The sequence below is a fragment of the Giraffa tippelskirchi genome, chromosome 11, assembly GCF_054371585.1.
Source record: "Giraffa tippelskirchi isolate mGirTip1 chromosome 11, T2T-mGirTip1v1.2.pri, whole genome shotgun sequence".
NCBI classification, from domain to species: Eukaryota; Metazoa; Chordata; class Mammalia; order Artiodactyla; family Giraffidae; genus Giraffa; species Giraffa tippelskirchi.
In genome coordinates, this window is record NC_137285.1 from 108,224,798 (window position 1) to 108,361,072 (window position 136,275).

Genomic DNA, 136,275 nt, shown 5'->3' on the forward strand with positions numbered 1-136,275 from the left:
TCAAGTAACACTGAGGTCCTGTTATACTCACTCCTTGCTGTCAAGAACATTTTGTTTTTAATCTAACTCTAATATAAAGCAGAATAAAAAGCAGCGAAATTGAGTACTCAAGATATTTTCCAGCACTCTGTGTTTGCTATCATTAATGATACCACTAGTATTGAAGAATTTTTGCATCTTTGAAGACAGTTAATCAAATCTATTTGTGGGTTTAACACTATTTTAATATGCATACAATCCCCAATCCTTCTTTACTCTTCTTTGAACATTTTTAATAGTGAAACATTCTACACACACACAAATGTACAGTTTAATAAATTGCTATAAAATGAATATCTATGTAGTCAGCATTAAGTAAGGAAATATAATCTCAAATTGGCAAAATGGTTGTCTGAGGAGACCTTATAAATAACTGAGAAAAGAAGAGAAGCAAAAGGTAAAGGAGAAAAGGAAAGATACACCCATCTGAATGCAGAGTTCCAAAGAACAGCAAAGAGAGGTAAGAAAGACTTTTTAAGTGAACAATGGAAAGAAACAGAGAAACTATACTTAATATTTTGTAATAACCTATAATGGAAAATAATCTAAAAGAGAATATAAGTATATAGGTATATGGAGATATATAGATGTATATAAATATATATATTTTATATGTGTGTATATATATATATATATATATAACTGAATCACTTTGCTGTACACTTGAAAGTAACACAACATTGTAAATCAACTAAACTTCAAAAGAATTCATTAAAAAAATGCTACTGTGGAGGGGTTCTCTGGTGGTCCAGTGGTTAAGAATCCACCTTGCAATGCAAGGGACACAGGTTTGATCCCTGGTCTGAGAAGATCCCACATGCTGCAGAACAACTAGGCCCATGTGCCACAATTACTGAGCCGGCACTCTAGAGCCTGAGAGCCGAGATTTCTGAAGCCTGTGCGCCTAGAGCCTGTGCTCCACCAAGAGAAGCCACCTCAATGAAAAACCTGCTCACCCGCAACAGAGTAGCCACCACTCACAGCAACTAGAGAATGCCTGTGTGCAGCAATGAAGACCCACCACAGCCAAAAAATAAACAAGCAAATCTTTTTTAAAATGTCACTGTTAAAAAATTATTTCCAAATCAGTCAGGGGCCTTTTTGTCAGCTCCAAGTATATTTATTTCAGTAAAATATAAGAAAGTGGGAGGAAGGAAATTAAGTTTTTGTAATGTAATTTGACCAGCAAGTAATAAATCATTGTTAAACTAAAAGTCAAAGGTAACAGAAAATAGATATTTTTTTAAATAATAATAGCATCAACCACAAGCATATGAAACAAAATTAGGATGTAGCTTTTATCTAGTCAACCATACATTCCTAAGTCATAATCAAATCAAACAAATCAAGCAGTGTTGTAGGGTTCAATTATTTTACCATAATAAAGGTTATATTTCCCTTGTCAAAAAAATCTAGCTCTAATAAAAAGCAGAATAAAAATAGCAAAATTGAGTACTAATGATGTTTTCCAATTCTCTGTGTTTTCTATCATTAATGAGGCTACTGGTATTGAAGAATTGAAGAATTCTTGTATCTTTGAAGACAGTTATCCAAATTTATTTGTGACTTTAATGCTGTGTTAATATGAATATAATTCCCAACCCTTCTTTACTCTTCTTTGAAGATTTTTTAAATAGTGAAATATTCTACACATACATAAGTGTATATAGCTTAATGAATTGTTCTAAAATGAATACCTACGTAACCAGCATTAAAAGTCAGAAAATACAATCTCAAAGGCACTCTATCCCCAAGTCCCCACCCTGCCCTGCCTACCAGAACTGACCACAATCCTAAGTTTATGAGAAAATCCACTTTTTTTTTTTTTATAGTTTTCCCCACTAAGTATCCCTGGAGAAGGAAATGGCAATCCACTCCAGTACTCTTGCCTGGAAAATTCCATGGACAGAGGAGCCTGGTGGGCTAAGTCCATGGGGTCGCAAAGAGTCGGACACGTGCTTTTTCTTCACCTTCTTTTTCTTTTCCACTAAGTATGCATCCATAAACATAATGCAGTTCAATTTTGCCTTTTAAAACTATTTATGTACAAAATCATACAATGTATTGAGGTGTTTTTTAACTCAATATTGTATTTTTATATGCCTCTGTTTTATTGTATGCAGTTGTATTTCATTAATTTTTGCTATTGTATAGTATGTCAGTACATGAAATCAGTTCAGTTCAGTCACTCAGTCGTGTCCACCTCTTTGTGACCCCATGGACCTCAGCACTCCAGGCTTCCCTGTCCATCAACAACTCCCGTAGTTTACTCAAATTCATGTCCATTGGGTCGGTGATGCCATCCAACCATCTCATCCTCTGTTGTTCCTTTCTCATCCCACCTTCAATCTTTCCCAGCATCAGGGTCTTTTCCAGTGAGTCAGTTCTTCACATCAGGTGGCCAAAGTATTGGAGTTTCAGCTTCAACATCAGTCCTTCCAATGAATATTCAAGACTGATTTCTTTTAGGATGGACTTGTTGGATCTCCTTGCTGTCCAAGGGACTCTCAAGAATCTTCACCAAAACCACAGTTCAGAAGCATCAGTTCTTCGGTGCTCAGCTTTCTTTATAGTCCAACTCTCACATCCATACATGACTACTGGAAAAACCACAGCTTTGACTAGACAGACCTTTGTTGGCAAAGTAATGTCTCTGCTTTTTAATATGCTGTCTAGGTTGGTCATAAGTTTTCTTCCAAGGAGCAAGTATCTTTTAATTTCATGGCTGCAGTCACCATCTGCAGTGATTTGGGAAATACTACAATTAAATTAACTATTCTATTGTTGATGGACATTTCAGTTATTTCCAGGATGGGTGCACATAAGCATACACAGGTAGGGGGTAAACACCTAAAAAGTGAAATTGTTGAATCACATGGTGTACACATCCGAGCTAATGTGAAGCCATTTTCCAAAGTATCTGCACGAACTCACACTCCCATCTGCAGTGTATGCGGGATCTTTGCCCTACCATCCTCCCCAACCCTGGGCGCTGTCAAGTATTTTAATGTTTGCCCACATGGTGAGTGTGGACGGTATCCACAGTGGCTTTACTTTATCCTCTTCTGATTATTAACCTTTTCCATCCACTGGATTTCTTCTGTAAAATTTCTGTTCAAGCCATCTGCCCATTTTTAAACTGGATTCTTTGCTTTCTTAATTTGTAGGAATTCTTTACATATTCCCTTCCCACTCGGTGGCCTGTCTTTCCTTGCTTTTCAACTTTGGAAAAGCCAGTATGGGCTGCGAGCGGCTTCACTGGGAGCTCCCGGGATCCTGGGAGCTGCGCCCTAGAAATGGTCATCACAACTCGTCCCACCCTCTCCACCTGCACGGACTAGACACTGCACTGTGTAATGGGGGTGCCGGGATGGACAGCACAGGCCCCGCCCTCTCGCTGAGGCCCCGCCCACAGCCGGGCGGCCTGAGTTCCGCGCGGCTGGCTCTGTTGGCCCCGGTCTCCAGGGCAGCGCTGGGAGACGCAGGGCGGGACCGGGAGGCGCCAGCACTGAAGATGCGGGGCCTCCAGGGTCGCGGCAGCCAGGAACGCCCGGCAGGTGACAGGCGGTTGCCTCCCAGAGTGTGCGGTGCGCCCGAGCAGGGATTGGGGGTGGACGGTGGGACCGTGGATGGGGACAGGAGAAAACCTCTCGAGGAAAGTGATCCAGGTGGGGAGGAAAAGGAGCGCACAAGCGGGAGCACTTGGGACCCAGGCGGGAAGGACAGACGGTGGCCGAGGCAGGGACGGAGCCCAGGGGCCGGTGGTCGGGATCTGGAAAGACTTTGGCGCCCAGACTCCCAGAACAGCCATAACCTGGGTTGATCAGGCCGGTCCGGGGCATCAAACCCACCGGATCACCCATCACTTCCTGGGCCTTAAAACTCCCCCCGCTGCCGAGTCTTGTCCATCAGAGAATAGGCGGAGGGAGGAAATAAACGCCACGCCCCTTTGGGCAGCTCAGGACTTGTTCCAAAACAGAGTAACTTTTCCTCTGCGCTCGTCTTGGTGGATGAACCCTTAAAGCAGGGCTACATTTCACCTACAGAAGGAAGTGTGCTCTTCCCAGCACTAATGTAATGGGCTGAGCCCAAGGATCTTGACGGGACCCCTTGGGAACCAGCCGTTTCTTGGTGCCACTGGTTTATCCCTGTCTGTCTTGTTTACTTAGGAGATGTGTCAGCCGGTCTTTGAAATTTCAGTGAAAAACTTTGTGCCAGTAGGGAGCCACATTCACTGCATTTAGAAGTCCCACTTTCTAATTTATTTCAGCCATCAGCTTTTCCTTTTTTAATGCCATGCTTTTATAAAATCACACCTCCACAGATGACCCAACTTGGATGGTATCTGGCTTTGCTCTCTTCATTATCTTCCACACATCAACAACAAAAATCGTATCTTTTTCTATGAACATTTTTAATTGATTAACTCCAAGAAACCCTAGTCTGTGTCATTTAAGAAACGAAGAGAAATTGAAAGGACTGAATTATTTCATGAAGGAGCAGTTCCAAATTGAAATATAATGATTATTTCAAACTTTTTTAAGATCCCAAGTACAGTGACTTGAACTCTTAAAGATGTATTATTACAAACTGTTTTAGTTAAAACGTGTTAGTACTTGAGGGATTTGCTGCTTTCTAAAAATATCCTAAAAACGAAGGTTGATCCATTTATCAAAATTAAAATAATATAGTATAATGAAATATATATTTGTAAAATAAGGCAATTAATACAAACAGTTTGACAAATAATATGTTAGTCTACCAAGAGGGGGGAACTTTAAGTTAAAAAGAAAACCATAGATATTTAAATATCATATGTATTTCACTATGAATGTTACCTCTGGTCTCTTTTGTTTGTTAAGGTGCTTTCCTCCAAGGAGTTGAGGATGTTCTATAGAAACGTTAGCAACAAGATCAACTAGGACTAAAAAGAAGGTCGTGTTATTTAATTAAAGAAAGGATTTGCCAAAAGAATAGGAGTACACCATTAAAACAAATTTTACAGTAATCTCTGATCAGAAAGGTGGTTTCTGTTATCTGACCTACAGGGAAAACAATGGTATAAAGGCAGTGAGATAGAAGACAGAGCAGACAGAAATGCCAGCTAGAGATGAAAGGAAGCACAACCCAAAAACATCATTTCCTTTCAATCGTTATCTGAACTCAAAGCACCCTTTCCGTAAACCATCTCATGGATCTTTATGACAGCCCTTTGAGACAGGGAGGGCTCACTTGGAATCATACTCTTAAGCGAGTTAGAAGGGACCCCAGCTGTTATTCAGGCCAGTCTTCCACCCAGCCAACATTCCCCAGGACAGCATCCCTTTCAGGTCCACGTGGATACCCAGCCTCTGGTATGAATCACTGAACGGCAGAATTCACAAGGCCATCAAATCTTCTGTTGAACAGTTTTGATCATTATCATGGGGTTTTTATTAATACTGAGCTGAAGTTGATCTCCATGTTACATCCACCTAAATTACATATTCCTACCTGGTAGCAACCTGGATGTCAAAAAGTTTTTCAAATGAAAAGTCAGCCAGTATAGGTCTAGGAACAAACTAGCTTCCATCATCTTTTCAGTTCCAACTGTGGAAACCATACTGTCTCCCCCTCCTTTATTTTCCAAAATGCAGACCCTTCACCTGTTCTACTCTGTCTGTAAATACTACTGAACACCGCATATATATATCAGTGCCCTGGGTATTGGAAATAAGGCATTGAAGTACTATCCGTAATTACCCATTTGGCTTTGTCCAATCTTATCTGTAACAGGCCCCTGGAAGCTAGAAAAAGGATTCCAGTCATTTGATTTCCTCAATAAAGCTGCATTTGATTATTCAGACTGTTTATGAGCTCTGCAGGAGAAGTGTTCCTGTAGATGGAAAAACACAATAGTTTTTCCAATAGACCTTTCTCATACTTACAAAAGGGTGCATACAAAAGCATGCAGATAATATAATGAGGTTCTCTTATTTAATTTTTTGATTAATATTGGAATTAGAGATTTTAATTGTCACAGAATAACATAAATATAATTTTTTTAGGCAAATGCTTTTGTGAACCACAACTTTAAATATCCAGCCAGCTGCTGCCATCCACAAGAGAGAATCCCTGTTCATTTTTGTATTTTTCTCAAGATGAGTCATAGTAAATTCATTCCCAAGCTGTCTATTCAATCTCCTGTTTACCACACCAACTTAAAGGTCCAGTCCACAGAGCCATCTTTTAAGAAAGAAGACTTACATTTGATTTCAAAAGACTCTTTGGAATCTGACTCAGAAAGCCCCACTCAAAAGATCAAGTCCTGGCCTGAACTTGAAGACCAAATTCAGGACAACGACATGGAGCCTGACAGCCTAGAGGAGGAGAACTTGAGTGAGACAGAAGAGGAAGCAAGCAGAAAAGCAGCTCAGAGGGCCAGCAAGGAAAACCTCCACACCCAAGATGCTGGTGCAATTAACAGGTAAGGAATTGGCGTGTGTAAGAAAACAGTGGGTTCTGAGATGCACTGTTACATAATCATTAGTACTGTCCAAAGTGAAAGTAAGGACAGGCTCTTGGGATTTTTTTTTTAGTGGGTATAACTGATTTACAGTGTTGTATTACTTTCAGGTATGCAAAGTGATTCAGTTATAGATACACTTATATCTAATTCTTTTTTCATCCTTTTCCCATTCTTTTCTTTTTTCAATATTACCGAATAGTGAGTAGAACTCCCTGTACTATACAGTAGGACCTTGTCGATTATCTGTTTTATTTTTAGTAGTGTGTACACAGTAATCGCAGACTCTTCGTTTCTCCCTCCCCCTCAACAACCTTTCCCCTTTGGCAACCAGAAGTTCATTTTCTAAGTCTGTGAGTCTGTTTCTGAACAGGCTCTTGTAACGAGCTCCTCTGAAATGTGTGTGAGACAGATCTCCGAGCAGTTAAGGACAGTTTGGAGCCAAGATTTTTGATGAGAATAGTTACTAACGATAAGGACATTTGTATTTCTTATGCTCCTCACTTCCTGTCCTATTCCAAGTGTGTCTACTGCTGTGACCTCACCTTGGAGAAATCCCAGAAAGCCTGCTCTAGAAAAGTGCCATGGTGGTGCACTCAGGTGTTCTTGAGTTGGTTGAGGCAATGGTGTTTAGTGTATAATTTGAAATAAGTCCCTTTTAGTCTTTTGCAGCTCATTTTTTCTCTCCTGTGAAATGAGCCAGCCTGCTTCTCTCACCGGAGAAGGCAATGGCACCCCACTCCAGTACTCTTGCCTGGAAAATCCCATGGATGGAGGAGCCTGGTAGGCTACAGTCCATGCGGTCGCTAAGAGTCAGACATGACTGAGCGACTTCACTTTCACTTTTCCCTTTCATGCACTGGAGAAGGAAATGGCAACCCACTCCATTATTCTTGCCTGGAGAATCTTAGGGACGGCGGAGCCTGGTGGGCTGCCGTCCATGGGATCGCACAGAGTCGGACACGACTGAAGTGACTTAGCAGCAGCAGCAGCTTCTCTCACAAGACTGCCATCACTGTCAGTGAAGTGCATTGCTGGGGGGACTTGAGACCTCTACCTGGGCCAGGAGAGGTCTACCTTCCTGGGCTTATGTAACCACAGAGATTTAATTTCTATAATCATCAGTATTTATGGTGTATTCACTTTATGCTAGAAGCTACCAAAACATCTAAGAAGATATAAATGAGTGCAATATTATTCAGTTTTAATGGAAATATAAATGACACACTAGAGTACTGAAGTTCACCGCTATTGATTAGAAAGGGATCTTGGGATGGTGGTAAGTTACAAAGCATCTGAAGCTGACCAAGTGGTTTCAGGTTCTGCCACTGACTAGTTGTGTGACCTTGGCCGAGCCCATTTAAAATCTCTGTGCCTCAGCTCATCAGTAAACATGGGATAATAATAGTAGTTATCTCACAGTTTATTGTGAGGCTAAATCAGTTTGTGTGTGTGTGTGTGTGTATATATATATATATATATGTATGTATATAAAGTGCTTCATATATATATATATAAAGTGCTTCAAACAGTGACTCTTAATAAGTTATGTATGTGTTAGATTTAAAAAAAAAACACTCTTCTACCATGTTTTTTTTCAATAAAACCAAAGCTGAAGGGTTGAGGAGGAGCAATGATATAAAGTCAGAAGTAGGGCTTAATTTTATTAGCCAAGTAATAAGGGTGCATGGGATTGTAGAAAATAATGCCTTACCGTATTCTCTTAAGTTTAAGGAAACAACTTTTACCAATGTGCAGTATAAACTGCTTTTAATTATTTTTTTTGAATTGGAATATAGCTGCTTTACAATGTTGCATTAGTTTCTGCTGTACAACAAAGTGAATCAGGTGTTGATATAGATATCCCCTCCCTCCTGGACCTTATTTGTGTTAGATGCTTTTTAAATTAGGGTTAAAATAAATTGAGGAAAGTTTATTGGAGGGCTTAGAACTTGGGCAGGCAGGGTTTTGGAAACTAGGCAAGATTTGGGGAAAAAAGAACAGAATTAACATGAGTGTGTGTGGCCCATTGAGCCCCATTTGATGACAGAGGATGTTTTTTGAATGTAGGGAAATTAGAGGAAGGGCCTGCTTACAAGGGCCTTTGTGGATACCACCAGCTCATGCCACGGATATGACACTGAACACAGAACTCAAACGATGCTTCCCAAGAATACACTCCCGGCACAGGCTTTCATGGGAGCCAGAATGAGAGCCTAGCCCTAAGTCTTTCCCCTCTTTCTGCTTTTCTTCTTTTTCTTTCACTGAAGATACCAAGTTGAATCAAGCTAGTCTGCTTCTTAGGGGCTGTCAGAGTAGAGTAAGTCCCCTACATATGAACCTTCAAGTCATGAACTTTCAAAGATATGAACATATTAAAAACCCTAACAGTACAGTACTATAAAGGCAGTTTTGTTAGTTGGGTACCTAGGGTAACTTTGTTAGACTTACAAATAAATTGGGCTTAACTAACTGGCTCTTGAAATGCAACTCATTCGTATGTACAAGACATACTAACAGGTGATAAATGCTATAACTGAGGTGCAGCCAGAGTTAGTGGGTGAAAGAGGGACTCAGGAAGGCTTTAACCAGCTCACCGCCCCTGACTGAATGGGGTTGGGTATATCCAGAGATGAAGCAGTATTCAAGGAAGATTATTCTGCAAGCTGGTGCATTATGAATTAGACGGTAAAAATGCAGCAAAGAGACCACCAGATGGTAATAATTACAATGACAATAGTAATAGTAATGCCATCCCTTTTGAAAAGCCATAACTTCACTTCATCTGACAGAGATGAAGTCACCTAACATCAGAGTGCTTTGTTACTGATGTTGAGGGTTTCTTTTTTTAAAAAAAAATACTTTATTTATTTATTTACTTTGGCCATGCATTGCGGCCTGCAGGATCTTAGTTCCCCAACCAGGGATTGAACCTGGGCCGCAGCAGTGAAAGCGCCAAGTCCTAACCACTGGACCACCAGGGAATTCCCTGAGGTTTTTAATTAAGAAAAAATTCTAACCCACAGAGAGTCTTGCCCCTGGTCAGCAAACTGAGATCCCACAGGCTGCGTGGCCAGGCTAGAAAAAAAGTATGTGTTGGTTATCTCTGAGGAGGAAGACGGGTGTGGGTTAGAATTTGTACAGAGAAAAATACCATCTCACCCTTACTTCCATATTTGTTTCAGATATATTTTTTAAAACATAAAATGTTGCAGATAGTTTTCTTGTTCCCCTTCTCACACCTGTCTTCCTCCTCAGAGATAACCAACACATACTTGTACAAGACTCTCATGGTGGAAGCACAGAGTCTTAACCACTGGACCACCAGGGAAGTTCCCACCAATATATACTCTTATATGAGTGTATTTCCCTCATAGCAATTTTTTATTCATATCCTTCACAGCTAATGAGTGGAGACATATGTATAAATAGAATTGCTAGGACATGGTGACAATTTAGAACTGGGGTTGGAAAGAACAAGAGAAGGCAAAGATTACTTTAAGGTTCTGACAACAAAAGCATTGACAGAATACTTGTCCTGAGCCTGTCCCTGTGCCAGACACTTGACATGTATCATCCTATTTAATCCTTTTGGCAGCCCCAACAGGTGGACACTATCATGATCCCATCTTAGAGACTGCAAATGAAGCTTACGGAAGCTGGTGATTTATTTCACCAGGGGCGTGGTGGAGCAGGAAACTCCTACAGTCTGACTCTATGCTTTAAACCATGTTTTTAGTGTAGCACTAATCTAAGAGAGTCATAGTCTCCTAGGTAATAAATGGTAGTTTTATTTATAGAAACAGGGCATCAGAAAGGATAGGTATTCTTGTCTGTACTTTTATGAGGAAGAAACCAAGGCAAGGATCCATTATGTGACCTCATTTCCCTGACGTTGAGTTTCTCCTCTTTGAACAGTGCTCAGAGACCTGACTTTAACCTTGCTTTTTACCCAAGGACAAAGTAAATACTACTCAATGTATCTTTTTAATTTATTTCTTTATTGAAGGATAATTGCTTTACAGACTTCTGTTGTTTTCTGTCAAACCTCAACATGAATCAGCCACAGATATACACATATCCCCTCCCTTTTGAACCTCCCTCTCACTTCCCTCCCCATCCCACCCCTCTAGGTTGATACACAGCACCTGTTTGAGTTTCCTGAGCCATACAGCAAATTCCCATTGGCTATCTATTTTACATATGGTAATGTTACTCTTTCCATACATCTCACCCTTTCCTCCCCTCTCCCCATGTCCATAAGTCTATTCTCTATGTCTGTTTCTCCATTGCTGCCCTATAAATAAATTCTTCAGTACCGTTTTTCTAGATTCTGTATATATGCATTAGAATACAATATTTATCTTTCTTTTTCTGACTCACTTCACTCAGTATAATAGGTTCTAGGTTCATCCACTTTATCAGAACTGACTCAAATGCATTCCTTTTTATGGCTGAGTAATATTCCATTGTGTATATGTACCACAACTTCTTTATCCATTCATCTGTCGATGGGCATCTAGGTTGCTTCCATGTTCTAGCTATTGTAAATAGTGCTGCAATGAACAATGGGATACACGTGTCTTTTTCAATTTTGGTTTCCTCAGGGTATATGCCTAGGAGTGGGATTGCTGGGTCATATGGTGGTTTTATTCCCAGTTTTTTAAGGAATCTCCATACTGTCTTCCATAGTGGCAGTATCAATTTACATTCCCACCAACAGTGCAAGAACATCACCTTTTCTCCATCCTCTCCAGCATTCATTGTTTGTAGACTTTTTGATGATGGCCATTCTGACCAGCGTGAGGTGATATCTCATGGTAGTTTTGATTTGCATTTCTCTAATAATGAGTGATGTTGAGCATCTTTTCATGTGTTTGTTAGCCATCTGTATGTCTTCTTCGGAGAAATGTCTGTTTAGGTCTTTTTCCCACTTTTTGATTGGGTTGTTTGTTCTTATGGTATTGAGTTGTATGAACTGCTTGTATATTTCGGAAATGAATCCTTTGTCAGTTGTTTCATTTGCTATTATTTTCTCCCATTCTGAGGGTTGTCTTTTTACCTTGCTTATAGTTTCCTTTGCTGTGCAAAAGCTTTTAAGTTTAATCAGGTCTCACTTGTTTATTTTTGTTTTTATTTCCGTTACTCTAGGAAGTGGGTCTTAGATGATCTTGCTTTGATTTATGTCATTGAGTGTTCTGCCTATGTTTTCCTCTAAGAGCTTTATAATTTCTTGTCTTACATTTAGGTCTTTAATCCATTTTGAGTTTATCTTTGTGTATGGTGTTAGGAAATGTTCTAATTTCTTTTACATGTAGCTGTCTGGTTTTTCCAGCACCATTTATTGAAGAGGCTGTCTTTGCCCCATTGTATATTCTTGCCTCATTTGTAAAAAATAAGATACCCATAAGTGCACGGGCTTATTTCTGGGCTTTCTATCTTGTGCCATTGGTCTATATTTATGTTTTTGTGCCAGAACCATACTGTCTTGATGATTGTAGCTTTGTAGTATAGTCTGAAGTCAGGAAGGTTGATTCCTCCAGCTCCATGCTTCTTTCTCAAGACTGCTTTGGCTATTCGGGGTCTTTTGTGTTTCCATATAAATTGTGAAATTTTTTGTTCTCGTTCTGTGAAAAATGTCATTGGTAATTTGATAGGGATTGCGTTGAATCTGTGGAGAAGGCAATGGCACCCCACTCCAGTACTCTTGCCTGGAAAATCCCATGGATGGAGGAGCCTGGTAGGCTACAGTCCATGGGGTCGCTAAGAGTCGGACACGACTGAAGTGACTTAGCGGCAGCAGCAGCATTGAATCTGTAGATTGGATTTGGTAGTATACTCATTTTCACAATATTGATTCTTCCTACCCAGGAACATGGAATATCTCTCCATCTGTTTATGTCATCTTTGATTTCTTTCATTAGTGTCTTATAATTTTCTGTATACAGTCCTTTTGTCTCCTTAGGTAAGTTTATTCCTAGACATTTAATTCTTTTTGTTGCAGTGGTGAATAGGATTGATTCCTTAATTTCTCTTTCTGATTTTTCATTGTTAGTAAATAGAAATGCAAGTGATTTCTGTGTATTGATTTTGTATCCTGCAACTTTGCTAAATTCACTGATTAGTTCTAGTAGTTTTCTGATAACTCTCTTTAGGGTTTTCTATGTACATGTCATGTCATCTGCGAACGGTGAGAGCTTTACTTCTTTTCTGATCTGGATTCCTTTTATTTCTTTTCCTTCTCTGACTGCTGTAGCAAGGACTTCCAGAACTATGTTGAATAACAGTGGTGAAAGTGGACACCTTTGTCTTGTTCCTGATCTTAGGGGGAATGCTTTCAGTTTTTCACCATTGAGAATAATGTTTGTTGTAGGCTTATCATATACGGCCTTTACTATGTTGGGGTAGGTTCCTTCTATGCCAATTTTTTGAAGAGTTTTAATCATAAATGGGTGGTGAATTTTGTCAAAGGCTTTTTCTGAATCTATTGAGATGATCATATGGTTTTTCTTTCAATTTGTTAATATGGTATATCACATTGATTTGCATATATTGAAGAATCCTTGCATTCCTGGAATAAACCTAAGTTGATCATGGTGTATATGAGCTTTTTGATGTGTTGCTGAATTCTGTTTGCTAAAATTTTGTTGAGGATTTTTGCATCTATATTCATCAGTGATATTGGCCTATAGTTTTGTTTTTTTATGTTGTCTTTGTCTGGTTTTGGTATCAGGGTGATTGTGGCCTTGTAGAATGAGTTTGGAAGTGTTCCTTCCTCTGCAATTTTTTGAAAGAGTTTTAGAAGGATTGGCATTAGCTCTTCTCTAAATGTTTGATAGAATTCTCCTGTGAAGTCATCTGGTCTGGGGCTTTTGTATTTGGGGAGATTTTTGATCACAGCTTGAATTTCAGTGCTTGTAACTGGGTTGTTCATAATTTCTATTTCTTCCTAGTTCAGTCTTGGAAGATTGAACTTTTCTAAGAATCTGTCCATTTCTTCCAGGTTATCCATTTTATTGCCATAGAGTTGTTCATAATAGTCTCTTATAATCCTTTGTATTTCTGCATTGTCTATTGCAACCTCTCCTTTTTCATTTCTAATCTGGTTGATTTGATTCTTCTTTTCTTCTTGATGAGTCTGGCTAAAGGCTTGTCAATTTTGTTTATCTTCTCAAAGAACCAGCTTTTAGTTTTATTAATCTTTACTATTGTTTCTTTCATTTCTTTTTCTTCTATTTCTGCTCAGATCTTTATGATTTCTTTCCTTCTACTAATTTTGGGGTTTTTTGTTCTTCTTTTTCCAGTTGTTTTGGGTGTAAAGTTAGGTTATCTATTCAATGTTTTTCTTGTTTCTTGAGGTAGGATTGTATTGCTATAAACTTCCCTCTTAGAACTGCTTTTGCTGCATCCCGTTGGTTTTGAGTTGTCGTGTTTTCATTGTCATTTGTTTCTAGAAATTTTTTGATTTCCCTTTTGATTTCTTCAGTAACCTGTTGGTTATTTAGAAACATGTTGTTTAATCTCGATGTCTTTGTGTTTCTTACAGTTTTTTTCTTGTAATAGATATCTAGTCTCATACCATTGTGGTTGAAGAAGATGCTTGATATGATTTCAATTTTCTTAAATTTACTGAGGTTTGATTTGTGACCCAAGATGTGGTCTATCCTGGAGAATGTTCCATGTACACTTGAGAAGAAGGTGTATTCTTCTGCATTTGGATGTAATGTCCTGAAGATATCAATGAAATCCTTCTCATCTAATGTATTATTTAAGACTTGTGTTCCTTACTAATTTTCTGTTTTGATGATCTATCCATTGGTGTGAGTGGGGTGTTAAAGTCTCCTACTATTATTGTGTTACTGTCAATTTCTCCTTTTATGTCTGTTAGTGTTTGTCTTATGTATTGAGGTGCTCCTATGTTGGGTGCATAGATATTTACAATTGTTATGGCTTCCTCTTGGATTGATCCCTTGATCATTATATAGTGTCCTTCCTTATCTCTTGTAATATTCTTTATTTTAAGGTCTATTTTGTCTGATATGAGGATTGCTACTCCAGCTTTCTTTTGCTCACCATTTGCATGGAATATATTTTTCCATCCTCTCACTTTCAGTCTATATGTGTCTTTAGGTCTGAAGTGGGTTTCTTGTAGATAGCATATATATGGGTCTTGTTATTGTATCCATTCAGCCAGTCTATGTCTTTTGGTTGGAGCATTTAATCCATTTACATTTAAAGTAATTATTGATATATATGTTCCTATTGCCATTTTCTTAATTGTTTGGGGTTGATTTTGTAGATCTTTTTTATTCTCTTGTATTTTTTAACTATATAAGTCCTTTTAACATTTGTTGTAAAGCTGGTTTGGTGGTACTAAATTCTCTTAACTTTTGCTTGTCTGAAAAGCTTTTTATTTCTCCATCAATTTTGAATGAGATCCTTGCTGGGTACAGTAATCTTGATTGTAGATTTTTCCCTTTCAATACTTTTAAGTATATCCTGTCATTCCTTTCTGGCCTGCAGAGTTTCTGCCGAAAGATCAGCTGTTAAGTGTATGGAGTTTCCCTTGTATGTTACTTGTTGCTTCTCCGTTGCTGCTTTTAACATTCTTTCTTTGTGTTTAGTCTTTGTTAGTTTGATTAGTATGTGTCTTGGTGTGTTTCTCCTTGGGTTTATCCTGTATGGGACTCTGTGCCTCTTAGACTTGATTGGCTATTTCCTTTTCCACACTGGGGAAATTTTCAACTATAATCTCTTCAAAAATTTTCTTATACTTTCTTTTCTCTTCTTCTTCTGGGACTCCTATAATTCGAATGTTGGTGCATTTGATATTGTTCCAGAGGTTTCTGAGACTGTCCTCAGTTCTTTTCATTCTTTTTACTTTATTCTGCTCTTCAGAAGTTATTTCCACCATTTTATCTTCCAGCTCACTGATTCATTCTTCTGCTTCAGATATTCTGCTATTGATTCCTTCTAGAGTATTTTTAATTTCAGTAATTGTGTTGTTTGCCTCTGCATGTTTATTCTTTAATTCTTCTAGGTCTTTGTTAATTGATTCTTGCATTTTCTCCATTTTGTTCTCAAGGTTTTTGACCATCTTTACTGTCATTATTCTGAATTCTTTTTCAGGTAGTTTGCCTATTCCCTCTTCATTTATTTGGACTTCTGTGTTTCTAGTTTGTTTCTTCATTTGTGTAGTATTTCTCTGCCTTTTCATTACTTTTTTTTTAACTTATTGTGTTTGAGGTCTCCTTTTCCCAGGCTTCAAGATTGAATTCTTTCTTCCTTTTGGTTTCTGCCCTCCTAAGGTTGCTCCAGTGGTTTGTGTAAGCTTCATATAGGGTGAGATTTATGCTGAGTTTGTTTGTTTGTTTATTTGTTTTTCCTCTGATGGGCAAGGCTGAATGAGGTGGTAATCCTGTCTGCTGATGCCTGGGTTTGTATTTTTGTTTGTTTGTTGTTTAGATGAGGCATCCTGCATAGGGTGCTACTGGTGGTTGGGTGATGTGGGGTCTTGTATTCAAGTGGCTTCCTTTGTGTGAGTTCTCACTATTTGATACTCCCTAGGGTTAGTTCTCTGGTAGTCTAGGGTCTTGGAGTCAGTGTTCCCACTCTAAAGGCTCAGGGCTTGATCTCCTGTGTCACAAAGTAATTTACTGGAAGAGATGAAATGAGCACCCAGCTCTCAATTTTCCAGTGATCCAGTGATTGTTTTCACTACACAGGATCCCCTTAGAAGAGCCAATGATTATCTTTTTCAGAGCACTGGAGGAAGAGACAGTCACCACTCAACAGTAAGTAGAAAAGTAACAATTTCACAAATCCATAGTAGCCGGAAGAATGTGACACTTTAGACTCCAAGGGAGCCCCAAAAGCATCAATGTATTTTTAAATAAAGAATAATACAAAGTCAAAAGCATGGTTAGGGCCTTGGTCTTCTGATTCACAGATCCTAAAATAATGGCATTTTCCTTAGACTAATTTGCCTTGGAAACATTAATGAAAGACTATAATCCCCAGGATCAGAGTGGGTTATGGCCCTAGTAATTGTTTGGCTGTGCAGTGCTCCATACATTGATTGTTTAGAGAACCAGTTCTCCACTACAAAGGAAAACACAACCAAAGTATTTAGTCAAGTAGTGCCTCAAAAATATCATCCAGGGACTTCCCTGATGGTCCAGTGGCTAAGATTTTGCACTCCAATGCAGGGGGCCGAGGTTCAATCCTTGATCAGGGAACTAGATCCAACATGCCACAACCGAAAAATCCTGCAACTAAGGCCCCAGCGTAGCCAAATAAATTTTTTTTTTTTTAAGCACTAAAAAAATATCATCCAGTTGAGCATTTCCTTACCGGCCCCTTTCTCTATTCATCTTGGAAACTTTTCCTAGGTGTATCATTGCTTGGATCTGAGCAGTTTATGAGTCGAGAAATAGACAAATTGATCACAGGCTCTCAATATGAAATTCAAGAGGGCTTTCATTTCTGTCAGGTAGATGGCATTCTGGGAACTGTAGTTCAAAATAATTAGTCAAAGCCTTGCCTTAAAACCACGCAAAACCTCTTTCTTCTTGCTTTTGTGGGCAACCATTTTAAAAGCTGCCTGACAAGTCACTTGAGCTCTACTTTTGTGTTTTGATGTTACTAGAACCTCCTCAAAGCAATTACTCCCTTGTACCTCAGCAAAGTCAAGCCTCAGCTCAATGTATATGGATTAGAAAAACCTTTTACTTAATAGAAATTGGAGCAGCATTGACTGCAGTGAATGAATCAAGAGTGGAAAGAGGATCTTCATGTGATAATCCTTAAACCCCACTCCAGAACTAGCCTTATGACACTCGGCACTCAGGGAAAAAGAGATCAATGTAATTCCTAGAGCATTAGAAATAACCTCTTCAGCCCTGCGGCCCTCTGAAACCTCATATGTTAAAAAAAAAATCAGAAAGCAGCAATACAGTAACTGGCATATGAGTTTGATAAGGTTTTATTTACAAAAATACCTCAATATAATTAGCTACTATTTGGAGGACCATTTGCTTGATATATATTATCTCATTTATCCCAACAAGAGGCTCTTAGACAATATTATCCCCATTTTGCAGATGGGGAACCAAGGCTCTGAAAGTTTTGTTAGGTGTACATAGCTACTAAGCGGCCTAGCCAGAAATTGAACTGAATGAACTGTCTTCTAACTCCAAAGTGTGTGTCTCCAATTGTATGTATCTAGATAGGTGATCAAGGTCTGACCTGGTCAAGAACTCAGTTTTGCTCTCTATCAGAAATTAAAGCTGTAACAGCTTCAATATGGACCGAACTGAGGCCAGATTAAATATGTAAAATAATAAATTTTAGTTAAGTAATATAAATCTGTAACAGATCCTGTGTCCTCATAACACAATAAACATTAATGGTATTTTACTTTTGGGCAGGAGGATCATTTGTTGTTGTTCAGTCATTCAGTCACGTCCAACTCTTTGAGACCCCATGGACTGCAGCACACCAGGCTTCCCTGTCCTTTACCACCTCTCAGAGCTTGCTCAGATTCACATCCATTGAGGGTCCTTATGAACAGCATCACAATAGCCTATATTCCCCAGCAACTCTCCTGGAAAACAATGTTTTCCTTCAGTGACTGCTCTCTCATCACCTGGGAAGCAGAGCCCTCACCCAATATCCCCCATTCTGTCTAACAGACCACCTTGTGCCAGAAACTACTGGGTGGAAGACAGGCGTGGGAAGGTATTCTTAGTTAACTTGAATATTCAGAATTGACTGAAAGTAAGAAAAGGACTCAGGAATAATCATCTGCATTTTTGGGGTAGTATATAATTTTTCCTCTCAAAAGCTTTCACACATATATGAAATATGTAGTATGTATATATAAATATGTAGTACACACACACACACACACACACACAGCTGACCCTTGAACAAAACGAATTTGAACTGAATGGGCTCACTCACATGAGGGTGTCTTGTTAATAAACAGTACTGCAGTAGTACAAAGCCCACAGCTGGCTGGATTAGTGGACGTAGTGCCGTGGATACAGAGGGTGGGTCCTGCCACTCGGGCACCCACAGGATTTGGTGTTCTCGGCATGTGCTGGAACCAATCCCTCACACATAGCAGGGACGACTATATGTTGTTTCTAATTAACAATGCAAGAAACAAGTGAAGTACTGAATGGTGATTGCTAGGACTTAAATATTAGAATGGGATAAGCAAAACCAAGAGTAGGTAGAGAGACTTAGTAAAATCCCAGACTCAGAATTTTAACTTCCCCCTCCAATTTCTCACATAAGATGTATTTGAGCTGATGAGAGATTACTTCCTCTCATAAGTGTCATAGAGATTTTTCCCCCCTCTGGTTGGGAGAGTAAAGACACTTGAGGCTAGGTGTAATATTCTAGTTTTATCAAGAATGTTCTGAGAGCTTCCAGGCATCAACTTTCACTCCTGTTGGTTTCTAGCAACATTCATCCATGTTAATTTATGTTGTCTTGATGAGAGAGATTTTCCATTTAAGGTCATTGGCTGGCCAACCTCTTCAAATGCATTCTACTCTATACCCAAGGGCTTCTCAGGTGGCTCAATGGTAAAGAATCTGCCTGCCAGTGCAGGAGATGCAAGAGACACAGGTTTGATCCCTGAGTCGGGAAGATCCCCCTGGAGAAGGAATTGGCAACCCACTCCAGTATTCTTGCCCAGGAAATCCCATGCACGAAGGAGCCTGGCGGGCTACAGTCCATGGTGTCACAGAGTCAGACATGACCAAGCATGCACACACATACACCCAATCCTATGGGGTTCACACAGTATTTGGCAATAGCTACTAGCATGTTGGTTATTTATGTCTGATCACATGGGTATCATCATATCAAAGAAGTGACCTGCTGTCAGAGGTACTGGTCACTGCTGTCTTAAGTTCACTTGCTCACAAACTATGCAGCAGTCAAACCCTGATGCGCTCCTCAGAGCAGGCATTGTGCCATCATGACAGACGAGCAATCAGAGGAGGAAGTGAAGTGTGTGCGTGGGCATGAATTGTGTCTATTAGAGGCACAGTCCCCGCCAGAAATGCTAATACTACCATGGCTCCTGGGGTTTTATTGCCCTCGAAAACGACCATGAGTTCCTTTCCAGCTTAATTCCAAATGGGGATGCATTACTGCGTTAAAATAAGTAAATAAACAGTGAGTTCGAAACCTCACAATGTGTTATTGAAATTTACATCACCTACAGTCCTGCCAGTTTATCAAGAGGAAGATTGTAACCAAGTAACTGAAGAGACAAATTTAATTCACAACCTTCACTGTATTCATCTGTTTCTACTCCCTGACAAATTTGGAAATGTGACAGTCTTTGGTTACTATAATTTTTTAATGGATTGAATTTAAAATTTTTCCCCAACCCCTATATACATCGGTGAGTTTCCCATGATAGGCCCAATTCCATTTTTAAAATGGTGGATTCTTAGAGTTGTTTGGTCTTTTAAAGGTCAGCCTATCCCTTAATGTATTAGTAAAAGGTGGAACCTGAGGCCTAGAGTGGATAAGAAACTTACCCAGCTTCACATAACTGCTCAGTGGCAAAATCTGGACTAGGGCTCAGGTGTCAAGACCTCTCCAGTGCTCTTCCCATGACATCACAGCTACATGGCAATTCCAATGCCATTAGTATCTGGCAGTTAAAATACAAGAGAGGATTTCCCTGGTGGTCCAGTGGTTAATATCTTACCTTCCAATGCAAGGGATGTGGGTTCCATCTCTGGTCAGGGAGCTAAGATCCTACATGCCTCTTGGCAAAAAAGGTATATATATATATATATAAAACAGAAACAATATTGTAACAAATTCAATCTAGACTTTAAAGATGGTAAGTGTGTGTGTGTGCTCAGTTGTATGCCTCTCTGCAATCCCATGGACTGTAGCCCACCAGGCTCCTCTGTCCATGGAATTTTCCAGGCAAGAATATTGGAGTGGGTTTTCTTAAAAATTGTCCACATCAAAAAAAAAAAAATCTTAAAAAAAAGTACAAGAAACTATTTAAAGAAAGTGTAAGCACCTGGAAGTGCTGTCAGTCTGGGTCTCTGCCTTTTAGCCACTGTTTCTGGAGAATGAAAAGAACTCCCTTGCTTTCCCCAGAAAATGTCTGGCAGGAGCATTGTAAACTCGCACTGAAGGAGGGGAATTCTGTTTCTAAAGATGTTCTGTGTCATACAGCATTTCCCTTGTGAGGATGCAGCCTTTGTTTCACATAAGATAACCTTAATAGAAACGAGGTACTGGAATTTCACATTGCAATTACTAGCATGCCCTCTTAAGATAATTTAACTCACAGATTGTCCATGAATCTAGACTAATAAGCACCTGGTGCAAATATTTGGTTATTTTGCAGCCAAAAGTTGTTGTCAAAAAAGGGAGACTTTGGTTGAAATTATCCAAACCGTGTAACTGCAGTCAACAAAATTCACCAGATAACAATCCAACCCCTTCACTTGTGGATAGTCTTTGGGCTTTGGTTCATTAAACTACTTTTCTTCTATTAAAATGTTTTTTTTTTTTTAGCAGAATAAATGCCTGCATTAGATGAAATTTTCTGGGTTGTAAATAGCCTTCCCAAAGGATTTCAATATACTGTGGAACCTTTTTGTTTCGTACTTGCAAAAGTGATTTTTTTGATCCTTTGGATTTATTTCATTTTATTTACTTAAAAGCTGTTGATAAAAAGATTAAGATGAGCACAGAATTCAGAAATCCTTGGAAACAATTGTCAGTTTTATTGCTCCTTAAAGAAGCATTAAAAACTGTACACTTAAACAGAAATTGAATTTGCTGTTCATATCCATAAAAGATTTAATGGCATATAAATTGGGAATAATTGTTCTGTTTAAAAGGATTAAATTAAACCTAAATCAATAATAACATGTGCAGTTTCAATTTAACTGCCTACTTAAAATAAAGTGGCAAAGAAATAACTGCTAAATGATTAATAGCAATGCTTTTATTCACCTCCTTGACAGGCAAAATGGCCAGTTATTGAATATTTTATGATGAGTGCAAAGGATGTTAATTGTACTAGAAACATGCTCTAATTTTAGTAATTTTTTGATTGAATACTAAACTGAACATGAAGCTGTTCGTCAAATGGAGATTTGATTTTATTTGGACTGAAGTTGTCACAGTCAGTGCTCAAATGTGGTCCATTAGAGACAGCAGATAGGATGGCATATGCCTAGGAGACCACCCTCCCCTTCCTCTCTGCATCCATCTCTAACCTGGGCATCTGAAGGGCAGACCTGGCATCTGTTGTCTGAATGGCAACAAAAGCATCGTGTACTCATTGTCTAACCTCCCTATCCAATGGGGAGAAAAGAAGGTGTGTGTTTTGTGTGCACATGATTACTGATGAAGGAGCACTTCACACTCATTTTGTTCCAGTGTGTTGACCTGGACCACACAACACAATGGAGCTTCTCAGCACACAAGCCCAGAACAATGGGGTTCTTTAGTATCATGTTCTATTTCAACCATTAGATTTGTTTCCATGAAGTATTACAGCTTTTCACGCTCCTGAGTTTGCAAAACATAACCTCCCATTTGTCCCTACATATGGTTCCCATCAAAAGGAATAGAAAGGGGGATGTTATAAGATAGTCATTGTAGGTGTACGTGCTACAGTGTAATTAAAGCTCTTAGAAGAGCCACATTTTCTGATTCTAATCTTATAAATACACATTATTAGAGTGTCTCTTCAAACGATTGGTTCAAAAATATCTTTCACAGACAGAGCAACTCAGTATGTCTGATTTGTTTCAAAACCTTCTCAATTTTCCAGGTTTCACTCAAAACACCCTTCTTTTCCAGGGTGTGTGATACTGCTTCTGTGGGCAGTGTCTGATGGCAATTTGTTGATGTCAATCTCCTTCTGAAAGTCTAAAATAATTTAATTCTCCCAGTTTTATCTTCCTCATCATCTCTCAGCAGTGCCTAAAATTTCTCATCGTGTGGAAACAGAGACATTTCTTAATACCATTTTCCTAAATCACAGTTCAAACAGATTCTCCATGATGCCTAGTTCTTGGGAAAAAATTTAATTTTTTTTTTTAAGATAGAGTATTCTTTCTTTCAGGCCACTAAGGTGCCACTTAGTGCATCACGAGACAACACTGTGTCCTGGAAATAACTTAGGCCTTAGGGAGAAAAGAATCCCTTGAGATCCATCAGCAGGAAGCACAAGACACACCAGTGTTGTGTCACGTGACAGAACACAACACACAGCAACAGACACCAGTGACGGAGCTCGCTGGCACGCGCTTTATAGCAGACCCTTCCTGGGACCTTCCTTACTCTGTGCCAAGAAGGTAGTTCTAGGCACTCCACCGGTGGGCCAGTGAATAAGAATCCACCTTGCAATTCAGCGACGCAGGTTCAATTTCTGCTGCTGCTGCTGCTAAGTCACTGCAGTCGTGTCCGACTCTGTGCGACCCCATAGACGGCAGCCCACCAGGCTCCCCCGTCCCTGGGATTCTCCAGGCAAGAACACTGGAGTGGGTTGCCATTTCCTTCTCCAATGCATGAAAGGGAAAAGTGAAAGTGAAGTCAGCCAGTCGTGTCCGACTCTTTGCGACCCCATGGACTGTAGCCCACCAGGCTCCTCCATCCATGGGATTTTCCAGGCAAGAACACTGGAGTGGGTTGCCATTGCCTTTTCTGGGTTCGATCCCTAGTCAGGGAACTAAGATCCCACATGCTGCGGGGCAACTAAACCCCCAAGCCACAACTAGAGAGAAGCCGACGTGCCACAAGGAAGATTCTGTGTACTGCAACTATGACCCAACATGACCAAATAAATATTTTTTTAAAAATCAAACACAGAAAATAAGAAAATTATATTTTAAAAAAGAACACAGTTCTCAGCATACATATGTATACAAATGTGCTTAATACTCTCAACAGCTATTAAGTAGGTACTATTATCTTTTTTTTAGGTAGGTACTATTAGCATCCTCATTTTATTGATAAGGAAACTGAAGCACAGAGAAATACAATAACTTGCCCACACTCCCATGGTAACTGGCGGCATGAGGAATTCAGTGCAGGCAGTCTGCTCCTCACTCTCCAAGCCTCAGTTTCTTCATCTATTAAATGGGCATAATAGTGACACCTCCCCATAGGGTTGCTCTGAGGTTAAAAATGGAGATTCATTATAAGCATTCCCTAGATCAGCACGCCATAATATGTGCTATCTTCCCAAAGCCAGCACTCTAAAACCCACCCTAGGAAAGCAGTGGGCCAGTGGGCCCCAATAAGATGTGTCACTTTAAAAGAATCTTTTAATTTATTTTTGAGTCTTCATTGCTGCACGGGCTTTTCTCTAGTTGTGTGGATCGCAGGGACGACGCTCTAGTGGCGGTGCTTATGCTTCTATTTGCGGTGGCTTCTCTTGTTGTGGAGCACAGGCTCTAGGCTCACGTGCCTCAGTGGTTGCAGCCCATGGGCTCAGTAGTTGCTGCTCCCAGGGCTCTAGAGCACAGGCTCGGTAGTTGTGGTGCATGGGCTTAGTTGCTCCACAGCATGTGGGATCTTCCTGGGCTAGAGACTGAACCCATATCTCCTGCACTGGCAGGCTGATTCTTTACCACTGAGCCACCAGGGAGGCCCAGATGTATCACTTTCAAGGTTGCCAACCCCTGCTTTAAATAGTGCGAAGAAGAAGGCTACCTGTTCTAAAACTGTCCCCCCAAAACCGTATATAAGCCGTAGATAACCGTAGATAAGCCCTTTGAACACCTCATCACTGTGCCTATCCAAATATATCAATGTCTTACTTTGTTCTCTAATTGAATGATTTTGCTAATTAAATCCAAACTTTCAAGTTAATGGAGTTAAGCCATACCCTTCACGGAATTTACAAAGCCCTGCAAAATCTCACTTTGGCTTAACCCTGAGCTTTACTCCTCAACCATCCCTATGCCTACCCTCCACTTTATCCATGCAAAATTTGTCCTTTGAAAGCCCCATGTTCTCTCGCCCCTCTGTTCCTTTTTACAAGTTGTTTCCTCAGCCTGGCTTAGACTCTCTGCCCTTCTTAGCCTTTGGTATCAGCTAAGCCATCAATGCCTTCAGAAAGCCTCCCTTTCTCCCAAGATGGGACTGGATGTCCCTCCTGATCCCTGATGGCCCTGTGCACTCATGACTCCGGTTGTAAATCGCTCATTTCCTGGTCTGTAACCCCAACTGAGCTCACCACCATCTCCCCCTAACTTCTGTGGTGATGTGCAGTCGTGTCCGACTCTTTGTAAATGTATGGACTGTAGACCACTAGGCTCTTCTGTCCATGGAGTTTTCCAGGCAAGAATACTAGAGTGACTTGCCGTTTCCTATTCCAAGGGATCTTCCTGACCCAGGGATTGAACATTTCCTGCATTAACAGGCGGGTGCTTGACCACTAGCACCACCTCCCCCTAACTTAGCATGTGCTCAATAAACATCTGTAGACTCACTGAACAAGCAAATGCATGAGGAAAGTTGAATTCTGTCGAATCAAGTGAATGAATGAATGAGGAGAGTTAAACTCACATTTTCCTTTGAATATATCCTAGATATGGGAAAATGGCCCATTTCATTAAAAAAAAATAATTTCTAGCTTTATTTACTTGAAGATGTACTTTCATCTTTTCTTCCCCATCTAAACAACCACTGCTGAACCTTATACTTGATGCAGCACAGAACAAGCCCTAAAGTCATTCACTGGTTTGGTCCAAAGAAAGCAGCTTTTCTGCATGTTTAAATCCTAATTTACTACTGTTGGTTTTTTAAAAAAAATAAAAACTGTAAATATCTAATGCTCAGTTATTGATTCAAGCATCACTTTTTACCTCTTCTGTCCATAGCCCAGGGCAGAGGTTAGGGAAAGGAAGGCCAGCCCTCAGTCCCTGCTGCCCAGGACCTGACCTAGGTGAGGAGATACAGTTGCCATGGTGAACGGTGAACTAAGCACAAATACAGCACATGAATTAAGCTGCATTGTCTCATCTGGATTTTATGCAATCTTGAGATATAAACAGAATAAATATAACTGATCCCTAACTTACGGATGAGAGAAACCGGCTCAGAGATGACATGGTCTACCAACTGAGGCACAGATAAGTAGTGACGGACCCAGGACTTGAGCCCAGGTCTGTCTAGTCCCAAGTCCAGATTATGCGCTGCTGGACCAACCCCTGCCCCTGGGACAGAACGTGCCCGGTGACCCTTGGAATCTAGGGAAAAGCAGGGCCAAAAAACTTCTGTAAGTTCATAGGAGGGGACATCACACAGAGGGACCTCCTCAAAGCCCCAGAGGCAGGTAGCCCTGTGGCATTTCGGGAGTGACGAGTCACACGGTTTGATGTCAGTTTCCTGACAATCATGGACCATCCATCCAGGCGCTTTGCTGGAGGAGAATATAATTTTTCTTCCCTCAGTGGAAAAGGAAGAGCAGTCTGTTCCAATAAGTTTTCCATCTTAACACGTGAACTACAAATTCAGAGTGACAAGGGGAACTCCCCGGCAGTCCAGTGGGTTAGGACTCGGGACTTACACCATTGTGGCCCAGGTTCAGTCCTGGATTGGGGAACTGACATCCCATCCAGAAAGCCTCGCGTCATGGTTAAAAAAATTTTTTAAAAAAGGACACTAAAAATTCAAAGTGACAATTTAGCAAGATATGGAAGTTGGGGCTTTCTGTTCTAGTTTTTGCTTTACATCAAATCAAAGAAATCTAGGTTCACATTAAGAAGACTAAATTAGCATTAGGGGCACCATTAGTTTGTTTACCCAGCATAAAATTATGTCCTCTGTAAACGGGAATATCAAATAGCATAAAAAGCCCAGATGATTTACATTTTCTTTTTGATTAGAGGATTGCATCTACTGTACTCGAGGAAGGAAAATCTCTCCCATTTAGCTTTTGAAGATCAAAGGGGCCATTAAATATGCCCATATTACCAGCATCTTTTTTTTTCCTTTTTTGATTAAGACTAGGAGGTACTTTACAAATTGAGATAGTCATGGGGAAAAAGGGAGGACTTGATTTGGGGTCATATGTACTGATTGTGGACCCATTCATATGGACCAGGCAGGACCCTATGTTTAACTTTTTATTCATATAGGGCTTTTCTACAGCTTAAAACACACGCTGACCTGTCTACTGAATTTTGTGTACACAGACCTGACCCAGAGAATATGAGCTGAGAGCTTTCAGAGGCAACATCTGATCCCAAATGTGAGGGATCTTCCCGTAGCATATTTGAAAAATCTCCAAAGACAAAATGAACTGATGAATAAAAATCACTGATACAGGAGGATGAACCTGTGTAGGTGTTCAGTTGGCATAAATCCTGCTTTTCTCCCACAAAAGATGCAGACTGAGTCGTTGTCCAGGCAACAGTCGAATTTCCCTTCCTTGATAAACAGCTAAATGTGTATATCACCACCTAAGTGTGAAATCCATTTTATCCTCAGCAGCTTATTACTTATTCAACTTATGGTGTGTCTAAGTAATAGCATTCCTTGCACCAAGGTGATTTCACTGGTTTAATGTTACAGACATTGGTTTTCCAGCATTTAGAAACGAATCACCCCCTTTTTTATTCCATATTTCAATGAACTTAGATAATGATGACTTTTTGCCCTATGTGTAGTGTGTAGGCCTAGTCTGAGCCTGGGATGTGTCTTTCACATGTTAGATAGTAAAAAGGAAAATTGTAAGAGAAAGATGGAGATTGAGGTCGAGTAAGATGGTCAGCTGAAGAGAATGAGTAATCTGTTTGGATGAAGGACTTGACATTTCTTTTCTGCTCTGGGCAGCCAACAACCCACAGAAGACAAATACTCACACCTCCGATACGATCCAAACTGGAAGAGTAAGAAAGAGGAGGGCAAGTTGCTGCCTGTGGAAGCGTTGCCGGAGTCTGTGGACAGCTCTACAGAAAATCTGACTCTGAACCCACTCTACCCTTCCAAGGAGCCTTCGATGGACCTCTCAGGGGGGAAAGGTGAACAGAAGAGCCCACGGAGCACAGCTTCCTTAGTTGGAAGTGAATTCGTCAGCCCAAACTACGAGCTCAGCACCCACCGCACTGAGCCGTTTTCCGTGCTGAGTGACAGTGACCCTGAGGAGAAGTCCAGCAACCTCTCTCAGTACTTGAAGAGTTCAAGTTCACGCAGTGAGGCGTTCCTGCCAGGATCACACGGCCCTCGGCGAAGGAAGTCCAAACGATATTTTGTGGAAAAGAACAAGCTGACTTTGGGATTACCCACTCCAAGAATGGACTCTTATCTTCAACTGCACAATAAAAAAAGGGGGGAAGGTCACCTGGAACAGGTATGTAGCGACTTCTTAATAATCTCTTCTGGACACTGACTGGAATTTGCCTCTGTTTGAAATAGCTGGGTATCACTTCCTTTGGGGTGGGGACGTCATTGTAAGCACCTGGCTGAGTAAAACAAACACCCTGTACCTCTCCCCTCTTTGAAGAATCTGGGGGATTATTCCACAAATTCTTAAGAGCAAAACAGAAGTCATTAATGGCTTACAGTGCTGTAATTCAATTATTAGATCCAAAATGTTTCCATCCAAGAAACCATAGGTGTTTTTTTAACTATAAACTCCATTAGATAAAATACAGAGCTGAGGGTTTGATTCTTTGTGTGGCTGCCTTTGTTCCCATGAAAGCACTGGTCTTCAATCCTATGTAAATCCCTCTACTACATTGGAGGTAACATGACACAATCAGTAAGAGCAACTGACAGAAGTGATTCTCAGCTCAGATTCTGTATGTGTGTGTGTATATATATGTGTGGAGAAAAAAATGGCAACCCATTCCAGTATTCTTGCCTAGAGAATCCTGTGGACAGAGGAGCCTGGTGGGCTGCTGTCCATAGGGTCGCATAGAATTGGACACAACTGAAGCGACTTCGCATGCATGCATGCACTGAAGAAGGAAATGGCAACCCACTCCAGTATTCTTGCCTGGAGAATCCCAGGGACGGAGGAGCCTGGTGGGTTGCCATTTATGGGGTCGCACAGAGTCAGCCACGACTGAAGCAACTTAGCAGCAGCAACAGCAGCATATATATGTGTGTGTGTGTGTATAAATATATATATATTCGGTGGTAGCGCAAAGACAGCAGGGTACAACATGGGTATTTTTTTTTATTATTATTATACAGGTGATTCTATTATCTTTCCAACTCCCACTGATAGTCACTGTACTCTTTTAACCTGTGCAAATGATGTGATATGATTATAAACTTTAGTCTCTCTGTCTGTAAAATTGGAATAATGGTATGTCCCCTCCATTTCTCATCTGATCATTTTGAGGGTTTATTCTACCCCAGATGATGGATTCAAGACCTGTTGGAGTCAGTAAACTTAGCTCTATTTCACGGATGCACATAAAGCTCACATCAACCCACCTCCTAGGGGATATGTTTGTGGACATGGAGAATAGAATGGCTGGATCAGTGCATCCTTAAGGGGAATTTTGCATTCCCTTTACCGGGGAAACAGCTTGAAATTCATCACCCAACAATGCGGGATCATTTTCAAACTGAAGGAGAGGTTGTTATATCAAATAGCGATGCCCTTGGGACTTTCCAGGTGGTGCTAGTGGTAAAGAATCTGCCTGCCAATGCAGGAGATGCAGGTTCGATCCCTGGGTGAGGAAAATCCCCTGGAGTAGTAAATGGCAACCTACTCCAGTATTCTTGCCTGGAACATTCCATAGACAGAGGAGCCTGGAGGGTTATATAGTCCATGGGGCCTAGGGGAGTCGAATATGACTCAGCCACCAAGCGTGTGCACACACACATACACACACACACACAGGGATGCTTTTAGACCTATTCAAATTCAAACTAGTATTATTTAGGGTACTCTGACCTGTTCTATGGAGAAGGAAATGGCAACCCACTCCAGTGTTCTTGCCTGGAGAATCCCAGGGACGGGAGAGCCTGGTGGCTGCCGTCTATGGGGTCGCACAGAGTCGGACAGGACTGAGGCGACTTAGCAGCAGCAGCAGCAGACCTGTTCTAACTTGTGAGTATTTTCTGATGGAACAAGAGAAAGAGAACATTTGTGATTTTTTCTTAACGGAGGAAACTCCGTCTATGGTCTTAAAAGATTATGTCATATCCTTGCCTTCATAACTGAAAATAAAACAAAGGAGTGGGCATGTATTTTTAGTTGATTATCAAAACAAATACTTAGCTGACTTCAAACAGAATTTTCAACACTTTTTACTCAGTTCTAGTTGTGAATGTACTTTTCCATGAAACTTATGTGACATTTTAAATTTTGCTTGGTCACTCATTTTAAAATACAAATAAATTCTGTGAAAGCTGTTTATAGTCAATAATTTCTCCTAGATTAAGGCAATATTTTTCCTTTATTTTTAAATGTGTTCTCAAAAGAGAAGAGGCAAATAGTGAGGCGAAAAAGAATTAGTTATATCTCCAATAACAAAAGTGAAAAAAAGTTTATTATAAACTCCTTAATTGATTTCTTAATTGCTAATTTTTCTTAATAGTTATAGCTTAATTTACAAACAATATCAGGGTGGGTTGATTGTCACTGATTCCATAGCATAATTTTCTTTCATTATGCCCAGGAAGAAATTTTAAAGCAGTTCAGGTTTGCCCAATCTTTAAGCTCTCGAATTATTCTGTGAAGTGGCCATGGATATTTTCCTCCACTTTCTCCAGGTTCAAATGTCTAAGGGCTGATTGCTAATGATATTCAAAATTGTTTCTTCACCATTTCCCAACATACATTTCCTTCATTTTACTCCAATTCCTTAAAAAAAAAAAAAAGATACAAACTAGTTTGACCTCATAGTGATATACAATAATAGGTGTAACTTGTTTTTTGAATTACAGTCAGTAGCATAGAATGATGTGTTCCTTTCAAGTCATTATTTATGTATGAAGTATGTGCAGGTGTTTCTGCCAGTACAGATTATATGTTTCCTGATTGGCAGGAACTATGCTTTGTACTTTTTTATTTTTTTAAGATTTTTTTCTTTTTCTTTTTTGTTGACGTAGATCATTTTTAAAGTCTTCACTAAATTTGTTACAGTACTGTTTTTGTTTTTAAAGTGAAGTGAAGCAAAGTGGCTCAGTCGTGTCCGACTCTTTGTGACCCCATGGACTGTAGCCTACCGGGCTCCTCCGTCCATGGGATTTTCCAGGCAAGAGTACATGCTTTGGTTTTTTGGCCACAAGGCATGTGGGATCTTAGCTCATCAACCAGGAATCGAACCTGCACCCGCAGCATTGGAAGGTAAAGTCTTAACCACTGGACCAACAGGGAAGTCCCTGTACTTATCTTTAAATCTTCTAGCCTAACATACTATCAGGGCTCAGTACATATATGGGAAATGAAAAATGTCCATCTTCTGTCACCTCCAAACTTTATTCTCTTTACTGTGATTTGAAGTTTATGTGGGAGAAATGGTATTTCTAGAATACTGGTTTGAAATCCTGGCTGGATTCAATCTGAGGGGGGAGAAAGATGTGATTCTCACTACTCAGACCAGTTTACATCTCTGGATGAGATCCTGAGCATCAGTATTTTTAAAAAAGACCCTCAGTGGTTCTAACATGAAGCCAGGTTTGAGGAGCATTGTTCCACACTAGAGCAGTGGTTCTCATCCTTGGCTTCTCATTGGAATCACCTGGAAAATGACAAGAGTCTTTGTTCCTGAGCTCACAGCACTGAAATTCTAATTTCGCTTTTCTAATTTCACAATTCTAATTGTAAATTCTAATGCTTCACTTTGGAGGCACCGTGGAGCTTCCAAAGCTCGCCAGGAGATCCTAGTGTCTCAGCCAGACTGACAGTCAATGATCTAGAGAAGTGACTCACAAATATTAGGTACATCACAATCATCCAGTTGTCATTGTTTAGTCGCTCAGTCATGTCCAGCTCTTTGTGACCCCACGGTCTGCAGCACTCCAGGTTTCCCTGTCCTTCACTATTTCCCAGAGTTTGCTCAGACTCATGTCCATTGAGTTGGTGATGCCATCCAAACATCTCGTTCTCTGTCATCCCCTTGTCCTTTCCTCCTCTAGAATCATCTAGAGAGCTTGTTAAAGCAGATTGCTGGACCTAACCCAAGGATTTCTGATTCATTAGGGGTAGGGTAGGGGCCAAGGATTTTAATTTTTCTACATAGTTCCAGAGTACACCATTTCTGCTACCAAGCCCATACTTTAAGAACCACTGATCTTTTTTCCTTCTAACTTCAAGGTATTTATGAACCCCCTTAGGACCATGTTAAAATATAGATTTTGATCCAGTAGGTCTGGAGTGAGACTCAAGAGTCTGCATTCCCATCAAACTCCCAGGTGATGCCAAGGGTGCTGGTTCCTGGATGACACAGAAAGAACATAAAGGGTTTTTCAGAAACCTACAGTAACAATTGTGTAAGTTCCTACTTATTTGCCCTTGATGTTTGCAATGGCTGAGGATGTGAGGTAAGTTGGGGTGGCAGGTTTGGAGGCTGTTTTAGATTAAGCAGTATCTGTTTGGAAGGTTTTCATATTTGGAAACCTGTTTTTCCCTACTCATTTCTTTGAAAGAGATGATAAACATCTTACAACTAGAAATATTGAAAGGATAAATGATCTCTGTTGTTTAGTGAATGAATAAATGTGAATTACCACTACACAACCAAGAAAACCCATCATTTTGTTGCAAGTCTCTATGCCCAGTGAACGAGACAGGGTCTTAAGTGGTGTATTGTTATTTGGGAAGATTTGAAAGTAAGTCTAAGAAGTTCACAACACAACATCCCAGTAAAAATGCCAACACATGAAAAAAAAAAGAAGGTTGAAAAGGTAATTAATAAGTTCACATAAAAAACAGGCAAGAATAATAACACAAGCTCTGGAAATTAAGAGTCATGAAAGATACGGCAAAAGCCATCACAATATTGTAAAATACAATTAAATAAACAAATTTTTTTAAAAAAGAGTCATGAAAGAATGTAGCCCCACTAGATAACAGAGTATATTTAAGCCCTCAATAATTAAATAATAAAGTTATGTTTAATGCATTTACAGACACATAGAACAGAAAGTCTAGAATTAGGACCAAATTAGTGTGAGAATACATGATCTGACATCATTATTTGATAAAGGCAAGACCTCAAATCTGTGACAAAATGATGAGTTCTCCAAGAAGACAATTGGATAGACATTTGGAAAAAAATTAAGTTGGATACATACCCCATATCATATAACAAGATAAATCCCAAGTGGGTCAAATATTTAATTTTTAGAAATTAAACCATTGTATACATATGGCTGATTCATACTGTAGTACAGCAGAAACTAACACACCATTGTAAAGAAATTATATTCCAAAAAAAAAAATTAAACCATAAAATACTAGGGGGAAAACAAGAAAATTCTCATGTAACTTTGAAATTATTCAAAATACAGAATCTACAAAACATAGATAAATTTGACTGCACTTCACCCTTGAGCCACATGGGTTTGATCGCACAGGTCCACTTACTTGTGTATTTTTAAAAATAAATAAATATTACAGTACGACACAATGTTTAGTTGGTTGAATTCATAGCTACAGAACTGAAGATATGGAGGGCTGACTGTAAAGTTATACATGGATTTTCAACTGTATGGAGGGTCAGTGCCCCTAACCCTCACTTTGTACAAGGGTAAACTGTATATAAATATCAGAAGCTTCTGCAAGGAAAAAAAAGCATAAGAAAATCAAGATATAAAGAACTAGAAAAATATGTCTAATTCATATCACAAAGTAATAGCTCTAATATGTAAAGAGCTCCTAGAAGTCAGTAAGAAAGAGACCAACAGACAATATCTTTTGTGAATATAAAAATTCACAAAATATAGGAATATATAGTTCACAGAAAAATTAATACACATGGCTATTAAACGTATGAAAACATATCCAACTTCGGTAATTTAGGAGAAATGCAAATTAATACTATATTGGGATTCTATTTTTCATTTTTCATAATTAAACCAATAAAATTCCCAATTTTTTATTAACCTCTGGGCAAAAAAAAGTATAGTCAAGCTGGTGAGAGAATAAATTGGACTAACTAGTATGGAGGACAAGTTGCTAATATCCACTTAAAATACAAATACTACACACACTCCTGAGAAAGCAAAACATAATGGCCAAGAATATAGGCTTTCAAGCCAGGTTGGTTAACACTGCCACCTGCTAGCTGTCTGACCTTGAGCAGGCTGTGCAACCTCTCTATGCCTTAGTTTTCCTCATCTTTAAAATGGAGACGATAATAGTACCTTCCTTCCTCAAAGGATTATTACAAAGATTAAGTGAATTAATATATGGAGAGTGCTTAACTTGATGCCTGGCTTACAGTGAATGCTATATGTGTTAGTAATTATTATTTTTAAAATTTGACCCAACATCTTCCTCTCCCAGGACTGTATTCTTGTTATATGTGTGCAGTTTTGAAATAACCCTGTACAAAATCATTCATTTCATCCTTATTTCTAATAGCGAAAGATTAGAAGGTACCCAGATGTCTATTATTTGGGAAATCTGTAATAAATTATGGTACGTCCATATACCAGAGCACCCTATAGCTTTAAAAAAAAGAAAAAAAAGATATTCCCTATGAACCGTTATGGACAACCTATCAGGATTTATTATTACTAAGACAGAAGTAAAAGTTGTAGAAAAATGTATATAGTACAAAAAAAGTGGGGAGGAATAAAAATATACATATTTTCTTGGCATGCTTTTAAAAAGTAGTGAGAAAGAATACATAGGTGGTTAGTTATAGAGGATGGGGCAGAAGCAGAGTGGGAGCACAATTCTTTACTTCACACCTTTTCATATATCTTACTTTTGAACCATGCTTATGTGTTTGCAATATCTAGTATTTTGTAGGAACCCTGGTAACTTTATACTCCCTGATTGCTCAGAGTCACCTAAATTGCACTTCTGCTTGAAAATAATGGCTCAGAGGAGAACCACTGATTTTTTAAATTTGATTTCTCCATGATCTTTTCACCATTTTCCATAGATCTATTTATCTTACATTAAAATGCACTGGAAAACTCACCTTTAGAATGCATTATAAGATCTCAGTCACATGATGTGCAAGGCAAGGAATTGATATAAAAACCAACACACGCTAGAGGGCACCTAAGTATCACAGTCAGCCAATACTTAGCTAGTGAATATTCAGTGCTTGCTTTAATTTATGACTTGTTTAGTAGCCAGAGGTATTTGTCTGAAACTCACTAGAATTAAGTCAATTTATGATCTACCATTAAACGAAACTGTCTCTTGAAAAGTGAGCTACCTTTCTATCTTGATTCTAAAATGTGACTTTGAAGACTGATGAAGGTGAAATTTACTATGGGCTCAGAAAACAGCAGGAAGTGCTTTATACATGTTATTCTGTCTTTCCCTTGTAATTTCTTCAAGAAATTACATATAACTTTGCAGCATGCATATAGAAAGGTAATTTCATTACCTATGGCCTTCAAAACAATATAAAGTTCTTACATAGAATCCACTACCCATTCTGAGCATCAGCACATCTTTGAGGCTGTTGCTGAGGCAGCAGGTCACTCAACCAAACGTATCTTTATTGAGCACCAGCTGTATGCTAAGTACTCTTCTCAGTGCTAGTGATATCACAGGTAATAAGAGATGTAAAGCCCAGTCTTCAGGAAACTTACATCCAATCACCTGATGAGAAACATCTAACAAAATAATTTTGGGTAGGGATCAACACCTCAAAGGATATTGAATCAACTTTCTTTAATAAAGGTATAACTGGCATGTTTAACAAGATGCTTAGGGAAGCTTTCACTTTCTGAGAAGATATGATTTGAGACGTGAATGGGTAAGAAAGAGAAGACTATGTAAGCCCTGGGCAAAGAGCTTTGGTTGGTCCCAGCCTTGGAAGGGGCTACACAATATAGTGGGACAAGAGATGAAACCAAAACAGAACACGGGTTTGGGAGTCAGACTATCACAGGTTAGATGCTGGCTCTTCAATGTACTAGGTCGTACCGTTAACTAGATAATTGAGCAAGTGACTCTTTAAACCTTAGCTTTTTAATCTGTTATAGGGGATTCATTTCTGCCTTGGAGGGCTTTTGGAAGAATTTATACAAAGCTCCTGACATGTGGCAGACACTCAGTGAAGGGAAGCAGTTATTAAACGGGTTGTTCCTTAAGTCACGAGAAAGGAAAGGAATCCACCCTGAAAACAGGTCCCCCTAAACAGCTTTTTTTTTTTTCCAGGCTACAGTGTCTAAAAATGAAAAGCATATGACTTCAGGTAGAGTAAGAACAAAATGTTGCCACAAGGACAACATTTGTAGACCCTAGCTTCCCAAGTGGTGCTAGTGGTAAAAGAACCTGCCTGCCGATGCAGGAGACGCAGTGAGGGTTCGATCCCTGGGTCAGGAAGATCTCCTGGAGAAGGAAATGGCAACCCACTCCAGTACTCTTGTCTGGAGAATCCCATGGTCAGAGGAGCCTGGCAAGCAGCAGTCCATAGAATCACACAGAGTCGGACACGACTGAATGGACATAGCACACACACAGACTCTAGCAGCCCATTCTATGATGTGACTTCCAAAAGGCTGTCCACTAACCAGGCTGTCTCCTGATTGTCCCCATCAATCAAACACTGCCCCAGGGATTACAGGACCCTATAGTTTGTACTCATTGGCAATATTTCTTTAAGAAGTTGCAGTTGGCCTCAGTTAATGTTTCAAACATTTATACTTGGTGACAAGGAACTTAATGAATATTTGACGCTTTGGTCTCGAAGTGCAATTTCATATCACAGCTCTTGCAAATCTAACTTCTCCACTGCTGTCACAAGTGTTCTTCTTGGATACAAACCTGATCATATCAACCAGCTGCTTAATGAGGGTCCCTGTTAATTTCAAGATAATATTCAAACCCTCAGACTGGTACTTGAGGCCCTTGTGACCTGGCCCCTTCCTGCCAGTTTAGCCTCGTCCTTTGTCACTCCTCCCTTGCATCCTATGCTCCAGCCGTACTTCACGGCTCCCTGAACCCAACATTTCCCCTGGCCCACTGTCCAGGCTGATGAACTACCCTTCCCTGTCCTGTTTCCTTGGGAAAATCTCACCCTCCATTTTGAGATTCAGCCCAAAGCCCTCTGCCTTTAAGACACTCTGAGTTCCTCACTCATCCTTGAACACCCACCATAAAACCCATGACACCACGCTGCACTATTTAATGTTTGTGTCTGTTTGTCTTTACATGACTCTGAGCTCCTGAAGGCAAGGGCTGGCTCATCTCTGAATTCTTAGAGCATGGCATACAGTAAGCACTTTCTACATCTTTTATGAAGGAATGTAATTTTTAAATACTTGAAGGGAGGTGATTCAGGATTTTATCACTCTCAAGTGAAAAAAACTTTCAAAACTGAGGAGTTTGTGCTCCTGACTTAAATAATGGAATTTGGCATCGAAAGATCAGATTTGAGCCCCAGTATTATTAGAGCCAGTTATTACCTTTGGTAAATTAAGCCTTGAATGTTTACCTTCTTCTACAGATCCAGAATTATTTAGATGGCCAAATAAGATGTTATATGTGAATGCTCTGCATAATCATATAGCCTTGTATAAATGTTACATTTATTACTGAATGTTTGATCTGAATTTAGTTTCCTATTGGATAAGATTAATATCTAAGTGATATAATGCTCTCCTTTTCCGTGGTTTTGAATATCATGGTTTGAGAAACGTTTGGTTATCTATAAAATTAAACTTTACTTTTATTTAAATTATGATCATCTTTTTCTAACTATATTTGGTCAGAAACACAGAATACTTTTTTATAGAATTCTTCCAGTTTGGTGGTGTTTTTGAGTCCCACATCTCATACTGACAAAAAATATTCTTCTACAGAGTGCGTACTCTGTGTATGTTCACTGATAGATTTTTTTAAAATTTTGCCCTCTGCAACCACAACAAGAGCACTTACTTATAACAGCATAATTTAAATTGAACTTTATGGTTTTTCAATACAAGACGTTTCTTAAGGCATCTTTCTTATATGCGCTAGTCAGCACTTATTTGTCTGATCTATAGAGTGACACTTCATTAATTCAGCATTACTGAGCAGGGACCCATGAAGAGACAACTCTCCTCATAAGTGAAGCATGCCCTTTCAAAAACCAGAACTTTAACAGAATTAATCATGTCTAAGGATAACTGTCAAAAAACGTGTCTGGACTATTTGCAGGAATAGAGATGCAGACATGGAAAACAGACATGTGGACACAGAAGGGGCAAGAGGAGGGTGGGATGAACTCAGAAAGCAGCACTGACATATATACACTACCGTATGTAAAACAGATAGCTAGTGGGAAGCTGGTATATAGCACAGGGGGCTCATCAAAGTACTCTGTGATGACTTAGAGGAGAGGAATGGGGTGGGAGGTTCAAGAGGGAGGAGATATATGTACACATACAGCTGATTCACTTTGCTGTACAACAGAAATTGAAACAACAGTGTGAAGCAATTATCCTCCAATTAAAAAAAAAAAAAGTGCCTGGAGAATGCAATAATTCTGTGCTCTCTTACCCAGGCCACAGTGCCCCCTTCTGCAGTCAAGTCAAGAGCCATGGTGATGGGCACCATCCTTCGCCTCTTTACCAAATGCCACACTTCTGTGGTCATTTTTGCCACTATCAGAGTACCTGCTCTTTAGGAGCTGCTGGCCAAGCAGGAAGCAGACATATAAACAGGACCAAGTGGTAACTGCTGTCCTAGAGACACATGTGGCCCCCAAAGAACCCAGAAAAAAATGCCCAAGTCTGTCTGGGGAAGTCAGAGGGGGCTTCATGGAAGAGGCAGTCATTGAACTAAGTCTTTAGGGAGAAGTAGAAGGTAACAGGTGGAGGCGGGCAGCAAAGAGACCTCAGGCAAAGGGAGCATGTGGGGTGCTAAGAAGGCAAAGGACACTGAGAGGACACTGCTAAGCGGAGACCTACAAGTATAGGAGGAACCACTATGGTGCTGGTCAGGAACTGGCAGTCTGTCAGTTAATAAAGTCAAGTGGTTAAAGCAGATATGACAAATGACGTAAAATATCTTACTTTCACTCTAAGTATATAAATATACAATAATTCATGATTCTTTTTTTCCACTAAGGGGCCTGGCCTTGCTGTCAGCGCATATTCTATGGACTGGAGTTTTGCGACATCTTTCTCACATCAGTTTGAAAGATCTATGGTTTCCACTTTCAATTTCTTGAAAGCAAAGTATTAATAAAAACTTAGCAAGTGTTGAGAAACAATCTAAGAACATAACCTTTCTAGGTTTTTGTGACTGTGTCCCCTAGTCTTTTATACACACAGACACATACCTCATCCAGTTGTGATATTGCCATTTGCTTGACTAGGTCATTCTAAATTATTTAACTCAGTTTTCATGCAAACAACTCTCTCTTCACAGATTTCTCCAGATTATCTGATCTTTAAATCAAATTTATAATTTTAACAGCATATACAATAAGAATAAACAAGTAACAAGACTCTTGGTAAACACGTAACTCAACTAGTGGAAACAGACATATCAAGGCATAATATGAGTGCTTGCCTATGGGCTTAAGTTAGGCGATCTTAAGAAAGGACTGGAGAGTGTTACTTAATCGAGTGAGTTAGTGAAGGAGGAGGACTAGATTGTATTGTGGATGACTGGATTGTGAGGGTGGAGGTCCGTGTTTAGGCTAGAGAAATGGGCATGGGCCTTTCACATGGGCCCTTATATATCATTTTAAAGGAAGAACTCTCAGAATATGGTCCCTGACCAGCAGCATCAGGACCATTAGAACTGCAAACTGGGAACTCATTAGAAATGCAAACTCTCAGGCCCCAGCCCAGATCTCCCAAACCGGAAACACTTGGCGGGTGAGGCCTTTACATCTGTGTTTTTGTTTTGTTTTAGGGGCTGTTTTGCTGTGCTGTGAGGTATGTGGGATCTTAGTTCCCTGATCAGGGATCGAACCCGTACCCTGGCAGTGAAGGCACTAGGTTGTAACCACTGGACCACCAGGGAATTCCCTACATCTGTGTTTTGTTTTGTTTTTAAAAAAAGGTTTCTGTATTTGGCTGCATCAGGTCTTAGTTGTGGCAGGCCGGCTTAGATGCTCTGCATCACATGGGGTCTTAGTTCCCTGACAAGGCATCGAACGCAAGTCCTCTGCATTACTAGAGAAGTCCCTACATCTGTGTTTTAACAAGCCCTTCAAGTGATTCTGACACGTGCTCAAGTTTTAGAACTACTGTGCTGAAGAGTTAGGCCTCTCCTTTATGCGACATGGAATCACTGAAGGGTTTTAGTCACAGAGCAATTGGAATCCTGTGACCGTCCAGAGGTCACACTTACATATCCTTAGCTGTGTTACAGGGAGTTCAGGTTGCTAATCAACCCTCACTTACGTTTCATGCCACATTCCTAACAATCTCTTTCGAATTCTTGAAAATGGTTGTTGGCTTCATTCATTTGCATACAATTATTAAGAGCTTCTTATGTGCCAGGCTTTGTCCCAAGTGCTTGGAATACATCAGTGAACAAAACTGACAAAAATAAGGGCCAACTTCCTATTAGGAGGAGACAGACAATAGACAAAATAGATAATCAGCATATTAGCAGGTGATGTAAGTGCTGAGGAGAGAAAGGAAGCAGAGCAGGGACAGGGGATGCTGGGGGTGGGGGTTACCATTGTAGACAGGTCACGAAGGTAGGAGAGAAGAGGTAGGAGAGGGAACAGCAAATGCAAAGGGCTGAAGAGAGGAAGGGCTAATGGGCCTGGAGCCAAGCCAGCAAGGGAAAGGACAGACATGGGGTCCTAGTTTCTACCTTGTATTGCTGACAGTATGCCACCTGGCTTTAATCGAAACCACAAATCTAGGCAGAGAAACAAGAGATTAGATATGTTCTGATGTAAATGGAGCAACCAGTGAGCAATGTAGATGAATCTTCTCACTTAGTAACGTTTACTGAGCACATATGTGCCAGGCACATCCAGAGTCACCACAAAGCTCATGGGAGTAGTGCCCCTGCAGCTGTACAGCCTGGCACAGAGTCCCCCCTTTTCCTGCCCTCGTGGAACTTAAAATCTAGAGGCGAGACAAACATAACGACCGGGGTGAAATTCGTCACACACAGAAAAGGACAGAGCACTAAGGCGGTGAGCTCAGGTACATCTGTTATAACCCCCTGGGGGTATCAGGGAAGGCTTCCCGGAGGAAGTTATATTTTGGCCAAGAGTAGACAGTGAATGAGATTGGTCAGAGTAAGTAAGGTGAAGAAGAGTTTCCAGGCAAAGAAAGGCCTATGCCTGAACCCAGAGCATGTGGCCCAACAACAGACCTGAAAACATACAGTCTAAAGAGAGCAGGAGGAACTAAAGAGGCAGAAAACAAAGAGGAACTAAAGAGCCTCTGATGAGGGTGAAAGAGGAGAATGAAAACGCTAGCTTAAAACTCAACATTCAAAAAACGAAGATCATGGTCCCATCACTTCATGGCAAATAGAAGAGGGAAAAGTGGAAGCAGTGAGAAATTTTATTTTCTTGGGCTCCAAAATCACTGCAGATGGTGACTGCAGCCATGAAGTTAAAAGATGATTGCTCCTTGGAAGGAAAGCTATGACAAACATAGACAGCATGTGAATAAGCAGAGAGATCACTTTGCCAATAAAAGTCTGTATAGTTAAAGCTATGGTTTTTCCAGTAGTCATGTATGGATGTGAGAGTTGGACTATAAAAAGGCTGAGCGCTGAAGAATTGATGCTTTTGAACTGTGGTGCTGGAGAAGACTCCTGAGTGTCCCTTGGACAGCCAGGAGATCCAACCAGTCAATCCTAAAGGAAATCAGTCCTGAATATTCATTGGAAGGACTGATGCTGAAGCTGAAACTCCAATATGCTGGCCACCTGATGCAAAGACCTGGCTCATTGGAAAAGACCCTGATGCTGGGAAAGATTGAGGGCAGGAGGAGAAGGGGGCGACAGAGGATGAGATGGTTGGATGGCATCACCGACTCAATGGACGTGAGTTTGAGCAAACTCTAGGAGATAGTGAAGGACAGGGAAGCCTGGTGTGCTGCAGTCCATTGGGTCACAGAGTCAGACACAACTGAGTGACTGAACAACAACAACGAGAGCAGGGGGGAGAGGCTGAGTGTAGAGGATGTGGGACCTTATAAACCTTTTAAAGGTTAAGGACAAAGGAAGTGCACTGAAGGGTCTTTAAGTAGGTGACTGGCATAATTCATGTGGGGTTGTAAAAAGCTCAAGAGTCTTATACAGAAATTGAATGTAAAAATAATCTATTCAGAGATCTCAGTGTCATCAGTTTCTCACTGAGTAGATGCATGCTAAATACATTATCAAGTGGCCTATAGCAGCAGTCCCCAACCTTTTTGGCACCAGGAATTGGTTTCGTGGAAGATAATTTTTCCAGAGACCAAGGGTGGTGGATGATTTCAGGATGATTCAAGCATTACATTAATTGTGCACTTTATGTCTATTATTATTACATTAGCTCCACCACAGATCCCAGAGGTTGGGGACTCCCTGTTCTATAGGATAGAGAAAGTGGCCAGTGGCAGAGCCAAAACACTTCAGGTGTTTTGTCTCTAAATAGCTGAATAATTATTACAAATGCCCAAGATAATTCAAACTTCAAACAACTGTACTAAATACCCATGTCAGAGCCCAACAGCCTGATGTCCCTGCCTCTTCTGCCAGCCACAGAAGAAGATATGTAATACAGGCAGCAGCAGTGCTGACCTTAGCAGGTACAAACCGACACAGAGCAACATGGATTAGAAACAGGACAGGTTAACAAGGCACATCACTCATCAGCCAAGTTCACAAAGAGAGGCACACTGAGTCCACTGCTTATTCTAAGAGAGGGATTCAATAACAGATGTGCTGGAATGATGGTAAGCAAACAGCAACTTTGGAAAAATAGGACCCTCTGGCTGATTTTAATCTGGATATATGCTTGTCATATATCATAAATACCATCAAGGAATGAGAATAACAAGGAACCTAATAAATTCACGTGAGTCTTCCCCCACAACAATTAAACACAAGGTTATTAATAGACTACAACAGAAAGGGGAAAAAAGGACCCAAACCTTCAGCGACTGCAGGACCTCACGGTGATATTGTATTTAAACATGTTTCAGTGTGTGTCTCTGCGGGTACACGGGGACTCGCATAGGGGTCTCAGTAAAGCATCAACTTGTTTTGTGGTGCCGATTCCCTAAGAACCTGATGAGTTTCTTTGAGACAGAAGTAGCCAGCCCAATCTAGCTCAGCTGTACTCAATCTGAGTTGCTCTCCTACATACAAACCCTCACTTCAAAGCCAGGAACATAATGTACAATTTTTTAATGGCTCTAGACCCAGGCACTCAGGCGCTCTGCTCTGCGCCTTACCTCAGTGTAAACACCTAATCAAGATTGCCAGAGCTTCAACAATAGCAGCCAAATGCAATTCGAGAACCACAGGCCTTTGAAGTCCTCCCAGCAAAGGCCGGTTTTCTAGTCCGGGATAATGACATGCCATGATTGCTGTCTTTGTTGTATCTTTTCAGTAGAGAAGCAATTATAGGTCCCAATTTAACAGAATAGACATTACACAGCTTATGATGCTCAAAATGCAATTTCATTTGATCATTTTCTCGATTTGATTGGTATTAATAGAATGGCTCACCAAGGGGGAAAAAAAAGAAATAGCTAGCAGAGGTTGTGTCCCATTCCACTTTCAAAGAGATAATGTAGAAGTATGCTTTATCCACCCCGAGACTCACTGGGGGATTCACACACCGAGTTCTACCAAAACAGCCTGTGGATGGAAATACTGTACATCTTACATTCTCTGGGAAAAAGGCAGTGTAGGACAATGCCTTTATATTTTTTCATCTATAAACTTTTTATCAGAGCTCCATTAAGGGACCCCTGGTTGTTTATCAAATAATACCACCAGTGAAAAACCAAATTAACAAAGTCCCCTTTACAAAAGCTAGGGCATCAAATCTCCTCGTGGCAGATATAGGAATAAACCCAGCTTCTTCCAGGCTCCAGCTTGTCCAAGACATTGCGTGCTTGAGATTTAAAACAGGATTATTTCCTCGCCTGCTTAGGCAGCCTATTTATTTTTTTTCCCTGTCCCGACCATCATTTCTCCTCCAGGACAGAGCTGATTTCTCTTTCAAATGAGTTGTGTTTCTGTTTCACATCACGGCAGTAAGGGATTGAAGCCTTTGAGAAAACAATGACAAAAGTTGCAAAATCTTAATACTTTTATTGTCATCCCGGGTTTCTGGAAACAGTGAGGGCCTGAGAGATGGAAACATGAGAAAGCGGCTCCTGACCTTGAGCTCTTAGAGCATTATAACTCCAAACTTCCCATCTCAGCCCAAGTTCAACTGTTGCATGGTATCATGAAGGTTTCCACTTGCAGAGTAGGTAATCACTCAAAACCTGTCGATAACTTCCATTTGTAATAAAACACCAAAAACTCCATGATCCAACAGTACACTGTGTTCCTGTATTAGCAGTGAGAATTCAAACATGAAAAAAGTTTTACTTTCATTTTTTTCCCTCTTTACAGATCAACCTTTTAAACATTGAAACTTTCACACTATTTGAGTTGGGCAGTTGTGATCAGGAGGCATTTGGATAGAGGGCTGCACCCAAAACAAACAAACAAACAAACAACAAATTGTCTTTCTTGTGCCAGAGAAGCCACCTTGAATAAGGAGTGAGGTTAGCGTCACTGTCAAATGCTTTGTTGTTGAGTCGCTCAGTCATGTCTGACTCTTTGCGACCCCATGGACTGCAGCACACCAGGTTCCCCTGTCTTTCACTATCTTCCGGAGTTTGCTCAAACTCATGTCCATTGAGTCACTGATGCTTGCTTACTAGTTAATATTTAACAAGTATTTTTGCCTTTCTGCACCAAATACTAGTCCGTATGTATAAGTATGAAGTAAAAGTCAGCCACACGGGGAGAGTTTAAATGCAACCATGCAGACCCTAAACCCCAATGCACTTTCTGAAAGAGGGGTTGACTTATTCTGTGTTATTTCAAAGGGCAGAGGGATAGAAATTACAAACATATCACTGCTCTTACAAGGAACAGCCTTGTAGAATTTGGGCTTTCCTGGTGGCTCAGACAGTAAAGAATCTGCCTGCAATTTGGGAGACCCGGGTTCGACCCCTGGATTGAGAAAATCCCTGGGAGAAGGAAATGGCTTCCCATTCCAGTATTCTTGCCTGGGGAATTCCATGGACAGGGGAGCCTGGCGGGCTACAGTCCATGGGGTGGCAAAGGGCCAGACACGACTGAGCGACTTAACACTTTCACTCATAGCAGTTAGGTTTCTCAAAGATGGAAAGAGTGTTCATCATTAATGAAACAGAGATTCAGAGATCTAACATTTTATTACTCCAGGGGGTGGTTGGAAGGATTGGATCTCCCACAGCAAGGGACTATTCACAAGCCACCTTACTCCGCCTTCCTCTATCCATCTATATGAATACTGACAAGCCGATTCTCCCGCCTGGAGAAGGGGCATGTGATTAGGCGGTGAGGGGAGGAAGGTCGACCAGGGATCCACGGAAACACCAGAGGGTGTGCTGGATTATCTTCAGAATCTCTGCCACCTTTAAGATTGCGGAACTTTAAGTTTGTTCTCTGAAATGCTACCCGGTGACTAGAATTCTATATAGCGCAAAGACAACCTAATTTCTCGACTTAAAACAGGCAGCTAGGGGCTTTCCCTGGTGGTTCAGTGGTAAAGAATCTGCCTGCAATGCAAGAGCCGCAGAAGACCCGGGTTCGATCCCTGGGTCGGGAAGATCCCCTGGAAGAGGGCATGGCAACCCACTCCAGTGTTTTGGTTTTTTTTCTTTTTATGGTTTTCCTTTTTATTTAATCAAAGACAGTGGATAAATATAAATACAGCACAATTACTTAAGACCATTCTTCATATTGCATACACACAGACCGATGAATGTAATCTTAAAAGAAACCTGCAGTCAGCAATGAAATGCGTACAGCTTTTCCTTCCCTCGCTCAAAAAAATTTAAAAACACACACACTTAGAATCGCATCCCTGGTGGCTCAGACACTAAAGCGTCTGCCTGCAATGCGGGAGACCTGGGTTCATTCCCTGGGTCGGGAAGATCCCCTGGAGAAGGAAATGGCAACCCACTCCAGTATTCTTGCCTGGGAAATTCCATGGATGGAGGAGCCTGGTAGGCTACAGTCCATGGGATCTCAGAGTCGGACACGACTGAGCAACTTCACTAAAATTACATCAACACACGCTCTCCTGTGACAAATGATTCAGACTTAAATAGTAGGTGCAAAGAAACTATATGCCAACATATGTATAATCTTTGTCAGTGAAAATCAGAAGCAGCCATAATGATTAATATATATTCAGTTACTGATAACTAGCTGTACCCTAAAGGGCATTATCAACACAGAAATTGTGCTGCAGAGAAAAGCTATACACAATGAGAAAATAAAATGCAAGATTAAAGCATGCATGTTTGATACTGGGAAAAATCACAGCCCTCCAAAATTTCTCCATGTTTCTTATAAAAGCCCTCTGCACTCAACTAAAATTAAAATGATCTTAAAAGGATAATACTCGCAGAGTTTACCTAAGTCTTTTCAGCCACAGAAACTGCATTGGAAATAAATGTTCAGAGTAATTTTCAAAACAAAAACAAAAATCTATTCTTCTGATGACATGCATGATTAAAGGTCTGTGCAAGATACATTGCTCTACGTTCCCAAAGACTAGGGGGAAGAAACCTCGTCAGTTTTTAGTTTGCAGATAATCAAAGGATTTTGTATTCTAGCAGTTCAAATCTTCTGGATCTTTTCACCAACAACTACTGGATTTTCTTTTCTGATCTTCTCAGCACCATCAGTTTTGTAATTGTAAAAGCAGTTGTGTACATCTGAGTAATGGTGTACACTGCAGTAAACATTTCCATGCTGCATTCAAACCCAGTAAGTCCCACTTTCTTCCTGCGCATGAAACAGAGATTCTTTTTCTGTTTTGGCTTTTCAAGAGACTTGGCTTTGCTCTTCAGATGGCTGCTATGCCATTTCTGATACTGAAGTCTGCAGATCTTCTGTTTCCGGTATTGCTTTGTCCATAGATGTGCTGTCCACTTGGGAAGACACAGATTCCGATAAAAGTGACTGATGTGATACAAGGCTTGGCTACATAGATGAAGATGTAGAGTCTAGTGTTGACTGAGCTTCAGGGACACTGCCATCTGTGCCCTGGGCTGGTAAAGACTCAGATGGATTAGTGACAGAAGGTACAGGGGGGCTTATTTTACCATCACCATTCTGAACTACTATTTGAAGATGTTCTTTATTGCACACTGAACACTTGCCATTCGTATCAGGGTTTCCATAAAATCTGCAGCCAGTGGAACAAAGCACAGGCACTTGGCTGTGATTAGTTTCTTAAGCCATGTTCCCCTGTTGTGTACCTGGTGACGGCTCTCTCTGCCTGACACGCTGCCCACTGCCACCAACAGCCACCCGTGAATGGGGACAGGTGAGGCCGCTGAACTCCTGCTGGCTCCGGGCCCACTGCCGCTGGCCCTTCCCCACTCCAGTGTTCTTGCCTGGAGAATTCCATGGACAGAGGAGCCTGGTGGGCTACAGTCCATGGGGTAGCAGAAGAGTAGGACACGACTTAGCAACTAAACAACAATAACAACAAAATTTGACTTCAAAACACCAATTCTCACATCATCCCCGCAGGAGAAAACATTGTTTATTCCTATTTTCCTTGGGAATAATCCAGGTACCTAAGGTACCTGAGATGAATGATTGAAATGAACCATAGGTGAAACGTAACACTGCAGGACCTCTTTCGAGAGTACAAACTAAAATGAATCCAGTTAACATGCTGTCTATGTTTTACCCCTGCAGATCTCCTACCCCGTCAGAGTAACTGACAAGACATCTATTCAGAATGCCAGAGAGACTGGAAATGTCGCTATTGACCCTGAAGACAAATGGCATCAAAGAGCCCAACAGCTAAAGGTCACCTGCTAGATTGAATTTTAAGTGTGTTTCAAGGGTTACTGTTGGATCTAAGTGATGTTCTGCAGCTGACATCTTATCACTTAAGGGTTTATCCTTATGCCTGAGAATAGTTACCCACCTTCTGATGGGTAAGACGACTTCTGCCCAGATGGGCCATTACTTGCTCAGCCAGCCAACCCTACCCACTTTCCCAAAGTTCTCTTTCCTAGAGGAAAATCATTATATCACTCTGAAGACATTCAGAGGAATGGCCTAGAGACGATACAGGCAGGTCCAAAACATTGTCTGATCCTGTGCTGTTCCCAAGTCTGTTTCCTGGGGATTTCCCTGGTGGTTTAGTGATTAAGACTCCATGCTTTCATTGCAGGGGGCCTGGGTTTGAACCCTGGTCAAGAAATAAGGTCCCACATGCCACACAGCATGGCAAGATAAAAAAAAAAAACAAAAACAAAAAAACAAAACAAGGTCTGTTTCCTTTTGGAGTTGTCAATCACATTGCATCCCTATGTGATGGGGGGGGGCGCAGTCCTTAAAAATGGGTGGGAAACCCCAGAGCCTCAATGAACCCTCATTGGCATAACATGAAACCCTACCATCTAGTAATTTAGCGTGATGACATCCCTTTGAGGGTCATGGATTTACTACTCTGAAATCACAATGTTGTTTCAGGGAAGATTTTTGAGAAGCTATCCTCACTGACTGTTTTTCTAGAAGAATCAAGAAAAGGTCTAGCAGCTGATTTCTTCTTGAACCAGTATATAGCGTTATATGTAGCAGTGACTCTTGGACTTCCCTGGTAGCTCAGATAGTAAAGAAGCCACCTACAATGCAGGAGACCTCAGTTTAATCCCCGGGTTGGGAAGATCCCCTGGAGAAGGGAATGGCAACCCAGTATGCTTGCTGGGAAACCCAATGGACAGAAGACCCTGGCAGGCTACAGTCCATAGGGTCACAGAGAGTCAGATATGACTGAGCAACAAACTTTCAGAAGGAGAAGCCCTTTGAAATCATCCAGCCTATAGAGCCTGTTGACATCACTAGTTAGAACTATGTTCAGTGGAAAAGCAATAATAAGAATAAAGCTCATTCCAGGGAATTCCCTGGTGGTACAGTGGTTAAGACTCTGTGCTTTCAATGCAGGGGACGTGGGTTCAACCCCTGGGCAGAGAACTACAATCCCACATGTTAGGTAATGCAGGGGAAAAAAAGAAGAAGAAGAAGAAAGCTCATTCCAGTTTCAGAAATATTAGAGAAGAGGGACAGCTCAAATCATCTTTTTTTTTTCCTACCACAGTGGCCTCCAGGCTACTTTCAGAGTTGCAGAAAAAGAAATGAACTACAAGGTCCATCCCCGCTGCAAAAGCTATGAATCTAAGATCATTTATCTCTAGTTAAATTACTATGGAAAACACACTTGAAGCATGTAAGATTGTCACAACCTCTAGTTTTCACACTTGTCACTATGAAAAATTGTAGGCATCTCAGCCAATGATAAAAGAATCAAGGTAAAATCAGGGTGCTTAATGCATGGCATGACCCTAGGCAGAGACAAAAAAAAAAAAAACAAAAACTTTGTAAACAAAAAAATCAGAAGAAAGCAAAAAGAAAGCTGTTGATGTTCTCTGAATGTTCTAGATTCATTCGGTTCTAACCCACTCCTGAGTAAAGACAATAAGGAGCAAAACATCTCAAGTTGTTGGACCTAGAAAGATGGCCACACAGTGCGGCCCAAAGAATGTTTCCCTTTCTTTATTCAGAATGGATTTCCTAGCTGCCCGCTGCACCCAACACGCTTTCTGGACACTCAATGTACAAACTTCCAGGCTGCCTTCCTTATTTTTTTCCCTTTGGCCCCACAGCACATGGGATCTTAGTACCCCGACCAGCGACTGAACCCATGCCCCATGAATTGAAACTGCGGTGTCTTAACCACTGGACTGCCAGGAACGTCCCCAGGAGGCCTTTCTTTCTTCTCTTCAATTACCCAGCTCCATTGCCTTTGCTCTGGTTCCCCTCCTCCTCCTGCCTCTCCCACGGCATCCTGTCATGCCTGTGGTCAGGACCACTCCTCCAGGGTTTACCCTGTTTGACCTTTGTCCCATTAGCTGCTGTCTGTGTTTCTTTTGTACCAGCTATACTCTAAGTTCCTTGAGCCTTAGCATTGTATTAATTTTGTATGAATTTTTCTCTCCACTTCCTAGGACATTGCTTTGCCCAAAGCTGATGCTCAATATTTAATGGTGTACTCAGTCACTCAGTCATGTATCACTCTTTGCGATCCCATGGACTGTAGCCCACCAGGCTCCCCTGTCCATGGGATTTTCCAGGCAAGAATACTGGAGTGGGTTGCCAGTTCCTTCTCTGGCGGATCTTCCCACCCAGAGATCAAACCCACGTTGCCTGCGTCTCCTGCATTGGCAAACAGATTTTTTACCACTGCGCCACCCAGGAAGCCCAATAGTGGATTAGAAAACCATTTATAGGTCATTTAGTGAATCTTAAGTGAAAACGGGCCTCATTTGAAATCTTTTTCTTAAAAGATGACTTTCAAAGAATCTACACATCTTTTAGTAAACCTACTCTAACCATGAGTAACTCTTACTAACAAGAGATACCTCTATGTGAAATCAAAATAATTCAGACAATAAATAATTATTGAATACCTACTATGTTCCAACCACCAGCTTTCAGGTGCCTGGCCCCAAAGACATGGATCTTTTAAAACTCTTTAGGAAAAAAATACAAATAAAACTTAACAAAAGACCCTTTTAAAAATGGTTCCTATGCTTAAGGAGCTCAAAACAGTTACGCAGTCATCAGAATGCAGTAATATGAAAGTCGGCATAAAATGCAGTATAACTAAAAGAGCACCTAATTCTGCCCTAAAAAGATGGCAAAAGCCTCTTGAAAAGACATGGAATCTAAGCTGACCCTGGAAGGATGAGTCAAAACATGCCAAGCAGACAAAGGAGAGCAGAGGAATGAAAGGGGGAGGGGGGAATCTAGGCTGCCCTGAGAGTTTTACCTGGAGTTCAGTGACTAAAGGGGAAAGTATGAGGAGGGGACAGAGGTTGGGCAGGCTAGCTAGGGGCCAGGAAAGGCTTTCTATCTCAATTAAAAGATTTTTGGCAACTAAACTCGTGCCACAACTACTGAGCCTGTGTTCGTGAGCCCAGGAGCTGCAGCTACTGAAGCCTGCACTTCTAGAGCCTGTGCCTCTCAGCAAGAAAAGCCACCACATTGAGAAGCCTGTGTACCTGTGCCATGAAAAGGGAGGAATGTATCCAACTCATAGATGCAAGTCTCAAAATATTCAGTCCAACTAAGTGATGATGGGACCAGCAATAATAGTTTAAATGACAGAATGTATATTTGTGTGTCTGTCTACGCATGTGAGAGGGAGCAAGAGAGAATGATGAAACGTGGCAAAATGTTAAAAAGTGCATCAGTGAGGATATCTGGGAGTTCTCTGTGCTATTCTTGACATTTTTTTCTGTAAGTTTGAAATACTAGTGTAAGTGTGAAAAAACATAAAGTTAAAGAAAGTGGTACCACAGGATTTAGCAACTAGGAGGTCATCGGTGGCCTGAGCAGAGCAGTTTCACTGGGGCGGTGAGAGTAAGGGTTCACCTGCAGTGCATAGGGGTCAGGATGAGAGCGGGGAAGATGAAGACCAACCTGCATTTTAATATGCTTGGCTATGGATTACGAGATGAGATGTTTGGGGATTTTTTGTTTGTTTTTTAATTTTTACTGGAGTAGTTGCTTTTTTATATATATATAGTATAGACAACTTTGCCGACAAAGATCTGTATAGTCAAAGCTATGGCTTTTCCAGTAGTCATGTACAGATGTGAGAGTTGGACCATAAAGAAGGATGAGTGCCAAAGAATTGATTCTTTTGAATTGCGGTGCTGGTGAAGACTCTTGAGAGTCCCTTGGACTGCAAGGTCAAACCAGTCAATCCTAAAAGAATCAACGCTGAATATTCATTGGTAGGACTGATGCTGAAGCTCCAGTACTTTGGCCACCTGTTGCAAAGAGCTGACTCATTGGAAAAGACACTGATGCTGGGAAAAATTGAAGGCAAAAGGAGAAGAGGGCAGCAGAGGATGAAATGTTTAGGTAACATCACCAACTCAATGGACATGAGTCTGAGCAAACTCCGGGAGATGTGAAGGACAGGGAAGCCCGACGTGTTATAGTCCATGGGGTCACAGAGTTGGACTTGACTTAGTGACTGAACAACAACAATAGTTGCTTGACAATGTTGTGTTAGTTTCTACTGTAAAGTGAATCAGCTATATGTATACATATATCCCCTCTTTTTTTGGGTTTCCTTCCCATTTAGGACACCACAGAGCATTGAGTAGAGTTCCCTGTACTATACAGTAGGTTCTCAAAATGAGTCATCTGTTTTATAGATAGTAGTATATATGTCAATCCCAATTTATCCCACCACCCCCACTGAAGAGATGAAGTTTAACCAGAGAATGAGATCAAGTAAGGAATTTTTCCTTTTTTTTTAATAGAAGAGCTTTAAATTTACCTGTGTGCTTCCCTGGTGGCTCAGACGGTAAAGAATCTGCCCACAATTCAGAAGACCTGAGTTCGATTCCTGGGTTGGGAAGATCCCCTGAAGAAGGGAATGGCAACCCACTCCAGTATTCTTGCCTGGAGAATTCCATGGACAGAGGAGCCTGGCAGGCTATAGTCCATGGGGTCACAGAGAGTTGGACATGACTGAGTGACTAACACTTTCACTTTCACATGCTAGAAAGGATAAGAAACTAGAGATACAGGACCAGAAAAAGAAAGGTGATATGCTGGAAACAAGGTCCCTAAGACCATTTAAGCCTGTGTATTTTCACTTTAAAAATACCAAGAACTGATGGTCATTCTCATCATTTTCTGTGTAAGTGCCTTATCCATACTTGAGATCTTTATTTCGAGTAATCCATTGCCCTTTACTTGTCCATGAGGTCCTATTGTCCTCAATCATTTTGTGCTCTGTGAATCTTTTCCAGATCCCATTTCTATTGTGTACTCAGAAGTGTACAGAGTACTTAGCTAAGAGTCGGAGCCCAGAGGGCCAGTGTAAGAGGGCACACTCCCACCTGCAGAAGATTCTTCCCAGGAGAGAAGCATGTGGTCAAAAGGAAAAGACGAACGTTCCCCAGTTAAGGAAGGCTTCAAAAGGATGAAATAGGATGTTTTCCTTCTTGTCTCTAAATAAAATAACTCTTGCCTCTCTAGATAAGAAATGATAGAGTGAAAGATATGTAGCAACTTTGACTTATCAACGTCAAAGTTCTCGTAATCCCATCCTAAGTTATCTTTCTACCTTTCCAAAGAGCTACTCGTTGGGTTTTGCCTCCAGTGCTTTGAACAGAACTATGATGCATTTGTTCATCCAAACACAGAAAATTAGAGTCAGTTAATGTCGTCTCTAATTTTATTAATATTATCGGATGGAATGTATAACCTGGACTCAAAGAATGTGTATTTTGTTGTTAAGAAACACAGCACAATTGGAGAAGAGATGTAGAGAATGGACCTGTGGACACAGTGGGGGAAGGAGCTGCTGCTGCTAAGTCGCTTCAGTCGTGTCCAACTCTGTGCGACCCCATAGACGGCAGCCCACCAGGCTCCCCCGTCCCTGGGATTCTCCAGGCAAGAATACTGGAGTGGGTTGCCATTTCCTTCTCCAGTGCATGAAAGGGAAAAGTGAAAGTGAAGTCGCTCAGTCGTGTCCGACTCTTAGCAACCCCATGGACTGTAGCCTACCAGGCTTCTCCGTCCATGGGATTTTCCAGGCAAGAGTACTGGAGTGGGGTGCCATTGCCTTCTCTGGGGGAAGGAGAGGGTGGAACAAATTGAGAAAGTAGCACTGACATTTGTAGACTACCCTGTGTAAAATAGATAGCTACACAGGCAGAACACAGGGGGCCCAGCCTGGTGCTCTGTGATGACCTAGAGGGGCAGGATGAGCAGTGGGGTGGGAGGGAGGCGACAGACATATGTATAGTTATGATTGATTTGCGATGTTGTACAGCAGAAACCAACACAACACTGTAAAGCAATTATCCTCCAATTAAAAATAAAAAACACAACACAAAATTCAGGGCTAATCTTGGAGTCCAGGCACAACCCTCAGGACTCTAGGGTTGATCAGGGTGGTTGAGAACAAGACAAGAATGGCTTTTGTTTTAAAGCAGATGAACATTTCGCTTTTACTGAGATCAAAGTGTGCATTCTCCCCTCTGCTTATGTCATGTAAACAGGAAAGTCATGAAAGAGACAGTCAGCTGCTGCCTTTCTCAGGGCTGGGGGCAAACTTCCCTTGGATGGCACAATATGGAGGAGCATTAGTAACTGAGTACAGATCTTACTAAGAAACTATCATCCCAGCATCAGGCATCAGGAGACTCTGGTGCTAATGCCCCGGCCACAGGACTCTGCTCTGTGTGTGCTGGAAAAACCCACTGCCATTAAGCAGTTATTCTGAGTGCGTGTAGTCCGGACTGATTGTGAGTGTTGATAACAAAAGAATCCCAGGGAGAGGGGGATGCAACAGAGGATTTCAGTGCTGATGGAGATTAAATAGCCTGAGAATGGCTTTGTATATTAACTTCAGGGAACTCAGGTCTGGCCCTAAAGAGTGACACCTGATGCCTCAATTGTAGGTAATACATCTTTAGTAAACCACAGATCTCAAGTAGGCTGCTCGGAAGGTGAGACAAATCACATCCAGCCCCTAAATGTCTTTCTTTCCGGAGACTGAAATACCATCACTGGGCACTCACATTTATGTGAATAGCAGATTTAACACTTGAGACAATTGAAGTTTCTCACGAAATGATGAGTCCTTGGCCTTGTTGACAAAGCACCCTGTGAAGAGCACTACTGTCATCTGAATTGTCAGAAGAAAAGGTGTAACATGATTAAGACCAAGTGGTAAGCCAAGACTTCTGGTCTGGTACTCATTGGTGGAATGACTTCGAGTCATTTCTCATTGGTGGAAATGAGAGAGAGAACTGGACCAAGTACAGTCAGATGGCAGCAGAAAAAGAACTCCTGGTCACTTATTTTTCCAGCAGTTAAAAAGTTGAACAAACATGGATGGACCTAGAGATTAGCATACTAAGTGAAGTAAGTCAGGAAGACAGATACCATTTGATACCACTCACATGTGGAATTTAAAATATGTCACAAATGAACTTATCTATGAAACAGAAACAGACTTACAAACATAGAGAATAGACTTGTGGTTGCCAAGAGGGAGGAGGAGTGGAGGAGGAATGGATTGGGAATTTGGGATTAGCAGATGCAAACTATTATATATAGATTGGATAAACAGCAAGGTCTTACACTATATAATACAGGTAACTATATTCTTGTGATAAACAAAAATGGAAAAGGATATTTAAAAGAACATATATATGTATATGAATCATTTTGCTATACAGCAGAAATTGACACAACATTAAAAGTCAACAAAAAGGGCTGAACAAATATTGAAAAGAATAACATCAGCATCAGTAAATATCTATAGATCATAGCAAAGGTGGATCTTTTTTGACCTTCAAGAACAGTGATGACAACCATAAAAAGAGCCACTGTGTTTCAAGAATACACCTGTAAGACTGTAAAATAATTTTCTTCTGGATGCATTACAAGCAAGGATATTCTTAGCCTGTGTATTGGCAGAGCCTCCTTGCCCACGTTTTGTCCATGCAGCTCAGTATACTGCATGGAAGGAAGGACCCTTTTAACTGAAATACAGAAAAGGAAGTTTTTCTTTTTTGGACACTGCAGGTAAAAACTTTAAGGAGCTAATCAGAACCTGGCCAATCTTCCAGAAAGTTCAAAGGCTAAGGAGAACTTACTCTAAGTTTCAAATTGTAAGTCATTCTTATATGAAAATCTGATATAAGAAGTAATATTGTATATTACTATTTTAAATTCAATAATCTCAACCTTATTATAATGAGATATCATGAGAAATAGAATGGCACTAAATGACATTATACAAGAGTAGTATTATACAGTAGTAGTATATTATATAGGAGTCTTGGCAATTATATCAGAAAAATGAAATATCCCTAAAACAAACAATTTGAGCAAAAACATGATTTTTTCATTTCAAGGTTTGTTTTTTTTTTCTCAAACAATCTGGGTAACTTGCACTTTTTCGATTAACTTGGCATATAGATACAGGCCACAGAGGCTTTTTATATGTGTGTTCAGATAGGAAGAAATATGTCGCAGTTATACAGTGCATGGAGGAATATGGTCCTCTGACTGTTTTCAGTAAGCATATAATCATTCTTTCCAAAGGCCTCTTAACTCAGCTAGTTTTTCACAAAGTAATGAGTGCTTTATTCCTTGGGAAATATGTCTAAATGGCTTAGTGCAATATAGTTACATAGTGTATCTATTATACTAGGAGTACATTGTGTTGTTACAAGACTTTGGAAAGCATAAAGACTGCTCTGAAATTGAAATATTTCCCCCAGATGTTTGATTGCCTAAGTACAGGCTATATTAAGGAACAGAAGCAAAACAACCCTTGTGGTTTCACAGATGTCCCATCACCATGCAGACTCTTTTATAATCCTCTGAATAAAATCTAATTTGTTTCATCTGGTGAAGAGGTCATTTCTGGCTTCTGACCTATATGACTAAGATCTGATAATGTGAATTGTATTTCATACTAAACTTGTATTTGGTAGGTAAAGCAAATCGTTGATGTTCTTTCTGGTTAAGATTTTTAATATTTATCTTAGTTAAGACTAATGTGCATATTTTGATGCTGATTTGCACTTCCTCTGTATGCAGCTCTTTAGAGAAAAAAGCTGCTTTCTCCCCCTATGTGGTAATACTTCATTTTACAACATTTTAATTCAAAGACTTGCCCTTAATATAATGCCCCTTCTAAGGTATTTTTTTTCTAGAAAATTCATAATCTGAAATTGCCAAGAGGAAGCTCTCAGCTAATCATCCTCTCATTGCCTGAAGTAAGGAAAGCCCCCTGCATTCTCTTTATCTCCTTTCAATCTCATGATCACCTTCCCAGAAGTCTCAAAACTCCCAGTTTGAGAAACACTAAAATTTTTGTCTTTTAACTTTACATTAAATTCCATCTTTTAACTTCACATTAACAAAAAATATCTTTTTAGGATTACCAGGAACACTGGTCTCAATATGAAAATGCAAAGTCAAGCAATGGACCCAGAGGTCAATCTTCAGAAACAGCCAATGGCCAGCAACCTCCCAGAAGACCAGCCAAGCACAAGATTCGAAAACAGCATAAACACCAGCATGGCCCGAAGTCTTTGGTGACTGAAGAGCTGGTTGACAGTCAAGGAAACCAGAATAACACTTCCAGACATCAGCAAAACCCAAATAAGCCTGTTGATACTGAAGTAACACAGGAAACAGCTGTGATTATGAATGCCACGAACGATGATTTACAATACTCAAGTGTACTGAGAAGCCAGGATCCCAAAGTAACCTCCAATAAATTTGCTCCACCACACCAGGTTTCTGACAAAGTATTACATAAAAGTCCTGCCGGATATTACCCGGTGATAAACACTAATAGAGAAAGAGGACACAATGACCAAGAAGAGAAAAGGTTTTCCTACCAGCAGCTACACATCGACACTCTATCCGATATGCACTTGAACTACCTTCATGAACTTACCAAGAAATTCGCATCCCGCAGCCAGAAAGGCTCTCAGTCTGTTTCTAACATACACATGCAAGCATCAACCAAAAAGAAGAAGCAACCCAAACTGGCTTATACAGAAACAAAGTATAAGAACTTAGAAATACTATGGTAAGAATTCCCTGTTCTCAGGTGGTTTTCTGGAGAAATGAGAGGCTAGAAGAGGGACGATGGGATGGAGGGAAGAGGGCTGGGTTCATGACAGTGGTTGGGCAAGAGGAGAAATTCACCTAACGGACATCCTTGGCTCTGGCCTTCTACCTAAAATAGTCCACTTTTCATGTATTTCTTTTCTTCTTCCCTGTCTCTAGCTTTTCCACTGCAGTTAAACCAGAGACTAGGGGGAGAAGGACAGAGGGACCCTACCAAAAAAGATACAGTTAAAAAAACAAAAAAAAGATACAGTATATCTTGACAATTGCAAGTAATATTTGGAGGAAACAAATTATCTCCAACCCTGTAATGGTAAATCTTAAGAAAATAGTCTAAATGCAGAAAAATTTATGTATGTGCAAAAATATCACCATTTACAGAAATGACAATAATTGAATAAAGAAATGTTTAAGTAAATTATAATATTAAATATCGTGTTAATCATTTAAATGGGCTTCCTTGGTAGCTCAGACTGTAAAGGTTTCACCTTCATTATCCTCTGGAGAAGGGAATAGCTGCCCACTCCAGTATTCTTGCCTGGGGAATCCCATGAACAGAGGAGCCTCGCATGCTACTGTCCATGGGGTCGCCAAGAGTCAGACATGACTTAGTGACTGAAAAACAACACACCCTTTAAAATTATGCTTCTATAGGGAGAAAATGTTGTTATTGTTGTTTAGCTGCTAAGTCGTGTCTGACTCTTGGCGACCCCATGGACAGTAGCCCACTAGGCTCCTCTGTTCATGGGATTCCCCAGGCAAGAATACTGGAGTGGGCAGCCATTTCCTCCTCCAGGGTATCTTCCCCACTCAGGGATGAAACCCTCATCTCCTGCATTGCCAGGTGGATTCTTCACCACTGAGTCACCTGGGAAGTCCTTATAGAAAGAAAGTAGTGAGGTACAAAATTTTACCTAAAAGAGTATGAGCTTCACCTACGTGTTAAAATGTACACAGAAGATGGAAAATGCACCAAAAGGTCAATAGTGTTTATCTCTGGCAAAAGAGTTTGGGATTATTTTTAATTTCTTCTTTATATATTCTGAGCTGTCCAAATTCCCTACAATGTGTATGTATTACTTCTGTAATTAGAAAAATGAAAAGTTATTTTTAAAATCAAGGAGGATTTCTTGATGTCATTCAATCAAATGTATTTATTACACCCGATACAACTGAATATAGGACTAAAATGTTATAGAAGATACAAAAGTAGTATAATGCATGGGAACCCTCAAGGAGCTTATTTTCAAAGTAGAGAGACAATTTTAACATATATGAATTAATCAGAAGATTTCAGTGCTCCACTTGGAGGTGTGGAATGTACATTTAACAAGATTTAGAATTCACTTCCTAGAAGAGATAATGATAGACAGCAGGCATTTTTGTCTTTTTTCCCCTGACTTTAGAGGGAGTGCTGCTAATATTTTGCCATTAAAATATTTAAATTTTAGTACTTAGTGAGATATAGAGGAAACGTCCTATTTCTATTTTTTGCAAAGATCTATCATAAATAGTTGCTTAATGTTATCAAATACTTTTTCTGCATCAGTTGAAAATTTTTCTTTAATTGTTTAATGTGACTAAAGGTATTAACAGATTTTCTAACATTCCACCAAACTTTTATTCCTAGGACAATCCCAACTTGTCATACTATTTTAATAAACTGCTTGATTTGATTTGTGAATGCTATTTAGGATTTAACATTCACATGTAGGAAGTGAGACTGGCTTAAAATTCTCCAATCCGTCACTGGCCTTGTCTGGATGTGTTATCAATTATACCAAGATTATACTAGCCTTAGAATAATTCCCTCATTTCACATCCTCTGGGATATACAATTGGATCTGTTACTGGAAAGTTTCATAGAACTTTTCAGTAAATCTATTTAGTTCACATGTGTTTTTTTGTTTGGCCTTTCTTTTGTTGTTGTTTGTGGGCAGATTTTAAACTTTAGACTACTTACATTTTTGGGGATACTCAAATCTTGAGTTTATTTCCACTATCTTAATTTGTCCTAACCACCCTTTTTTCTAATATCATCTTTTTTAAAAAATATTATCTATTGAACTGATAGAACTTTGTTACTTTCCCCTCTACTGATCTGGAAATGTATATTTTCTATTCTCTTTTTTTAAACTTACATACTTAACTAGTCTAGTGTTAAATTAATATTTCTATTATCCTGCAGACATATTCAAAATCATTGGATTGTTCTAATCCAGTCATCCTTTGTGTCATACATATTCTTTTCATTCAGCATCTTATATCTCCTAATTGCTGTTTTATTATTGCTGGATAGAGTCCAGGCTGTTTTAGATTTGATCGATTGTTTATTAACATCTTTGCTTCCCATCTTTCTTCCATTTCACTCTTCCTTCCTCAAGTAGATCCTTTAGAAGTTGTGTCAGCAAGTACATTTCACTGATAAACTTACCTGAAATTCCTTTACTTCATTCTCTTAAATTACTGTTTAACTTAGTAAAGAATTAAACTCTTTGAAAACACCGTTTTTCTTATTTTCTGGCTTCTGTATTTCTTTGAAAAGACTTTTATCAATGTAATTATCATTCTTTTTGTCTTTTATTCTCTTGTTGGTTTTGAGGTCTCTCCTTTATTTTTTGTGTTTTCAAATTTCATTATGACGTATTTAGTTTGAAATTTATAATCTTGCTTGTGACTTTTCTGGGCTTCCTAAATCTGAAGGTTCATCTTTTTCATAAATTCTGGAAAATCATCACACATTTTCCCTTTGAATACTATGTCTCCCAAATTTGCTCTATTTTCCCTTCAGGAACACACAATAGATATATATTTGATCCTCTTATTCTAGACTCCATGTCTTTTTAACTGTTTCTTATTTCCCATCTCCTCTCTCTCTGTGCTTCTTTCTGAGAAATTTCCTGTTTATAAGTCTCTGGCTGTGTCCAATATGGTCTTTAATGTGTCCATTGAGTTGTAAATTTCAGTAATGGTGCTTTTCATGTCTAGAATTTCTGTATGGTTCTGATTAAAACCTTCCTGTTCCTTTTTCAGAATATATTTCTGAGTTTTTATTTCTTATTTTGTCTTTAATCATTACACACATAGTTGCTTACAAATGCTTTCTAACATTCAGCTATCCTAAATTCTTAGAAATCTACTACTGCTTTGTGTGTGAGTGTGCATGTGTATCTGGGCTCTCTTATTTGGTAGGTTATTTCCTTACATGTTCTAAAATTTTGGATTGTGAACTTATGTATAGCCATATTATCTGTAGACACCTAGGCAGGTTTCAGTGGGGATGTAGCCTTCCAGAGAACTTTTATTTCATACTCTTTTCCACTGTAATTTATTACAGGATACTGAATATAGTTACTTATGATATATAATGTTTTTTATCCATTCTGTATACAATAGTTTCGGCCTTCCCTGGTGGCTTAGATGGTAAAGATCTTCCTGGAATATGGGAGACCTGAGTTGGGAAGATCTTCCTGGAATATGGGAGACCTGAGTTGGGAAGATCCCCTGGAGAAATGGCAACCCTCTCCAGTATTCTTGCTGGAGAATGCTATGGACAGAGGAGCCTGGCAGGCTACAGTTCACGGGGTTGCAAAGAGTCAGACATGACTGAGTGCAACTAACACATATAATAGTTTGCATCTGCTAGTCCCAAACTCCCAATCCAACCCTCCCCCCACCCCTTGGCAACCACAAGTCTGTTCTCTATGTCTGTGAGTCTGTTCCTGTTTCATCGATAAGTTCATTTGTGTCATATTTTAGATTCCACATATTAAGTCATATGGTATTTGTCTATCTCTTTCTGACTTACTTCATTTAGTATGATAATCTCCAGGTCTATCCATATAGCTGCAAATGGCATTATTTCATTTTTATGGCTGAGTAATATTCTGTTGTGTATATATACCAATCTTCTTTATCCATTCATCTGTTGATGAACATTTAGGTTGTTTCCATGTCTTGGCTACTGTAGATACTGCTTCTATAAACATAGGGATGCATAGTATCTTTTCAAATTATACTTTTGTCTGGAGATACGCCCAGGAGTGGGATTGCTGTGTCATATGGCAACTTTATATTTAGTTTTTTGAGCAATCTCTGTACTGTTCTCCATAGTGGCTGTACCAATTTACATTCCCACCAACAATGTAGGCGGCTTCCCTTTTCTCCACACTCTCTCCAGCATTTCTTATTTGTAGACTTTTTAATGATGGCCTTTCTGATTGATGTAAGGTAGTAGCTCATTGTCATTTTGATTTGCATTCTTCCAGAGAACTTCTGTATCTGCTTCTGCCACCTACAGAGGTATCCTTCCTCTAGTATCATTTTTATGTTAATTTCTTGGTGTTGGAGTTCCATGATTATGTAGGTAAGGTAAATTTGAACCCCAAATATTGCCCCAAATTCCCAGAGAATTTTTTTTCTTCTTCTAGTTCAGAGCCTAGACAAAGATAGTCTTGCTCTGTTGTTTCTCAAGGCTGGTGAATGAGTTTTTTAGGGCTTCCCTGGTGGCTCAGATAGTAAAGAATCTGCCTGCAATGCAGGAGACCTGGGTTCGATCCCTTAGTCAGGAAGATCCCCTAGAGAAGGGGATCTTCAAGGGTGAGAGCCTTAATGTAGGTATCTCACTTCTGATTCCCTGCCCTACACAAGGCCAAGGTATGACATATCTAATATCAGAGTTAAATGGTCAAATGCAAGGACTTAGGTTCAAAATTCCCTCAAAGAAAGCTATAGCTTTGGCTCATCCAAAATCTGCTTTAGTTTTAGTTCCTGTTTAGTTTGTGGTCTTTGAAGATTCCCCATCTCTCTTACAAATTCAATTGTATAATTAAGAGGATATTTGTTTAATGTAATCCACCACATCCAGGTATTTTGTGGTGGAAAGGCCTTTGATTTTTCAGAATGATGTTTTTTCTATTCTGAATGCAGTAAATGAAAGTTCTAAGAGCTAGAATATCCTAAAGAAAAAAATAGGATGATATTATGAATAATATAATTATGAAAAGATTAAACTAAAGGACATTAATTTGATTGTCATACATGTTAAGTCACTTCAGTCAAGTCCAACTCTTTGCAACACCATGGACTATAGCCTGCCAGGCTCCTCTGTCCATGGGATTCTCCAGGCAAGAATACTGGAGTGGGTTGCCATGTCCTCCTCCAGGGGATCTTCCCAATCCAAGGATGGAACCTGCATCTCTTATGTCTCCCGCGTTGGTGGTGGGTTCTTTGAGAGTAGTAAATACAGTAAATCAATGGTGCATAAAGACTTTTATGCTAAGTCTTATGTATCTACATTTTAACAGATTTGTGCTTTTTTTGTTTTTCCTTTAAGGAAATTCCATCCTTCCTCTGAGGAACAACCTGCTAAGGTTTCCCCAGATTCCCGGCTCTCCCAGATAATGGAGCAGCATCAGCAGGCCCTGCTGCAGCTGACAGAGGTGCAGCCCCATGAAGGGGCCTCACCCGGCCTCACCCTTCCACCCATACTGTCAAGGGTGGAGAGTGAATCCCAACTCAGTTCAGAGAGAAGCCAAAGAAACCAAGTGAAAATCAGCCGCAGCAATTCTGAAAGCTATCTGTTTCAACTGGAAAAGGGGAAAAAGCATAGGAAAAGAAGCAGCATTAAGGTAATAACAGCATCTTACTTAAACTTTCATTTTGATAATACGCATGGTCCTTGATTTTCATTCCCTTCATCATAGGCCTGGAATAGGGATGCTCCTCTTCCTCCTCTTTCTCTTCTTCCTGCTCCCATCCCCTAAGAACTCTTCCTTGGCTCTCATCTCAACCTCAGCTCCCGCAGTAAAACACCCAGGACAGCCAAAGACTGCACTTTTCTTCTGAAATGTCTGCTTTACTGAGTTCTGTGTTTACTATAACTCAATACTATAAGATTCACCATGGGGTGGGGGGTGGGGTGGGAGGGAGGTTCAAGAGGGAGGGGACATACGTATACCTTTGGCTGATTCATGATGATGTATGGCAGAAACCAATATAATATTGTAAAGTAATTATCCTCCAATGAAAATATTTTTAAAACAACAACAAAAAGATTCACCATCATTAGCACCTTTGTGCCACTGAAGTCTTTCCCATCAGGTCTGCTTTGCTAAATAAAGGAAATGGGGGTGGGAGGCAAAAAAGGAAGGTTTCCAGGAAGAAATGAAGGAGTCTTTATGTCCTTTGTGTTTCTCCACTGTTCCAAACAATAAAAACTCCTCAGGAGAGACCACTTGTTTCTAGTGTCAAATGGTAAGGGAAAAGCTGCAAAATGCTTTAAGGGGCAACAGGGAAAGACTTGGCTGGAAGCAATAGGCCTGTAGTGGATGGGCCCTCCCAGGAACAGACTCTGAAATGGAGATTTGTGAGCTGGAGCCCTCCTCCAGAAGCACCCCTGGAAGGGAGGGAGCAGGCAGGGCGAGGAGAGGTGGCAGCTTTGAGGCTCAAAGCGGAAGCTTCAGCCAAGCCCAGGAGGGTTCTGAAGTTGGGATGGCCCTTCAGAGGCAAGGCACCGGCTGTTCCCTGACACGGATCAGCCACTAGCTGTTGCCTGTCTGTGGGGAAGGGTAGTAACTTTGGGCACGGCTACTTCGGGCTACTACTTTGTTACTTTGGTAGTAACCTTGGGCTACTCCATCTGGGTGAGGGCAGTTCTTAGGGACGGACTCGACTGTGAGCCACGGAAGACGACACTCAGCAGCTGGGGCACAAGAGTCTGGGTCCAGGGGAGCGTCCCCTCTCGGGTAGATTTAGGGAGCCACCCTCAGTTCAACTCAACACATGTGTGTTGAATTCCTTCCAGGCACCGGTGTCAGGTGCTGGGGGATGTACAGTGAAGGAGCAGCAGGAGTGGACGGACAATTACCTGGAACTGGGGAAGGAACGCAGACACGTGGCTTCGTATCATATTGAAATAAAAACGAGAGATGCAAGGTGAACACAGAGGAGCACCGAGGGGGCACACATCCCCCCCTGGGGGTCAAGCAGAGTTTCATGGGTGATCTTGAGGTGTCTGAGGGGAGGTTCACGAATTAACAGAAGAAGAAAGACTGAAAGCATTTCAGGCAGAGGGACCAGCGTGAGCAAATGTTCTGAAGCGCGCGAGAACACAAAGCATGCTCGGAACTGAAGCATCTCAAGGCTGCTGTCACTCAAACTGGGGCTCCCCTGGTGGCTCAGACGGTAAAGAAGTGGGCATGGCAACCCACTACAGAATTGTTGCCTGGAGAATCCCATGGACAGAGGAGCCTGGTAGGCGACAGTCCATGGGGTTGCAAAGAGTCAGACACGACTGAGCGACCAAACACAGCACAGTTACTCAAACTGGGAAACCTGAGTGTTGAGAGATGACAGTAGAGAAATAGGTCAGGGAGTTGGGGGGGTGGGTAGGTATGCCAGTATCTTGCTTGTCATTGGTGGAAGGAGGGCTCTAATCTCTAGGCTGGAGGGTAGAGGTGCGGGTTGGCGGGAGGCACTGAAGAATTTTAACCACAATTAGCCTTTTTACTTTTATTTTTGTGGGATTAACATTGACCTCTATTTTCTGTTCGTAATTGTTCATATTCTCTGATTTTTTTTTTTTTTTTTGGAACTGAGAATGCATTACTTTTATAACCAGAAGGTTAATAAAACAACTGAAAAGAAGAGATGAGACAAAAAGGGCTAGGGTGAAAAATTTGGGTATAGTCACAAGACATCAAAAGATAGGAATGAAGTTTCATGTCAAAGACATTCAAATAAGGTGACAGTTTTTAATTAGAATGGTATGCACCCTTAGCATTTCTTGAGTTCAGAGGGAAGAAATACTTTTCAATGAAAATAAAGGTCTCTGTAAAAACCAGGCTTTCATTTATTCTTTCTCTATGCTCATGTTTTTCTGTCCTCCATTTATTATTAATGAGTTATATTTCCCAAGTAACTATTCTATGCCTAGTCCTGCTTCAAATACTTTATCAGATTCAATATCAGGAACAGGGATAATATGCTTTACAGTTAAATATGAGGAATTTCAGTCATGGGTGGTTAATTGAGGGCTTTATTTCTCTTCTGTTTTATTGTGCTTTTGATCATTTCATTGCTCATTAGTCTGTTTTCTGGTGTGTAGGTAAGTGAAAAGATACAGACACAAAATTAAGTGTCAGTTCAGACACTGATACTGATCAAATGAGGATCTTGCAAAGAAATTACAGTGAGTCCCCTGACACATTAGCTGCTCATTTTTGGCCAGAATGTGTATGTGTTCATCAGATGATTTATGGATTAACAGATAGCTAGTAGTTTAAATGGCTCTTTCCCCTTAGTCAGCAGTTTACATGGAAACACTAAAGCATGTGATGACAGAACTGAAGGTGGTTTTCTGGTTAGCAGTCATCAGATTTAGAACCTTATTCTTAGCCTCTGTAGTAGAGAGCTAGTTCCTACTAACATTCCTTTTTATTTATTTATTTATTTTTAATTTGTTTTAATTGGAGGCTAATTACTTTACAATATTGTGGTGGTTTTTGCCATACATTCACATGAATCAGCCACGGGTGTACATGTGTTCCCCATCCTGAACCCCGCTCCCACCTCCCTCCCCACCCCATCCCTCACAGTCATCCCAGTGCACCAGCCCTGAGCACCCTGTCTCATGCATCAAACCTGGACTGGCGATCTATTTCACATATGATAATATACATGTTTCAATGCTATTCTCTCAAATCATCCCACCCTCGCCTTCTCCCAGAGAGTCCAAAAGTCTGTTTTTTACATCTGTGTCTCTTTGGCTGTCTCACATATAGGGTCATTGTTACCATCTTTCTAAATTCCATATATATGCATTAATATACTATATTGGTGTTTTTCTTTCTGACTTACTTCACTCTGTATAATAGGCTCCAGTTTCATCCACCTCATTAGAACTGATTCAAATGCATTCTTTTTAATAGCTGAGTAATATTCCATTGTGTATATGTACCACAGCTTTCTTATCCATTCGTCTGCCGATGGACATCTAGGTTGCTTCCATGTCCTGGCTATTGTAAACAGTGCTGTGATGAACACTGGGGTACACGTGTCTCTTCCAGTTTTGGTTTCCTCAGTGTGTATGCCCAGCAGTGGGATTGCTGGGTCATGTGGCAGTTCTATTTCAGTTTTTTAAAGAATCTCCACACTGTTCTCCATACTGGCTGTACTAGTTTGCATTCCCACCAACAGTGTAAGAGGGTTCCTTTTTCTCTGCACCCTCTCCAGCATTTATTGTTTGTAGACTTTTTGATAGCAGCCATTCTGACCAGTATGAGATGGTACTTCATTGTGGTTTTTGATTTGCATTTCTCTGATAATGAGTGATGTTGAGCATCCTTTCATGTGTTTGTTAGCCATCTGTATGTCTTCTTTGGAGAAATGTCTGTTTAGTATTTTGGCCCATTTTTTGATTGGGTCACTTATTTTTCTGGAATTGAGCTGCAGGAGTTGCTCGTATATTTTTGAGATTAATTCTTTGTCAGTTGTTTCATTTGCTATTATTTTCTCCCATTCTGAAGGCTGTCTTTTCACCTTGCTTATACTTTCCTTCATTGTGCAAAAGCTTTTAAGTTTAATTAGGTCCCATTTGTTTATTTTTGCTTTTATTTTCATTACTCTGGGAGGTGGGTCATAGAGGATCCTGCTATGATTTACGTCAGAGAGTGTTTTGCCTGTTTTCCTCTAGGAGTTTTATAGTTTCTGGTCTTACATTTAGATCTTTAATCCATTTTGAGTTTATTTTTGTGTGTGGTGTTAGAAAGTGTTCTAGTTTCATTCTTTTACAAGTGGTTGACCAGTTTTCCCAGCACCACTTGTTAAAGAGATTGTCTTTTCTCTATTGTATATTCTTGCCTCCTTTGTCAAAGATAAGGGGTCCATAGGTGCGTGGATTTACCTCTGGGCTTTCTATTTTGTTCCATTGATCTATATTTCTGTCTTTGTGCCAGTACCATACTGTCTTGATGACTGTAGCATTGTAGTATAGCCTGAAGTCAGGCAGGTTGATTCCTCCAGTTCCATTCTTCTTTCTCAAGATTGCTTTAACTATTTGAGGTTCTTTTGTATTTCCATACAAATTGTGAAATTATTTGTTCTAGTTCTCTGAAAAATACCATTGGTAGCTTGATAGGGATTGCATTGAATCTATAGATCGCTTTGGGTAGTATACTCATTTTCACTATATTGATTCTTCCGATCCATGAACATGGTATATTTCTCCATCTATTTGTGTCATCTTTGATTTCTTTCATCAGTGTTTTATAGTTTTCTATATATATAGGTCCTTTGTTTCTTTAGGTAGCTTTATTCCTAATTATTTTATTCTTTTCATTGAAGTGGTGAATGGAATTGTTTCCTTAATTTCTCTTTGTTTTCTCATTGTTAGTGTATAGGAATGCAAGGGATTTCTGTGTGTTAATTTTATATCCTGTAACTTTACTATATTCAGCTTAGTCTTTTTAGAAAGACTGTTCTTGCTATGTCGTGCAGAGCAGATAGATGTGGAGCACACCAGGAATAGAGGGTTGTGAGCTAAAAGCTCACGTGGGAGCCTCAGAAAAAAAGGAAAGGGCGGCCTTAAAGAGAACAAGGGAAAGCGGACTAGAACGACAGTTCTATATTACCGAGAAGGAAAGGAGGACCGGCTTGCTGTGTCCTCCTGAGAGAGGACCTCAGAGTTTGATGGACATGAAACACCTCCACCCACTGCCACAGCCCCCACTCAAGAGCCCACGCAGCCCAGGTCTTCAACTTGCTCACAACCCAGGGTCCTTACTGCCACCCCTTCCCACACCCCTACTCAAGGGCTCCTTGAGCTCCTTGTCTGACCCCCCTTCATGTCCTCTGTCCTAATTCTTGCCCAGGCCATGGAGACCACTACTAGTTGTTTGGAGCTGGGATAATCCCCAGTTTTACTGTATTAAGAAGAAATGTGTTCCTGGGATCATAAGTAACTTATTTTTCCACCAAAACATCATTATATGCTTAGGTTACATTACAGTTAGGTTCTGAGGTACGATTAGTACTGTTTTCAAATACCATAAACAGAATAGGGTTTGTACACTGGACTAGGAAATGGAGAAATGTATTCAAAGCTTAGGAACCAACACATTCTCAAGATGAGGATGTCCTGTCCCTCTAGAACTTATGAGTTATCAGGGCCTAAGAAAGAGCTCAAACATACCACTTCGGATGAGAACCTTCTGGGTTAAGTTTCCTACCAACTGTGGATTATTGTGGAAAATGCAAGCTTTTAGCTCAATTTCTAGTGAGCAGGGTTCAGTGGAAGTCATGTACTTGGCCATTTCTAAATTTCCCATCACCTAATCTCCACATAACTTGGCAAATTATTAATTCACCTGAGCCCCTAGTTCCCCATTTGTGCAATCAGAGTTGTTCTTTTGGTAGATTTCATTTGACAGTTAAATGAAATACTGTTTTAAAACAAATTGTTGTTGTTGTTTTAGTCGCTAAGTCATGTTCGACTCTTTGCAACCCCATGGACTGTAGCCTGCCAGGCTACTCTGTCCATGGGATTCTCCAAGCAAGAATACTGGAGTGGGTTGCCATTTCCTCCTTCAGGGGATCTTCCTGACCCAGGGATCAAACTCCTGACTCCTGCACTTGCAGATAGATTCTTTACCACTGAGCCACCAAGGAAACCCCAAAACCTTAGCTTAGAATCTAGTGAAGAATAGATGCCAACTAGATGTTCATTTCCCCTCCCTCCCTTCCCCTCCTGTAGTCTGAATTTGCATTTTACCTGGGAGGGTCGAGGATAGGCCCAGGTGATGGGGGATATCACCAGACATCTAAGATCTGGAAGACAGGGAAGAGGAAGAAAGAGAACTTCCACTTACTGCTTCCCAAGCCCTCTTTAAACTTGGGAAATCCCTCCCCTCCTGCTCTCTCTTGGGGATGTTACAATCCACTCGTACCCATTTTCTCCATCCAAGACCTTCAGCCTACATCCGACAAAGACAAAGAAGCACTCTTTTTCTGGGGAGCCGTTCCAGAAGCTACAATAATTGAGAACCAAGCTATTTGTATAGGACAGCAGGTAGCCGGGGCCCCAGACACAGGGACTCATTACCCAGATCAGGCCCATTTCCCAGTCAAAGCAAATCTCTTGGTCTCCAAGGGAATTGACTTGAATCACAGTAAAAATGTGAGGATTTGTCAAGATAATAGGCCTGAGCACCGTCCCTCTTCTCCTGGCAGTTGTATTGTGACTGATTTATGAATACTCAGCATTGTCCATGCCACTGAATCCAGACGTCAGGCAGTGAGAGATAACCCAGTGCAAGGGATGACAAACAGTATAAAAATATCCACTGCGACCCACACAGAATAACTGCTTAAGGTGTTCTCTGACAGCTGTGCGGAGCTGAGCCACAGTAATTAACTCGTGTGTCTGCTGTCACAGACAATCTGGGTATTGCTGCTCGACTGCTTCTAAGAAGAGGTTTATTTGGATTAAGTTTAGTAACCGCAGAGCAAATTTCCTTCCCTTGCTGTTCCCCAGTATTGGAGACATTGTTTTCTATCCCATCACTAAGTAACTCTCTCACCCTTACACATCTGAGGAATGTTCTGGGGAAAGTCCTGCAGTGTCCCCCCACATCGGGGCATGACCTCTCAGAGTTGACACAAGTCCTCCCGGGGACAGTTGTCATTTTCAGTTCAGGCACCTTTTGCCCCAAGTTTACAGTAAAAGTCCCTCTTCTATCTTGAGAAGTGTGATGGACGGCTGGCAGAAACCTTCCACCAGGAAATCCTATGCCAAACTCTGCCCAAGTCATGACCCATAGACACCAGTTCCGAGGGGCAGGTCTGGCCTGGTCAGTCATCAACTAGAGCCAGAGTTGGCTAATGTCAGCCCATGGGCATCTCACACAAAGACTAGCAGTGAACCCCGCTGGAGATTTGTTGAAAACGTGCTTTTATTTTCCTCATGTTTAGGGACCTAATGAGACTATTATTGTTGATGTAATTTTTTAAAAAATTTGAGGGCATTGCGCTGTCGTGACCTTTTGGTCTTGTAACAGCCAAAGAGAGGTAAATCAAAGTAAATTCTAGGGATTACTTGCCTATGACAGCCTTTTGAAGAGACAGAAAGTAGATTAGTGGTTGCCTAGGGCTGGAGGGAGAGAGGGGAGGGGAGTGACTGCTAATGGGTATGGGGTCTCTTTTTAGGATAATGAAAATGTTTTAAAATTGGATTGTGGTGACTCTTGCACAGCTTGATAGCTACACTAAAACCCACTGACTTGTACAACTTCAAATGGGTGAATGTGGTGGTGTGTGAATTTTATCTCAATAAAGCTGTTAAAAAGATTTTTGATGGAAAGGGATCAAACAAAATTACAGCACTGAGAACCAATCAAGATTACTTGAGGCTAACAAGTGAATCCAGGATTTTTCATTGCCGGTCACCCAGAACAAACTCTGTCAGGAGCCCTGGCAATCCCTTGAGAAATGTCCCTTCCTATTTTCGCTGGCAGCAGCTCAGCCTGTCAAGGGGTCAGCGGCGTTTGAAGATGCCCCTTTCGGTCCACACTCTCTTTCATGTCAGTCTGCAGTACTGGACCCTCAGTTCTGTCTTCCTGTGACCGCCACGACATTCAGTCCAGGTGATAGTAAGAACTCGGACGGGGGCAGCAGTAAGCAATTACTCATGCTTTACAATCTGTCTTTTGTGAGTCGGTGGGATGATTAAAGCTAAGCTGCTTCAGACTAAGGATGTGATTTCTGGGCACTAATCATTTCTTTCTCTCAGTTTTGGACAAATTGGATTTGTGACTTGGACATGAGTGGGTTCCCTCCTTTTTCATCTTTGGTTTACTTTGGCAAATAGATAGTAACTTAGTGTTTATGTTGAAAACAATGGCACAGGTGGCATAGGCCAGGTAAAGAACAAATTCGCAGTTGCCAAGAATAGGATATCTGAGCTCATTCACCTATTAAAAATCAGCAGAGGTTTTAAAATGTGATAATACTCATTGTCGTCAAGGTCTGCACAAAAGGAGCATTCTTCTGCTTTCTTAACGGAAGTGTTCGTGAATGGCCCTGAATACGTTCACGATTCTGTTTCAGTGATCTCACTTCTCTTCAGAGAAGCGAGGAAGTAATTGAGAAGTGAGAAGAGAAGAAATAACTGTGAATAATGAGTGGCCCACAAACAGTGCTCATCCCTGTGCGTGTGTGTGTCAGTCGCTCAGTCGTGTCTGGCTCTGTGACCCCATGGACTGTAGCCCACCAGGCTCCTCTGTCCAAGGGATTCTCCAGGCAAGAGCACTCAAGTGGGTTGCCATTTCCTTCTCCAGGGGATCTTCGCAACCCAGGGATCGAACCCACGTTTCCTGCAATGCAGGTGGACTCTTACTGTCTGGGCCACCAAGAAGTCCCCTCAGTTTTCAGATATTATGAAAATTCTGTTGCTGGGGAATAAACTGAGGCACACTGACCCCCCACCCTAGACCTCTATTTGCCAGTCCAAAGTCTAGCGTACACCCTACTACACTCCACCCTAGCGGAATGAGCTGCACACAGACAGCCTTTTGCCGGGGAGAGGGTCTCAGGAGCCCATCTGGTGGCCTGTGGGGGGGAGGCTGCCCAGGGTCAAGGGCTGCGGGTTGGGGAGCAGGAGGAGGGGTGTGGTTGGAGGAGCAGCTGCTATGTGTGTGCATGGGGGGCGGTCAGCGCTGAATAGGAGACCCCAGCTCGGGTTCCATAATGATCTATACAGTCCATGGAATTCTCCAGGCCAGAATACTGGAATGGGTAGCCTTTCCCTCCTCTAGGGGATCTTCCCAACCCAGGGATCAAACCCAGGTCTCCCGCATCACAGGTAGATTTTTTACCAGCTGAGTCACAAGGGAAGCCTGTGCTCATCCCTAGGACATCTTAAATGTTCAACATTTCGAGGAAGCACTAAATAATTCAACTACAATGAGACAACAGCATGTTATACACAGAAAATATTTAGTGGCAGGAAATAAAGTGTCATGCTAACCTCAGTGAAAAGTAACAAAATAATTTGTAGCATAGGGACAATTTTAGAAAAGTAGGAGCAGACACATCTAAAGGGCAGGAAGCAGCTGTAGTGGTTTTTCTGGGTGATGACTCCATTCTCTTAAAGGAGATTTATGATTTTTAAATGGCTTCAATGAACACTGTTTCTTCTATATACTTAATGTTATTAATGTTCTAGTCATTTTAGTCCAAAACCTTCTTTGACCCTGATGCTGGGTAAGATTGAGGGCAGGAGAAGAAGGGGACATCAGAGGATGAGGTGGTTGGATGGCATCACAGATTCAGTAGACATGAATTTGAGTAAACTCTGGGAGACAGTGAAGCACAGGGAAGCCTGGTGTGCTGCTATCCATGGGGTCACAAAGAGTTGGACACGACTGAGCAACTGAACAACAACAAAGCCTTCTTTAAGAAAGGATCTTCTTTGATCTTTTAGGATTAGATGCACTGAAAGAGTTTTGACTATAAATGTCATTATACAATATAATGTTATCTTAACATTCTAATAAGGCAAATATTATTTACAGAACTTTCATCCTTGCAGTGTAGAACTATTATCTAAATGGCTCGTGACTTTGGCCCTTTGAAGCATCGAGATGTACTATAAAAATTCTGTAGGACCATAGAAATATTGCCTTCAGCTTCAAGTCATAGAATTGCTATTTATAACAACTTGAAAAATTCTTGAGTTCATTCTTCTTACATATAGTTAATTCACAAGTAGGTAGTTGCACTGGTGGTTCCAGAGCTCAAAACATCAGAACCAGTATTTATGATTCTCTCGTTCTTTTTTCTCTTTCCTGGCCTCAAGACTGCTGTTAGCTCCAAAAATTACATCCGCATTCAAGACAAGATAAAGGGAAAAGGGGAGGGGCTGTTGCAGTCTGAATAAAAGTTTTCCAAGATGCACCCTCTAGCTCATATCTCAAAGGCCAGAGCTCAGTGCTGGGATCTGGGAAAAAGAGAATTTGGCTCTAAGCCTGGGAAATAGCAATGGAGAAGCTAAGTGATCTGACCTCCAGGTAGCCAGTCAATAGTCCCTGTGAGTAGTAACAGTTGATCCATGTGTATACGTAAATTCACTATTAAGATTTGAGACTTACATGCAGTAAATATATGATGAAATGTTCCATTTGTAAAGTCTCTTGACTATCTCTGCCAAATTTTCTCTCAGGAAAGACTACATTAGATATAGTGTATATACCCACTCCAGTATTCTTGGGCTTCCCTTGTGGTAAATGTGGGAGACCTGGGTTCAATCCCTGGGTTGGAAAGAAACCCTGGAGAAGGGAAAGGCTACCAAAGCCTTTGACTGTGTGGATCAAATAAACTGTGGAAAATTCTGAAAGAGATGGGCATACCAGACCACCTGACCTGCCTCTAGAGAAACCTGTATGCAGGTCAGGAAACAACAGTTAGAACTGGACATGGAACAACAGACTGGTTCCAAATAGGAAAAGGAGAACATCAAGGCTGTATATTGTCACCCTGCTTATTTAACATATATGCAGAGTACATCATGAGAAACACTGGGCTGGAGGAAGCACAAGCTGGAATCAAGATTGCTGGGAGAAATATCAATAACCTCAGATATGCAGATGACACCACCCTTATGGCAGAAAATGAAGAAGAACTAAAGAGCCTCTTGATGAAAGTGAAAGAGGAGAGTGAAAAAGTTGGCTTAAAGCTCAACATTCAGAAAACTAAGATCATGGCATCTTGTCCCATAACTTCATGGCAGATAGATGGGGAAACAGTGGAAAGAGTGGCTGACTTTATTTTTCTGGGCTCCAAAATCACTGCAGATGGTGATTGCAGCCATGAAATTAAAAGACGCTTACTCCTTGGAAGGAAAGTTATGACCAACCTAGACAGCATATTAAAAAGCAGAGACATTACTCTGCCAACAAAGGTCTGTCTAGTCAAGGCTATGGTTTTTCCAGTGGTCATGTATGGATATGAGAGCTGGACTATAAAGAAAGCTGAGCACCGAAGAATTGATGCTTTTGAACTGTGGTGTTGGAGAAGACTGTTGAGAGTCCCTTGGACTGCAAGAAGACCCAACCAGTCCATCCTAAAGGAGATCAGTCCTGGGTGTTCATTGGAAGGACTGATGCTGAAGCTGAAACTCCAATATTTTGGCCACCTGATGCAAAGAGCTAACTCATTGGAAAAGACCCTGATGCTGGGAAAGATTGAGGGCAGGAAGAGAAGGGGACGACAGAGGATGAGATTGTTGGATGGCATCACCAACTCAATGGACATGGGTTTGGGTGGACTCCAGGAGTTGGTAATGGACAAGGAGGCCTGGCGTGCTGTGGTTCATGGGGTTGCAAAGAGTCGGACACAACTGAGCAACTGAACTGGACTGAACCCACTCCAGTATTCTGGCCTGGAGAATTCCATGGACTGTATAATCCATGAGGTCACAGAGTCAGACTTGACTGAGCTACTTTCACTTTTCAATAATTAACAGGAACTTTCAACATTTAGAAAAATGCCTTGTCATTAGCATATAAACAGGTGGTACCATGTACAGTTCAGAACTGCCACCTCCACAGTACGGCTGTTTATTCTAAGCACCAATTTCGATGTGCCCTGAGATCATTACTGTCACCCAAGCCATCTATTTGGTATTGTCCTTCCTACCCTTCCCAGGTGACACTAGTGGTAAAGAACCTGACAGCCAATACAGGAGATGTTAAGAGACAGGGGCTCAATCCCTGGCTTAGGACAATCCCCTGGAGGAGGGCATGGCAACCCACTCCAGTATTCTTGCCTGGAGAGTCCCAAGGACAGAGGAGTCTGAGGGGCTACAGTCCATAGAGTTGCAAAGAGTTGGACATGACTGAAGTTACTTAGCACGCATGCACCCTTCCTAAGGAGGACAACCAAAGGAACTCACAAATTAAAGGACATGGTTTTCCACAAGGGCATCTGCTGCAAATAACAAGTCAGATTTCCTGTCAAAAGCGGGAATTTGGGAAAAATCTCAACCTATCCTACAGTCAGGAGTGCCTTAGTATTTTTCCTGCCTACTACTGTGCTCAAGTGTCATACTTTAATAATTAAATGGCCTTGTTTTGTATTGTCCCTTTAAATATGCAATAGTGATAATAGTTATCATATAAAATTACCTGTGAAGTGAAGTGAAAGTTGCTCAGTCGTGTCCAACTCTTGGCGATCCCATGGACTATACAGTCCATGGAATTGTCTAGGCCAGAATGCTGGAGTGGGTAGGCTTTCCCTTCTCCAGGGGATCTTCCCAACCCAGGGATTTAACCCAGGTCTCCTGCATTGCAGGCGGATTCTTTAACAGCTGAGATACAAGGGAAGCAAAATTACCTGTACCCTTCAACATATCCAGAATACACTGAATACAATGAATTTCTCAGTGGGTCTTCCTTAGACTCTTAAGCTTTACATGTTTCCATTCTTTTGAATCTTAACATCAGACAGATTAACAACATCCCTTCAAAGCAGGGTGCTTACGCAAGTCATTTATTGATAGATGGCCTCTTCCAGGGAGATCATTTGGTTCAGTGAATGGTACAAAACTAGACATACTTGTCATAGTAGCAGCAAAGTAGGAATGTGTCTGTCATGTTAAAAATATTAATAACAAATCTACCATATGACCCAGCAACCCCACTACTGATCATGTACCCTGAGGAAACCATAATTGAAAAAGACACGTGTATCCCAATGTTCAAAGCAGCACTGTTTACAATAACCAGGACACAGAAGCAACGTAAATGTCCAATGACAGATGAATAGATAAAGAAGATATGGTACACATACACAATGGAATATTACTCAGCCATAAAAAAGAATGAATTTGAGCCAGTTCTAGTGAGGTGGATGAACTTAGAGCCTGTTATGCAGAGTGAAGTCAGAAGGAGAAAAACAAATATAGTATATTAACACATATATATGGAATCTAGAAAAATTATGTTGATGAACCTATTTTCAGGGAAGGAATGGAGACACAGATGTAGAGAATGGATACGTGGACACAGTGGAGGGGGGAGAAAGTCATCAACATATATATACTATCAGGTATAAGATGGATAGCTGGTGGGAAGTTGCTGTGTAGCAGAGAAGCCCAGTCTGGTGCTCTGTGATGACCTAGAGGGATAGGATCGGGGGAGAGGAGGAAGGCTAGGGAGGGAAGGAATGTATGTATAATTAGGGTTGATTTGCGTTGTTGTATGGTAGAAACCAACACAACATTGTAAAAAAGTTTTTAAATATTTAAACTAAAAATATAGGAAAAATGTTTAAAAAAAGTTAATAACAAAGCAGCATTTTACTCACATGAAATTTTTTATTTATAATTTTCAGAATTTCAGTGCTTTTTATTGCAGAAGTGGAAAAGTCCACACATGCCAGCCCACCAGTTACAAATCACCAAGGACACTGTTATCAATGACAACCATTAGAATGGAAGAACTGTCAGGACACACCCACTCCCCCAAGGTCCACGCAGGCCACCATTCTCCATTTCTCTTCTTCCCTTTCTCACATGGCTATGACAACTTGGAAGGGGCGGGGGGGGAACATACAAGTCTCTAAAAGAAACTCTCTTTGATTGCATTTTCAAGAGCTCCAAGCTGAAAGGTTATCAGAACAGAGACGTGAAACTTGGAGGCCTCGGACCTGACCTTGAGTCCATCAGAGACAAAGTGAGTGGGAGGTACCTACAGCATTTCCAGGCTCAGATCTGCCCTTTGTCTTCCAGCAGAACTGTATAGCGAGATCCCCGGAACCAAGTTCTAATTCAAACATCTCCCTCTGAATAGAGACCCCTCTGAAATAGCACTGGTATTAATAATAAGCCCCAGGCACTCCTTCTATCATGAAATAAAATTACTCAGCCAATGTTGTTTTATGTATCCACCTTTTAAGTTAGTTTTGAAGGCCCAAACAGGAAAGTGGGGCACGTGCCCATGAAAAGAGATGTGTGTGTTATGTGGTTGTTGGTTTTTCCCAATAGAGTTATCTTTATAATACTGAAGAGTGGCTACAGAGAAGACACTCAGGGTAAGAGTTTCCCAACCCATGAAAAGTGCATCCACTTTATTCTCTTTCCTCTAGTGAAAGCAGATCTTCATTTAATGTGTTTTAACTGCAGTTGCACTCAAGGCATAAAAAGAGAATCGAGTTCAAAGTTGGAAGCAAAAATGAAAATAAATTGGGTAAACGCAACAAAGCAGAGGCTGAATGTGATTTAGCCCCTGTTAAGGGAACACTAGGTGTATTAGTCCCCCCTTGAGAGAGAATGATTTCTAGGAGAAACATTAATTTAACCATTTCCCTGCTGTCGCACGTGGTAATCCCATTTCCCCCGTGCTAATGATAGTGTATGTCCAGCTCACTAAACTCAGTGTCACTTGAAATAGAGAACAGACCAATCCAGCAGGACCTGTGAGTCACCCTCACTGTGCTTCTCTGAACAGATGCAGAAATTAATACAGCAAAAGGAATATGCAAAACAAGTGAAGGACTACAACATGAAGGCACTGTCCATCCCCTCAAAGCCACAAACAGCAAAAATTGAACAAAAATCTGTTGTCCCACGGCAGAAGGTAAGAAACTCTCACCAAGACAGTTTTCTCTTTTCAATTAGAATTAAAAGGAAACCTTTGTGACATCATGACTTAAATTCCCCACATCTTTTGAACGCAGAGAATGTTTTAGCTACTAGCATTCCTGCAGCACCCCGTCATTCACAGATATTGATGTAAAAGTGATATACCCACATATGCTGCTGGAAGGTTAGTCTTTTTTCCCCTGAGGGTCACTATTCTTTTTAGTCCTCCGTGTGTTTTCCTCCTAGTATTTCGAGTTTGTCACACAAAAATTGAATGCTTAGGTGGTTTTCTTTCTAAAAGAAACTAGTAATCCTGATTAACCATCAATTTCCATCTCTACCACTAAATAAGTTTTAAGAAATTAGCATCTTCTTGCCATCTCTGGGTGCCTGTGTCAGAGGAAAGTCCTTCATTGTTTCAAGTTCGCTCCCTACATTTTCCCTAAGGGATGGTACAATATAGGTTCCTCTGCCTAAGAAAATACTTTGACCACTTGATGCAAAGAGCCGACTCACTGGAAAAGACCTCAATGCTGAGAAAGATTGAGGGCAGGAAAAGGGGGCGACAGAGGATGAGATGGTTGGATGGCATCACTGATTCAATGGACATGAGTCTGAGCAAACTCTGGGAGCTAGTGAAGGACAGGGAAGCCTGGTGCGCTGCAGTCCATGGGGTCGCAAAGAATCAGACACGACTGAGCGACTGAACAACAACAACCCAAGAAAAATGATTTCATAAAATACAGAATGTTCTCCCTCTCAGAAGGCATCCAACTCTAAGTTGTGATGTGAATGAAATACGTTCCATGGGGACACCGAGCTTTGCAGTACAAGTCTCTGCCTCAGTCCCAGCAAGGACGTGGGACCTTTTGCATGAGGGACAAGTGACCCTTTGGTGCTTTTAGGTATTTGTACTCTGTGTTCTCTTTCACAGACTCTCATACTTTCTATCTATTGCCTTTCTTCCTCAGACCTTGAAGACCTCAGTCCTCTTGATTGAGTTTCCATGGTGCCACTTTTTCTTTTTTCTCCAAACCATTATTTTTTCATGAAAAAATTCAAGGCAGCAAGTCTATAATTAGAAATTCCAACAGAAGTCACCTACACACACGGAGAAGTCTGGAGTTTTTCTGTTTTGGGAATTTTTCCCCTTCCAGAACTTACATATATTATATCTATCCCCATTTCAGCTCTCAGGAAACTCTTACTAAAATGTAAAACTAGGGAGGGGAGATAAATTAGGAGTTTGGGATTAACATATACACAGTTTTATATATAAAATAAACAACAAGGAGCTACTGTATACACAGGGAACTATATTCAGTATCTTGTAATAACCCATAATGGAGAAGAATCTGAAAAAGTATATATATATATATATATATAAAACTGAATCACTTGGCTATATACCTGAAACTAAAATAACATGGTAAATTAACTATACTTCAATTTTTTAATTTTAAAAAAGTGTTAAAACATATAAAGGCAGATTTAGAAATCATATTTAGTGATCTCATTTTTATCGTAATGCCTTTCAGAACTGACAGCCCTGAATAAAAGACTGCCTTTTTTCAGTATCCAGGTTTCTACAGGTATACTAAAAAAAAAAAAGAAAAAATAATTTTCAACCTCTAAAGAATACTTGCTAGAGGTCTAAGAGCCAGAAACAAGAATACTTAGTGTAATAATGGAGGCTCAATTTTATCTCAACTACAGTGATGTCTTTGGTCTCAAGCTGTAACAAGTCCTCTATGGATGGAAAGGTCTGTTAATATCTCCTTAATAGAGGTTTGGTTTTAATAAGACTGCCAGAAGCTAAATAGATCAAACACATAAGAAATCTATTTTCAAGCCCTTGAATAAAGCTCAGTTTTATAAAGAAAACATCCAAAGGCACAACTGTATGTATCAATCTTAAACTCGTTTTTCTCCCACAGCATTTTGTTACATGGCTAGTTTTATTTAAACTGTGCATTATATTGCATTATTTGTATTTTCCATTTGGTCTCCATTTCCACCCATGTACATTACCTGTAGCAACAGTCTCCATTTATATTATCAATAAACCTTTTCTAAGACTAGATTTAAGGAATCCAGGGCTCCCTTCCCATCTCAAATAAACTTTTATATGCTTTTAGGCTTTGGAATATGCTAAGACCATCCCCAAACCCAAACCTTCAAATCTGAGTGATCAAGCCTCAAAAGAGAAGAAAAATCCAACCCATGCTGGAAAAGAAGACACCTTACCTGAAATCTCACTGCTGGAAGTGCTGCAGAACAGACACGAAAGGGAAAAACAGGCCGTGGCTGCTTTTAAAGTCCTTCACATTGTATAGACAACATATGTGCTGGAGACCAGAGACACCCGGGGAATGGACACGGAGGAGAGAAACTCCAACTTTAACTGCTCTGCGTTAAGTGATGACCTAGCATCATCATCTAACTGCAGCCCATGTTTGCTTTGTATAGGATTTAAAATATGGAGCCCTAATTACAATACGGTGCCATATTTTACTTTCCAGGAAGAAAAACTATTTTAATTATTTATTTTCAAAATCAGTTAAAACTGAGGCTGAATAAGAACTAGGGAATAAAACCTTCTAGTTTTCTATTGGCTCTTCTAATTTCTAAAATGATGGCTACCTTTTCTCAGCATAATGAAACTTTTGAAGTCACCTAGAAATAAATATCTACTTGCGTTTATTTCTCATTTTTCTGATAAGAAAGAAAAAAAAAGTATGAACACTTCAGTTTCTATTGAAAAGAACTCAAATAAGACTAAACACAGGTAAATTTTGAGATGTCGTTTCCAAAATATTTGTAAAATCTCTCAACATTTTAAAGGCTAAAATCTTTTAAATGAAAGTGCTTCTAGATGTGCTCACTCAAGTAAAACCAATCTCAATGCTGTTCTAACAGAACATCAAGACATTAATCAGAAATCTACCAAGTCCAGGAACGCTCAAGTTAGGCAATTCTGAGACATACTTTCTCAAAGCTACTTACTCAAGTCTATAAATGTGCTGACCATCTTGCCATCACAAATATCTTAAAATATCCTCAGGTGTGTGCTTTCATACAAAAACACTGGGTAAGACCAAAACATCCCCTTGTGTACTACTGAATGTCAATATTAAGAAATATTTTTTTTTACTTCTTAAAAAATCTTTTGAAACTCAATACACATTGTAAAATTCTCAGGTCTTAATTTACTGGAGGATTTAATTTTTCTGACTTGCTTGTTCTAGGTGAGCATTGCATTCTTAGATGGCTATATCCAGAAATGGACACATTTAACAATAGTACAGTATAGTGTTAGTCATCCAGTCGTGTCCGTCTCTGCAACCCCATGGGCTGTAGCCCGCCAAGCTCCTCTGTCCATGGAATTCTCCAGGCAAATCTGTTTCTCTCTACAGGTGGCATAAGGACTAGCTTTGGAGATTTATTCCTATGTTGTATACATCTACATATACCACAATGTGGTAGAAAGGCTGCCTGTACAAAATTTAATTTCCGACTGGAAACAGAATTGAAGGTCTGGAAAGATAACAACTATCTGAAGATAAACAGTAAGTTGGAGCACCCTGGTTCAGTAGTATTGGGGAAATCAGAGCATATACGAGGAGTTAGTTTAGGAAAATCATAGCCCAAGCTTCTCCTAAAATGTATTTATAAAAGAAGCGGATTCTTCAAAGTACATGTTCAAAGATTTTTCTAAAAACATGAGCTAGAATGATTTTTTCCCTAAATGGCCTTAAATTTAAACCTGCTCTGGAAGATAAAGGAAATAATGCATATAAAGACATTTCCGTATTTCCATATGTAAAGGGACCGAGAAAGGTATTTAAATGTTCCATTTCTATTAAATTATCGTAAAGGAATTTAGAGCTTGGAAGGGGTTTATCTTGTTCAAGCGTTGATTTTTCAGAAGAGGCAATGATGATCAAGAAAGGGTGTGACTCTAAAGCCCTTCAGTCCTACAGTGGGAGAGCAGGTCTTTGAACAGCAAGGGTGGCGCTGTTGGATTGATTGCTTGTGGGAAGACAGAGTTCTTGTTTCTCTGTGTGAGCAAAGAGGAATTAGCTATATATTTCAATTTGGGACGTGAACTTCCAGCATTAAGTCCCATTTTTAGAAATATGCATTATTACCTATCTTGCATTTTTAACATGCACAATCTGGCAACTTCATTACAACACTGATAAAGTTGTAAGAGACATCTACAACGTAACTCAAATGTTGACCAATAAATAAGATGCTATTACAGTTTTTTTTTTTCCAGAATATTTAAAAACCTCCCCTGACTATTTCTCTCAGCCTAAGCACTAAATCCTTCAGGCACGTTCACACATATCAATGCCATTTAGAACCCACACTCCACTGAAACAGGTTCAATGAATCAGCTGATATCAAACAACATTTCCCAGAGACTTTACATCCAAGGCAAGGCTTTACCATCCAGTAAGTATGACCCTAGCACAATTAAAATTCTTTGTACACACGGGCTTCCCTGGTGGCTCAGTGGTAAAGAATCCGCCTGCCAATGCAGGAGAAACTATTTCAGGAAGATCTCCCATACCCAGAGTAATTAAGCCCGTGAAAATAAGCAACAACTATTGAGCCTGTGCTCTAGAGCCTATGTGCCCCAACTACTGAAGCCTGGGTGTCTAAAGCCCATGCTCCCCAAGAAGAGAAGCCACTGCAATGAGAAGCCCACACACCACAACTGGAGAGTAGCCCCGCTCTCTGCAACTAGACAAAGGCCCGCACAGCAACAAAAGACCCAGCACAGCCAAAAATAAATAACTTTTAAAAAATGGGATGCTTGCTTTTTTAAAAGTCCTTTGTACCCAAATACTGAAAGTGACAGCATCTAAAATGACTTTATCTGAAAAAAAAAAAAAAAGGAACATATTTGGTGAAAGTTTGGGGGGTTGAAATCAAAGAATAGCTCAAAATAGGCTTCATTTGACCCCAAGTCATCCCACAACCATCAGATCCAGCAGAATGTCTCTAATGTCTAAGCAGAATGTCATGACACTAGGATAGGACAGACATTCTGCAAGAACAGTGAATGACAAACACTTGTTGGCTCCTCCTTTCAAGAAAATTGTACTAATAACATTGATCTTCTATAGGCCCTAGTGGATCAGTAATCAATTTTTATAGTATTTCTGTTTCAGATATGTAGGAAATAAAAAGAACCTGCCTATCAGAGGGCAGGAAACTGTAAATAAACCTCAGTGATATAATGATGGAGGGCCTGGATTTGATCAGATGTTAGATGAGCCATTGAAAGACATAGTGCCTAATCTGCCTAATCTCTATGAGCTGGTATAAATAAAGGACCTTTAAATCATGTATGCTCTCTTATTATAGCTCCTTTTGTGACGTTTTTCCATCTTGAGTTTCCAACAAGAGCACCCTCCTAGAGGGAGCTTTCGGACAAGTAGCTGAATTTAATGACAGCTGTCTTCATGATATTGTTCTGTATGGTAAGGAGTCTCCTGGGAGTTTTCTAGAAACCAGCTCAAGACAAGACAATATTGAGGAATAAAATAAAAGGTAAGCATAGCAAAAGCACCGAAGTCTAATGGTTCCAATCGGGGCCTTATTATTGGTTAATGAATCATTGTCAAAACATCGCAGCAAACATGAGCATGCACAGCCTATTCTATAGTGAGAAAATGACTCTTCATCCCAACAGTTATTAGCTGGGAGTTGTTTGAAAACACATCCAGTAATTAGAACAACACTGGAGCTAATTGAGAACTTTGAGTTGATAGCAAATGGTCTACAATATCAGGCAGAAAAACTCAGGGGGGATTCTTTTTTAATTACTGATTGAAAAATTGCATAAAAAATGAATTGAATTTGGGTGACAGTCTGCACATATCAGGACAAGTTTAACTAATTCTCTCCAAGATGTGCTTCCAAACATATATTACCATTAGATTAGAAGCTGCACTTGAAAATATAAAGTTCTTAAGGAAAAATTAAGGTTGCTTTCCTAAACATGCCTTTTTAAAAATTATCTTTTACTATCAAGAATAAACCTTGAATCCGAGAGATAGTGAAGGACAGGGAGCCTGGCATGCTGCAGTCCGTGGGGTCACAAAGAGTCGGGCACCAACTTAACGACTGAACAACAATAATACACATTTCATCTAACTCTCAACTATTCTATAGAACGACTATAGGACTTCTCCCTAATGCTAACTACATTTTCATAACTTCTATTCCTAATGGGTAAAAACAGGAAGACAAAAAGATACAGGAGTGCTCCATTTGCTTAGCTGTTTTCCTAGTGGAAAAGGATTTAAAACAATAGCACTAACTGATGTTTTTTCATTATTGCAGATTTTGTTTATCCAATGTCTCACTCCCATTCTATATCCTTGATTATAAGAAATTTTCTACATTGTCAGACAAAATTTCTGTACTATAAAGGTAAAAAAAGGAGAAATATGTATTCTAATAAAGTTTTTACTTATTCATTCCACTCTTTAAAGCATACGGAAGTAGGATCTCAGAGCAGTTAAAAATCTGATATTCAGAACTGTCCCCTCAACCCACAGCCTCCAGACTAAGTACAGTATTTGTTTCTACTCCCCCTCTCACTTCATTAAGCAAAACCACACATCTTTCTCACAAAGGTACTGAGAAAACACAAAATACCTCCATTTCCTAGGCAAACATCCATTCAATGGAAAGCAAAAGGGTTTGGATAGCAGATTTTTCTTTCATTCATCAATTTATTCATTCTTTCGTTTGTTCATTTTATTTCCCCGTCCGTCTTAAAGATTCCCATTCTTCATGTTTTGTTACTTGCTTTTGATTTAGTGGAATAGCTGGAAAGTTGAGGCTTTCCCAAAAGGTTATGAAAATATCACAGTGTGAGGTGCAATAAGATGCAAAATGCACAGATTTTTCAGCTCTCTCTACCACTCAATATAGGGCCTCTTTGGGTAAAATGAAGAGAAGAAAAAAGAATTCGGTGGGCAAGGTTTATCTCCCCTGCTGCCTCTCCACTGCCTTTTCATTGTACCCTTGCAAACCTGAGCCATGTAAGTAATTAATTTTCAATAAGCTGAATAAATGGTCTTCCGCTATTAAACAACTCTAACAGGTCGAGAGGATTACAATGATGTGAATATCTCAGGCAAATATATTTAGTGACGCCCTGGAAATATCTGATAAGGTGTCAGAAATTTTCTTTAATGAGTTGACAGCTCAGAGATACCCGACCGGATGTGGAGGCTGCCAGACTGGCTTTTCAGAGCACCTCTTGTCGCTGGAGTTCCAAGCGTTTGCTAGAGATGCTTAAACAGTAGGTATCCTAAGGGCACAAATTTGACAATGGGAGAAATAACCTTCAGAAATTTAAAATCCACCAAGTGTACCAGTTATCCTTTGGGAAGCTGTTTACACAGGAGAAGGAAGAAGAAAAGAAAATGAATGTCCAGTGAGTAAAATCCCTATAGATCTCTACACTAAATAATTTGGGCCCCAAATGGACTCTCTCCTCTGTGGCAAATTCGCCTCCTAAATTAATCCTTACGCTTTCTTTTTTGCCATCCAGACAATGATCGAAATCACTCTCATGAAACCTGATTGGCCTTACCCTGGATCTCCAACCCATCACCTGGCAGCGATGTCTTTTCCCATTTCCCCTGCTTCCACACAATGGTGATACTTTGAAGCAGTACCAAGGATGCTGTCTCTACTTAAAATTGATAATCTAGCATACAAACCTCAAGCACTCATTTTTAATGAAACCTTTAGATGAATATCAAAGAACTATTTGCCATGTCTAATGTTTTAATTAGATTATATTCTCAATTTAACCCATTAAACCTCCTTTGATGAGCCCCATATTTAGTGTTTAGCCTCAGATGCACGAGGTAATGAATACTGGACCTTTTGATTTAATGAGAATTTCAGCTCTTCCAGCCTGCGCCTCTTTGTATACCTTTTATTTTGCCAGCTATAGAATTCAGTTAATTGAAGGGGTCTCTTACCATCACACATTAAGGAGTATAAATTAGCATGCCCATTCTGATTGGAAAATGCAAGCAGACAGTTTTGCTTTGATCTGAGGACTGAGCTGAAGAAGGCAGCAGCCCTCTGAAAACGAGCTGATGGCCTTGTTATCGGGGCAAAATGTAGATGCGTCCATGTGTCACAAAACACTTAATGTCTTAATTGATCACCTTCCAATTCTCCCTGTCCTGTTTGCATCATTCTCTTTATGAGCCTGCGCGTGCATGTGTGTGCACATGTATTTGTGTGTCTGTGGCTCTGTTTTGCTGTCTCTATCTTTTCTGTTTCTCTATTCAAAGATTAGGGACCCAGGTTGCAAATTAATCTGAGACCAAGAAAAATGAAATAACAAACCCCTTCACCTTGAAATTTCTAAGAATATCCTACAAAACTATTCAGGACCTTTCACAGACGAAGATTCTTAAGGACTAACTTCCAGTGCTTTCAAATGGGTGGATCCCAAACCATTGGTACTACATTACTGAATATGAGATAAGAGGGGTTATTCTGTGCTTTGGCAACAAAGTCAGCCTTTTAGTCTATTGTAATGATAATGCAACTCCTGAATTTAACAAATTCAGTTACATAAAAGAAACACCAAGATAAAAGATCAGTACCTTCATTGTAAAAGCCAGAATAAACAAACATTAAATTCAAATTATGAGAAATCTGGATAAATACGGTAGATTGCACACACACACACGTGCCCATGTGCATATCTGTTTCACTCCTTTGGCAAGCTCCCACTAAAATCACAGTAACAGCTTTTTGTTTTTTAAAGGCATAAACATATAAGAGCAGGGAGAACAGGAAGAGGGATACCAGTAGCAACTTTTATAAAACTAGAAAGGAGATGAATAGATTGTAAAATAATAATAGTAATTGAAAGCCTCAAAAATTAAGAAATTGTAACCAAGCAATGGGGAAATCCAAGAATCAATCTTATTTAGACTACAAATGCCCCCAAATGCTCAGGAACTGATGGTGTCAATTACCACTGGAATTAGGGGGGAGAGGGGGTGGGGCGAAATGGAGGACGACTGACCCCCCACCACCCCAGTGAAAGGCTGCTGGACCCTCTACGGAGGGCAGGACAGTGCCTCAGGGGTGAGAAACGACTGGCTGTTAGGGGACACCATCCCAAGAAGAGAGTCAACAGTGAGCACAGGTGTTCTGAACACACAGACCTCTGCTCCTCCTCTGCCGCCGCTGCTGCTGCTAAGTCGCTTCAGTCGTGTCCGACTCTGTGCGACCCCATAGACGGCAGACCACCAGGCTCCCCCGTCCCTGGGATTCTCCAGGCAAGAACACTGGAGTGGGTTGCCATTTCCTTCTTCACCTCTGCCACTAGGTTCCCAGAAAGTTAGGCCTTCATCCTACAAGCAGAGATTTGGAAATTCTTCTCTGGGAATCTGACCAGTCCAGAAGAAAAGAGCTAAAGATTCTGACTTCAGAGGTTCTCCAAGTAAAGGAGTCAACCGTGTTATCCTACAGGAGAGCTCACAGCCAGCAGGTCTCACTGGGTATTCGGAGCTTCCTATCAGCTTTCTGTTTCTCCTACTTAAATATGAGCAGACAATCAAGGTTTTCCAAATATCTGCGGATATTATATAGCATACCACTAAAAAGGAGAGGGAAATTAAAGAGATCTTGAGAGTTAGAAAAATGATAGCTGAAATTAAAAATTCAAAGGTTATAAAGTTAAACTGAAGAATTTTTTTTTCAGAAAGCAGAGCAAAAAAGGCAAAACTATAGAAAAGTAGGAGAGAAAGGAATAAGTTTAGAAGATAAATCCGGAAGGTTGAAAAAAATCAAAATAATAGGAGTTCCATAAAGAACGAATATAGAAACAAAAGGAAGCAAAATCATCAAAAAATTAATTCAAGAAGTTTTCCCATAATTAAAAAAAAATGAGTTTGCATATTGAAAGGGCCTATTGAGCATCTGAAAAATTGTGTGAAAACAGACCTCCAACACAGGCATATCACTGTAAAATTTCAGCACACTGGCTCCAAAGAGAGGACCCTACAAGTTTCCCAAGAGGAAAACAAATGAATAAATAAAACAGGATATTTCAAGAATCAAAATGGCATTAGACTTCATAGCAGCAACTGGAAGCTAAAACACGACTGAATGATGCCTTCAAAACTATTCAAACGTATTCAAAATTATTTCCAATTGAGAATTCTATACTTACCCAAAATACTAAGAAACTAGAATAAAGATGTTTTTACACAAGAATGATCTCAAAACACTGACCTTTCACATACCAACCAGGAAGCTAGAGGAGCCTGTGTTCCACCAAAATAAGAGTAAAGCAAGAATGAGGAAGAAGGAGGAAACAAGAGTAAAATGAAAGGCAACCACGGGATGAAGGGGAAGAAAGATGCATTGACACAGAATCCAGAGTGGACAGGCTAGAGGCTCTGGGAGACGCTGGTTCAAGAAAATGAAACGTTAAGAATACATGCACAGGGACTTCCCTGCTGGCCCAGCGTTAAGGACTCTACGCTTCCACTGCAGGGGTGCAGGTTTGAGCCTTGTACTGGAATCACAGGCAATTCTTTCTCTCTTAAGAGGGTTCCCATGAATTTGAATTCTAACTTCCCTCCTTCCATAGCATCATGTCTGTCACTAAGGGACATAACAGAAACCTGGGACAGAAGGGGGCTGGGCTAGATCAGGGGGAGGAAAAGGCGCATTCTGGATAAAGCATCCCCAGTGACACTTTCTATTTCATCCAGGCTGTCTGATCCTCTCAGTCCACACGTGAGGTCAATGACAGAAATTAAGATGAAGTTATAAAAAAACAATTCCTTGGAAAGAGACATAATAGCCCCCTTTTAATGATGGTGATGGCACACAAAACACTGACCTTTTGGTAACCATATTGCTACAGCTGATGTCCTCTGAAGTTTAGTATCAAGACCAAACTGATACCTCCAATGTATGTTGTAGTTCAGTTGCCAAATGGTGTCCAACTCTTCAAGACCCCGTAGATTGCAGCATGCCAGGCCTCCCTGTCCTCAGATATATACTGTAATTCATCATCTTCCTCTAGCACATTTCTTCCAAGATACCACAGTATGTATTTTTATAACTGTTATCTCACATTCCCTCCCATTCTCAACTGATTTACAGGGTACTCTCCCCATTTTTCAGATACCAAGTAAGAAAAATTTTTAGCAAAGTAATCATTTACAGATGCCAAGTAATCATTAGCAAAATAATGATTAGAATTGAAGTCTCTAAGTCATCTAGACAGTGGCCAAATCAGATATGGTTCCACAATAATACAAAGAGTATAAGAGAAGACTGGAACTGCTGAGAAAGATTGAAGGCAAAAGTAGAAGGGAGTGGCAGAGGATGAGATGGTTAGACAGCATCACTGACTCAATGGGCATAAATCCGAGCAAACCCCAGGAGACAGTGGAGGACAGAGGAGCCTGAAGTGCTGCAGTCCATGGAGTTGCAAAGAATCGGACACAACTTGGCAACCGAGCAACAACAAAAATGAAATCACGGAGGGAAGGTTATCCAGTGTACACACCAGGTTTTCTGAGAGGAGAAATCTGTCTTTGGGAAGCAGGATTAAAACTAGAAAATACAACAGAGAGAATCTGAAGAGAAACATGAAAGTCATTTCAAATTTTTATCTCACTCCTAAATATTTACTGAATGCTCTCTGACCTCTGCATGTATTAATTCTGTAATTTACCAAATTAATAGCCTGTATGACATGAGGCAAGTCAGTCTCTCTCAGTTGCTTTGTCTGTAATTAAAGGAAATTTAAGCCAAAATTTTTAGAAAAGTATGGGGATTTGAAGCGGCTTAGACATATCGAGCTCATCCTACTAGATACACAAACATCTTCTAAAACATCCCAGCAAATCGTTATTCAACTGTGGCTTGGATAAAAAAAAAACAGGGCTAAGGAACTCAGTACCTCCTAGGAATGTCAATTTAAGTTTCAGATTGCTCTTAATTAGGTTTACCATAAATTGATCTAAGAATCTGCTAGATAATTTCCAGCTACTTTTTTAAATTTTACATCTAAAATCACTATGCAAAATCCTTTCCTCCATATAATACAATGATAATAGCCCCACTGCCACTTTTATCACAGTATGAATTAGTGGTAAGGTATAATTAAAACTGACTTCTAGTCTTAATTCCACCACTGTCTATTTGACATTGGCCCGTAATTCATTATATCTGGATTTTAATGTCTTCCTTTATAAAATGAAAGATTTAGATTTTGTCAAATATCTCTTGTAATACTCACAGTTCCTTCCTGATTATATTTTTGTCTTTAACTCAGAGGACCATCACTTAGTTTTCACTTACTTTCTAGAGTGAGGTTTTGGGACTTCTTTAATGAATAAACGAATATCCTTTTCTTCTTTTTCTTGTTTTTGTTAACTCTTCCATTTATTTAGAGTGTATGAACTAAAAAATCTTATTCTTAGTAAGATGACAAATAATTTTAAATGTTTTGCCTGCCAGCTTCTGATTACACTTTTCTAGCGAAAAGTATTTAGTGTTTTGTGGACTTAGCCTGTTCTACTGATGGACAACACAATACCTATCTTATAGAAGTTACTCAAATATTGTTCCAAGATCTACTTCCCTGGAACCACCCATTGGCTCTGGTTCTGCCCTCTCCAGCAGGGCAGACTAGACATGCCCTTGTGATATGTAATCCCTCTGTAGCCGCTGAAACACAACTAACACAGCCTCTCCCAACCTTCCCCAAAGCTTTGCTTCTTCTAGCTAAAAAGTTCACACTTATTTGTTTCCTATATCTTTTACTATCCAGGTTCCTGTGTTCATTCCTGGATGAATTTTAGTTGGTCAATATCCTCTTTAAAATGTGATGCCAAGAACATAACATAAATATATTTCATTATTTTTGCAGACACACTGAGCCCAATTCAAGACCAGGAAGTTATTGATTCAATTAAATATGTTTATTGCACATTTCTCTTAGCACCAGAAAGCATTCTGCTTGCTCTATGCCTTCATACCTCTTTATCTCTAGTTATCAAATCCATCGATAAAAGCCAGTCCTGTCTTTTGAAGTGGTGTCATGGATTTCAATTAATCACTTCTTAGTGCCACTATCAGCTAATACTATGCTAAGTGACGTATTGTCAATTTCTTGCGTTCTTATGTCATGGGAGTAGAAATATTATTGAGTCCCTCTCTGAGAAGCTATGAAATGCAGTCCATCAGAAACAACACTGAGAACAAATTATTTACTACATTTGGGATAACAAGTAGGATGACTTGTCCACCAGGGCTATTTAAGATGGTTTTGACCCTTCACAACCAGATCTGTGTATGTCTCTCTTTAATACATCATAATGAGCATGGTTTTGTCAGATCTTCACCACCAAGTGAAACTGAGTTGAAGCAAAAGCCTGGGTAATTCAGACAAAATACCTTTTCAGCCTGTGGAGACTTTGATCCGTATTGAAGGCCAAAAACAAAAAGTGCTATCATGTTACATTAAATTGAGACTAAATTGTGTCTATCCTCTACCATCATCACTAACTCACTGTATATAAAAAGGAAAGAAAAAGGAAAGAAAAACTAGGAGAACTTTGCCATTGAATTGTTTGCACCAGTTTCAGGGAATACTGTCTGATGTGCCACAGGTGCTGCTGGAGCTGCAGGTCTGAGCTCTTCCCTTCGCAACTAACCCGTCCATCAAGGGACAGCCACAGAGGGAGACCAGGACGAGGCAGAGTGAGCATCTTCTTGAGTTTGATGTTCATGAATGAAAGACACAGCTACTCCCTGAGCTCCAGGATTCATTCTGCCTCCAGTTAAGCAATGTTGTGCCTATGCTAACAGTGTTTCCTATTTACCTGTCTTTTCAAGACAAAAAAGTCTTTAAAATGTAGCTAATCTGTTACTCTTAGACCCAGAATAAGCCCTGCCATCTTCTTGTGAAGACAAGAGAAGAAAGAAAGAAATGCTTGGTGCTTTGGGGTTTGTGTTAACCATCTAATTTTTTTTTATTTCCCCCCAAACACAGTATTTCTACTCACTTCAAAGATTCTCCTCCAAAATCCCTCTTATTAGTTGCTCTTCCTGGGATTAGAAGAATTTGAGATTTTTTTCACTTGTGTAATAGTATGCACTTTCTCCTCCCGGTTACCAAGAATATTCTTATTCACAAATTGCTTTCTTTCTATAACCAAGTCTTCCATAAAGCATTTGTCAAAAACTTGCTTAAAATGGTACTGTCGTTATCTGAACAGGGAGACAGAGAGGAAGAATCTGAACCTAGACTTGCATTTGTAGCACATCTACAAGATCTAAATAAATGAGAGGGGTGTCCTTACAAAGTGTTAGAAGCAAAATGCCAACCAATGCATTGTTATCAGAAGAAAAAGTGTTTGGGGCAAAGAAGTGATCAAGGAGTCAGAAGAGATTTTCTGTCCTGCTTTGGCTCCTAGCTAGTCATGATTTCATGAGTAAATCCTTCAACCTTGCCAAGTCTCAATTTCCTTACTTATGAAGGGAAAAAGAATCCCTTCTTGCCAAGACTCACTGATTGTTAACTGATAAAGAGCGTTTGGAAAATCCAGATAGTATATACAATGCTTGTGTTTTTAAAGCAATAGTTTTGCTCCTAAGTAATACAGACTGGATAAAGGTCTCACTCTGACCCTTATCTCTGCTTAAGTTAATATTTCCCCAAACAAGCTTACTTAAAAAAAAAAAAAAAAAAGTCTGCTGCTACATTCATAGAATCATAGTACTTAGACCCAGAAGGATCTTTAGGGTTCATCCTCTTATTAGAGAAATAAGGAGCCAAAAATTGTAATTAAATGGAACCCAAGGTCATACAGCTGTAACTCATGTAATTAACATTAGTCATTAGGACCCAAGAGTCAGGACTCTACATAGCCTCTTTTCCAGGTTTCCTGGGCTTTTATATCTAAATACACAACCAGAACGAAAGGAAGGTCGGAAACTGAGTTCGCCTCTGGCACGGGTGCTGTATCTGAAAAGTGTACTGGGTACGTAGTGTCGTCACACAACTCGTTTAGCACAATTTCAAACTCCTAATATCAAGAGACCGCTGTCCTTTCAGCATTTGAGAGTCAAAAACACCATCTGCAGAGACCTTTTTCACTTAGGTGGAACCCGAGACTATTAAACGATTCAAAACAGAAAAATCGGCGTCGGGGAGATGGGAATCTGTTAAGTAAAAGTTATTAGCCCTGCTCATTCCTGCCGAGGACAGGAAATTGCCCAGGGCTGAGCGGAGGGGGCGTGCGCGCAGGAGGTCGCGGTAACAAATGATTCCCGGAAACTCGTGTTCGTTCCCAGTTTTGCCCGGCGAGCCCTTTATTATCTACAGAGAGTGCAAACCCGGGAAAAGAATAGGAGACCTCCCAGGGGAAAGGAAAGGGGGGCGACGGGCAGGGCCAACCCGATTCCTGCCCCCACCTCAAAAGTCCCCAAACAAGAGGCACGCCTGGCAGGGGATGCGCATTCTCCCTTAGGCTTCATCTTGCTAAGATTCCCTAAAATGCAATGAGAACGAGCATTTCCACACAGAACCCGCGAAACACTCAGTTTTAAAATATCAATAACCGGTGGGATGTGGAAGAGTTGCAGGGCAGGCGCGTAACAAGGTCGGGAGCGGGAATTGCTCAATGGGTTTTCTCCGCCCAAGTTTCTCGCCCCCAGTACGGGGGCCAGGGGTCACCAGAGTGAAGACCGCGGGGGCCTGGGGGACCACAAGCTCAAAAAGGGTCCTGGGTGCAGAACCAAGAGCTCTTGAGGGGAACCTTGGAGAGAGAGGATGGAAGCGCCGCCCTGAGAAGAGGGGGGAGTCGGCGGAGAGTGGGAGCGTGGCGGCGAACAGCGCGCGAGTCTGTGCCGGAGTGGATGTGAGCGGAACACCCGGTCCCTTACCTGCAGCCCATCGGTCTGCCCAAGGAAGGGCCAGGGTCCGGTGGAGAGGCCGTAGCGCCTGGACAACGAGCGGGGACAGGTGGCTGAGGGCGAGGGCCGAGGGGTCTGCAGTCGCGGCAGGGGAGAGGTCCCCGCACCGAATTAGAGCGCCGAGAGCCCAAGCTCCCGTGGGCGCTGCCGAAGGCGCTGGACGCGCGGAGGAGCGAAGCAGGCGCACTCTCGCCCCCGCGGCGCGGGCTCGGCGGGCGGGTGGGCGGGGGAAGGGGGTGGGAGGCCGGGCGCACGGGCCCGCACGGGTTGGAGGGTTAACAGGTGTGTCGCGTTTGTCTTGCCGGAGCCGATCTCCCAGGCCCGCCCCGCGGCGTCCTTCCCGCCTCCCCAGACCCGCGGCTCAGAGCACGTGCGGCCCTGAGCCCAGCTCCCCCTCGTCCCCAATGTCCACCTCGTCCTCCGGCTCCGTCAGCACGAAGGAGCCGGCGGGCAGGCCCAGCCGGGCCTCGGCGGGTGCGGCCTCGGGGCCGCGGGGGCTGCCCTCGGGGCTCTCGGGCCCATCAGGCGCTTTGGGTTCGTCTTGACTTTTCCTCAGCTGCTTTTTATGCTTCATCCGCCGGTTCTGGAACCACGTTTTCACCTGATTCCGGGGAGAAAGAAAGAAAAGCACGTCATTCCTTCAGACTCAGCGAAGATAAAAGCGATTGCTGGGGTTTAAGAAAATAGACCTCAACCCACTAACGGATTATCCAGAAGCTGTTGACTGTCTCACCCTTGGGTTAGGTCACACCTGAACGGCTCACAAGTTGTCGTCTTAGCTTGAATGGGAACCAGATATCCTAGGGCTCTCAGAAGTAATTGCCCCAAAATAACAACGAGGCTCAAAATGGTGTGTTTAGTACATACTAATACTGCTATTAATTAGAACCTCTGACAGTAAGTGCTGCATGGGTGAGCTTCATTTCCGTTCAACTCACGTTTCTCTGACTGTGACATCTAAATACCTGGTCCAGCAAGACTCCTGGACAGGAAGAGGAGAGAAGCAGACTTGCTGCTTCTCATCAGAGAGAAAATCACTGGGGCCGGACAGGCCTGTGCTTTCACAACAAGTTGGATTTCAGAGAATAGAAGAGAGGGAGTGGAGCCAGGCGTTTTGAGGTTGCAGGTGAAAAGCATCTGGAAGAAAATAAAAACAATTCTCCCACTCAGGACAGGGCAATAGGAAGAAGGCTCATATTTGTGAATGTATTAGGGAGAGGGTGGGTATGAAGACTTGCGGCTGTGAGAAACATTAACAGGGGAGAAAAACCCTTATGTGGACTTCTCTCGGGTCACGGACCCTCTTGTTTCTTACTGATTTCCCTCTGACCCGGGCTACTGCCCTGATGGGAAAGGAGTGGGGGAAGGCGCAGAAATAGTAGTTCTCAAACAGGACGTGATCATCAGAATCATTCGAGGGGGTTTTCCTCCGTGTCCGGAACCCGCTCGAGAGATTTTGCTTCAGTGACTCAGACAAGAGATAGGAAATGTCGGTAGTCTTCCTACGGGTCTTTGGAGAAGTCTAGAATGAAGGGGAGCGGGGTCGCTCCGCTCAAGAGCTCTGCAGCCCGCCCAGAGGCGTTAGGAGTCGCGGGAAGAGGAGCGAGCGGAGAAGGGGCCTCCCCCTCCTCCCGCCCACCTGCGTCTCCGACAGGCTGAGGGCCGTGGCCAGCTCCACCCGCTCCGGCGTGGACAGGTAGCGCTGGATCTCGAATCTCTTCTCCAGGCCCGAGAGCTGCGAGTCCGAGAAAACCGTGCGAGCTTTGCGACGGCGGCAGTGCTTCCCCGGCAGCTCCGGGTGCTGAGGGTGCGGGAACAGCGCGGGGACGGGCACCCCTGCGGAGAGAAGAGCGGTCAAGCGGGCAGAGAGCACCCCTCGCCCCACTCCCACCCTAGTTCCCCGGCAGCCCCTCTGCCTTGTGCCCCCACCGGTCCCGCCTCTCGCCGCCAAAGCTTCTCCTAGGAATCGCAGGGCAGGGGGGAACAAATTGCAAGAATAGCGCTTGGAGATCTTCATCAGAAAGGCCATTTATAAATACAAACAGTAAACAGTAATTAAAACGGAAAAGAAAATTATCAAATAGATCCGGAGGCCTTTGAAAATGTCCTCTTGGAGAAAAACTTCCGGAGAGTTCTGGCGGCGCCTAGCAAAATATTCTTGCAAACGTCGAATGGTCCAGCAGCTATTCCTCCCCACCCGCCCCCACCCCATCCTTCCAGTCTTCTCTGGACAATCAGTGACAATCAGTGATGTCCTGGGGCTGTTGGAAGCAATGAATGTGATCCTGCCTGGCAACCTTACTTAAAAAGCACCTTTCTCTTCACTGAGCCGCCCCCGTTCTCCCGCCTGCAACCAAAGGGAACAGACCAACAGTCAGATGCAAGTAAAGCTCCTGAGCGAAAACGGAGGGGGAATTTCCGTCTCGCACGTTTCCTGTCAGTTTCGAGGAAGAGCTGGGGACCCTGCTCTCTAATCTGGTTCTCATTCTTTTTCTCGTTCTTTCCCTCCAACCCCACGCAGAAGGATTGAAGCGCCTTGCCTCGGGAGACTTCTCGAGTCTTTCCTGACCCTCTCAGGCTTTACCGTGTCTGAGACGCGCCAAGCGGACCAGCCGCCACAGACATCAGTATCGGCTGATTCCAGAGAGAAAAAACAGAAACAGAAAACAAGTAGTTCCTGTGTCTCGGGCTTTGTCCACTATTTGCTATTTTCGGGGAACATGGGTGCAGCGCTAAAGAGCTGTCTCTGGCCCGTGGTGAAGCCAAAACCAAAAGGCGAACTCGGACGCAGGTTTTATAATTGCCCCTCCAACCCAGTGCCCCGAAGTCTGGGTTTTACCGCTTCACAAACGCTTTAGCTTTTGTCGTGGATTCCAGCGCCCACATTTCACAGACTGTCTCCTGTCTTTCCAGACCCCACCCCGACCGGAATTGTTTTTCCCTCTGCGCTCTGCATCTGGACTCAACGAATCACTCTATTCGGGCTGTAATGAAGAGGCCGGAAAAGAAAGTGTGAATGTGGCCTTTCAGAGAGAGGCAGAAAAAAAAAACAAAAACTGGGTATTTCCCCCACATATCCCTGTCCCAGCCAGACTTTGCTGGTCTCTGCTCCTTGCCATGCCTCGGAAATCAAATTACTTTGGCTGGGGCTCCAGAGACACCAGCAACTGGGGCAGGGGAAAGCAGCCCAGCTCAAGACTGTGAATTAAATGATGGATGTTGAAAGTGAAGAGGGTTAATGAACAGCCTCCTCTCTCTCTCTTTTTTCTAACCTTTTCTCCCTTATTCAAGCCAGTCCAAACCTTCAGTCCTTACCATATCCCAAACCCTCCTTTACTTCTAACCCCCTGAAGTATCTGTGAATGCTCAGCATGTGGAAGGAGAGAGCTGGCAGCCCCACTGGAGCCTTTTGAGCTTCTGGGCTGAAAAATTGAGTTCCTTCCCATGGGGTGGGATAGTCAGGGGTCCCCCTCAGAGTGAAAGAGATAGCAATGGGGACAGACATGGACCAAAGTGACCAAGACCAAGAAAAAGGAAACTGAACATTGCGCATCAAGAATATCACACAAACCTACAGCCACTTCTTGGCTAGGCATGTTTCCTTCATTATAAAAAGTACAGAGTTACCATTCTGGGTTGGCATGCCTCAAGGGAGCTCCCTGTGTTCTCAGCTATATCCCCAACATTCTTTCCCTGTCATTTAGAGGAGGAGGCCGCCAAGCCAGGCCCAGGCAGCTCTGGCCTTCCCTCTGCTCCATCACAGGCTCAGAGTCTGCTGGAAGACCTGTTCTTTCTCCCCATTCCTTGAGACCCCTGTTACTTACCCGAGGTGGTGAGGAAATAAGGGTGGTGGTGGTCTCCCTTATGTAGTGGGTGATGGGGGTGAGGAGCCAAGAGGGTGGGTGTGGGCATGAGTGGGTAGCCATAGTCTAGCAGAGGCACCCGGGAGGCCAGAGTGCTGGTGAAATGGTCAGGGGCCACCTCCCTCAGCGGCTTGGGCTTGTGTAGCAGGATATCCTCGATGAAGAAGGACGTGGGCCTCTGAGATGACGCCTGGTGTAGAGGGGAGGTGAAGTTGAGATTCATCTTGAACCGAGCGCCTGCCACAGGGCCAGAGCCGGGGAGGAAGTGTAGGAAGCAGGCGGCGTCTCACCACGCCTGGTCAATAGCCAACCACCCTCGAGCTCGGATCCCTGATGCTCTCTTCTCGGCCTTGGGCTACCCCCGGAGCTGGAGAGGAGAGAAGATAAGCTCCTGGGTAGATTGGGTCTACGTGTAGGAGAATTGGCAGGTTGGAGAGGGGAGCCGGGAGAGCCAATGGCAAGGCTGCCAGAGGCAGAGGGGAGGGTGCGGTGGGCGCGGGGAGGAGAGGGGCGGGGCGGGGAGCTGTCCGCGGTGCTGAATGCGACCGGCCAGGCCCGGGAAGAATTGAGCGGAGAGAACTGGATTCTTGCCGTAACCAGGTTTCTGGACCTCAATTTCTGCCTGGCCACTGCAGGAGCAGCCTAGCTCCCAGTCGTCTTTTAAAGAAAGCGAAAGAGAAAAGGTCTCTACCGTCGGACAAACTCCTCTTTAGAGAGCAGAGGGCATTTAAAGGGCCCTGAAGCAACAGGAATAAAGCACGTACTTCAGCATTGGGGTCTGGGCTTTAAAACTTTAGAGCAATGATAGCAGAAGGGGAAGAGAAGAAGTGAGGAGAGAGCCTGTATCTGCTGACCCAACTTAAGTTGATGGCTAAGGGATGACTGGATTGTGGAGGTAAATAAATGATCATAACATTATTTACCTCAGTTTTAGAGGGTGGTGTGAGGAAAGTTATATCTACATTAGTCAAGTAATGCGATCTGTATAAATATGTCCAGAACTACCCTTAATGCCAGCCGCCTCCTCCTCTCAAATTTCCACTACTTTCTCCTCATTCCACTCACATGACTTGCTACTTCTGCTATACCATCACTTGTCAACCAACCCTAGCCTGCAAAATAATTGTACTGTGTTTTTGTCTCCCATTCCCTTTTGCAACCTTTCTTTTCATTTTCCTCCTTCCCAATCTTTTGGGGTTTTTTTTTTTTTTCTGTTTGTCTTTTTCTAAACTGTCACATTTATTTCCCTGGAGTCAATTTGCTAAAATTAAGGTGATCATCTACAACACAGCAGGGGTAATTTCAGCTCGCATCTCTGAAAATTGCTCTAATTATTGATGTTAAACTCAGGGAAATTAAAAGAAGCCACTTCTCTTCCATCTCTCCATTTTTAAGCTCTAATTTGTTGAAATCTAGTCATCATCACAATTCCAATCACTACTGCTAATAGTAAAAGTGTTTTAATAGAGACTGAGTCCGCACAACCCATGCTATTAGATAATTAGAGGAGGTGTTAGAAAGCCAAGTGCTAATCCTTGGGCGCACGGGTAGGATTTCCATCTGATCTAGCAGGTAGAACAAATTAATTACCAGAATCAATTAGGCCCCAAACTACAGAGCTCCAAGAAGTGGGAGCGTTGTATTCCATATGGATGAACTGGTAAATGGTAAATAGATGAGAGTGAGAGGAAGGAGAAAGAAGGGGGAAGTAACTTTAAAATAAGATCTTGGAAAGTAAGCCTCTAAACGAAGTCAGAACTCATGTCCTGGAGCCTGAAATGTGATCTTTTTAAAGTTTATAATGGTAAGAACTGAAGACCCCAAAGCAGGCAGTCTCAGAGAGGGAACACAGCAGACTTCCAGGGGTCATTGCTTGGTCTTAGCTCTGGTCCAGGGGAAGACAAAGAAGACTCTTCATGAAGAAGTGATGGTCTACACTTGACCCACATCTAGCAGCTCCCAGTGAGAGCTGAGGCATCCTGTCTCCTGAGACTCTAGAGGCAGAGTGGCCATTGAGGGAATGGTGTGTATACAAACAGCAGTAGCCACTGTAAAGAGCCTTTGGGTCAGCACACCTACACTGCATCCCTACATGGAGCAGACTCACATCCACCCTTGAGGGTGGGATTTCAACTTCACTTGGGGGTGGGGACTAACTTCAGCCTCAGAAACGACAAGATTTCTGAAAGTCCCTTGGGAGTAGGGACAGTAAAACAGTCCAATGGATAGCAGTTACCTTGGAGCCAAGGTGCTGCAAACCCTTTCTCAGAATTCAACCTTACATCTCTCCCAGGATGTTCCCAGGATCCAAGGAGGGGAGAGGGCGAGGTAGGCAGCCTGCTCAGTCCTTACTGCCTCCTTACTTCATATACTTTTATTTCATATCCCCTGTTCTCCCTCCAAGCTAAGGTTATCTCCCCAGGCCCTGCCCACGCTCCCCTTTCTCTATTGCTCACACCGGACCCGCCTGCCCAAGAGCCCATCCCTCCCTCCTCTGCCTCCGTAGAACCTGGGAACCTGTGAAGTCAGAGACGGAGGGAGGAAACTGGACAGCTCTGAGAAGGGGCAGGACCTCCAAGACTGCTGGAGTTTTCCTTGCCTTTCCCCTTTTGGCGGTGCGGGGAAGCAAAGCTCCGTGACTGAGAGTGGACCCGCTGTCCACACTAACGCAGGCCCCTGGAGGCTCAGAGGTGGAAACTGGGGATCGGAAGTGGAGGCCAAGAGAGGGATTCCTCCGTTGCCATCCTTTTCCATTAAGGAGACACCCTTCTCCCAGGGTGCTCAGGTAATCCCAGCTAGGACCCCACTGGGGGCCGTGGGGCCTGAGCCAAGCACGAGGGCAGACTGTGCTGGCGGGGCTTGTCCCACGAAAGTTCCTTTTCCTCTTAGATAGAGTTACTACGGCCCAGACTCTTGGGAAATCGGGAGGTGAAGAAAGCTGACAAGTTTCTCTGTGATGCTGGGGCTCTGGTCTGGCCCATCCTACTTCCCAGGTGGGGTGAAGGAGGCCCCCGAGGTGCCCAGCCCCTTCTTGAGATTCAGTTTTGGGGTAAGGCTCAGGGTGGTCTTCCCAGATGACTCAATGGTAAAGAATCTACCTGCCAATGCAAGAGACACAGATTCAACCCCTGGGTGGGGAAGATCCCCTGGAGAAGGGAATGGCAACCCACTCCAGCATTCTTACCTGGAGAATTCCATGGACAGAGGAGTCTGGCAGGCTACAGTCCATGGGGTTTCAAAAGACTCAGATAGGGCTGAGTGACTGAGCCTGCCTGCATGATGAAGGCTCAGGTCAGAAAGAAGAGGCATTCCAGAGTCAACAGGCCTCCCTCTCTCCTCCTCTCCCACCAGTCTACCTAAGGAGTAAAGTAGTCATATTGTTATATAGCTTGCAAGTTGGCCCTTAAAGACCTACTTTATTCATTGCCTATATTATCTCCAAAGTCTGGACCAGCATCATCTAATTAAAGCATAATGCAAACCACATAAGTAATTTAAAATTTTCTATCAGTCACATTTGAAAAGTAGAAAGGAACAGGTAAAATAGTAATGTATTTCATTTAACCCCAATATATCAAAAATATTATTATTCAACATGTAATCAATATAGGTATCATTGAGTTTTTTTGCATTCCTTTCTTTATACTAAATCTTCAAAATCCAGTGTGTATTTTATACTTAGTGCGCATCTCTGTTCAAAGTTCAGACTAGCCCCATTTCAAGTGCTCAATAAATACATATGGCTAGTGGTTACCTATTGAACAGTACACACTTAGTTAATTGCCATAATTCCTTTTACCCTTTTCCAATGTAGGTATTCACAAACACAAAATGGAAAGCAGTTGTTGAAGCCAGCCTCCAACATTCTCAATGCTTGCCTTTCATCCATCTATGATATTCTATTATTGTGAGCATTCATTGAGCATCTACTGTCTGAGAGGGTACTCACTACCCATCTTCGCAAGCTTTTCCCAAGCCTTAGGAGATTAAAGAAATGCATTCACATAACATTTATTCTTTTATTCTCGTTTGACCAAAATTGATCTACGCAGAGTCAGCAAGCTGTAATTGTATGCCAGGCTGACACATAAATTCAGATCCTATTTACTATCTGAGCAAAAAAATAAAGATCAAATAAATCCTCCCCCTCAACCCACAAGACCTGATCAAGCTCCTGTTTATGGCTTCAGCTGAAGAATTATTAATCTAAAGAGAGAGAATGCATGTTTCTCAGGGAGCTAATAATTAAAAAGTCCTTCTCTCTTTCATGTCAGCCTCATCTAAAACTGTCATCTGAACTGAGACTTGGTTTCCTGAAAAGATAACCCTACTGATGATCAAAGGAAGAGACTGGTTCCATTAGTCAAGATGCCTATACCGTGGCCTTCAAAATAGAGAGAAATGTATTTTAGAAGGATCTGAGTAACACACTTTACTCATAACATTTTGTATTATATTGCTTGTTGTCTGTTTCAACTTACCTTCTATCTGAGTACTTTAATTTAAGCACTACCAAAGTGGATGACATGCCAAGAAAAAGAACAAGAGTCACTGAATGCTTCCTGCAAATGTATCTTCAAATAATGCTTTTACACCGAAAATTAGGATGTGAACTCTTATGAGAACACACTCAAGGATAGGGTATTTAAATCATACTATTCCTAACCTAAGGAGAACTAACTCTATCCAGTTTGCTCATTGAGGATAAGGTCTGAAGAGTTAAAAACTTCCATTTCTCTCTTGAAGTTTTCTGTGCTGACTTTGGCCTCTCAATTCAAAACATGCTTCACAAAGTGACAGGAAAAAAACAGACCTGACGTTAAAGGTTTTAAACGTGAGAGATTACATATCATTTCTTAATCCTCTAGGAAGTATATGGTAGAATAAGAATGAGGTTTGAATAAGTTTCTTATTAGTATTCCACCATTTCCTCATCAAAACCCCAAAAGACATCAAGACCCCAAAACTAAGTATATTACCAGAGGGGAGAAAACCTAATAAGCTAACAAAATGCCTTTTAAGTATTCTTTTCTTCCATTCTAAACCATTTAAATTCTATGTCAGATTTAAAACTTAGCACCTACTAGCACAATGTACTTTAAACAACAATTCAAAATTAGTATGCATAGTTTCAAAAATAATGACTTGCTACCATAATACTTAGTATGTGATTTTCTAATATCAGATATTATAAGATCCTTTCAAACTCTATCATTGGGTACAGAAATTTGTAAACATTTTCCAAAAGGACTATGTTCATAGAACTAAACATTGGGTATGTTTTGTTAAAATGCTGGATTATTTATATTTTGTTTGAGAATACTGTTCATGAAGCAAACTGATTTTTATTCCTTAAACTCTCATTAACAATGCAATCAACTTGGGTGGACCAAAAACATGGGAGGTACAAATGTTGGCACTGTAAGAGGATAATATTGAGTTTGTGTGGAAAATTCTGAAAGAGATGGGCATACCAGACCATCTAACCTGCCTCTTGAGAAACCTGTATGCAGGTCAGGAAGCAACAGTTAGAACTGGACATGGAACAACAGACTGGTTCCAAATAGGATGAGGAGTACGTCAAGGCTGTATATTGTCACCCTGCTTATTTAACTTATATGCAGAGTACATCATGAGAAACGCTGGGCTGGAAGAAACACAAGCTGGAATCAAGATTGCCGGGAGAAATATCAATAACCTCAGATATGCGGATGACACCACCCTTATGGCAGAAAGTGAAGAAGAACTAACGAGCCTCTTGATGAAGGTGAAAGAGGAGAGTGAAAAAGTTGGCTTAAAGCTCAATATTCAGAAAACTAAGATCATGGCATCCGGTCCCATCACTTCATGGCAGATAGATGGGGAAACAGTGGAAAGAGTGGCTGACTTTATTTTTCTGGGCTCCAAAATCACTGCAGATGGTGATTGCAGCCATGAAATTAAAAGACGCTTACTCCTTGGAAGGAAAGTTATGACCAACCTAGACAGCATATTAAAAAGCAGAGACATTACTTTGCCAACAAATGTCCATCTAATCAAGGCTATGGTTTTTCCAGTGGTCATGTATGGATGTGAGAGCTGGAGTATAAAGAAAGCTGAGTGCCGAAGAATTAATGCTTTTGAACTGTGGTGTTGGAGAAGACTCTTGAGAGTCCCTTGGGCTGCAAGGAGATCCAACCAGTCCATCCTAAAGGAGATCAGTCCTGGGTGTTCATTGCAAGGACTGATGTGGAAGCTGAAACTCCAATACTTTGGCCACCTGATGCGAAGAGCTGACTCATTGGAAAAGACCCTGATGCTAGGAAAGATTGTGGGCAGGAGGAGAAGGGAATGACAGAGGATGAGATGGCTAGATGGCATCATCAACTCAATGGACATGGATTTGGGTGGACTCTGGGAGTTGGTGATAGACAGGGAGGCCTGGCGTGCTGCGGTTCATGGAGTCGCAAAGAGTTGGACACGACTGAGCAACCGAGCTGAACTGAACCAACATAGTACATAATCTTAAGAGAAAACAGAAGGAAATGTATTGGGGAAGTTTTTTAAAACTTAAAATAGGAAAAGTCATTCTGTGTTTAACATAAAAACTTGGAAATCATAGAATAAAACATTGATAAAATTAATTTTTAAAAATTCTGCACAACAAAAATTATCATAAGCAAAGGAAAAAGACAAGAAACTGGGAGAAAGTATTTGCAATTTTTATCCCAGACACAAGGATAATTTCTTATATATACAAAGCTCCTACAAATCAGTTTTAAAAAATCAAGAGTACAATTTAAGGGCTTTCCCTGGTGGCCCAGTGGTGGCCCACCTTCCCAATGCTGGAGGCCTGGGTTTTGATCCCTGGTCAGGGAACTGGATCCTCCATGCTAGGACTAGGAGTTCACATGCTGCAACCAAAGATCAGGCATGCTACAACTAAGACCCAGAGCAACCAATTTATTGATTTATAAATAAATAAATAAAAATAAATATTGCTTTTAAAAAAGAGTACAATTTAAAAATGGGCATAGGATAGAAAGAGTTCACCTAAAAGAAAATATAAATAAATGGCTGTCAAGCATTTTAAAAGATGCTAATAATGATAACTACTAAAAATAAGACTAATGAAAGATAACAGTGAGACATTAACCTGTTGAATAAAAAAATTAAAAAATCTAATTACTCATTCTGTTGGCAAAGCTGTGCAGGAAAGAATCACTCTCATATATTGATGCAAAGAATGCAAATTTGTACAATCTCTATGGAGAACAATTTGGTCATATATGTCAAAATTGCAAATGCACATTGAAATTTATCCAACAGATATGATTTGTGCAGCATGGCTAAATTATACAAACCCAGAACAAAAGGAACTCCAGGAGGTATTAGCATTAGTTACCTTTAGGGACTGAGGTGCCAGGGACCTGATGGGAAGTAGGCTTCTCCCTAAATGCCCTTTTGTATTTTTTCTGTAAGAATCATATGAATGCAATATTTATTCAAAAATAATTTTAAGATTAAAATATAAAAGAAAAAAAGTTATTATACTTCAACCCCAAAATGTTCCAATCAAAATTCAATCTATTATTTTTATTATGATTTTAGCTTTTCTCTGTAAGTTACCGGGCCCAAATTAGTACACTGTTGTGTTTAATTGATGTTTGCTTATAAGAGACAGTAAACTTCAATCCTTTAGTAAAAGTTCTTCAAGTCTTGATTTTCATATAAAATACGTGATTTCAAAAAGTTGATCACGCACCTCACTTTCATCCAGAAATTAAGAATAATGTGGATTTAGTTACTTCAAGCCTTTGAAGAATGCCTTTTAACTATTTCAATGATGACATTATGGATAATGAGGTGAATTTCTTGCATTTATATTATTTGTCATATATTTTGCTCTGCCTTCTCATTTGAGTATCACAGCTCTTCCTTTTTACATACTAAGAAATGGAAGATCACTGAGGTAGAATCACTCAGCTTTGTACACCAGGATTTGAACTCAGGTTTATCTGACCCCAGTGTCCATACTCTGTTCATTCCAACCACATTACTATAGACAAGCAAGACAATAATAGATGCTGCTTGTTTCTCATCTGGAATGGAACGTGAAACTACTGCCCTTGATTTAAGAGGACAGTCTCCCCAGTTCTTCTCATTGGAGGATTATAAATCCTCCAATTTATAACTTTATAAAATTCATATCATGACCTGTAATAACCAGAACTTAAAATAACAGAAAGGTTGTTTTAAAGTTTTAACTTTGCAGTATGAATACACACACACACACATGCTTCAAGATGATGGGCGCAGTATACATGGCCAGCTGAAAATAGAACAGAGTTAGAGTCAAGCAGACTAAGATTAGAGATCTGGCTCCATCACCTTTACATACTACCTGTATGATACTGGAAATTTTGTTTAATCCCTCAAAGCCCAAATGTTCTCAGTTGTAAAATGGAGACTATTTAAGGTAATATATATATGTCAATTATATCTCAAATTTTGGGGGGGTTGGGGGTATACCACTCAGCTTGCAGGATCTTATTTCCCTGACCAGGGATCCATCCAGGGCCCTGGCAGTAAAAGCACCACGTCCTGACCACTGGACTGCCAGGGAATTTCTTATATCTAAATTTTTTAAAGATAATATATGTAATATATGTAATGCATTTTGCTCAGTGCTTGGTAAGCACAGTTAATGCTTAGAAAATGGCCCTGCTACTGGTGCTACTGCTGGTGATCGAGATGGAGGTGATGGTGGTGGTAGTAGTGCTGGTGGCCTAACTAAGTGATAAAAGCAAGCCCAAATGATCAATATCACAGACATGAGTGATTAATGAATCTGACACCATATTGCTACACAAAAGCAGGCTTATATAATCACAGAGAGAGTTTTTTGTCAAGAAAAAAATAAAGTGTATTGATAGGGTGGAGTCATCTGTTGGATCCAAGTAGTGAATAGCTATTTAGCTCTAGAAGATACTTTGAAGATGATTTTAAGAAAGATGACAACTTCTTATTGGATGGCTGCATTATTCATGTTCCTACTTTCCCCCAGACAGAGTTCAAAAATGTTAATGTAGAAAATAATATCAAGGACTTCCCTGAAGGTCCAGTGGTTAAGAATCTGCCTTGCAAAGTAGGGGACGTGGGTTTCATCTGCTTCCACTTTTTCCCCATCTATTTGCCATGAAGTGATGGGACTGGATGCCATGATCTTAGTTTTTTGAATGTTGAGATTAAGCCAGCTTTTTCACTTTCCTCTTTTGCACTCTGAGGTCTTAGCCTCACAAAACTTGATTATTAAAACTTGCTTTCATCTATCTCTTTCAGGAACGTTCATCCATATCACCTCCCATATCCATAGAAAATTTCCATCCAAATCTAGGTCCAGTTCATACCCTTCTCCCTCAGAAAACTACCCCTGTCCACAGCACTTAGTATTAACACCATAGTATTAGCATATGTTCCACTCACTGGGCTTTTAGAAAAGACTAATTACAGCATTGATATGTTTTATCTCTTTTCATGGCCATGTTCTGTTTCTCCAACTGGACTATGTGTTATTTTTTCTACAGGAAAAATATTCAAATCATTCAAGGTGAAAAATCATAAAAGTTACGAAGTGAAAAATCTTCCCATCCCACTCTTCCAACTTTAAGAGGCTTAGTTACTCTATTTGCAAAGTGGAGATAATGTCACTTACCTCAGAGACCCATTATAGGACTATTTTATGAGGAAACTACGCAAAAGATCTTTCAAAGCTGTCCAGCGGCATGAAAAAGCTAATTATTATTAAGGATAATAGCTTAGAGCACTTACTCTCTGATAGCATCGTATTGTTGTTGTTGTTTAGTTGCTAAGTTCCCCCTGGACTGTAGCCCACCAGGCTCCTCTGTCCATGGGATTTCCCAGGCAAGAACACTGGAGTGGGTTGCCATTTCCTCCTCCAGGGGATCTTCCCGACCCAGGGATCAGACCACAGTCTCCTGCATTGCAGACGATCTCCTGCATCACAGGCAGGTTCTTTACTACTGAGCCACAACAGAAGCCCAACAAATGTTTATTAGTCACTTTCTGTGGATGTCGGCCATAATAGTAGTAGCTTGTGAAGTGAAAGTTGCTCAGTCATGTCTGACTCTTTGCAGCCCCGTGGACTATACAGTCCATGAAATTCTCCAGGCAAGAATACGGAAGTGGGTAGACTATCCCTTCTCCAGAGGATCTTCCCGACCCAGGAATCGAACCGTAGTCTCCTGTAGAGCAGGCGGATTCTTTACCAACTGAGCTATCAAGGAAGCCCAGCAGTAGCTTAGAAGATATAAATACAACATCATCTGCTTTTAAGACTTTCAAACCTCATGTTATTGGCATGATCTTAAATGCTAATAGTCTCTGTGTCCCTCTTCTGTCACTCCCTCCAATCCTTTCTTCACTAGCCAACGTGATGATTCGAAAGTACAAATCTGATTGTTAGTCCATGCTTAAAATCCTTTGGCAGTGGGTTAAGTTACCCTCTCTGCCAGGAACACTTATTGCTCTTGCCACCTCTCATGCCGGTGCTGGCTTCCTCCCGGAAGCCTTTCCCTGATGCCCCCAGGTGGATTCCGTGCCCTGCCCTTGTGCTACCATACTTCTGCCATCATCATAGTTTTCTCACTACATTGCAACTGCCTCTTTAATCATTTGTCTCCCTCTCTAGGGGCTTCCCTGTGGCTCAGTCAGTAAAGAATCTGCCAGCAATGCAGGAGATCGCCTGCAATGCAAGAGACCTCGGTTCAATCCCTGGGTCAGGAAGATCCCCTGGAGAAGAAACGGCAACCCACCCCAGTATTCTTGCCTGGGAAATCCCATGGACCCCAGGGAAGCCTGGTGGGCTACAGTCCCTGGGGTCGCAAAGAGTCAGACACCACTTAGCGCCTAAGCCACCATCACTCCCTCTCTAAACTGTAAACTCCACAGTAAGGAGGACCAATGATCTTTCAAGCATCGAGTTCAATGTCTGGTACATAGTAAGGTCTCAACTATTGAGTAAGTGAATAAATAAGAGCATAGGTGAAAGAGCCATTCAGATGATCAAGCCTGGGAGATTTTTCTTGGCTTGGGAAAGAAGCAAGGGTTTTCCACTGTTTATAAAATGGCATGAAAGCCCATCAGTGCCTGGTCACCTTTCCAATTCACTATCAAATGGGGCAGAGAGCTGACCTGGCAATCAGATAATAAGCTATGGGGAGGGCGGTGGTTGCTATGACAACCTATAAGCTTATTAAATACCACAAATCTATGGTGCAAGAAGGGGCTGGTCGTTTGCAGATTTAAGTAGGTTCAAGATCTGCAAGCTCCAACCACCTGGTCCAAATAGTTCTTCATATTTTTTAGAATTCTAAGGCTGGTAGAAACTTAGAGATTTCTTTTTATTTCTGGTTATGCCCTGCAGCATGTGGGATCTTAGCTTCCCAACCGAGGATCAAACCATCACCCCCTGCATTGGAAGCACAGAGTCTTAACAACTAGACTGCCAAGAAAGTCCCAGATTTCTTCTTTTTGTGTTCCTTGTTTACAAATCAGTTCCAGAGAAGCTAAGTGATTTGCCCAAAGTCACACAGCAAATTGTTGGCCAAGCTGAGGCTAGGAAACCTGAGTCTCTCCACATCCAGTGAAGTGTTAGTGTTTCATGACTCCAAAAGTTGTTGAGCCCTTTAACCAATCTATCAGTCACAGGAGGGTATACAGAATTTCTCATTAAGTTTTTTATTTTATTCTCTCAAAACCAATCACTTTTTGAATTGTTTCCATATCGGTTACACAACTAGGTGCTGCAGAAAACAGGAAACTTTCTAATGCAAGGTTCTTGGCCTTCGTTTGCTGTGAAATGGGGAACCTGATTTTTTTTTCTGATGGCACCAAAGTACCACCCCACAGATTACTTGCTGTCTACAGACAAGAAAGTATAACTCTATATTGGTGGAATCAGGCGGTCAACTCTTAAACTCAGTGATCAATCTTAACATCCCTAATGGGACAACTAGATATTACTTGTGTCCTTGCTGTGATGTTACATGAAGCACTTGTCATCACCTATAAGTATTCCTGCCAAATGCTTAACCTGAATCCAATCAGGTTTAGATATGACTTTAAGTTTCAGAAAATACAAAAGACCCAAAGGTAAGCTAAACCATACTGCATAGAAGTAGTGAGATAAATCCAGGAGATTCAGCATTCCATGGGACAATTCCCCATTTCCTTCAACAAGACAATGCCATGAGGAAAGTAAAAATAAAATGAGGACTGGAAACTTAAGACACAAAATCAAACACGATGTGTGGTCCTTGATTAGATCTTGCTTTGAATATACCAATCATAAAAAATACTTTTAGAATAATGGAAAAAGGTAACTAAGTCTTGGAGACCAAGGCAGGGAAGAGGAAATAAATATGACATAGGCTAATAACCAGTAAAATTTAGTGAGCAATACATGGAAATTCCTTATACTGTTTTCTTTGTTCTATTTGTTGAAACTTTCCATAATAAAAAGAAAGAAGAGCAAAAATACCATTAAACCATAAAAAGAAAGTTAGACAACAATAAAAGTTGTGTATGTTCAGTATTCAGTGTCCAGAAAGCATCACAGAAACAGACCAAAAGCTTTCTAGGAGTCCTCTAGACTCCTAGGGGGGAAACAAATAAATCTCTTGGCCTGAGGTAGTCAAGGAATACTTCCTGGAGGAGGTGGGACTTTGGATGACTGCAACTGAAACAGAAGGTCAGTAATCCCAGCATAACCAAGACAATGGTGAGTTTAAAGACACATTCACCGCCACTCTCCTCCCACTGTGGACTACAGGCGGGGTGCTGGCAAGTCTAATCCTCAGAGATGCCAAGCCCTATTGCCTAATTTGATATTAAAAGTCCATACACTGTTGGTCACAGAGTGAGCCAGAGCCAGACCTCCTGCTGTGCACTGCCAAGGGCCCCTAGCCGAATAATCAAAGCTAATTACAAACACAAAGGGATGCTCATTTGCAAAGAAATGACCTCCAGCTACTTGTTGCACCAGCCGGAGGTCAACTCGCCCCAACCCAATTAGCGCTTTCCCGAGAGATTCCCGGGATGTCCTCACTCAGCCCACCAGCAGGTACCTGCTGAAGCCCCAGCAAAACTACCCAGAAGCCTTTGAAAGCCAGAGGGGCATATTTTCTCTGAAGCTCAATGCCAACCAGTTTTACCAACCCTTATCCCTTAAGAACAAACTCAGTGAGGCCGCGTCAAACAAAACAGGCGACTGGATGATGCTGCCATTTAAATGCTCTGACTAATGCAGTTTCTGATTCCTTCCAAATTAAATGCATTTCACTCAGAACGTTTTCAACAGACGTTACTCATCTGCCCGATTAATGAGTTGCTGTGAAAGCTACTTCGCGAGCAATTTAAAACAAAAGCACCTCAACGTGACTGAGGCTCCGCTTCCCCTTCTCTCTCCATCTTAGCCTCCCTTCTTTCCTCTCCCTCCCCAGGGCAAATGCACCACCGCCTGAAGCCGGGGAAGCTGGAGTCGGTGAGGGTTCTCTTCTGTGTCACTGCGCTACATTAGGAATAAAACCTTCCACTTAAATACTTAAATGAAAACATCGAGAAACTAATTTACTATTTGCAATCACATGATTTAAGCCGAAGCTGCCTTAATTTCCTTCCCATTTTGCTTCATATTCAATGTGAGCGCACACTAGATTGGTCTATGAAAAGGCTGTCTTCAAATCACAACACTTAAGACCTCTTTCATTTTCTTTTTGATTAAATAATTGAAATTCCTGTCAGGGCCTGCACTTTACCAATGCACCGATTTGGTGTGTGAGGATAAAGACCACTTTTTCTTTGCTGCCTGGCTCTTAAAAGCCGGTGGGCTTTACTTCATTAAGGGGCTGATAAAATGGACCCACGCTATTCACCCATTTCGCAGAAATTTCCTGTGCCCATTAAGTGATTGTTTGAGACAAACTGAAAAGCATCTCCTCTTATTTAACCATCCTCATTCATCGGGAGGCTTCCCTCTGCTGCAGAGAGCTCAGCTTCTGCCATGCCAACTTCATCCATTAGGAAAATAAAAACAAAAGCCCATGTGTATAGGTACATATGGACACAAAACACACAAAAACCAAAGTGAAATAAGGCACAGAAATTTTCATTTGCTTCAGCTAAAGAAATGTGAGGTTATTTCCATTCTGTGATGGGGCCGTGGCAGGGAAACCCCAGACCAACAGCATGGCCCAGCCTGGCCAGCCTGGCCGTGAGTTCCTTGAGGTTGAAGTAAATGGATCCCGAAGGAGGAAGGGAGCCCATCACTCAGAAGAGAAGCTACCCCACCGCCTCTGCAGCCCCATCATGATGCAGTGAGACAGTGACTGACCTGGACAGCAGCAGCTATTTATGTGGTCTTCATGATAAATGCTCAGTCTTAGAATGTGTGTCTGTCTTTAAACACAAATCACACATCCTCTTTCATGAGGCTGATCATCAGACACACCTGGACGGTCAACCTAGCTCTCCCTTCTTGTGTGCCCTTGGGTATGTTATCTGGGACCTCTCAGAGCCTCTGTCTCACCTGTAAAATGGGGACATAAATAAGTGGTCCCATCTCCTCACAGGATGGTTGGGAGATTTAAATGAGACAGTGGATGGAAAGTGGTTGGTGGGTCCAGCACGTGGTAAGTGCCTAATAAAAGACAATACTGTTATGTGCTTCTGTGTCTTTATATGCATATCAATGTAAGGCCATGTTCACAGTCACTCAAATAATGTACTTTCAGAGAACAGATGATCTTAGTCACATCTACCCATAATAAAAGACAAGCAAAAACCTATGTCTGGGTAAAGCAGGAGAACCATATGCTACACACACACACAAAATTATATATATGTGTGTGTGTGTGTGTGTGCCAAGTCGCTTCAGATGTGTCTGACTCTGTGTGACGCTATGGATGGTACCCCGCCAGACTCCTCTGTCCAAGGGATTCTCCATGCAAGAACACTAGAGTTAATTGCCATGCCCTCCTCCAGGGGATCTTCCTGACCCAGGGATCCAACCCAAGTCTCTTGCATCTCCTGCATTAGCAGGTGGGTTCTTTACCACAATGCCACCTGGAAAGCCCATGTATATACATATATGTAGTATAATTTTATAGCAGGAAAGGGCCTTAGCAGACATTTGTCCAAACTCTACCCAGAGTAGGCCTCCCACCTAAAAGATGTGAGACAGCGTAATGACTCCCTCTTATGAAGTCTCAGTTTACTTCTATGTAACCTGTACAACTGATTCCTGTTCTGAGCATAGAATCATATAGAGGAAAACTGCTACAGAAAAGCTTTTCCAATATTAAACCAAAAATAAAAAACCCTTAAAAGCTCTACTGTTTTCTCTGAGTATTCACCTTCCCAGAATAAATATCTCAGAACCAGCGCTGCTCCTTGTAACATCATTTTTTAGCCCTCTCGCCGCTGTGGAGCTCAGAACTTTAAAACAGAACCTGCCTTGAATAGAACACAATATTCCAAATGTGGTATGAATAATGCTGCAGAGAAATACACATTGTATTCACTTATTGATAAACTAATTAATCCAACACTTATTGACAAAAAGTCAATCCAAAGCTTATTGACTAGCAGAAACCAAACTAGTCACATATTTGGACATACTGGGTTGGCCAAAAACTTCATTTGGGTTTTTCATAACCTGTTCAGTACAGTTCAGTCGCTCAGTCGTGTCTGACTCTTTGCAACCCCATGAACTGCAGCACGCCAGGCCTCCCTGTCCATCACCAACTGCCAGAGTCTGCCCAAACCCATGTCCATTGAGTTGGTGATGCCATCCAACCATCTCATCCTCTGTCATCCCCTCCTCCTCCTGCCCTCAATCTTTCCCAGCATCAGGATCTTTTCCAATGAGTCAGTTCTTCGTATCAGGTGGCCAAAGTACTGGAGTTTCAGCTTCAACATCAGTCCTTCCAATGAACACCCAGGACTGATCCCCTTTAGGATGGACTGGTTGGATCTCCTTGCAGTTCAAGGGATTCTCGAGAGCCTTCTCCAACACCACAGTTCAAAAGCATCAATTCTTCGGCACTCAGTTTTTTTATAGTCCAACTCTCACATCCATACATGACTACTGGAAAAACCATAGCCTTGACTAGACGGACCTTTGTTGACAAAGTGTCTCTGCTTCTTAATATGCTGTCTAATAACCTCTTAGAAAACCCCAACAAACTTTTTGGCCAACTCAGTAAATATTAAATAGCATAATAAATGCTATATATAAAAGATCACCTCTTAGCATGTTGTCTATAGTTAATAATATCATTTTGTGTATTTGAAAATTGCTAAGAAAGTAGATCTTAAAAGTTCTCATCACAAGAAAAACACTGTCACTATGTGTGGCAATGGATGTTAACTGGACCGATTGTGGTGATCACTTTGCAATATATACAAATATGGAATCATTTCATTGTACACCTGAAGCTGATATAATGTTATATGTCTGTTCTATTTCAATGAAAATATAATAAAATACTCTACCAAAAAAAAGGTTGCCTCTTGGTCATGCATGTTGAGATCATCCATGGCCAAGCACTCATTGTGAGGATGTTGCTCTCAACCCAACCGTGCTTCCGGGATTCCTCACTTTGTTTGCAGTTGCTATGGGCTCAGGAAACACAGACTCATTTTTAGTCTCCGCCCAAAGAATAAACAAAAAGAGATGCATCTCTCTCAAGAAGTTCCTCCACACTTCTGAGCTCCATACAGAAAGATCTTGGTACCAGGCACTGTTTTGTACTGTTGCCCAGTCACCCTTCTCCGTGGCAATAGCATCAACGACTGAGAACGAATCCCAGAGTTAATGAAGAAAGCGGAGGGAGCGTGAACAAGGTGACACCTGTGCGGCCCACACTCTCACCAGCCAAGGAAGCTTCTGTGGGAAGAGACTGGGAGGGCAGGCATTCAGATGGAGGCCGGGGGGCTTGCACAGCCTAGCAGGAGGGAGGGGCAGACGGCCCAGCGGCAGCCACCAGGGGTGGTACCAATGCAGGCCTGCCTGGAGGCCGGAGGAGAGATCAGATGCTACTTAAAGATCCAGCAGGAATTTCCTTTCTCTAAAGCAAAACTGGGGGCTTCCCTGGCAACTCAGTTGGTAAAGAATCCGCCAGCAATGTAGGAGATGCAGGTTCCGTCCCTGGATCAGGGAGATCCCCTGAAGAAGGAAATGGCAACCCACCCCAGTATTCTTGCCTGGAAAATCCCATGGAGAGAGGACTCTGAAGGGTGACAGTCCATGGGGTCTTGAATGAGTCAGACAGGACTTGACTAAACAAGGACAACAAAAGCAAAACTAAACCAAGCTCACGCAGAGTAAGGGAAGCTCACTGTTTATTTTCCAGCTGTCAAGTTCAGGCAAGGACCCTGGCCTTCTCACTTCCACCTTGAAGTTTGGGCAGCCTGGGGAACACCCTGAACAGCCTTCCAGCCTCAAACCTTCAGGCGTGCTTCTCCTGCTATGCTCTTCCTCTTTACAGTGCCCTCTCTCAAGGACACTTTTTCAGTGTGTGAGTCATTTTATTGCCATTTCTGAGCCTGCTGGACAGCTCAGCAAGTAAGAGATAGTAGCCATGAAGACCCTTTGCCCTGAATTCTGAGGTCACTGATTCAGGCAACAGGGAGGACTCTAGTTTGTCCCATGAATAGATCCATGGATGAAAAGCAAAAGAGCCAGGATTGGTCCTAAAGCCACTTCTGCCTTGCCGGGTGACCTCTTCCTGAGGCTCAGTTTCCCTGAGGGGGAAATGAACCTAACCTCCCAGGGCTGTAAATGAGCTGCAATGAACTGGGAGATGGAAAGGTGCTTGGAATGCTTTGAACGATCTCCAGGCATACCAGTGAGTGTATAGAAAAAGCAGGCAAAGTAAAGCGACGTGGACATCGCCATTTAACCGGTAGAACCAAAGCACCGGAATTTGCACTCAGAGAAACCTGGCTCCTGCCACCTCAGTGTACAAGGCCATGCCCCCTTTCCCTGTGAGCCCTGGGAGAATCCAGACAATAACTAAAATTTGATCTGATTTCCTTCCATCTGAGATTAACTTCAGGGCTCTGTCCCTGAAAACAATCAAATGCATTAGATACAGAGTTCCCAAATGCTGGTCTGTGGACGAGACCCGCCACACAAGAATTTTACTAATTAAGATGAAAAGATAACAATAGGTACCCTGGAATTAATCTTTCATAGACTTTAATTTCTTTTATTTAAAGGGTTGAGTTATATTATTGGAACATCAGCTCCAAGAGGACAAGGACTTCAATGTTCTCATTTTCTGTTTTTTCACCAACACCTAGAATACAAGTATGGAATGGGCACTTGATAAATACTCACTGAATGAAGGAAGGAAGGAATTACTTCCTTTCTATTCTCCTAGCATTAAAATATCCTTTCTTGGGCTTCCCTGGTGGCTCAGTGGTAAAGAAATACCTGCCAATGCAAGAGACATGGGTTCAATCCCTGATCTGGGAAGATTCCACATGCCAAGAAGCAACTAAGCCCGTATGCCACAACTATTGAGCCTATGCTCTAGACCCAGGAGCTGCATTTACTGAACCCACAAGCCAGTATGCATAGAGTCCATGCTCTGGAACAAGAGAAGCCACCGCGATGAGAAGCCTTTGCATTGCAATGAAGAGTAGCCCCTATTCACCGCAACTAGAGAAAAGTTTGTACAGCAACAAAGACCCAGCACAGACAAAAATAAATAATAAAGATAAATAAATAAAATTATTTTTAAAAATATACTTTCTTCAATGAAATGGCATGAGTAGTGTCAGAATATTTTTAAAATATTTTTCCTTGGAAAAAAATCAAAGTATATAATTATCTTTAAAAGGTTCACGGGACTTCCCTAGTGGCCCAGCGGTTAAGAATCTGCCTGCCAATGCAGAACACATGGGTTCAACCCCAGTCCAGGAAGATCCCACATGCCATAGAGCAACTAAGCCTGTGCCATAACCACTGAAGCCCGAGTGCCCTAGAGCCCAAGAGCCACAACAGAAGCCACCACAATGAGAAGCTTGGGCACTGCAATGCAGAGTAGCCCCCACTTGCTGCAACTAGAGAAAGCCCACACACAGCAATGAAGACCCAGAGCAGCCAAACATAAACTAAAACTTTTTAAAAATTTTCCTTAAAGGTTCATGGATCTATTATAAGATTGGGAATCTCTGGACCAGATGATCCACCAAAGAATATTCAATCCTATGCTCCGTCAAATGCTGAGTGGAAACATACCCACCATCCTTAGGTCACATCCCAGCAGAGATGTTTCCTTTCTGAGATCTTAGAGGTGGGGAGATCTGGGTTCAGATACAGAAAACTCATACTAGCCTTATGACAATGGACAAGCTGCTGAAGCCTGTTTTCTCCTGTGTAGAATGGGAGTCATACTACTTGGTTTTTGTTTCACTGAGAGAGTTTGTGGGTTTTCAGCCCTGTGAAGGAAGGGCTTCTCTTCTTGTGTTGGCCTCTCGTGTTGCAGAGCACAGGCTCTAGGGCACTCAGGCTTCAGTAGTTGCAGTTCCTGGGCTCTAGAGCACAGGCTCAATAGTTGTGGTGCACGGGCCTAGTTGTTCCTGGGCCTGGGGGATCTTCCCGGATCAGGGACTGAATCTGTGTCTCCTGAATTGGCAGGCAGATTCTTTATCACTGAGCCACTAGGGAAGCCCTCAGATCATTTCTTAATCAAATCCAGGCAGCCAGATCCTGTACAAGTTTCTTAAAATTTGACGAGGCAAAATTCTGGGCCTGTTCTGAGCTGTGTAGGCCACTGGGCAACGAGTTGTTCATTCATGAAAGGGCCTCGTCAGTGTTTCTAACCAATCCACAATGTCTTCAACATCACTCATTTCTCCAGTAAAAAAGTCATTTCTGACACCAACTGTGCATATTAACAAAACTCTGATGTTAATAGGAGTTAAAGATCACTAAAGTGCTTGTAGCGACCACTTCAGGGGTATGGACTTGTGATTAGAGATTTTCAAACGCTAACCAACTAAAGAGTACGAGAGACACCATATTCTTCATCCTGAAGTAATTTTCAATAAAGACAATGTAATAGCTCAACACAACAGCTACTCAGATATCCCAAACCTTTCATTATTATTATTATTGAAGATGTTATTGATCCATGAAATCCAAAAGGCTGAAAACCACTCCCTCACAAAGCTCTTTGTGCAAGGCTATGTAGGTGGACACAAGTCGCTCCAAAGGGAAACAGGGCTCTGGCACTCAGACTGTTCCTGCATGGGATTTGTAGCCAAATTTTAATGAAAACTAAAGTCTCCAACCACTTTTCCCAACTGACAGAGGATGGATTAGAACAGAAGTCAGCCTAGAGTCCAGCCTGGGGGTGAGCTGCATGATTGCCAACCAGAGTTTGTTCTTCGGCGAGTTTGTGTGTATAAGAATGCACAAGTTGCAATTAATTCCCAGCGAAGTCACTCCTCAAGTTAATTAGAAATGCAAAGTGTGAGTCTAAATGTTATGAGATTATAAAATGGCTTAATAATGGGAACAATGAGATTGAAGCATATGCATTCTGGCCATGTAAATATTTCATAACAGTGCCAATCTGATTTCATTTGCCTAATCATGCCATTGATATGCAGCCACCAGCCTGCAAATAGAAAGGCTGAATTGCAGCAGATCACCCCTCTAATGTCATAATTATTAATATTGGAGGGAAATGGAGCTAATACCCTCCTATGGAAACCGCTGGGCCTTTGGAGTTGAGATGGGGACGGCCCTGCTGGGGAAGAGGAGGAAGGTGATAGATACACCAGCCCCAGCATCCCCTTCCTGCTTCTTAGCCAGAAGTATTTAGGTAATTAGGCAGCTCAACAAATTAAAGTGATGAGAATGCTGGGGAAAAGGGTTGCAGGGCATAAATCTTCCAGCCCTCAATCAAAATCATAATGAAAAATGCAGGCAACTCGAGGAAAGGAAAAGGAAGAGACATTTTGTGGCCACAAAAGATTCTGTGTGCTGCGGCTCAGCTGGGTGCCAGATGATGGGGCTGAGGCTTGAGCAGGGCAGCAACCTCTGTCTCCTCCTCCCTCTTGGTCTCCTCTGTTGGGTCAGCACATTCCGTATACTTTGTACACAAATCTCTCTTATACGCACAGGACATGACTTCCTCCTGACACAAGTTTGACTCCTGTGTCTGCACTGAACTTGGGCATGTCACCCAACCCCTCCTAGTTTCAGTTGCCCCACTTACAGAATGAGGATCTCACGACTGTTGCAGAGGTTTCTTCAAGAAAAGAATGTGGGACTTCCCTGGCAGTCCAATGGCTAAGATTCTGTGCTCCCAAGCCTGGGTTCCATTCCTGGTCGGGGAACTATATCATACATGCCACAACTAAGACGTGGCACAACCAAATAAATAAATAATAAAAAGAGAGAGAGGATTTCCTTGGTGGTCCAGGGTTAAGAATCCACCTGCCAGGAGACACAGGTTGGCTCCCCAGTCTGGGAAGATCCCACATGCCTTGCGGCAACTAACCCAGTGCACCACAACTGCTGAGTCAGCTCTGTAGAGCCTGTGCTCTACAACAAGAAAAGCCACTGCAGTGAGAAGCCCGTGCAGCACAGCTAGAGAGTAGCTTCCACTCATTGCAGCAAGAGAAAGCCCACGCACAGCTACGAAGACTCAGCACAGTCAAAAAGAAAGAAAACCAACCAAACAAAAATAATGTGACATCCCTATTTAGTTACTTAATGGCTTGTTTCAAAAACAATCTGGAGCAACCAGAAGGCACTCAATAAAATGCCAAATGCTGTGCACATTTTCCCAATTTCACTTTTGCACAGTTTAAATTGTACATCTTCAGCCTTGAGTTTCTCTGCTTCCTTTTACTCCAAGCTATTTCCTCGTAGCCTAACAGGTCATTACCTGGAAACAGCACAAGAAGAATTTCCTTTTAAAGAATAATTCTGGGAATGCCCTGGTGATCCAGTGGTTAGGGCCAAGTTCAATCCTTGGTCAGGGAACTTTCTTTTGACGTAGCCAAAACAAGAAAAAGCTCTTATCTCCAGAATTTCTTGTCCATAAGTTTTACAGACACTGACAGTTCAGTTCAGTCCAGTCTTTCAGTTGTGTCCGACTCTTTGTGACCCCATGGACTGCAGCACGCCAGGCTTCCCTGTCCATCATCAACTCCCGGAGTTTACTCAAACTCATATCCATCAGGTCAGTGATGCTATCCAACCATCTCATCCTCTGTTGTTCCCTTCTCATCCCGCCTTCAATCTTTCCCAGAATCAGGGTCTTTTCCAATGAGTCAGTTGTTCACATCAGGTGGCCAAAGTATTGGGGCTTCAGCTTCAGCATCAGTCCTTCCAATGAATATTCAGGATTGATTTCCTTTAGGATGGACTGGTTTGATCTCCTTGCTGTCCAAGGGACTCTCAAGAATCTTCTCCAACACCACAGTTCAAAAGCATCAATTCTTCCATGCTCAGCCTTCTTTATGGAACAACTCTCACATCCATACATGACCACTGGAAAAACCATAGCTTTGACTAGATGGACCTTTGTCAGTAAAATAATGTCTCTGCTTTTTAATATGCTGTCTAGGTTGGTCATAGCTTTTCTTCCAAGGAGCAAACGTCTTTTAATTTCATGGCTGCAGTCACCATCTGAAGTGATTTCGGAGCCCAAAAAATAATAAAGTCTGTCACTGTTTCCGCTGTTTCCCCATCTATTTACCATAAAGTGATGGGACCGGATGCCATGATCTTAGTTTTCTGAATGTTGAGTTTTAAGCCAGCTTTTTCACTCTCCTCTTTCACTTTCATCAAGAGGCTCTTTAGTTCTTCACTTTCTGCCATAAGGATGGTGTCATCTGCATATCTGAGGTTACTGATATTTCTCCCAGCAATTTTGATTCCAGCTTGTGCTTCATCCAGTCCAGCATTTCCCATGATGTACTCTGCATATAAGTTTTATAGTCAGGGTGACAATATACACAGCCTTGATGTACTCCTTTCCCAATTTGGAACCAGTCCGTTGTTCCACGTCCGGTTATAACTGTTGCTTCCTGACCTGCATACAGATTTCTCAGGAGGCAGGCCAGGTGGTCTGGTATTACTATCTCTTGAAGAATTTTCCAGTTTGTTGTGATCCACATAGTCAAAGACTTTAACGTAGTCAATGAAGCAGAAGTAGATGTTTTTCTGGAATTCTCTTGTTTTTTCAATGATCCAGCGGATGTTGGCAATTTGATTTCTGGTTCCTCTCCTTTTTCTAAATCCAGCTTGAATATCTGGAAGCTCTCGGTTCAGGAACTGTTGAAGCCTGGCTTGGAGAATTTTGAGTATTACTTTGCGTGAGATGAGTACAATTGTGGGGTAGTTTGAACACTCTTTGGCATTGCCTTTCTTTGGGATTGGAATGAAAACTGACCATTTCCAGTCCTGTGGAAAAAGATATTGACATAGGATCATATTAAATTGAGGCAGCTTTATAAAAATTGACTTAAAATTTAGTTAACTTTTGAAAACCTCAGGAACCTCATCTGTGAAATGAAGATAATAATAGTCCTTGTCATGTACAACTTACATGAAAACTGAAATGATACATAGAAAACAATTAGTGTGGCATCCAATTTATAGAAAATTCTCTATATGTAGGCTTCCCAGGTGGTGCTAGTGGTAAAGAATCCACTTGCCAATGCAGGAGATGCAAGAGATGGGGGTTCCATCCCTGGGTTGGGAAGATCCCCTGGAGAAGGAAATGGAAATCACTCCAGTATTCTTGCCTGGAGAATCCCATGGACAGAGGAACCCTGTTACTTTTAGTTAATTTTATTATTATTAAAACATTGTATTGTATAATAAATAATACTATTACTAAATATTTACTATTAATAATTACAAAATAATGAGTGATACAATGGTGAACTCCAGGGAACCTGGTAAATTAGAGATATTGTGACATATATGGGGTTTCCCAGGTACGGTGAAGGACAGGGAAGCCTGGCTTGCTGCAGTCCATGGGGTCACAAACAGTCGGACACAACTAAGTAACTGGACAACAACAACAGGCGGCACTAGTGGTAAAGAACCTGCCCACCAATGCAGGAGACATAAGAGACACAGGTCCAATCCCTGGGTCGGGTAGACCCCTGGAGGAGGGCATGGCAACCCACTCCAGTATTCTTGCCTGGAAGAATCCTATGGACAGAGGAGCCTGACAGGCTATAGTCCATGGGATCACAAAGAGTCAGACACAACTGAAGTGACTTAGCATGCATGCACACATGACGTATACACCTTCTTGCCGTCAGGCTGCACACAGAACTGTAGGTTGTCATTGTATGTCCACAGCATCCAGAGCTTGTGAGATGTGCACTATAGAAATAATAATTGCTAACACTTATATGGCATCAAATAGGGTCCAGACACTGTTATAAGCAGTTTACATGTAACTCATTTAATTCTTACAACAGCTCTCATCAAGTGGATCCTACCATTTCCCCCATCTTACAGATGAAGACAAGAAGGCCAAGGGAGGCATATGAGTTTGTCCCAGGTCACACAGGTAATAAATAGTAGCTGCTGCTGCTAAGTCGCTTCAGTCATGTCCGACTCTGTGCAACCCCATAGACAGCAGCCCACCAGCCTCCGCCGTCCCTGGGATTCTCCAGGCAAGAATACTGGAGTGGGTTGCCATTTCCTTCTCCAGTGCATGAAAGGGAAAAGTGAAAGTGAAGTTGCTCAGTCGTGTCCGACTCTTAGTGACCCCATGGACTGTGGCCTACCAGGCTCCTCCATCCATGGGATTTTCCAGGCAAGAGTACTGGAGTGGGGTGCCATTGCCTTCTCTGAAATAAATAGTAGAGCTGGGGTCAAAATCACATAATCTGGCTTCAGAGTCCATGAATGCCTTTATAGTATGGATGAATCACACCACGCTGCTTCCTTACTATTAGGAATTCACAGGAAAGGAGAAATTCTAGGTTCACTCCCATCCCTCCTCCTCCTGGAGAGCCAAGAGCCCTGGACTGCTCAGCAGTGTTTTTTATGTTTTTATCCTGAAAGCTTTTAGGCAAAATGTGTGCTTTTAAGGTTAAGGCAGGAGGCACCACTCACTCACTATTGAGTTATACCTCCTTTATTTCCCAAGGATATTTGAACATGTAACCCTGTGCTCTGAGAAACAGAAAGACTGGAGCCTGGCATGTGGATTTGAACCGAAGCAATTCTTCTGCAGTCAGGGGGATGCTGGGCTTGGCCAGTAGGGTGGCGATGAGAAGAAGCTGCAAAAGGAGAGAGGGATTTCATCTTCTCAGTCTTCATCTAAAACAAGTACCTGAGGCTGGGAGCTTGGCAGAAGCCACAAGGTGAGGGGCCTGTGGTGCTTTACTAGAGAGTTTGGGCTTTGTGTTTCAAGCCATGGCCCCAGTGGCAGGTGTTAATTTGCCTTTGCTTGTCTCAACCTGTTGCATATCCTGCTTCCTTGATAGTCCTAATGGATGCTCAGTCATGTCCAACTCTTTGTTACACCATGGACTGTAGCCTGCCAGACTCTTCTGTCCATGGGATTTACCAGGTAAGACTACTGGAAGAGAAAGAAACGGCAGCCCATTCCAGTATTCTTGCCTGGAGAATCCCATGGACAGAGGAGCCTGGTGGACTACCGTCCATGGGGTCGCAAAAAAGTTGGACACAACTTAGTGACTAAACAAAAACAATAATAGTTACTCAACTTATTGAATATATTAAAAGCCATTGAATTGTATATTTTAAATGAGTGAATTTTATGGTATGTTAATCATAATAAAACTTTAAAAATTCTAATTATACGAGTAAAAAACTCATTAGTCCAAATGAAAAAAAATACTGGAGTGGGTTGCCATTTCCTCCTCTAGTGAATCTTCCCAACCTAGGGATTGAATCCATGTCTCCTGTGTCTCCTGAATTGGCACGTGGATTCTTTACCACTGAACCACCTGGGAAGTCCACCAAGTGTCCCCAAACACTGTCTCTTTCCTCTGCAGCCAGGTCAGAGCTCTATATCTAGGTGGTACCACCATCTGCTGTTCATCCAGGCTCTGTTGGCAGATAACTGGGAGATCACAGAGACCTAGGCTTGATGATTCTCAGCAGCAGCACCTGCAGTTGAGTCTTTGCTCTGATGCTGCTGCTGGCTCAGCTCTCTGAGAGCAGCCAAGGGGTAACCTCGGGGAGAAGCCAAGCAGTGCAGTAGTAAGAGCACAGAGACAGCAGCAGGAACACTGAGGCCCAATCTTGGCTTCTCTTCAATTTAGTTGTGGCCTTGGGCAAATACTTAACTTTTTAGTGCCCCCATTTCCCCCATTTTTTAAATGAGAACTAAAAACTACACCTAACTTGGAGAGTACATACGTGCATGCTATGTTGCTCCAGTCATGTCTGATTCTGGGACGCTATGGACTGTAGCCCACCAGGCTCCTCTGTCCACGGGATTCTCCAGGCAAGAATACTAGAGTGGGTTGCCATGATCTCCTCTAGGGGATCTTCCCCACCCAGGTATCCAACCCGCATCTCTTACGTCTCCTGTAATGCAGGCAGGTTCTTTACCACCTGGGGCTTCCCTGATGGCTCAGATGGTAAAGAATCTGCCTGCAATGCAAGAGACTCAGGTTCAATCCCTGGGTCAGGAAGATCCACTGCAGAAGGAAATGGCAACCTATTCCAGTATCCTTGTCTGGAGAATCCCATGGACAGAGGAGCCTGGTGGGCCACAGGCCATGGGTCGCAAAGAGTCAGACATGACTGAGTAGCTAACACTTTTTCTTTACCACTACCACCACCTGCGAAGCAACTTGGAGAGTTGTTGTGATTAAATCTGTTAATCTGTTAATCCATAAATAGCATTTATAATGGTGCTTGGTCAGAGTTCCCCGGCAGTCCAGTGGTTAGGACTCAGTGCTTTCACTGCTGGGGGCCTGGGTTCAATCCCTGGTTGGGGAGCTAAGATCCTGCAAGTCCCATGGCACATCTTATAAAAAAAAAAGTTCCTGGTGCATAATTAATGAGTGATCAAAAAAGGATTTGTTTTTATCCTTTTTTATCACCTGTAAATCAGTCACTAATGTGTCTAGGTAATTCCTCCATCTTTGACTTCTGACCCCTCTGGCCAACCACCCTGTCTTGATTGCCTTTTTCTAGGCTGGAGACAAAGGAAAGACCCAGTCCCTTCTCTCTCTCCCTCCCTACCTCCCTCCCTCTTCTCTCTTGGGGATACAATTAACACATGATAATGGCACAGGTTGGACTCAATTAGGACCAGATCCCAAAGCAGATGCTCCTTCTGTGCAGAGAAAGGAGTAAAAAAAATTGGCTCCAGAAGGCTTGGGACCTGCTCGTAGAAGATACTAATTGGTTTTTTGCTGGTAATTTTTCACCCCTAAGTGAACAAGAAAAAGGGTATCTTGGAGGCTCATCTGCTTTGCAGGTGATCAGGCAAAAGAATATCTGTGTCCAGGGAGAAGTGAAGATTGTCTTTTTTTTTTTCTCTCCAGAGGGAACATAATCTCATTTGTCCCAGGACTTAATTCCTACAGATCTGCTGAGCTTGATAGGGATAAAGGTCACCTCCAGAATTATACGGGGGTCTCTGACTCCCACACACTCGTGGGAAGTCTAGCATTCTGGATGCTGGGGAAGAATGGATAGTTATTTTATCACTGAGGAGTTTGAGAGACATAAAGAGAGCTTAACTGTCAGGGGCAAGGATCAGGTTGAACAATAGAGAAGTAATCACAAGAATCACTCCCCTTTAATCAATGAAACATTATTACAATACCGCTATTTGAAGCACTGAAGCACTATTTACAATAGCCAAGACATGTAAGAAACCTAAATGTTCATCAACAACAGAGGAAAGATAAAGAAGAGGTGGTATATGCGTATATGTACATATATATATACACATATATATAATGGAATACTACTCAACCATAAAACAGAATGGAATAATGCCATTTGCAACAACATGGATGGTCCTAGAGTTTATCATACTAAGTGAAGTAGCAAAGAAAGACAAATACCATATGATATCACTTTTCTGTGGAATCTAAAATAAAAGATACAAATGAACTTATATACAAAACAGAAATAGACCCACAGACATAAAAAACAAACTTAAGGTTACCAAAGGGGAAAGAGGGGAGAAATAAATTAGGAGTTTGAGATTAACATATATATACTACTATATATAAAATAGGTAACCAACAAGGACCCACTGTATACCACAGGTCACTATACTCAATATTTTGTAAAAACCTACAAGGGGAAAAAACAAGTTAAAAAATAGATTTAAAAAGTAGATATATATGTATTACTGAATCGCTTTGTTGTACACCTGAAACTAACATACCAGTGTAAATCAACTATACTCCAATAAAAAATTTTTTTAAAAAACCACTCCCAGGACTTTGGGACTCTACACTTCGAATTGAGGGGTGCAGGTTCAGCCCCTGGTGGGGAAACTAAGATCCCACATACTGCATGGCAGCCAAAAAGTAAATAAATAATTGTTAAAAAAATCACTCCCCTTTAGAACTCTCTCTGTCCCTGTGTCTGTACCTGTTACTGCAGTGTCTTGCTAGACTGGAGGAAAACAGTTGTATGATGCTGTCCTTGAGAGGAGGGGCTTTGTCTTACACATCACATTAGCAAACACCAATCACTTACTACTACTACTACAATCACTTGCATTTCTCCTATAATTAGGCACTGTTCTATTTGCTTAACCTATATTAGCTCAATGAATCCTCACGGTGCAGTAAGATAGATGGGATTATTTTTCTCATTTTACAGCTGAAGAAACTGAAAGGAGGAGTTACATACAGATTGAACCGGGAAGCCTAATTGAGTCCCACACGTCTGCTCTCATTGTGTCTCCAAACCCTAGGACAGTGCAGCCTTAATGCATGTTATTGACCTAAGCCCAAAGTGCAAAAGCAGTACTAATGCTGAGGCTGTGAACAGATCATTCTAAGTACTCCATAAATATTTGCAAGGGAAATGGCTGGCCATAGGCTCTGCCCAGATGACTGGTGAAAGCTGTGATCCTACAGAGGCTGCTGCCCACCTGGACATAGGAGGGGGGAAGAAACCATTCATACCAGCCACCTCACCCACCTGTCAATGCAAATCCATACCTGAGCTTTATCTTGGTCCCTCATTGGGACATCTGATGTCTACTCTGACACCATCCTTCCTTTCCATTCTTACTGTCACCACCTCCATTCAATTACTGATTACCTCTCCTTCAACTGATGAATTAATGACCCTGGTCATCTCCCATCACCCTAAAATCCTAACCTCCCTGTTCACTACTGCTAATCTTTCTAAAACATAATTCCAACCAAGCCAAAAATCTGTGTTACCCAATGCCTTCCCAGGGCTTCCCCAGTGGCTCAAGGGTAAAGGGTCCTCCTGCAATGCAGGAGCTACAGGAGACTCGGGTTTAATTCCAGGACTGGGAAGATCCTCTGGAAGAGGGGATGGGAACCCACTCCAGCATTCTTGCCTGGAGAATCCCATGGGCAGAGGAGCCTGGTGGGCTACAGTCCATGGGGTCACAAAGAGTCAGACACGACTGAAGCGACTTAGCACCACACAGACAAGTGCTTTCCCAGTCCAGTCAAGGTCTTCTGCCCAGTGTCGGCTTCCACATTAACACGCGAAGCAGCCTCATTCCCCACTACTTTTCTGACCCTGAAGCCTGGCCACTCCCCTTGCTTCAGCCCTCTTTTATACATGTCTCATTTCAAGGCTTTTCAACGTAGTGTGCCTGTCTTCAGGCCTCTCTGGCAGAAGAACAGAATGACAGGAGCACTTTTATTTTTACTTTTAAATTAAAAATTTCTTATTTATTGGAGGGCTTCATTTGTGATCCAATGGTTAAGAATCTGCCTTGCAATGCAGGGGACATGGGCTTGATCCCTGATTGGGGAACTAAGATTTCACATTCTGCAGGGCAGCTAAGACTGTGTGCCTTAACTAGAGAAGCCCATGTGCTGTAACTAAGACTCGACACAGCCAAATAAATAAATAAATATTTAAAAATTGTTATTTATTATTCATTTGGCTGCACGGTGTCTTAGTTGCAGCCTGCAGGATCTTTTTAGTTGTGGCATGCAGACTCTCAGTTGCAGCACGTGGGATCTAGTTCCCTGACCAGGGGTCAAACCCAGACGCCCTTAATTGGGAGTGCCGAGTCTTAGCCACTGGACCACAAGGGAAGTCTTGAGAGGAGCACTTTTAAAGTCAGACAGATCTGAGATTTAAACCCTTGCCCTGTCACCGAGAGTTGGATGGACTTGAGCAGCTTATTCAATTTCCGAGTAGATTGCTCAGCAGTGAAAGAAAATGAATCACAACTACCTTGCAGGTTGTTAGAGATTTGAATTAATTCAAGAGCTCAATCCAACTAGTATTTGTTGAACACCTACTCTGTATCACTGTGGGTACTGGAGACACAGTGAGGATCAAAACATGAAGCTTGTAATTGAGTGTGGGTGGAAGGGAGACATGAATGAATAAAACCACACCTATAGGAAGTGCCCAGTGCGTGTCTGGCACAGAGCTGTCTCTCAGTAAATGGTAGTTGTTTTTCTTTTCAAATATTTCAAAAGGCCTAATAACAGATGTACCCAAGATAGTATGGGACAGAACTGTCCAGTTATAAAACTCAGAAAGTTCTTTGAAGGAACACAGTGACTTATCTATCAATGTATTTCAAGTATCAGACACAGCACTATATACATAGAAGGTGCTGAATACCTGTCTGTTGAGTAAATACTGGCTAGTAAGTGATGATCAGGAGCTTTAATCAACAGTTTTATTGCTTTGATTATAAGTAGAAAGATATATTACTTAATAAATCTGTTTTGATAGCACAGTCTTACAGATGTAGGGCCATTGCAAAAAGGAACAGGTATCACAACTGTCAGTTCAGTTCAGTTCAGTCACTCAGTCGTGTCCGACTCTTTGTGACCCCATGGACTGCAGCACGCCAGGCTTCCTTGTCCATCACAAACTCCCAGAGTTTACTCAAACTCATGTCCATCGGGTTGGTGATGCCATCCAACTATCTCATCCTCTGTCATCCCCTTCTGCTCCTGCCTTCAATCTTTCCCAGCATCAGGGTCTTTTCCAAAGAGTCAGTTCTTCACATCAGGTGTCCAAAGTATTGGAGTTTCAGCATCATTCCTTCCAGTGAATATTCAGGACTGATTTCCTTTAGGATGGACTGGTTGGATCTCCTTGCAGTCCAAGGGACTCTCAAGAGTCTTCTCCAACACTACAGTTCAAAAGCATCAATTCGTCAGTGCTCAGCTTTCTTTATAGTCCATCTCTCACATCCATACATGGCCACTGGAAAAGCCATAGCTTTGACTAGATGGACATTTGTTGGTAAAGTAACATCTCTGCTTTTTAATATGCTGTCTAGGTTGGTCATAGCTTTTCTTCTAAGGAGCAAGCATGTTTTAATTTCATGGCTGCAGTCACCATCTGCAGTGATTTTGGAGCCCAAAAACATAATGTGTGTCACTGATTCCATTGTTTCCCCATCTGTTTGCCATGAAGTGATGGGACTGGATGCCATGATCTTAGTTTTCTGAATGTTGAGATTTAAGCCAGCTTTTTCACTCTCCTCTTTCACTTTCATCAAGAGGCTCTTTAGTTCTTCACTTTCTGCCATAAGGGTGGTGTCATCTGCATATCTGAAGTTATTGATATTTCTCCCAGCAATCTTGATGCCAGCTTGTGCTTCATCCAGTTCAGCATTTCCCATGATGTACTCTGCATATAAGTTAAATAGTCAGGGTGACAATATATAGCCTTGACATACTCCTTTCCTGATTTGGAACCAGTCTGTTGTTCCATGTCTAGTTCTAACTGTTGCTTCTTGACCTGCATACAGATTTCTCAGGAGGCAGGCCAGGTGGTCTGGTATTGCCATCTCTTGAAGAATTTTCCACAGTTTTTTGTGATCCACATAGTCAAAGGCTTTGGCGTAGTCAATGAAGCAGAAGTAGATGTTTTTCTGGAATTCTCTTGCTTTTTCTATGATCCAATGGATGTTGACAATTTGATTTCTGGTTCCTCTGCTTTTTCTAAATCCAGCTTGAATGTCTGGAAGTTCATGGTTCATGTATTGTTGAAGCCTGGCTTGGAGGATTTTGAGCATTACTTTGCTAGTGTGTGAGATGAATGCAATTGTGCAGTAGTTTGAACACTCTTTGGCATTGCCTTTCTTTGGGATTGGAATGAAAACTGACCTTTTCCAGTCCTGTGGCCACTGCTGAGTATTCCAAATTTGCTGGTGTATTGAGTGCAGCACTTTCATAGCATCATCTTTCAGGATTTGAAATAGCTCAGCTGGAATTCCATCACCTCCACTAGCTTTGTTCATAGTGATGCTTTCTAAGGGCCACTTGACTTCGCGTTCCAGGATGTCTGGCTCTAGGTGAGTGATCACATCATCGTGGTTATCTGGGCCATGAAGATCTTTTTTGTATAGTTCTTCACAACTGTAGGACCTGGAAATCCCCTCTCCAGCTTTCTTCATTCACTGGTATCCTCTCTTCCCTTCAAGACCCAGGTCAAGGGGGACTTCCTTGGCAGTCCAGTTAAGATTCCACACTTCCATTGCAGGGGACATGGATTCAATCCGTGGTTGGAGAAATAAGATCATGAAGGCTGTGCAGCCCAGAAAAAAAAGAAAGACCCAGGTCATATTCCTCCTTATCCTTTCTGATTCCATCTACCATATGCACATCTCTCTATGATGAACCTCCAAAGCACTTCTCTTCAACATGTAAGCCTTATAGCCTAATCATTTGAGTATTAGTTCTGTGCCACCTCTAGGCCACAAACACTTTGGAGGCCTGTATCATCTTTTCACCCCAAAATAGCCTAAGATATCTTGCTTTTAGAAGATATACTGTCACCACCTTTCTCCTTCCCTGTTCCTGCCCACACACCATGACCTGCTCAGTCTCTTCTCTACATCCATGGTGTGCATCCATCAGACTTTTCTCTTCTTAGAACAAGACCAGATTAACCACAAAGAATCATTCTTACAGATTCACCAACAGAGGTGGCTGCTTTTGCAGAGCAATTGCAAAATATCATGAGGTTCACTGCAGCCATGAAATTAAAAGACGCTTACTCCTTGGAACAACAGACTGGTTCCAAATAGGAAAAGGAGTACGTCAAGGCTCTATATTGTCACCCTGCTTATTTAACTTACATGCAGAGTACATCATGAGAAACGCTGGGCTGGAAGAAACACAAGCTGGAATCAAGATTGCCGGGAGAAATATCAATAACCTCAGATATGCAGATGACACCACCCTTATGACAGAAACCGAAGAAGAACTAAAGAGCCTCTTGATGAAAGTGAAGGAGGAGAGTGAAAAAGTTGGCTTAAAGCTCAACATTCAGAAAACTAAGATCATGGCATCTGATCCCATCACTTCATGGGAAATAGATGGGGAAACAGTGGAAACAGTGTCAGACTTTATTTTTTGGGGCTCCAAAATCACTGCTGATGGTGATTGCAGCCATGAAATTAAAAGACGCTTACCCCTTGGAAGGAAGGTTATGACCAACCTAGATAGCATATTTAAAAGCAGAGACATTTCTTTGCCAACAAAAGTCTGTCTAGTCAAGGCTTTGATTTTTCCAGTGGTCATGTATGGATGTGAGAGTTGGACGGTAAAGAAAGCTGAGCGCCACAGAATTGATGCTTTTGAACTGTGGTGTTGGAGAAGACTCTTGAGAGTCCCTTGGACTGCAAGGACATCCAATCAATCCATCCTAAAGGAGATCAGTCCTGGGTATTCATTGGAAGGACTGATGTTGAAGCTGAAACTCCAATACTTTGGCCACCTCATGCGAAGAGTTGACTCATTGGAAAAGACCCTAATGCTGGGAAGGATTGGGGCCAGGAGGAGAAGGGGACGACAGAGGATGAGATGGTTGCATGGCATCACTGACTCGATGGACATGGGTTTGGGTAAACTCCAGGAGTTGGTGATGGACAGGGAGGCCTGGCGTGCTGCAATTCATGGGGTTGCAAAGAGTTGGACATGACTGAGCGACTGAACTGAACTGAACTCCTTAGAAGGAAAGTTATGACCAACCTAGACAGCATATTAAAAAGCAGAGACATTACTTTGCCAACAAAGGTCCATCTACTCAAGGCTATGGTTTTTCCAGTGGTCATGTATGGATGTGAGAGTTGGACTATAAACAAAGCTGAGCACTGAAGAATTGATGCTTTTAAACTGTGGTGTTGGAGAAGACTCTTGAGAGTCCCTTGGGCTGTAAGGAGATCCAACCAGTCCATCCTAAAGGAGATCAGTCCTGGGTGTTAGTTGGAAGGACTGATGTTGAAGCTGAAACTCCAATACTTTGGCCACCTGATGAGAGGAGCTGACTCATTGGAAAAGACCCTGATGCTGGGAAAGATTGAGGGCAGGAGGAGAAGGGGATGACAGAGGATGAGATGGCTGGATGGCATCACCAACTCGATGCACATGGGTTTGGGTGGACTCAGGGAGTTAGTGAAGGACAGGGAGGCCTGGTGTGCTGTGATTCACGGGGTCACAAAGAGTCGCACATGACTGAGCAACTGAACTGAACTGAACTTTAACTCTACAGGCACACCTCAGAAATACTACAAGTTTGATTCCAGACCTGTAATAAAGAGACTATCTCAATAAAGTCACATGAATTTTTTGCTTTCCAACACATATAAAAATTGTTTATTAACTGAGGAGGTGAAAGTCCTATATGCTGAAAACTGTAAAACATTGATGAAGGAAACTGAAGATGATTCAAAGACATGGAAAGATATCCCATGCTCTTTCATTGAAAGAATTAATCTTGTTAAAATGGTTACATGACCCAAAGCAATCTATAGATTTAATGCAATCTCTATCAAAATACCCATGACCCTTTTCACAGAACTAGAACAAATAATTCTAAAATTCATATGGAACCACAAAAGACTCAGAATTGTCAAAGCAATCCTGAAGACAAATAACAAACCTGGAGGTATAACCCTTCCAGACATCACACTATATTACAAAGCCACAGTAATCAAAATAGCATGCTGCTGCTGCTGCTAAGTCGAGTCAGTCGTGTCTGACTCTGTGCGACCCCATGGACGGCAGCCCACCAGGCTCCCCCGTCCCTGGGATTCTCCAGGCAAGAACACTGGAGTGGGTTGCCATTTCCTTCTCCAATGCATGAAAGTGAAATGTGAAAGTGAAGTTGCTCAGTCATGTCCGACTCTTTGCAACCCCATGGACTGCAGCCTACCAGGCTCCTCCGTCCATGGGATTTTCCAGGCAAGAACTGGCACAAAAACAGATACATTGATCAAAGGAACAGAATAGGAAACCCAGAAATAAACCCATGCACCTATTGTTAATCAATCTATGACAAAGGAGGTAAGAATATACAATGGAGATAAGACAGTCTTTTCAAGTGGTGTTGGGGAAACTGGACAGCTACATGTAAATCAATGAAACTAGAACATTCCCTCACACCATATACAAAAATAAACTCAAAACGGTTTAAAGACCTAAAAAAAATAAGATGTGATACCGTAAAACTCCTTGACGAGAACATAGGCAAAACATTCTCAGAAATAAATCACAGCTATATTTTCTTAATCAGTCACTCAAGGCAAAAGAAATAAAGGCAAAAATGGGGCCTAACCAAAAGTTTTTGCACAGCAAAGGAAACCATCAACAAAACAAAAAGACAACCTACAGAATGGGAGAACATATTTGAAAATGAAGTGACCAACAAGAAGTTAATATCCAAAATATACAAATAGCTCATAAAACAATGTCCCAAAAAACTACAACTCAATTAGAAAATTGGCAGAGGGAACTTCCCTGGTGGTCCAGTGGTTAAGAATCTACTGTCCAATGCAGGAAACATGGGTTTGATCCTTGGTAGGGGAACTAAGATCCCACATGCTGCCAGGCAACTACTGAGCCCATGAACCACAACCAGAGAGAAGCCCATATGCTACAAGACCCAATGCAGCCAAAAAAGTAATTTTTTAAAAAACGATAGCCCATGTTTTAAAAAAAAAAATTGGCAGAGGACATAAACAGACATTTCTCTGCCAATTTTTTTTTAAAACATGGGCTATCATTTTTTTTAAAATTATTTTATTGTATTTAGTGAACTCAAAGACAAATACTATATTACATCACTTATATGTGGAATCTAAAAAATAATATAAATGAATCTATATAGAAAACAGAAACAGACATAGAAAATAAAGCTATAATTACAGAGGGGATGAAGAGAGGGACAAACTGGGAGTATGGGATTAATAGATACAAACTACTATACATAAAATAGATAAGCAACAAGGATTTACTGTACAACACAAGGAATAATATTCAATATCTTGTAATATCCTATAATATAAACAATCAGAAAAAAATAACTGAATCACTACACTGTACTCCTAAAATTAACAAATATTGTAAGTCAAAAATACTACAATTTTTTTAAAAGTTATGTTTATACCACACTGTACTCTACTAATTGGACAACAACATTACGCCTAAAAAACACTCTATATACCTTAATTTTAAAATACTTTATTGCTATTAAATGCTAACCATCAGCTGTCTTCAGCAAGTGATAATCTTTTTGCAATAGTAACATCAAAGATCACCTATCACAGATCTCCAAAATAAGTAATAAAATATGAAATAGTAATGAAAAAGTTTGAAATAATGCAAGAATTACCAAAATGCAATATGGAAACACAAGTGAGCAAACATTGTTGGAAAAATGGCACTGATAGACTTGCTCAATACAGGGTTGCCACAAACCTTCAATTTGTAAGCAAACAAACAAACAAAACCCAATATCTGTAAAGTGCAATGAAATGAGGTACACCTGTACCTTCATCTCTTACTGTAATCTTGGGTAATTCATTTCACCTCTCTGGGCCTCAGTTTCTTCATCTATAAAATCAAAAAAATAAAGATAGCACTTGTAGGTTTGTTGAGAGGATTAAAGAAGATAACATGTAAAAGTCCTAACATAGGACCCAGTGTATTGTAAGCACTCAAGGGATGTTGCCTATAACAAAAACTCAAGGGCTTCAAAAAGGCCACAAACCCCAAATGTAACTCACCATCTGTGAGGTGGTACTTAAACTCTACATGGTTAAAGAGTGTGGGCTGAGGAGCCAGACTGCCTTGGTTCAAGACCTGTTTCCCTAATTACCAGCAGTGTAGCTTTGGATAAGTTCCTAAATCTGACGCTTTATTTCCTTATCTTTACAATGGAGATGATGCTGACAATGTGGTCCCTCCTAAGGGACATTGTGAAGATCAAATAAATGAATGCATGTTAACTTAAGATGATGCCTACTACACAGTAAGTGCTCAGTAAGGATTTAAGTACAGCCACCACAGCTCCTTCCTACTGTAAAATGTTCTGTCCATTTGTTCACACCAGGGTAAAGAGGACATATTTGTTTTGGTCTGTCATTGAACCCACAGTGATAATGACTCTTTGATTCCATTCTATCAGATACCCATAGCTGGAGTCTGAACTCAAAGATGACTCAGACATGACTCTTGACCTTCAGGGATGTCCAATCTGACCCAGTGGATCTGGTCCATAATGGCTAATAATTACGTAGCAACTTGCAGTTTATGGAGCACTTTCTCATTTACAATTCTGTTTGTTCACAATTCTGGAAAACAGACATCACTGGCCCATTCTGTAATGGAGGAAACAGGTTCATTTAGTGTGAGTGGCTCACAAAGGTCACACAGGTACAGAGGGACTGAGTCAGGATTAGAATGTGAACCCTCTCCATGAGGCATTCTTGCAGCCCAGAAAATGGATTTAGATGAGTGGAAGGGGACTAAGGCCCCAGGATTCTCGAGGGAGCCCTGAAGCAGCTCAGAGAGCAGGAAGGAGAGAGGACGTGTGAGTCACAAGTTCCTCTTCCTGGGACTTCCTTGGTGGTCCAGTGGTTAAGAATCCACCTGCCAATGCAGGGTTACATGGGTTTGA

General features: G+C 41.5%; 2 protein-coding genes, 1 non-coding gene and 1 pseudogene across 52 annotated transcripts; 1 reads left to right on the top strand and 3 right to left on the bottom strand.

Moving 5' to 3' along the window:
* Positions 1 to 3,495: 3,495 nt before the first annotated feature.
* Positions 3,496 to 92,524, top strand: JHY (junctional cadherin complex regulator). Of its 50 annotated transcripts, none has more exons than XM_081541342.1 (14): positions 3,496 to 3,707; positions 6,087 to 6,505; positions 27,398 to 27,914; positions 47,610 to 47,723; positions 56,909 to 57,570; positions 62,947 to 63,241; positions 77,258 to 77,338; positions 78,113 to 78,241; positions 80,385 to 81,034; positions 81,166 to 81,310; positions 81,663 to 81,815; positions 83,626 to 83,811; positions 85,455 to 85,576; positions 85,829 to 86,121. In XM_081541342.1, exons 1-9 carry the CDS (start codon positions 3,669 to 3,671, stop codon positions 80,580 to 80,582), a joined length of 2,454 nt encoding a protein of 817 aa, XP_081397468.1. In that variant the 5' UTR covers positions 3,496 to 3,668; the 3' UTR covers positions 80,583 to 81,034; positions 81,166 to 81,310; positions 81,663 to 81,815; positions 83,626 to 83,811; positions 85,455 to 85,576; positions 85,829 to 86,121. The 50 variants fall into 50 exon arrangements, with proteins under 50 accessions (XP_081397468.1, XP_081397471.1, XP_081397485.1 ...); XM_081541345.1 differs by having other exon boundaries at positions 83,626 to 83,741; positions 85,479 to 85,576; XM_081541359.1 differs by having other exon boundaries at positions 3,496 to 3,626.
* Positions 9,457 to 9,528, bottom strand: TRNAE-UUC (transfer RNA glutamic acid (anticodon UUC)). The gene has a single exon. It is a non-coding gene; the product is annotated as a tRNA-Glu (tRNA).
* On the bottom strand, positions 46,518 to 47,144 carry LOC145526223 (AN1-type zinc finger protein 6-like; annotated as a pseudogene).
* A 2,094-nt stretch (positions 92,525 to 94,618) lies between the features above and the next one.
* BSX (brain specific homeobox) lies at positions 94,619 to 98,343 on the bottom strand. Its single transcript, XM_081541394.1, has 3 exons — positions 98,082 to 98,343; positions 95,897 to 96,093; positions 94,619 to 94,858 (listed from the first exon to the last, which is right to left on the bottom strand). Exons 1-3 carry the CDS (start codon positions 98,341 to 98,343, stop codon positions 94,619 to 94,621), a joined length of 699 nt encoding a protein of 232 aa, XP_081397520.1.
* Between the last annotated feature and the right edge of the window lie 37,932 nt (positions 98,344 to 136,275).

Bases quoted from the DNA above. Each gene is read 5' to 3' on its own strand.
- JHY (XM_081541341.1), top strand. From the start codon at position 3,669: ATGGGGACAGGAGAAAACCTCTCGAGGAAAGTGATCCAG. The intron at 6,506-16,269 runs GTAAGGAATTGG...TTCACTACACAG, and splicing joins GATGCTGGTGCAATTAACAG to GATCCCCTTAGAAGAGCCAA. The intron at 47,724-56,908 runs GTCACCTGCTAG...ATATCTTTTTAG, and splicing joins AAAGAGCCCAACAGCTAAAG to GATTACCAGGAACACTGGTC.
- BSX (XM_081541394.1), bottom strand. From the start codon at position 98,343: ATGAATCTCAACTTCACCTCCCCTCTACACCAGGCGTCATCTCAGAGG. The intron at 96,094-98,081 runs GTAAGTAACAGG...TTCTCTCCGCAG, and splicing joins TTATTTCCTCACCACCTCGG to GGGTGCCCGTCCCCGCGCTG. The intron at 94,859-95,896 runs GTGGGCGGGAGG...CCCCGGAATCAG, and splicing joins TCAGCCTGTCGGAGACGCAG to GTGAAAACGTGGTTCCAGAA.